This window comes from Nelumbo nucifera, chromosome 3 (assembly GCF_055504915.1).
Source record: "Nelumbo nucifera cultivar China Antique chromosome 3, China Antique-T2T, whole genome shotgun sequence".
NCBI lineage: Eukaryota > Viridiplantae > Streptophyta > Magnoliopsida > Proteales > Nelumbonaceae > Nelumbo > Nelumbo nucifera.
Genome location: NC_142651.1, coordinates 73,516,815 through 73,660,993, shown reverse-complemented (window position 1 = coordinate 73,660,993; position 144,179 = coordinate 73,516,815). Strand labels below are relative to the sequence as shown.

General features: G+C 40.0%; 2 protein-coding genes and 1 pseudogene across 2 annotated transcripts; 1 reads left to right on the top strand and 2 right to left on the bottom strand.

The window, feature by feature from the left end:
* Positions 1-31,088: 31,088 nt before the first annotated feature.
* On the top strand, positions 31,089-34,472 carry LOC104585865 (pentatricopeptide repeat-containing protein At1g08070, chloroplastic pseudogene; annotated as a pseudogene).
* Positions 34,473-38,471: 3,999 nt separating this feature from the next.
* On the bottom strand, positions 38,472-43,148 carry LOC148801349 (uncharacterized). Its single transcript, XM_088901685.1, has 2 exons — positions 42,325-43,148; positions 38,472-42,081 (listed from the first exon to the last, which is right to left on the bottom strand). The coding sequence occupies exons 1-2, from the start codon at positions 42,868-42,870 to the stop codon at positions 42,028-42,030; spliced, it is 600 nt and encodes a 199-aa protein (XP_088757811.1). The 5' UTR covers positions 42,871-43,148; the 3' UTR covers positions 38,472-42,027.
* A 12,367-nt stretch (positions 43,149-55,515) lies between these two features.
* CPSF30 (cleavage and polyadenylation specificity factor 30) lies at positions 55,516-124,554 on the bottom strand. Its single transcript, XM_010242883.3, has 7 exons — positions 123,991-124,554; positions 101,207-101,611; positions 82,098-82,260; positions 81,792-81,902; positions 74,313-74,381; positions 59,579-59,665; positions 55,516-56,765 (listed from the first exon to the last, which is right to left on the bottom strand). The coding sequence occupies exons 1-7, from the start codon at positions 124,356-124,358 to the stop codon at positions 55,821-55,823; spliced, it is 2,148 nt and encodes a 715-aa protein (XP_010241185.1). The 5' UTR covers positions 124,359-124,554; the 3' UTR covers positions 55,516-55,820.
* Between the last annotated feature and the right edge of the window lie 19,625 nt (positions 124,555-144,179).

Genomic DNA, 144,179 nt, shown 5'->3' with positions numbered 1-144,179 from the left:
CAAGTTCCTCATATTGGTTGTTGGTTCTGGTTGTCTCATTACTTGGTTGTTCTAATGCTTCCTGAGTTTCCTTGACCTCATCCTCTAGTCCTTGTTTATCCTGGATAACCTCTTTTATTATTGTGATAGTCTCATAACGATTTTCTTATGTTTCACATATCTCTTTTCGTTGACCCTCTATTTTCTCTGTCAACTTGGCTATCTCATCATTCAATTTCCCTTTCTCAAACTCCATTGCCAATTGTTGTTTAATTCTTTCCCTTAACTTTTTTTTTCATTGAGTCGTTCTGCCGCCCTATCCTCACCTCTCTCTTCATTTATCCTATTTTGAAGATATAGTTCAAGAGCGGCTTGTAGATATGGATCATCCAAGGAGAGCTAGAGAGATTTTCTTGATATAATACCTTGCGAGAGGGGTCTAACCGGCATAGAGATTTCTGAAGGTGTTGCTAAGGGTGAAGAAAAATCTTGGTTGCATGCCCATCCCCAGTAGATCATTGTTCCATAGCCCTAGCCCCACAATATTTTGTGAAATCAAACATGCCCCCTTTAATGTTATAAAGAGTGGGAATGAACTTCCAAAATTCTAATTATCTCAAAACTTTCATTGGGACATGTGGATAGGATCCGTAAAAGTCTTGTTAAAACCAAGCTCAGTTGGTGTCTTACACTCGATCTCAATTTCTTTTGTCCATTAAAACTTTGCATAATATTCTCTTTCTGTTAAATAAGTTGATTGAGGCTCTATATGTAAGATCTCATTTACTCGATATGAAGGTCGAGGGGCCATATTCTTCCTAGTCATAATTACCAAGGAAGGTAAGTGTTGAATCAACCATAGTTTCCAAACTTGTAAAAAACCTCCAAAATGGCCCTAACTAGTGGGTGTGTAGCATGGTCAATCCTCTCAAGATTTCTACCAAAATCATTGGACCAATGTCATTGATGAAGTTCCTTTGATTAGTTGAAGCATTGTCACCAACCGTGCATGGACCCTTTTATGATTTAATGGGAAGAGGTTGTCCCACAATTGCCATGAAGAGAGCTTCTTTTGTCCTTCCTTATCCTTGCCTAGGTTGTTAGGCCTAAGAGTCTGAATGCTATGCCTCAAGAACTCAACAAAAAGAGACTCCTCATCTATCATCACTAATTTAGGCATTTTGCATATGAGGAACTCACACAAGTGTTCCTTGTATCCTTGTTTAGCTATAGGAAATGTTATATCATCCTTAACGTACATGTGGAGTAGATAAGCCACCTATTCTATTGTAGGGCACATTTGGTTATCTCCAATATAGAAAACCATACACTTAGGGTCCCAACATCTAAAGGCTACCTTCAACAAAGGTCGATCTAAAGGTACCAAAGCCAAACCCATTACATTTCCCTAAGTTACAACTCTATGCAAAGCCTCTATATCACATCTTTGTAACAAATCCAATCATAGGGAATCCCACAACAACCTCGGTACTCGAACAATTCTTGATCCATCTGATATAACAAAGGAAGAGTTAAATGGTCATCATTGCAATAATTCCACTCCTTAGGTTGTTTTAACCCTCTTAGAACCCAAATTAGTAGAGATGCAATTAGAATGACTTGACGATAAAGGAGGAGGAGACGATGGAGGTGCCTTTTAATACTAGTTGAGAAAGGGTTATCCCTAAATTATACATGTATTTACTATCCACCTCGAAATGTTGAAAGGATGAAGCAACTTTTTGATGTTATCCCCTAAGAATTAATTTTTATAGTCATACATCTACTAAACCTAGATTGAGAGATGTCTGATTTCTTAAAACATTAACTAGAAGATGGGGGTGTCTTTTGACATTGGTGAAGGGAGGGTTAATCACTACACCATGTGTGTATCTACTAAATATCCAAATTTTGAAGGGATGAATAGGATCAAAGAGATTATAAATCTAATAGAGATGTCTTTTACTAGTTTAGGGAGAGCTAATCTGTGTACCATATGTATATTTACTAAACATTCCCAGATTCTAAAAGAATGAATAGGTCTAAAAAAAGTGACTTTTTTATGCCATTCCCTAGGAATTGATACTTAGGATCATGCATTTACTCAGCTTAGATAAGGGATGAACAAAGGCAGGTAATAGGAAGATGGGTTTTGTATTTTAAGAACTAGATACTACTTAGTTATGTTGAATTATGTAAGTTTGTATTTTATTCATTTGTCCTTAGGTGAATTGCAACACTCAAGATATTTTATGTAATTATGATCTTGGACATGTTTAATTGTGTTTTTGTATGTTTGAAATATAAAGTTTGATTAGGATTTTGAAAGTTTGAAATCAGGGGTTTAGATTAGATAGGTGTTAAGATTAATTAAGGCTAGTGATTTGATCATGCTTTGTCTTATGAATATTTAGCTTGAAATTGGAGGCTTTTGATTTGATGTCTTGGATTTGGAAGATGACCTTGTCTTGGGGTTGATCATTCTTATTATATTGAAAAGGTTTGGGTTTTACTTTTAAGGATAGCAATCACATAACACATTGGGTGTCATAATCCTAGATTCTAAGTTTCTTCTACCATAATCCCAACTAAGCTTGCTTTATATGGGTGTACTGTGTACAATGCATGAGGTTATGGATGAAAGAATGGTACGATCCATCTAATAGACACCATGAAGGTTGCGGAATGGGTGGGCAAATTTCAAAAATTTTCCTACCTTCTTCCTATTGGGAATCATATTCCCTAATTTAAGAATACAATATTCAATGATCCTACTTGAACCATAATCGAACCAGATCTAAACCAAAAGGGATGGGAGGAATTATACCTGATCCAGAGATGCAGTATCTCACAAAGTTGGTGTTCACGCCCAAAGAGGATACCAAGATCCACTCCTGCTGAAGATGACACAGTTGTATGTGGAACGGAACCAGCAGGGTGCATCCTACACAATGAATCTTTCGCAATAATCCACTGGATACTCTGAGCACCAAATCTTTTCAGTATTTTCTGCAAAACTGATGTCAAGAACCAATTTCTTGATTTCTTTCTTCTTCAAAGATCGAATCTTGTAAGAAAGAATGGCGGCGGCTAGAGAAGAACTCTTGGGACGAAGATGGCTGGATTGCTTCTCTTCTCTCTGGAATGTGTATGAGATCTAATCTCAATTTGCAGGATGATTTCTTGCACACAACCCTAGGTTCAAAATCTGATTGTTTTCTCTTAGGGTGTCTCCTCTTTTCTTCTTGATTAAGAAACCTCCTAATTAGGAGTTATCCCAAGGGCTTCGAGTTCGTTAATGTAGCCCATCATCCGAAGATAATGGTCATGAACTTTTTGCCCTTTGGACATCTGCACGGTCATGAACAGTTTCAAGACCTTCTGTTGAGTAGAACGGTTCTGCTCTTCATACATTGTCTTTAGACTGTCCAATATGTCCATGGCTAGTTCAATCTGATCAAACTGCCTCTGTATTGAGTTGTCTAGTGAGGCAATGACATAGTAGCGGGCTAGGGAGTTCTTATCCTCCCAATCATGGTAGTCCCTCCTACGAGCCTCAGAAGCCCTATCACCCGGACGCTCCAGGGCAGGATTTTTCACCACCTTATCTAACTTTTCAGAAGTTATGACCAGCATAAGATTTCACCACCTTAGTTTGATTCATGTTACCTACATAGATATGGTTTTTAATCTATGTTCCAATCCCATTTGTTCATCTCTGAGATTTCCCTCCTATCTCAGTGACGGAGACGACAAAATGTCTCTGGAAATGTGGGAAATCACATAGGGTGCGTGAGGCCAACTGTTTCAGTTGCATAACCCCACCACCTTTCTGTGACGGATCATATCCTCTCATCCTATGAGTTTCCCTTTGGCCTCTGTCAGACAAGGTTCAGAGTCATTTTCAGGTAAACCTTTCTGTCTAGTGAGTGCTCACCCATCATATTCAGGTTACGCCAAGGTACCGTGAGAGAGTTCCCATTTTCTGGTGAAGTCTCTCCCACATCGGTCTATGACGCCCCTATCATCTTATGAAACACTCTGACAGACCCAACAGCAAAAGGATAGCCCAATTTTATGGTGTGTTTCCTCATTACTGAAGGACCCATCATTGTGCTAATGACAGAAGGCCTTTAGAGAGTCCATCATATGGATCTCCCAATCACATGCACTCATATTTGTTGGAGGGAACAAAATTACGCCCTAGTTCTAATTTAGGTCAAACCAGAGTGGCTTCCACTGACTTTTTTAAAGTCAGATTTCTGGTGGGCCTTAAAAAAAATATTTACAGACTGAATTGAATAAAAAAAAGGAAAAAGGGTGCGCAGACCATCTGCGCCAAATCTACACTGCGATCTCCAGGTTCGAATAGTCCATTAAATCAAAATAAAAAAAAAAACAGTTCTAAATAAATTTTGGATTTAACAGAGATTAATTTCAGATCAATCGCCCTTAACAAGAAATAGTTTCTTGAAGTAAAGAAAACAATCTGCGCAAATCTTGGTAGAACAACTTATGTCCACTTGCGCAGGTTCAGATCTAATTTTCTTTTTGGTTCAAGATTCGAACCTGTGCCTCTGATACCACTAAAAGAATGGTAGGATCCATCTAATGGACGCCATGATGGTTGCGGAATGGGTGGGCGAATTTCAAAAATTTTCCTACCTTCTTCCAACTGGGAATCATATTCCCTAATTTAAGAATACAATATTCAAGGATCCTACTTGAATCATAATCGAACCAAATCTGAACCAAAAGGGATGGGAGGAATTATACCTGATCCAAAGATGCAGTATCTCCCAAAGTTGGTGTTCACGCCCAAAGAGGATACCAAGATCCGCTCCTGCTGAAGATAACACAGCTGTATGTGGAACGGAACCAGCAGGGTGCGTCCTACACATTGAATCCTTTGCAAGAATCCACTAGAAACTCTAAGCACCAAATCTTTTCAGTCTTTTCTGCAAAACTGATGTCAAGAACCAATTTCTTGATTTCTTTCTTCTTCAAAGATCGAATCTTGTAAGAAAGAATGGCGGCGGCTGGAGAAGAACTCTTGGGACGAAGATGGCTGGATTACTTCTCTTCTCTCTAGAATGTGTATGAGATCTAATCTCAATTTGCATGATGATTTCTTGCACACAACCCTAGGTTCGAAATCTGATTGTTTTCTCTTAGGGTTTCTCCTCTTTTCTTCTTGATTAAGAAACCTCCTAATTAGGAGTTATCCCAATCCAAATCAGTATTTGGATAGGGGATGATCTTAATCCTATCTGCAGATTAGGTTAGCTTACTCCTGATCTTGTCAGGAGGTTACCAGATTCAAATCTAATTTGAATTTGGTCTCCCAAAGTGGATAAGGTTAAAGGCCAAATCCTTTTGCTAACTTCAATCCCAGATTCACCCCATAAATGGGTGATCATATCAGCCCAGCTCGAAATGGGCTTTTGGCCCATTAAGTGTTTAGTGCTTAACTAGTTTCCAATCTGCTGCCTAGTTGGGCTTCTTTGTATGGCGTGGGACCCAAGCATTGATCTACACACCAGCCACATGGGTTCGGCCCAGCCTTTATTACAATGCCCAGCCGAATTCACTGAAAAGCTCAGTAAACCCCTGAGCCCATCACATGGATCCCGGGAATTAAAACCATTTGCAAACGTTTTGAAACTGTACAAATATATATATATATATATATATATATATATTTATATATATATTAATTTTGCAAAACAAAATTCTAACGACTGAAATCAACTGCTGGCAGTTTGGTTTCCATCAGAGAGAGTGCATTCTCGATCATTACCTTTATCTGACAAAGGGGCTGATCCTGTCACTATGATCATCCACTCAGATGAATTCTCATACTGTCCCAACATACCATGGTTTTGATCCCCGCTAAGGAACTCACTGATTGGCATATCAAAGACAGCCGGATCCGACACCTAGTGAAGTGTCATAATCGAGTCTAGGGGTCAGGTGTAACTTTCCAGTTTTGCCCATCTGTCTCCAAGGTCCAGGGCAATACTAGAAATCTGGTCCGGTTCAAGGATCCGAGTAATCCCATACTACATGTGCCTTGGGTCTTACCCTGGTGGCCAAGACAGACCATCCCAACACTTGGTGGCACACCAGTAATAGCCTTGGCAGGATAAATCTCCCTAGACTTATCCAATGGCCGTGAACATTTTAAACTAACTTGAGCCTCAATAAGTGTCCAGTTTTAGGGTCTTACATAGAATTATACCAAACAACATGAATCAAGCATGCACTTTATTTATTTACACTAAATGTCAAAAGTACATAAAATTGGATTGAAGCTAAGGGCATACAAAACTGTCTAACAATGGAGGGTATGGTTCTATACTCAAAAGTTTCAACAAGGCCACCTGCCTTCAAACCTCCACCCGCAAACAAAAAGACTTCTTTGGTTGGTGGTTGGTTTGAGGGTTTTGATGGAGTCCAAGAAGAACCAAAGTCTAGTAGAGCACACCTAATATCCCTCCTCTAATGGATAATCAGGGGTTCTAGAACTAGTTTTTATGAAAAAGTGTGTTATTGTGAGTGTCTCAAGCTTGCAAGATTAAATCAAAATATAGAAGCCAAAAGAAATAGGGGGAATGTAGTCACTTGTCCATTTTATAAACAACCCTACAAGTGTCTAGTTGACCACATTTAGAGATCTAAGAGAAGTTAAGTTTTACATGATTGTTGGGATAGAAAAAAAAATAGTTGGTAATTCTATGTGAAAAGAAGATTTATAAAGCAACAAGATAATAATACCAAGTGCATACATATTTTCAAACAATGTTAAACATTACCACCATTGTTAGCACCCAATTTTTGCTTAGTCCCCCCTCTTTGATCCACTTTTCACACTCCGAATACCCGATCAAACCCCACCATTCTCTCCAAAACATGTCATAACCCCAAAAACCAAACCTTAACTCAAATTCTCTTAAATCCATTGTTAAATCTACAAGATTCTCTTTCAACAACTATGATTATGCCACATCACCACACCTTTCACATGATCAGACTCCATACCATGAAACAAAACCTTTAAACAACCAATCACACCAAATTTTAGCCTTCCTGCAAATCCCTCCAAAAGAAGCAAGATTCCATTTTTATGCATTCCCAAAACCTTAATATGAACCAAATATTTCAATATACACCTTTGATCAATGATCCATCATTTCCATCTGATTTGGAATGTTTAAAAATGCCTACTCACCAAATTTCATTTGAAAATTCCCACGTTTGACCCTTCATTAAGCAAAGATTCTAATTCAACAAATTTCATTAATCAAAACTTGTTAGCCACAGATCAACATTATCCTGACCCCTATTTGACCAATCAAACCTTACCAGACCTAAAAACCCCAGTACTCCAATTTTCATGATCTAATTCACCTATTTGACTAGAAAGATTTTGTTTCAATGCAGCGGAATAGATCACACCTTTTATGTGTCCCGACCTAAGACCTCAAAAGAGTGAGGGCTAATGCTAGCCTTTCACTTAATCCCCCTTGGCACATTTTACCAATTAGACAAGCCAAGTAAACCAAATGAACCCAAAGTAACCCCTTTTGACCTTAGAAATTGACATAAGGGCCACTATATATAGTCATTTCAAATTTACATTTTCTGCTATTGGCAAGTCAGATTCGATCTTAACATGAACATGTTCGAAAATCATCCCACTAGGCATGAGAAACCCTAGGAAAATCATTGAAATCTTAAGTTGACTAATAAAACCCCTGAAGATCTTATGAAAAAGCAAGATAGATTGAGTTTTTTGGGTTTTCTTGCATGTTCAAGCATGTCTAAAATCTTGGACACGTGGTGGGTTTGTCTTAGACTTGCTCCAGCCTTCCCTCTCAATAAATAGGATGGGTTTAAAGCTCTGAGAGAATTTTTTTAGAGAAAAAAAAAATGAGAAAGAGAGAACCCCCACTCGAATCCCTAACCATTTAAAGCTAAAACTCACTAAAACTGTCCCATCCTTCTATGGATTCATGTTCTAGCCTTCAAGAAAAGAAAACTCCCTCTCAAACGTTCACTCTCTTGCATCAAGGAGCAATTTCAAGTCATCCTCTCGGCCCAAGTCCTCAAAAACATCATTGTTGGGTTCTAAAATTGCTACTGATAAACTCAAGTAAGGCTATACTCAAAGAGGTAAGTCTCTTAACCTCTCTTATAGTTCCTTTTATTTAGCTATTGGCTATTTAGTTGCTTTTTATTGTGTATTTTGGTGGTTCAAACTCTATTTTAATGGGATTGGAACTCTAAATCTATGAAAGATTTCCTACAAGCTTCTTGTAATTTTGGAATAAGAGGGAGAAAGGTAAGGGATTTAGGGAAAATTAGTACCTAATTCCTGATAACATCCCCTTAAACTAAAATTAAAAGAGGTTGGAAGGGATCCTGTTCAAAAATTTTAGGATTCCATTATTAATTCAATTTTTTTGCAAAGTTGAGAGCCTAAACAACTCTTATATCAAGCTGTCATTTACAACTTGGAGAGAGGGGTGCCCTTCCCTCTCCCAATCCTAGTGGATTTAGTGTCACTTGGTAAGTGCCTTTTAGGTGGAGGATGGAGTCACTATGTTAATTTTAAAACAAAAATCGATTTGTTTGAACTTACAAGGACCCATTTCTTATAAAAAAAATGGGTGGTGACTCCTTTGCTTGAACCGGCCATGAGCTTCTCAAAGCACACAATCATTGACTCCACTTCAAGAATTAAGATTGAAAGAAAACAAAAAACCCATTATTTACTTTAGACTTCAAGTTTGAAATCTAAGGTTGAGGTCCAAAAGCCAATTTTATATTCTCCCCTTGCATTCAATTTTCTTCTTCTTTTTTTTTTTTTTTTTTGTAGAACCTTGTATTCAAGTTATGAAACCAAAATCAAATGGAAAATAAACTGTGTATTATCTCTAGAGTTCAGATCTCAAAGATGGTATTTGAATTTAAACCAATTATGCAGTTCAAATCCTAAATTCTAAAAAGAAAAAAAGTTGTAGATCATGTATGCAATTCATGCTCCAAAAGAAATTCAGATCTGCGGACAAGTGACAATGTTAGAACCAATTTCGTCATCTTACTTAGAGTTGAAGCTATATGTACGGAACTAGGAGAATACCAAAACTCAAAACCAAAGGCAAACCAATTGTAAAATAATACTTGAATTTTCAACTTTAGAACTGGAATTACAGAAATAAAAAAAAATGCAATCATTCATATTTCCTTCCAAAGTTTAGATCTAAAATCCGAGACCATGATTGAAAACAAAAATATCTATTCACATTCTATAAAGATAAAAAAAAAAAACAACTTATTTTGAAAATTAAAATTCTAAGATCTTCGACCAAAGAGGTAAAGTAGTCAAGTTTAGATTTTTGTCACTTCAAGGCTCAAAACTGAAGACAAAGAATTCCAATGTCACTCACTTCCCATTCAGGTTATAGAACAAATGCAGAAAAGGGAAAAAACCATAGGCTAATTAACAATTTGACTCAAAGCCTTAGGTGTTTGATCTAAAACTGAAAGGAAATGCAATATATAAGCTATTTTCAAAAATCAGGGAATCCTTCTTACATTTGGACTTAGGTACGTAAAATATTCCTTGGAATTGCAAAAGGTATGAAATTTTCTTTGAAATCACAAAATACAGATCTGAATTATTATTATTTTTTAAATGTCAAAACAAATATTGGAATTTGGAAAAATTACTTAAAGTTCACAGTCATGAACTATAGTCATTATTCGATTAGGTGAACGAGAAGTGCATGAGACATATCCTTAAACATTGAGGTAAGGAGGCAAGAGTCGCAACTTGGAGTCATTGAAATTAGAAACAGGGATTTAAGATAGAAGCTAGAGAGGGAGAGAAAAGGAAAAAAACTGAACAAAAACATGAACTTACAACTAAAATTAGAGATAGATATGTTCTAAGCTCACAAACACTTGAGGTGAAATATATTTAGGAGTTGAAATTAAGGATACAAAAACACGAGTGATGAAACTTGACTTTTGAAGACTTAGATCAAAGATGGCTTAACATTGTGATTAGAATTACATGAGCCCAAAACATTGACTTTAAAAACTGAAATCAAAGCTAGTAGCACATGTATTACAAAAAGAATACGAAAAAAAGAAAATTCATGGTGGCTTGAAACATTAATTTTAAAAGTTGACATTATAGATGTTGGACAAACAATGACAAAACAAAAGCAAGAGCTTGAAATATGACATAAATAGAAGTTAGAGATGATCTGAAACACCAACTTAAAGTCTGAACTTAAAGTTGCAGACATAGGGAGGTAGAATGTGGACTAAAAAAGGATAAATTTGAAAAAAAAAAAAAGAAATTACAATAGGCACATGTATCCAAAATTAAAAAAAAAAAGGAAAATTTAAGATCCGAGGCTTAAGAATAGACACAAGGGTTGAAGCATAGCCTTACAAATTAAGATTAGAGAATAAATTTAAATTGAATCACATGGGCTGAAACCTAAAAGTTAGAAATGTGTCAAAACACAGATTGAAATGGGGTTGAACCTGGACTCAAATTAAAACCAATATCAATGGTTTCTAACACTAAGACTAGAAGCATAGGGACTGAAATTTTGTGAGAAAACATTCAAACATGCACACCATCTTTATCTATAGTCTATTTTCTTATCGAAGACCAAAACCCAAGTCTATCTATAACTTATGTTCTCGTTTGGAAGATAAAACATTGACTTGCAATTCACAACCTTATTTGAAAACCCAAAAAAAAAGATTTTTAAGTTGATGTGAGGTAGGAGTGCTGCTTCTGCTTGTCTCATGAAGTCCATTCCCAAGACAACTCGGAAGTCATCCAGGGGTACCACTGAAAGATTAATCTTGCTTGTCCACGGCCCAACTTGGAGGTCAACCCCACGAGCCATGCCTTCAATCGCCTTTGCCCCGGAGTTCATGGCCTTGATCCACCCTGTCTCTTTCACAGTGTTCAGCTTGAGTCGCTTGGCCTCGGCAACTGAGATGAAGTTGTGGGAGGCCCCTGTATCAACAAGGGCTTGAGTCTGCTTCCCGCCGAGGAGGATGTCTACATACTTCAGCCCCCTTTAGGCTTTCTTTGGCCTTTCATGATTGGCCTCTTTCTTCACCATGGCGTTGAAGAGTTGAAGGGCGCCCACTCTAGGCGTCCGTACAGACTTTTCCTCATCACTTTGCTCGTCATCACTGAGCTTGGCGACAAGGGCATTGATCTTCTTCTTGGTTGGGTAGTTGCGAACCAAGTGATTTCCCCCACAAAGGAAGCAAGAAATTGGGGACCCAGCGGTTCTGGGCTTGTAATGGTGCTGAGGGCCTTGCTCTCCTTGTGGCTTCTTCCCATAGTCTTGTCTTGCTGGCTTGTTGAAGCTGGAGTTGTCGTACGGAGGGCGTGAGAGACTTGCTCCCCCACTCGATTTAGGGGAACGCGGGTTTTCTGGCTTAGGGGTTTCTTCATCTGACAAGCTGGTCTCATTGAGTTGCTCCGCCACTGCCATTGCCGTTGCGAGGTCCTGTACGTTGCGGCGTTGGAGTTCTAGTTCGGCCCATGGCTTCAGTCCGTCCATGAAGTTGAACAGTAGATCATTGTTAGACATGTCCGTGATCTCCAAGGTAAGGGCTGAAAACTCTTTAACATAATCGTGGAGTGAGTCCTCATGCTTGAGTGATTTCAACTTCTTCCGTGCCAGGTACTCCACGTTCTCTGGGTAGAATTGCCGCTTTAGTTCTCGTTTGAAATCAGCCCATGTCTCGATGGTGCACGTACCCCGTTCAATGTCTTGGCATCGCCTGCACCACCATAGCATAGCAATGTCAGTCAAATACATAATCACTGTACGAATTTGCGTTAGGTCATCATCAATGCCAGCGGCATGGAAATATTGTTCCATTTTCCACAAGAAGTTGTCAAGTTCTCTAGCATCTCGGGAGCCGGCATAAGGTGTGGGCTCCCGAATCTTCACACGAGCAGGGGCCAGTGCTGTGGAGGGGCTTGGAGTGCTGGCCACTAGTCTCTTGAGGAGCGTCATGTCTCCTCTTAGATCATCCAATTGAGTCTGGAGGTCGGAGGGAGAGGCCATGGCCACTTTCATGGCCACCCATTCAGCTCTCATCTCATCCACCTGGTCTTGGATGTCGGATCGAGATGAGCTCCCTTCTTGTCGGGATTTTGTTCCAAGGACTTCCTTGAGGGTTCTATTCAGGACGTCTTGGACCTCGTTCATAATGCCATTTAAACGGGCTTCTAGCTCCACCACGGAGCTCTCAATTGTTTCCACATTCAAGTGGATTTCTTCTACTCGGTCACGCATCTCCCCAACAGTCACTTCACAGCGAAGGATGCGTGTGTCGAAGGCAGCAAGCATGTCAACTGACTTGTCAAGCTTGCTTGTCTTGGATGTGCGACCCCCTGGGGTCTTCTCTGTAGTGGCTTCAACGCCTAGAGACTCATCAGTCTCCCTCGCATGGGCAAGGCCATGCCTAATCTCGTCGGTGAGTTCCTTGTTGTGCTTCATTGCGCCACCACTAGTGTTGCTATGCAAGGGTCACGAGCGTTGAGGAGCAACCTGCTCTGATACCAACTGTCACGGGGGTAATCGTTGGGGCCCCGTGTGGCACTCGAAATGGGCGAGTAAGCCTACGAAACAAAGCAAACACACACACAAAGGCAACAAGAAGGCACACGAATTAGCAAAAGGCTACTTGTATTTCATAAATCAGTGGTAAGCACAAGCACACAGTACAGTGTCGAGGGGATCTCGTGCTTAACCTTTACACGCTTATGAGCTCACTCGACTACCTACCTCCCCTCAAAGAGTACATTAAGCTTTTGGGGGAGTGACAATAAGAAACGTCAAAAAGATGAAAAAGCATACTACAATATTACAATATTGCCATTGGCAGTCCCCCATACAAAAGTACATGTTTAGCCCACCCATGGCACATACTTGGACGTTGGAGTTGCGGCTGTAGGTACAGTGGATGGCACTTGATGGCGCGATGAAGAGAACCCTTGTTACAGTGCAAATATGATTGTAGAATATCAAAACTTAGATCTATCACACCCAAAACTCAAAACTTAAATTTGATCACAGGTTTTCACTTCCATTCATTAATTGGAACCCAAAAAAAAAAAAAAACAAAACTAATTGTAGGTCTACAACTTGTATCATATTCTTTTTGTAAATCAAAATATAGATTGGAAAAATTCGTCAAGAATTAAACCTGAGTATATGGATTTGTAATTTGAACTTATGGGAAAAAGTAGATCTAAAATAATCTCATACATGAACTTAGATCTATGAAACTTATAAACCAAATTCGAAGTTAGCTTTAAGGAATGAAAAACTAGATACGAATCTTCAGAAATCAAATTAGAAACCAACCTACCCCCCCCCAAAAAAAAAAATAAAATAAAGGCCGAATTCAAGTCTATAAACTATTTTTTTTTTTCTTTTGAAATTCAAATTCACACTGGAAATCATTTATGAGAAGAAAATCCAAATTTGGATTCAAGTCTAGAATTGCTCTAAGAAAAAAAAAGGCCTGAAATATGCATGCAACTTTTGGTTTTTGCTTTTTAAATTCAAACCATTACCTGGAATTATTTTAGAGGAGAATTTTCATGTCTAAACTTAGGAACAAATGGATTATTTCTCAAGAAAATAAAACATATGTCTATATAGGTCTTGAGTTCAAAAGTTCAACCATAGATTTTGCCCCTTCATCCTCAAAACTCTAATTTCAAACTTACCAAAATAGGCCTAAACTCAAGTCACAAAGAATGTACCAAATATAGAACTAACATTAGGTTTATAATTTGTTCTAAAATCCATCATCTAATTAAACTTTATTTAACCCATTTTGAAAACCCCAAATCAAAACTGAATTTTATATCTATAACTTGCTTTGCAAACCAACACATAGTCCTAATTTAATTACAAACATGATTTCTACCTACAAACTAGTTTTTTTTTTTTATTTAAGTATAAGATTGAAAAGATGACACATATTTTAACAAACAAAATAAATCCTGAATGCCTCTTTGTAAGTGGTTCTTTTTAATGTTCAAAATTCTAAATAACAACAGAGCTACAAATCTCAGACATAAAGGCAGACCTACAAATTAATCCGTTTTTCTTTTAATTATTTGAAGTTCAAGATATGAAACCATACTTAAACAAAGAAATCAGACTTGGACCTAGGTTTATTAGATGAACTAGATTAAACTCAGATTTGAAAACAGATTTATCCTTTTTAAAAATTAAAATACAGGTATGGAATCCTTCAAAGAAAAGAATTCAGACCTAAATCCTTAAGTGTATAACATCACTTTAAAACAAAGACAAAAGAAAGAATCCTGTAACAATCATAAGATGATCAATGCAATAGTTCATTTCATTCCATTTCCTTTTTGCAAATTGAAGCATGAACACCCACAAGCCATACCAAAGTCCAGAAGAGAAAAATAACAACAAACCCAATTGCATCTCTTTTTTTGTAAATATATAAGAACCAAGAACACAAACTAAACAGTTATAAAGAAAAAAAAGTATTACCTTAGCTTATTATATTTTTTTTCTTGAAAATTTAAGGGTCCTAAAAATGTCAAATGAAACAATCTCTACCCATGAAGCCTGCACACACTTCCTAATTGTTCCAAAGAACAATTCCCCAATGAAGTTACCAGCTGTGAGGAAAGGGGTCCTCTTTGCAAGTTAAACAATTCAAACTTTAAGGAAAGTACAAACTCCACTCTTTCATCGACCTACAAACAAAAATTCAAGGGTTCTTTCGATAAGGAGAGGGAAGGGGTTAGGCACCCTTCTCCTTAGTTGTAGGTGCAACCCTATTTGTGGTCTATCTAAGCTTCTAAAAGAACCAAATTTACTTAGCTTACAAATAAAATTAGAACACAAAAAGGGCTAAAGGACTGCAAGGTTCACAAAAATTGTTTCTTCAGAAATGTCAACTATGACTTAATGGGGATGTTTACAAGAAGTGGGTATTGAATTCCCTAAACCCCTCACCTCTCTCCCTTTAACACCATAGTTGACAAAGCTAAAAGAATCCTTCCATGAACCCTATATTCCTTCAATCTTAACACTATAGCAAGTAAGAAAATAACTTAGAAATCAAAGTAAATTGCTAAAAATCAAGCTAAACGTTGATAAGCTGAATTGAGAGGCCTACCTCTTGAGTATGACCTTGACAGACAACTCCCAACCGTTGAGATGGGCTCTGAAATAATGGAGGTTTTCATCCATCGATTTGATTCCAAACATTCTAGGATGTCAAGAAATGAATATTTTAGAGTATTTTAGACTTGGCTTTGTGTTAGGAACTGATGGAGGGTGATTTGGCCCGACCTCGTAGCACAGGGACACGTGTGCGTGACCTGGCTTGATGAACAGCTCAACCATAACTCGGCGGGGATGACCCGCCGAGTCCAACGTTGGCCACTCAGTGAGTTAAGCGACTCGTCAGGGACTAGCGCCCGGCCAACCTTGACTCCTGCCAAATATGGGAGATCCCGAACTCCTCTCAGGGCCCGAGCTCCTCTTGAGACCCAAGCTCCTCCTAAGGGGCCTCAAGCTCTCCCTTCCTAAGAAGGAGCACCCCGGTTTTTGGCTAAGTGTCCCGAGGAAGAAACACCTCAGGGCAGAACCATCGAGACTCCTGTTTGAAATTGCTTAAGGCACGCCTCCAACGCGGGCACCTCGGTGCAAGGTAAACCTGCCCCCGGTGGTTCGGCGTACAATAGCTCGGTAGGCTGCAGGAAGATATGCCTGACATCCGTGCCTGCCTGACCTCCGTACCTACCGAATCCGGTGGCAGGGCTCGGATCCCTTGCCAGGCGGTGTTCTGTTTGTCGTCTCTAAAAAGCTTGGCACGCTTGTCGGGTTCGTACCTTGCAATAGCAGTTTGTGGCAACGACCTGAACCTGCCACGCTTGCCCTGGCAGTAATGGCTAGGGCAATGGCGGTTATGCCAGATATGGCTGAGCTCCAATATAAAAGAACCCCAACCCTCACGAAGCAAAGGTATTGAAGCTAGCACTTTCAGCACTCTTAACTCTCTATATCTTCTTTGAGTTTTTCTCAGAGTTCTAACTTAGCCATCGGAGTGTTCCCTCCGGGAGAGCTTCCCGGGAACCCTTCACCTTCTCCTTCCTCTCAGGTGTCATCCATCATAGCTAGGAGTCAATTCTCAGCCAGCTAGGAGTGCCCAAATTGTGCAGCATCATTTGAAATCGTCTGTGAGAAACGCTTCAAAAGGCCTTCCTCTAACTTCTGTGAAACTTCCCTCAAAGAACTCATCATCACCATGGCTTCCTCCAGCAACCCCGGACGCCGGAACACCCCAGAGGAACAACTCCAGCTACCCACCATCTGCATCGGACAGTTCACCGTCCCCCTCTCCATGGACGAGGTACCTAGTCTGAATGTGCCCCTGACGGTGGCACCTGTGACCATTCCATTACCCTCTACCATTGGAACAACCTTCGCTGAACCCACCATCCTTCCTCCGGTGGCCAGCCAAGGTCAGTTCGAAGACCTGATGCAGTGAATGCGAGCCAAGCAGGCCCAAATGCAATAGTTCCAGCAACTTCAGTTCCACCAGCAACAAGTGCTGCACCAAGTGTCCCAGTATCAGTATTAGCAACAATTTCCTTCACTCCCTCCCCGACACCCGGCTTCGCAGCCAACTAAGCCTCACCGCCGTAGTAAACTCCCTTCCCGCCAAGGAGAGACCTCGGCATCATCTCATGGAACGAAGGAAAGACTCCCTACCCCTGCCTCGCGGCCTGCAGTCAGGTCGGGGGCCTCCCAGACGATTAGGCCGGCGTCACCTCAGCATTCGCAGTTTGAACCTCTGCTTGCGGAGAACCGATTCGAAGTGCTAGCCGACAACCTGGAACAAGGTCCCTCTGTTCGCAGCTACTGAAAGTCGTCCCTACCTCTCCTTGGGCCCATCGAGCTCAGAAACACCGAGGCCAGCAGCACCAACGCCAAGTCGGCCAAGAAGCAGCGGAGGCGCCGCTGAGCTCGCCGAACTGCCACCACCCATAGCCTGCCCGAAATCAGAGGCAAAGTATAAATAAGTTCGAAAGAGGTAAAAGCTACACCACTTCTTTCAGTCCCCTCCCGTCTGTCCCCAGAGCTCCTCGCTGTTCCCATGCCAAGGGACTTCAAGCTACCCCCGCTGGACAAGTACGATGGGTCCTTTGACCCCAATGACCACATCGACACCTTCCAGTCCCAGATGCATCTGGCCAGGGCGAGCGAGTCTTGCATGTGCGTGGCCTTCTCCACTACTTTCAAGGGAGTAGCCCGCACCTGGTACCGAAACCTCACGCTGGGCTCAGTAAGGAGCTGGGCACAGTTCGTGCAGGTCTTCACCTCCCACTTCGTCACTAGTAAGAGGTGCCCGAGGACCCAAGAAAGCCTCCTCATCATAGTCTAGAGGGAAGGAGAGTCCATTCGGAACTACATCAAGCGGTTTAATGATGCTTGCTTGTAGATACACGACCTAGACTCTGCAGTTTGGCTCACTGCGGCCAAGTGGGGCATTACCCACAAGGAGTTCAGATGGCACGTGATGGTCAACCAACCCAAGACCGTGACCAAGTTCTCGAACTGGCAGATCGGTTCATAGGGACAGAAGAGGAGATCAACCAAAAGGGCGAGCAGGCCCTTGAAAAAAGAAAAAGGGAACCAGAGCCCCCAGCTCCAAGTGACAGTAAGAAGAAGAAGGACTTAGCTCGAGGGGCAAAGCTAATCTAGCCTTTCCGAGCTCCGGCAGCAGAAAGGGATTATACGCCCCTCAACACTAAGCGGGCCGAGATCCTCATGGCAATCAAGGATGCCCCATATGTGAAGTGGCCACCTCGGCTTAAGGTCGATCCCAATGTTAGGAACAAAAACTTGCATTGTAGTTTCCATAGAGATCACGGTCATAGTACCGAAAACTATAAGAACCTTCGCGACGAGATAGAAGAACTTATCTGTTGCGGGTATCTAAGAAATTTTGTATAGCATAATAATAATAATAATAAAGTAGGTAGGCACGGGGAGCAGGGTAAAGAAGCCCCCGAGTCCAGCAAACAAGCAGAACAGCCGCAGAGAAAACCTCCTGACGAGAGACCAGTTCGGGGGACCATCCATGTCATTGTTGAGGGATCAATTGTCGTGGGCTTCACTTCGGCAGTAGCCTGGTCATTAGCCCGTGAGGCCACCAGGGAAGAGCTTAACCCCCCAAAGCGGCTAAGGACGGAGGAACCAATCTTCTTCACTGAGGACGATGCGCGAGGTGTCCATTATCCCCATGACGCGCTCGTCATAAAGATCAAGATCAACGACTTCGAGGTCAAGCGCGTCCTAGTCGACTCGAGTAGCTCGGCATATATCCTCTTCAAGGCAACCTTCGATCAGCTTTAGCTCCAAGAAAGTGACCTGAAGCCTATAAACACTCCACTCGTGGGATTCAGCGGTGAGGAGGTCAGGCCTTTAGGGAGAGTCACTATACCTATGGAGGTCGGCACCTGGCCCAGCAGGGTAAGGCTCAACCACGAGTTCCTAGTGGTTCCGACCCCCTCCCCATACAACGCAATAGTAGGTTGGCCCATCACCCATGCCCTACGAGCAGTAGTCTCCACCTACCATCTAGCGACGAAGTTCCCTACAGACTTCAGAGTCGGAGTGACGCGAGGTGATCAACTCGAGTCCCGCAAGTGCTACGTAGCTGCCCTCAAAGGAAAGGCCAAGGTAGCAGACGACCTCGAGCTAGAACGACCTGTGGAGCAGTTCGCGGAGTGAGCCACACCTACCGAAGAGACCATTACCGCCCCGGCTTCGGTAGAGGATCCAGCTCAGATACTTCAGATCGACGCTTCTATTGAGGGACCCCTGCAGTCTCAACTGGTAAGTTTCTTACTCGAAAATTTAGATGTTTTTGCATGGTCAGCGGCAGAAATGCCTGACATAGACCCCAGCATTATAACTCATAGGCTCAACACTGATCCTGTAGTTAGGCCCGTTAGACAAAAAAACACAACTTAGCCCCTGAGCAGTAGAGGGCAGTCGATGAGGAAGTCAGGAAACTCCTCGCAGCCGATTTTATCAGGGAGGTTCATTACCCGAGCTAGGTGGCCAACCCCATTCTGGTGAAAAAGGCCAACGGTAAATGGCGCATGTGCGTCGACTACACCGACCTGAACCGAGCTTGCCCAAAGGACTACTTCCCACTTCCCAGGATTGACCGTCTAGTGGACGCGACCTCGGGGTACGAGTTGCTGAGCTTCCTGGATGCCTATTCGGGCTACAATCAGATTAGGATGGACCCAGCTGATGAAGAGAAAACTGCCTTCATAACCGAGTTCGGCCTGTACTGTTACAAGGTCATGCCCTTCGGGTTGAAAAACGCTAGGGCCACTTTTCAAAGACTTGTAAATAAGTTGTTTGAGCCACTAGTTGGCAAAAAAGTAGAGTGTTATGTAGACGACATGGTCGTCAATACCCAATTCTCACATGAATTAGTACAAGATTTACATTCAGTTTTTGAAATTCTACGTAAATTCAATATGAAGTTAAATCCAAACAAGTGTGTCTTCGGTGTCACCTCAGGAAAATTCCTAGGATACATTGTTAACTGACGAGGCATTGAGGCTAACCCGGATAAAATCAAGGCCATCCTAGAAATGAGACGGCCCCGGAAGCTAAAGGAGGTTCAGAAGCTGAGCGGCCGGTTAGCCGCCATGAGTCGCTTTTTGTCCAAGTCATTGGATCATTGTCTGCCTTTCTTTAAGGCCATAAAAGGCAAAGGCTTTGAATGGACCAAAGAGTGCTAGCTCACATTCGACGAGCTCAAAAGACACCTCGCCAGCATTCCGGTCTTAACCCAACCCGAAGTGGGTGATGTTTTAGAGCTATACCTCTCGGCAAGTGACGAGGTGGTCAGCTCGGTACTAATAAGAAAAGTAGACCGGGTCCAACGACCCATCTATTATGTTAGTAAAGTGTTGCAGGGAGCAGAGACAAGGTACCCAGAGTTAGAAAAGTTAGCCTATGCACTAGTGATAGCAACCCGAAAGCTCCGCCCATACTTCCAAGCTCACACCATCATTGTCCTTACCAACAAACCTCTGAGGCAAGTTTTGCTCAAGCCCGAGGTCTCGGGAAGGTTGACAAAGTGGGCCATCAAGCTCAGCGAGTACGAACTCCAGTATAAACCACGAACATGAGGCCCCAGACCGGTGGGGCCATCGAACCAAGTTTTTCTCAAGCCTTGGCAGATTTCATTGCAGAATGCACCTTTAGCTCCGAAGTCCCCAGGCTGGTGGAACACGAGGCCCCCAGTACGGGAGAGCTCGGAGTTCCCAGGCTGGTTGAACTCGAGCGCCGTGAAGTACCAACCAGCACGGCATCTCTTCTAGTTAGGCCAAACCCGAACTGGGATGAAGAACCCTGGATCCTTCACGTAGATGGCTCATCAAATCGGTAGGGCAGCGAAGCTGGGATCATTCTGTATGGGCCAAGCAGTGTGAAACTGGAGTACGCACTACGCTTTGAGTTTGCGGCATCCAACAACGAAGCAGAGTACGAGGCGCTGGTAGCCAAGCTGGATCTGGCAAAGGAAGTGAAAGCCAAAAACATTGTCATCTGCAGTGACTCCCAGCTCGTGGTCAATCAGGTTCTGGGTGAGTATGAAGCTCGCGAGCCAACCATGGTAGCATACTTAGCCAAAGTCAGAGGGGCTCTGCTCAACTTCCGGTCATACTTCATCCAGCAAATCCCGAGATCAGAGAACACTGAGGCCGATGCCCTATCACGATTAGCCAGCACGGGAGATAACACCATGATGACGGTGTATATAGAAAACTTGCCTTGGCCTAGCATTCTCAGGGGGGCAGAGGAGGTCACACCCGTCGTTCAAGCAGAGCCAAGCTGGATTGATCCACTCACGTGCTTTCTACTACATAGAGCCCTCCCTGCAGATCGTAATGCCACTAGGAGGGTAGAGCGCCAGGCAGCCAAATACATCATGATAGACAGACGGTTGTACTGAAGATCCTACACGCTCCCCTACCTGCGCTGCCTGCGACCCTCTGAAGCCGAGCTCATCCTTCGCGATACTCATGAGGGCCTGTGCGGTGGACACCTGGGGGGTAGAGCCCTCACTCAGAAGACACTACGACAAGGGTATTACTGGCCAACGATGAAGGCAGATGTGACCAAGCTTGTTAAAAAATGCGACAAGTTTCAGAAGCACGCCAACATCCACCATTGACCTGTCGCCGACCTAAAGTACCTCACTAACCCGTGGCCATTTGCACAATGGGGGATTGACTTACTCGGACCATTCCCACCGGCTACAAGACAAAGGAGGTTCCTAGTGGTAGCAGATGACTACTTCACAAAGTGGGTCGAAGTTGAACCTCTTGCAACAATCACAGCTCGGAATGTGCAGAACTTCTTTTGGAAGAACATAGTGTGTCATTTCAGATTACCTCGGGTACTGATCTCAGACAATGGTAAGCAGTTCAAAGACATAAAATTCCAAAACTGGTGCCAAGACATGGGAATTCAGCAGAATTTCACCTTAGTGGTGCACCCTCAGGCAAATGGTCAGACAGAAGTCACGAACAGAGCTATTCTCCGCGGACTAAAAGTGCGACTAGACCGAGGTAAGGGGCTATGGGCAGATGAGCTACCCAGTGTATTAATTGCCTATCATACCATAGAAAAAACTGCCATAGGAGAAACCTCCTTCAACCTCACCTATGGCACCGAAGCAGTCATTCCAGCCAAGATCGAAGTTCCCTCGCTGAGAGTAGAAGCACATGATGACAGGGCGAATGAAGACGAGCTACGCACCAACCTCTTCTTGCTTGAAGAAGTACGGGACCTCGTGTACATCAGGACTACAGCCTACTAGCAAAGGGTAGCTCGGTACTATAACGCCAGGGTCAAAAAGTGAACTCTCCGCGTGGGCGACCTGGTTCTCCATAAGGTTATGGTGCCTGAGCCCGGTGTTGGCAAGCTCGGCCCAAACTAGGAAGGACCCTATCGAGTAAAGTGAGTACTCGAGGAAGGAACGTACGAGCTTGAAACCCTGGAAGGGGAACAAGTACCTCGGGCATGGAATATTGTCAACCTAAGGCAGTATTACCTATAAATAACTAAGTAGACCACGAGCCACTCTCAGGGCTTAAGGGCCAAAATACCGAGCTAACAAAAACCTTGGCACAATAAAACTCCGAGAGCAGACCACGAGTCTCTCAGGACTCAAGGGTCAAAATGTCGAACTAACAGACCCCGGCATAACAACCTAGCCACCTATATTACCCATAAATCATCGAACTGAGTAGACCACGAGTTGCTCTTAGAGCCTAAGGGCCAATGTGTCGAGCTAACTAAAGACCTCGGCGCTATGCATGACTTAACCATCTCGCCGGCATAGGCTTCGTATGCCAAGGAAAAAAGGCACCTCGGGTACGGACTCTCTAACGTGTAGTCTACCTCGGTATACGCTGCTAAGGGTAAACACCATCCCAAGTAGCCAAATAGACAGGTCGGGCACGCACCCTACTATGTCCACCTCGGCGTACATTGTAAAATCCTATGGTCACCACTACTAAGTACAGGGAAACAGTTCGGGGTGACAGCGGTAATGGGACGCCCACCTCAAGAACTAAAGTCGCTAGCTCGATATCTCAGGATAAGACAAACACTTTGGCATAAGAGAATTACACAAACACTTAACAAAATATGTACTTTCATTACATAATATGCACTTTCATTACACCTAACAAACACTTCACAGGACCAGAATACAAGGAGCACATAATTACTTTGGAGGCTTGTCAACTTCACCCAGAGCCTCTTCGGGGGTGTCATCTAGGTCGGTAGCACCTACCTCCTCATCGCCGCCCTCTCTTCAGAGTCTGGGTCATCCATGGCCTGGCGGGCCATGTCTTTTGTGATCCTCTAGGTGGTGATGGCGCTTGTGTCGAGATCAGGATATGCATGCCTTATCAACCACCTGCTGAGCTTAAACCCCCTACGATAGGCCTGCAACATCACATTGTCAAACCTATATGATTTGATGTAGTCAATGATAGCCTGGACCTTCGTCTCCTGGAGAGCTTGATTGAAGATCTCGGTCAGCAGGAGGTTGATAAGCTTTGAGGTACTCCCCCTCATGCTCCAGGGCCCCCTTGGCTTCCTTAAGTTCCCGCACCTCGAGCTGCGAAGCCTTCTGTCCCGCCTTGAGGCTCTCCACCTCGAGCTTTAAGGCCTTCTGGCCTACCCTGAGCCCGTTCACCTCAGCCTTCAACCTGTCCCTCTCATGGGCTAGCTCCTCCTTCTCTGACAGCAGGACTTCAATAAAGCTCTTCTGAGCTGCAGCGTCACCTTCCAACTAGTGGATCCTACACCGAGCTGCCCTCAAATCAGTATGAGTTGCGCGAGATGACTCCTCGGCAGCCAAAGCCCGCTTCAGATGTCTATCGGACTGAAGAGTCAGCGAGTGCACGGCGGTGTTCACTTGGCAAAAAGTGGTCGGTCAGTACCAAAGGGAAGAATGAAAGAATGGGAAAGTGATGATTCTTGGAGAGTGAACTCACCACCATAGCGTGGGTTGCGGCACGGGCCCCGAGCTGACCAGGGGTGAGGTTGGCCTAGTCTAAAACCTCTGCGGGGTAGACAACCCCTTTACTCTTTTTGAGGCTACACTGGGGGATCAGGATGCTCTCCTCATTCTCTTGGCTCCCCGAGCTGGACACCATCGTCTCAACAGCATGATGAGTCGATTCTTCGAAAGCCTCGGCAGTAGCCTCGACGGGGTTAGGCACTTCGGCAGCAGCCCCAGCTGGCTCAGTGGCCGGCTCTTGAGAAGGTAATTCCCCCTCCAAATCTATCACTGGAGGGGCATTAGGGAGCTCAGGCTCCGAGATGGGAGCCTATGGGAGCTCAGGCTCCGAGATGGGAGCCTATGGGAGCTCGGGCCCCGAAGAAGGAACCTGTGGCAGGTCGGGCTCAGGGGTGGGGGTACTTGGGGGCTCTACACGCGCCTTCTTGGCAGCTCGCTTCTTCCTCTTCTTCATTTGGCGAAGGAGCCTCTGACTGGTAATCCTCTCTTCCTCCAGGGAACCTGCGATGGAGCTCGGCGTCAGTAAGCTTGAAAACACAGCTGATTAAGCGAGACGCTAAGGTAAAAATAGACCTACCCGGGCTCAAACCGACCTGAATGAGCTTCTCTTCGGCAATATAATCTTTGTGATCGAGCCCGACTTGAGCCCATGAGTGGAATCTTTCCCTCGTCTTCCGGTCAAGAATGATGTCGGGGTCTTGAGTAGCCACCCTCCAGCTAGTAAGAAAGGGCCACCCCGTGCTACTCGGGACTACAAAGTAGTCCCGCTTCCAGGTCGGGACCTTGCTAGGGAATTTGTGCAACAGTTTGAAACCCAGGCGAGGGGACAGATAGTAGGTCCTTCTGTGCTCGGGGAGAACGCACGAGGCGCTCTTCTTTATTGACAAGAGAGAACAAAGGACGTCTATATCCAAGGGAAAGTTGTATTCGGAACAGAGGGAGATAGTCCCGACCAAGTTTCGAATAGAGTTTGGGTGGAGCTGATCCAGAGTGACGTTAAAGCATCTCAACACCTCGAGGATAAGGGGGTGGAGAGGGAGACGAAGCCCGCCGACGAGTTGCTCCCCAAAGATCACGATCTCATCTAGATCGTGTTCCCAAGGGAAGTTGTCGGTAGGGAGACTGTATGTGTATTCCTGAGGTAGGTTGAATTGTTGGACGAGGTTTTGAAGTCACTCCAACGTCATAGTGGATGGACCAAACTGATCTGGCACCCGACCTCGGCGGGAGGTGGATGCCAGTCTGCCCAAGGTCACCCGTGCCTCGTGGGAAGGCTGGGCAGCAGCAGGATCACCTTGAGCCGAGGTACCCACCTCGGGCTCGTCTAAGAGACTATTCTCGCTAGACATTGAATAAAACGAGTTGAAAAAAGGCAATGGGAGGCTCGCGGACTTACCAAGGAAAAATGCAACCGAGCTAGAATTGGACGAGTTAGAAGACCCGAGCTGAAGACCCCAGACGCGAGCTCAAGCCAGACGAAGGATACACAGTGACGGAAGAAAATAACCAGGGTCCCCCACTATTTATAGCCACTAGGCCCGGGCACCAATGGTCAAGATCGAAGTAATCTGACGGTTCTCAAGAAAACCGGCTGCGAGGCTCTCGAGGTGAAATCAGTTTAGCGCATTTTTTGGCGTCCGCGAAGTCTAGATCACGTGACGTCCACGCGTAAGTTGTACGCGGCCCGGGTTTTTCCTTCTGAGTGAACAGAGCGCCAAACCGGTCTGGCCAACGGGTTCACCCGACAAGGTGGAATAAGTGACGAGCCAAATACACCCGGTGCACCGTGAACTCCCCGCACTGGGTCAATACTCCCAGCACAGGAAGTGGGGGCAATTGATGGAGGGTGATTTGGCCCGACCTCGTAGCACAGAGACACGTGTGCATGACCTGGCTTGACGAACAGCTCAGCCAAACAGCTCAACCGTAACTCGATGGGGAGGACCTGTCGAGTCCAACGTTGGCCACTCGGCGAGTTAAGCGACTCGCTAGGGACTAGCACCCGACCAACCTTGACTCCCGCCAAGTATGGAAGATCCCGAACTTCTCTCAGGGCCTGAGCTCATCTTGAGACCTGAGCTCCTCCTAAGGGGCCCCGAGCTCTCCCTTCCTAAGAAGGAGCACCCCGGTTTTTGGCTAAGTGTCCCGAGGAAGAAACACCTTGGGGCAGAACCATCGAAACTCCTGTTTGAACTTGCTTAAGGCCCGCCTCCAGCGTGGGCACCTCAATGCAAGGTAAACCTGCCCCCGGTGGTTCGGTGTACAATAGCTCGACAGGCTGCAGGGAGATCTGCCTGACATCCGTGCCTACCTAACCTTCGTACCTACCAGATCCGGTGGCAGGGCTCGGATCCCTTGCCAGGCGACGTTCTGCTTGCCAGGCGGTGTTCTGTTTGTCGTCTCTGAAAAGTATGGCGTGCCTGTTCGGTCCGTACCTTGCAATAGTAGTCTGTGGCAGCGACCTGCACTTGCCACGCCTGCCCTGGTAGTAATGGCTAGGGTAGTGGCGATTATGCCAAATATGGCTGAGCTCCGATATAAAAGAACCTCAATCCTCACGAAGCAAAGGTATTGAAGGTAGCACTTTCAGCGCTCTTAACTCTCTATATCTTCTTTGAATTTTTCTCAAAGTTCTAGCTTAGCCATCGGAGTGTTCCCTCTGGGAGAGATTCCCGGGAACCCTTCACCTTCTCCTTCCTCTCAGGTGCCGTCCATCACAGCTAGGAGCCAACTCTCAGCTAGCTAGGAGTGCCCAGATTGTGCAGCATCAGGAACGAGATCAAGAGAGCTAGAATGATTTGGATTCCGTTCAAAACCCTAGGATTATCATTTACATGAGGTTTGGATGTATTTTCACTCGAGGCTATGTTTCTTTGATCAAGGGCGCTTTATTCCTCTTTTTTCACCTTTTTCCTCTTTAACAAGGTGTTATTTATAGAGGATAGAAGGCATACATGGTCTGCAACTTCTCCATGCATCCAAGGCTTCATAGGGCTCTCTCCATGCGTAAAATCTTGAAAATTTTGCTTGTAGAAGGCTTTTCATAATCATTTTTGTGGTTTTCCATAAAATACTAAAGAGACTTTGTGGTTTCTGGCCCCAATAAGGTGTTTTTCGTATTGGGCCTTGAAAAGCTTGAATTGGGCATACCAATGGAAAAAAACATAAATTAGAGATAGCCATTTATGTCACTTCCTAGGTCCAAGAAGGGTTATTTTGGGGTTTTAGGGTTTATTTAGCCTATTGAGAGAATCCTAATTGGTCTAAATGGTCAAAGGGGCTTAAGTGAAGGGCTGACATCAGCCATCACCTGCTTAAAACTCTACATCAAGGGCAATCAAGGATGATTAAATATGATATACTAAAACAAAATCTTGTCAACTTAATGTTGAATAGTTTTTGTATGCCCTTACCTTCAATCAGTTTTGATGTACTTTTGATATTTAATGTAAATAAATGAAGTACATGTTTGATTCATGTTGTGTGGTATACTTCTGTGTAAGACCCTAAAATTGGACACTTAATGAGACTTGTGTTGGTTTTAAATGTTCACAGCCGTTGGATAAGTCTGGTGAGATTTATCCTGCCAAGGCTGACACTGGTGTGCTGCCAACTGTTGGGGTGGCTTGTCTCAGCCGCCAGGGTGAGACCCAAGGCACATGCAGTGTAGGATTAATTGAACCCTTGAACCGAACCAGATTTCTAGTATTGCCCTGGACCTTGGAGATTGATGGGCAAAACTAGAAAGTTACACCTGACCCCTAGATCCGATTATGGTATTGCACTAGGTGTCGGATTGGGCTGTCTTTGATATGCTAATCAATGAGATCCTTAGCGGGGGTCAAAACCTGGGTATGTTGGGACAGTTTGAGAATTCATCTGAGTGGGTGATCATAGTGACGAGATCAGCCCCTTTGTTGGACAAAGGTAATGATCGGGGATGCACTCTCTCTGATGGAAACCAAACTACCGGCAGTTGATTTCAATCGTTGGAATTTTGTTTTGCAAAATTTATATATATGATATATATTTAAGCATGATTTCTAAATTGTTTGCAAATGGTTTTAATTCCTGGGATCCATGTAAGTAGAGAGTGCAGCACTGTTCCTTGCAGCCGAGGGAGAGGTCCTCTCTTGTCGGGCAGTGCTTGATCATTATGGACTGAGAGGTTACGTGTAAGGCCATTTAGGATAACACCTAATGGGCTAATCTTGAACCTGCCCACAGTCCCTGGGTTTTTATAAGATGGCTTGGCCCAGAGACCACTTAGTGTAAGTGTTGGGCCCATAGGGTCCATGTGATGGGCTCAGGGGGTTCACTGGGCTCTCCAGTGAATTCGGCCAGGCTTTGTAACAAAGGCTGGGCTGAACCCATGTGGCTGGTGTGTAGATCAATGCTTGGGTCCCATGCCATACAAAGAAGCCCAACTGGGCAGCAGTTTGGAAGACTTTTGAGCACATAACCTTATTGGGCCTAAAGCCCATTTTGAACTGGGCTGATTTGATCAGTCATTATTAAGGGGCGGATCTGAGATTAGGATGAGGCCAAAAGCTTATCTAATCTGTAGATAGGATTAAGAAGAGTACTAATCCAAATACGGATTTGAATAAGGGGCAACTCCTGATATGATCAGGAAATCCTTTCTTAATCATTAAGCAACTGGAAGAAACCCTAATCGAATTACATGAATTCGAACCCTAGGGAGACAGAACACACACTCTGCAGTTTTGTGAGATAGGATCTCAGAAACCCTAGAGAAAAGAAAAGCAATTCGCCATCTATTTCTCTAGTTCCCTCCAGTTGCAGCCACCATCCATCTGTCAGAGAAAGATCAAGAAAAGTTCTTGATATCAGTCTTTCTTGAAAGGCTGATTCGGTTTGGTGCTCATTGTCATCCAAAGGATTCTTGTGAAGGATTCAATGTGTGGGACGCACCCTGGTGGTTCTGTTCCACAGTTGTTGTGTCATTTTCTGCAAGAGCAGATCTTGGTTCCTTCTTTGGGCGTGAACACCAACTTTGGGAGAATTTTTTTTCTCTGGATCAGGTATAATTACTCCCTTCACTTTTGGTTTAGATCTGGTTCGGTTCTGGTTCAAGTAGGATCCTTGAATCTTGATTCTAAAATTAGGAAATGTGATTCCTAGTTGAAAGGCAGGTAGAAAATTTTAGAAATTCGCCCACCTATTCCGCAACTGTTTTGGCGTCCATACAATGGATTCTACCATCACTTTCACTTAACGGTCAAATGGAGGAGTTAGATAGTGAAACTTGACATATTGGGGTTTTTAAGTCTCTAAACATAGTTGTGAAAGTGCATTATTTGAAGTACTGGTACGCCCCTACCGATACATAGGGGCATATCAATATTTTGAACCTTGGGTCTGATTGATTAGATGAGGTTTGGACGATGAAGATCTATGGATGATAATCTCTAATCAATGAGATTTGTTGATATGGAATCTTTACTTGATAGTGGGTTAAATGAGGGAATCTTGGGGTGAAATTTGGTGGATATACATATTTGAATGTCCTATATCTATGGGAAAGATGGATTTTTTATCAGAGATCTGGATTGAAAGATTTAGTTCAGATTAATGTTTTAGCTTATGGCACATTAACCAATGAGAAAGATTAAAACAAGATCTAATGGGAAGGTTGAATATGATGGGAAAGGTAGATCTTTTATCAAAAATGTGGATTGAAAGATTTAGTTTAGTTTAAGGTTTTATCTTACATCTCATCAACCAATGACAAGGCTTAAAATAAAATCTCAGTAGTTTCAATAGGAAATGTGGGAATTTAAGACTAAAATTGGATAGGTAGGTTATTTTTAAGATTTTGGAATTTTTGAGAGGGGTTTAGTGATCTGGATTGTAACTCTTGGTACGAATAAATCGTAAATGTCTGATCAGAATATTTGTTAATGGGATGGTCAACTGAAGAAATTTTGAGTTGAAATTTGGTGTACAAGCATAAATTAAGGTGTTGAACCATGTGCAGAGATTAGATTTGATGTAGACACATAAATATTAGTTTTTTTTTTTCAATCTTGTCCAATTGGGGCCGTTGAAATGAGATCTTATTAGTGTCTATAGTTGATTATTGGGATTTTAGGATGGGATTTGGTGGTCAATGTTTTTGGGGTGTTGGAAGCAGGTACAAACGTAGGATGAAGGAGCCAAGAAAAAATTGGGTGCCAATATTAGTAATAAAATAACAATAATTAAGTTCAAGGCTCAACCCTTAGAATTAGGCTTAGGGACTGAGCCTAAGGTCAAGTCAGATTTGTCCAACATGAGCCTATTCTGCACTAAAATTTGATGCACTTTTTGAAAATTGGTTTATATATATTCAACTCGATACCAACCCAACCTGTTCTATAGGCTTTCAATTTTTTTTGATACTTTTTGAAAACTCAAGATGCATTAATTTAAGTTGAAAATTGGTTTATGGGTTCCAAGGTATTCAAGTTCAAGCTCGAGTTAGACTTGAACTATATTTTCTAGCTCAAGCTCGGTTCAATTAAATATTCAATGAGCTTGAGTTCGGCTCGAAAGCTTGAAAATAAATATATTTGTATATTATATCTATATGATATTTTTATAATATATAGTATATTATTATATTATATATATTATAAGAACATATTTTTATATTCTATAATATATATGTGTGTATGTATGTGTGTGTGCTAATCAAGCCAAACTTTCTATTGGTCGAGCTCGAGCTCGAATAACTAATCGAACTTACCCTAAGGTTCAAACTCGATTCAAGCTTGAGTAGAATTGAACTCAAATCGAGCCTAATCGAATTCGATCCCGAACTATTTGATTAGAGCTCGATTCAGTTGCAACCTTACTCCAAAGTGAAAGAAAAAAAAAACCAAAAAAAATAGTGAAATAAATAATATACTTTAAGGTTAGGGGTTAGAACTTAGAAGTCAGACCAAATGACAAGAATACCCTTTATATGCGTAGGGGTATTATGACCTGTTGGACGGGCTTACACAAACTTAAACCCGATTTGTGTTAAATAATCAAAACTCTATCCTAATTTTACACCCAATTTGGATTAAAATATTGAAAGAAATCATAAGCTTAAAATATTGAAAGAAAATCATAAGCTTTAGGATTAGGGGTTAGAAGTCACACCAAATCATAATAAAACCCTTTATAGCATATTTTCAATTTTATTGTAATTTTTTAATTTCATTTAATCATTTTATATTTTTTTGTATGAATTTCATTCAAATCATTGAATGTCATTTTTCACTATCTTTTAAATTTTTATTCTTTTATAATGAAAACAAAAAAAATAATAAAATAATATAGATTGGCACCACCCGATTTACCCCTTTAGTTAGCCCCACCCTCAACCTGCACGGCCATGCCAGCGCGGCCCACCCGTACGGTGCGAGCGGCGCCAAAATGCGATACGCCAGTAGCCGAATGGTGTTTTCTGTACCAGTCACCTTCTGATTCACACTCGCCACCTTACTATGCAACTCTCAACATCACCGTCGTGGAATTTGAATTCCACACAAGTAAGCCTTCGCATTCTTTTGGAACCCATCAAACAGAACCCACCTCAGATTGTATCCTATGCACCTATTTTCCAATTTTTAACCGGCACCCACTCTTTGAAACTAGGAAAGCAGGTCCATGCCCACATGACCCTCCGTGGACTCCAACCGAATGCATTCCTTGGTGCAAAAATGGTTGCAATGTATGCTAGCTCCGGCGATATAGACTCTGCTGAAACCGTCTTTGATCAAGTTTCTTTTCCTTCGTCGCTCCTCTATAATTCCATCATTCGCGGGTATACTCGATTTGGGTACTATGAAAGAACTCTCAAAACGTACTTTATTATGAACTCACAAGGACTTCGTCCCGATTACTTCACCTTCCCCTTTGTTCTCAAGTCCTCTGCGGAGCTATCGTGTCTTCGGACTGGGAAATGTGTTCATGGAAAGAGTTTAAGAATTGGGTTGGAATATGATTTGTATGTCGGGACTTCTTTGATAGATATGTATGTGAAATGTGGCGAGTTAAGTAATGCTCATAAACTGTTTGACAGGATGCATGTGAAAGATGTTTCATCATGGAATGCTTTGATTGCAGGTTACATGAGAAATGGAGTAATTCAAATTGCCGAGGCGTTGTTCCAAAGCATGCCGAAAAGAAATATTATTTCCTGGACTGCTATGATATCTGGGTACACTCAGAGTGGGCTTGCAGACCGAGCACTGAGTTTGTTTGGAGAGATGCTGAGGGTGGATTCAGAGGTAAAGCCCAACTGGGTAACTATCATGAGTGTCCTTCCAGCGTGTGCTCATTCAGCTGCTCTGGAGTATGGGAAGAAGATTCATAGTTATGCAAGTGAGATTGGTTTGGACAAAAGTTTTTCTGTACAAACTGCACTCATTGCAATGTACGCCAAGTGTGGGAGCCTTATCGATGCTTGTCACTGTTTTGAGAGGATACCTGAGAAGGAAAAGAGTTTGATTACTTGGAACACCATGATAGCCGCCTATGCATCTCATGGATGTGGGAAGGAAGCTGTATCCACATTTAGGAACATGATAAAATGTGGGGTTCAACCTGATGCTATTACATTTTTGGGTCTCTTGTCTTCATGCAGCCATTCAGGTCTTGTGGATGTAGGCTTAGAATACTTTAATTGTATGACTAGAATTTACTCTGTTGATCCAAGAGCAGAACATTATGCTTGTGTGGTAGATCTTTTAGCTCGAGCTGGACGTATAGTGGAGGCTAAGGAGCTCATTGATCGAATGCCAATGCAAGCCAGTCCTAGCATATGGGGTGCCTTGCTAGCTGCTTGCCGAAATCATGGTAATTTGGAAATTGGGGAGATTGCAGCAAAGCAGTTGTTCATATTGGAACCAGAGAATAGTGGAAATTATATTCTGCTTTCAAACATGTATGCTGAAGTTGGAAGGTGGGAAGAGGTGAACAATTTGAGAGCTCTCCTAAAGAACCAAGGTGTGAAGAAGAGCCCTGGATGTAGCTGGACTGAGATCAATGGAAAATGCCATTTGTTCCTTGGAGGGGATACTTCCCACCCACAAATGAAGGAAATTTACATGCTATTGGGAGACTTGCCTAAGAAAATTAAGGCAGCAGGTTACATACCAGATACTAGTTTTGTGTTGCATGATGTTAGTGAAGAGGAGAAGGAACATAACCTCACAATGCACAGTGAGAAATTGGCTATTGCTTTTGGGCTACTCAACACTAGCCCTGCAACAGTTATTCGAGTGACTAAGAATCTTAGAATCTGTGGTGACTGTCACACTGCCATTAAGTTCATATCAAGAATCTATGGTCGAGAGATTGTTGTGAGAGATGTGAATCGTTTCCATCATTTTAAAGATGGATCTTGTTCATGTGGAGATTATTGGTGATTATTATGATGAGAATCTCATTAGGGGATAAAGACTGGATCAAGTGTATAATTATTTTTTTGGATAAATTACATATGGGTACCTTGGAGGCATTCTTGGGAGTTTAAAACTTCTTGACAGATTTTCCATGGAGCCAGCAGCTTTGGGTTTGTGGCTTTCTTCTGGTTGTAGCCAAATAAGGGAGGGGAGAGGAGAGAAAAAGAAGATGAAAGGGGAGAGAGAGAAGGATGGATGACTAATTCGGTTCTCTTTATTGCCACTGGTTCTCAACTGGAGGAAGATGAACAATGACTTGGGGATTCAGTTGCAGATTGTGTTGCCGCAAATAAGGGAAGAAGAAGAAGGAGAAAAAGGAGAGAGAGGGAAAGGTAGATGGGGTAGAGCTACCACTGCTACTTTGGTTTGGTGGTGCTCTGTTTACCGCCACTAGAGAAAGAAGGTGAACAGTATTTTCAGTTATTGAGTATACAGTGGTCACCATATCGTCCGTTCCATCAGTCACCGGAATGCCTTTTCTGAGTAAATTAGTTTTAGCAGGGAAGGGGATAGCAAGAGGATGGATTTTCCTGAGTAAATTAACTATAACTTTTTTTAGAAGTCCTCCCATTATTTTGAATAACTTTTTCAAAGGGTAAATTGCTGAAACCTCCCCAAATCTGTTAGAATTTGCTAACAAGAGGCATGAAAATGTCCAAAATATACTATTAAGGTTGGTTTCTGCAAAAAACCAACAACAATAAAAAAGAAAAAGAGAATTTAAAGTTGTAGCTTTGTCTTTGAGCATTTGATATGAAGGATAAATTTGAAAAATAAATCAATTTCAGCAAAGAAAGTTGGAAGGGTTTGGACCAACAATTCATTTGAAGAGAAAATTTGAAAAATAAGCATTTTGGTGAAAAGTAACTACATGGGTCTTTTGGACATTTCCATACTTCTTTTTAGAAAATTTTAGCAAAATTAGTCTACTTGCAACTATGTCACAAAGTTTAGGGGAGGTAAAATGGTTAAAAAGTTTAGGGAAGGTTCCAGCAATTTACCCTTTTTTAAAGTGATGTATTTATTCCCTTCTCATTGGAGATCACTGGTTTATATAAGTTTAAATTGGGTTGTGCCGAGCTGACATGACATGACTTTGCGGGTGGCCCATGCTTTGGATGGTCGTATCGAGTCGTGCTTGCCTCCTTTGTGATACTTAAGAGGTCAGGCCCAAAACAAGCCATGCAAGCCGTAATCGTGTTGTGTCATGGCACATGCCTGGGTCGTGGGCCTGGGCCAAACCAAGACAATTTTTTTTGTTTTTTTTTTTACATTTCTAATATTTTTTTCATTTTTTGGCATTTTTTGCTAAGTGAGACAAACTTTGGGAAAATAAAAATTTAAGAAGAAATACTTAACAAAATAAAAAATAGAAGTTTTATTTCATTTGAATTTTAACAATACTAAATACAATGGAATATTGGAAATGGAATAAAATATATAAACAATATAATAAAATTTAAAATAAAGAATTACAATGGTATTAAAAAATAACAAATAACTTAAATAAAATTGAAGAATAAATTTCACAATAATTTTAAAAATGCTATACAATTATTTAGTATACAAAAAATTATTGACTTCTTCATTTTTCTTCAAGTTCTACCATCTCCTTGACCTTGGTCATCATCTACTTTTAGTAAAACATCAGTTAAAGTGTCATGCCCTCTTTTATCTTTTAGTCTATCTTCAACATCCAGCCAAACTTTCAAGCATATTCACATCTCCAAATTGTCATCATTCATGTAACTTCCCTTGTTGTTCAACACCCTGGTACATGAACTAAAGCAAGACTCCGATGGAAGTGTAAACATTGGAGGGGTTAGTAAATCACATGCCATAGCAACAAGAACTTGATAATTTTTTCCATGTTCACTCCAAGTTAAAATATCAAAATTATTTATTTCCTCCAAGTAAAAGGAATCATTTAAATTAGAAAAATTAGCTTGTAAATAAAAATTAAGTTCAGTAAATGAACTTGATGAAGAAGTAGCAACATATTTTTGCCTTTTATTTATTAGAGACCAAAATTTTTCTCTTTCATTATTAGAACTAAATGTTTTAGAAGTGGAAGTTGCAATTGTTGTACCTGTACAAGTTTTCCTATGCCTTAATAATTGAGATTCATATAAACTATATATTTTAAATAATAAATTAATTCTTTTTTAATTCCAATTTCAGTATTCATATTTTCACAATAAGATTCAATGCAAACATTTTAACTATCTTTCCTAATCCTATGATCTAATGTTGTAGCTAATAAATACAGTGGAGAAATGCTTTCCCAATATTTTTTAAATTTAACTTCCATTATTTTAATAGTACTCTTAAAATTGAATTATTTCTATATTTTTAAAAATATTCATTAATCATAAATAAATGATTAACTAAAATACAACTAGTTGGGTAATAAAACCCCCAAAAATTCATTAGTTGTATCATAAAAAAATTTATAAAAAAATTCTTTTATACGAACTACCATTTCCTATTATAAGATCATTTGGCATTTTTTCATTATAAAAATTAATAAGAATATCTTTATACGAAATACAACTTTCTAACAAGAATAGGTGGAATTCTACTTATGTTGAATATCTAATACAAATTTTTTATATTTTAAACCATATTATTATATAGATATTTAAATTCTTGTTTTTTTTGTTCTATAATTACTAACATATATAATACAATTTCTAATTTTAGAAATATGATGAGAAATCATATTTAAAATAAGATCCTTCCATTTCCTAATTTCATGGAAGAAAGGATTCACTCTTTTATTTTGTCGATAGAGGGTTCATGATTAGTAATCATGAAAATAGGTAAAATAAATGGATCAGGAAGAAAAAAGTAATTCTTCGAAACTTTTGATTCTTCCTACAATTGGATCTTATGTCACCAAATGCATATCTAAAATGAAATAACTTACCTTTTAAACATGATTTTAATTGAGATTTTGAAATATTTATTACTAAATCATTATTACCAGCATTATCAAAATTAATAGAAAAAAAGTTTATTTTCAATTCTATAATTATGCAAAGTATTTAAAATACTTGCAGTAATTGTTAGGCTAGTATGTGGCCATTCAAGCTTAGTAAAACATAAAATTCTTTTTGTAAAAGTCAAATGTCATCAATAAAATGTCCAATAACATAAATATAACTTATATTATATTTAGAAGTCCAAATATCAAAAGTAATTGCAATTTTAGATTTAAGTGTTGATAAAGTAAAAATTAAGTTTTGTTTATATGAATAAAAAATTTTTAAAGCATCTACTCTAATAGTATTTCTAGAAACTTTTTTAAAATGAGGATTTATAGATTGTTATAAATTTTTTTTGTAACTTAGTGTATTCAACTAATAAAAATGGTTGTTTTGCATGTATATATATTTTTCTAATTCTTGTCTCCTTTTTTTCTTGAGAATAATGAAAATTACCAAAAAAAACCATGCCCAATTTGTGCTTGTAATGATTAGGGGTGAGCATTCAGTTTATTCGGTTAAAAACCGAACCAAATAAACTAAAATCTTAAAAACCAAAATAAAAATATGAAAACCGAATTGAAATCGAATTACAAGAAAACCGAAATAACTGAAACCAAAAGTTTTGGTTTGATCTTTGGTTATTCCGGTTAAAAATTGAATTTAATTAATATTATATATTATATATTATAACCTATAATATATATTATGAAATTGAGTTTCATTATAATACATTATATAATATATTAATATATAAATATATAGCATATTATATATTATATGTTATATATTGTACATTATATATTACATATATATATTATAATATATATAATATATATTATATATATTATATATATTATATTATATATTACATATTATATAATGAATTTTGGTTAATTCGGTTTTTTGGTTAACCAAATTTCTAACTTTGAAAACCGAAACCAAAAACCAAAATTCCTAAAAATCAAACTAATCGAACCAAACTACCCAAAAACTGAAATCGAAACTTTCGATTCGATATTTCAGTTTTAACCAAATTACCTAAAAATCAAACTGAAATCGAACCAAATTACCCAAAAACCAAAATTCCTAAATGGCCAGTACTACCCTTGCTACTATAACTAAAAAACACTCATACATTTAAGACAAATAGCTCCTTTCCCTTCCCCTCAACCTCTTGTTTGTTAAATATTTTCCAGACTGGGCTAGTCAGCTTAGTGCCTTTTTTTCCCTAGTAGCAATACTAGGGCTTACAACTCCAACGACATCAACCTTAACCATAGAACCACTAACATGCATATCGGTGTCGTTATACTATGACTAAATATCATCAATGTTGAGCATGTTGGAAAATCAATATCAGAATGAGTCGTCCATTTTTAAAAAATTATAGTATTAAAACTTCGAAAAAATAAAAATTTATTTAATTGCAATGTACCTAGTCTCCTAGTTTGGAATATCAACTTGATTTCAATTGCTGAATCCCCCAAGCCTCCCGAATTACTAACTTGAAATACTTGATCAAGTCATCTCCTTGTTGAAACTTAAATAAAGTTGAGAATTAGAGAGCATGAAAGTGTGTATAAGAGAGTATATGAGAATATGAGAAAGTATGGGAGAGATGAGAATTGGTGTGATGAGAATGATGGAAGGTAAAGGTATTTATAGGAGCTGGAATTAATTCAATTAACTAAAACATCCTAAAAAATTAGCCATTTTTTAGTTGTTTGGATATTTTGGTCATTATAAAGCTAATTATCAGTTTTCCCAAATACCTCTCAAACTAGCTGATATTTAACTATTGGGGAGCACTATTGTTAGTCATTGGGGGAGGGGGTCCCCAATGGCTATACTATGTATTGACTATGGGTCGGGCCGTGTTGGATCTTATTGTGGACTGTGCCAGGTTGTAGGCCCATTCCAACACAGCCCGCTTTGTCGTGTTATGTTGTACCGGTTCGTGGGCCCAAAAACCCAAGCTCGACACAGCCCATACCCCCATATCGTGCCACAGCACAACCTACATGCTATAATGGCGGGCCAGGACCGTGGGCGCAACGGCCTAATTTATAGCTGTACTAGTTTATAGGGCGACCACAGTCGCGGCATTTGCACTCCCTTATATCAATATGTTCATCTTCTTCACTGCTGGCTTCACACCCACTATTCCTCTCCTCTCTCGCCCTCTTCCTATTGATATATTCTTTTTTCTTCTTCTGCCCTCTCCTTTGTTCCTCCCACATCTCCCCCGTTGATAATAGTCAATCTCTTTGATGATATCCCTGTTGAAACTGAAGCAAAATAAAACAAAGAATACAATCCAAATCAATAAATGAAATATGCGCAGAGTCGTTGAGACAAAGGTTCTTAAAATGCGTTACTTGAAACAAGCTTAGTAAGAATAACATGATACAAGAAAAAACACAAAGAACGTTGAGCCATCCAAACTATGAAATAGCTTCAGATTGGCTGTTTTAAATTGTCAACAACCATAGAAGATTTTGAATCTTAAATGAAGATTCAATCTACCCAAGTGGTAACTTCCCCCTTAGGCGCTAGCTCTGTTTCTTTTTCAAAGAGTTAGTTTGATGCCATAAAGGTTGACAGATGAATGATCATATGATAGGTCCATCCATGTGGTGGGATGGTGTTTAAATACAAAAAGTTCTAACTTCCTACCACTGAGATAGCCTCAAAATAAAGGATTAGCCCTCTAACTACATGGCCGATCCCTATGCCATCTCATACTAACAACTTAACAAAAATAACAAACTAACTTATTTGGCCGATTCTCATGCTAAGACCAACTAACAATTAACAACTTAAGAACCTAACTTCTTGATCGATTCTTGTGGCTAGCAACCTGACTTCCTTGATCGATTCTTGCTCTACTGGGGCGTTGCATGGGCCATGCATGATGGGCTGGTTTGCATGGGCCATGCATGAAGGTTTTTAGTCCACGTACTTTGGGTTGCGCGTAGGCACCCTGTTCAACCTTCACGGCCCATCATTGCCCCCATCTTGCAGATGGACCTTGTCTTCAAGGTCCAGATTTATGTACTTCTCACGCAACTCTTGAGAATTCTCCCATGTGGCATCTTCGTTGGGAAGGTTCTTCCATTGAACAAGGCTTTCTTCCACGAAGGTGGACCCTTTCTTCACCTAGCGGGTATCCAGAATGGCTGCCGGTTCTGTGACAAGTTCTCCCTCATTTATGGGCGGTAATTCAGTGCCAGTGGCAGTGGTTTCTCCCACCTGTCTTTTGAGTAGGGAAATGTGAAAAACTAGGTGGATGCACGAGCCCTCGGGAAGTCAAAGTTTATAGGCCACCTTGCCAATTCGTTCTTCAATTTGGTATGGCCCATAATAGCGACTGGCCAGCTTGTGATAGGCTCGCCTATGAACAGTCTGTTGTCGGTACGGGTGGAGTTTGAGAAAGACTAGATCGCCCACCTGGAATTCCACGTCTCTTCTTTTAGAGTTAGCCATTTGGGTCATGCGATTAATTGCTGCATGTAGGTTGATTTTGAGTTGCTGCAAAATGGCATCTTGAGAGAGCATGGCTTGATCTACCTCTTCTACCGAGGATGTTCCCCCTTGGTAATTTGGAATACAAGGTGGTGGTCTTCCATAAAGAGCTTGAAAGGGCGTCATTCCGATAAAGGAATGGTAGGTGGTGTTATACCAAAATGATTGACCACTTTGGACTGCCCATCAGTCTGGGGATGATAGGCGGAGCTCATCTGCAATTTGGTACCGGACATCTTGAAGAATTCCCGCCAAAAGTGGCTAACAAAAATAGGATCTCTATCACTAACGATCATCTTTAGCATACCGTGGAGCTTCACAATTCCTTCTACAAACCTTTCGGCTACTAATTTCGCCATATAGGGGTGTGGTAAGGTCAAGAAATGAGCTGATTTAGTGAGACGGTCTACTACCACAAAAATAGTGACCTTCTATAAAGTCCATGGTGATGTCGTCCCATACTTGGCAGGGAACGGGTAATGGCTGTAGCAGTCCTACCAGGGATAGAGTGTCCGCCTTATTTTTTTGACAAATGACGCAAGAGGCTACATATTGTTGAATATCTTTATACATGGAGGGCCAATAGAACTGTTGTGCCATACGCTTGTATGTTCTGAGTACCCCTGAGTGTCCACCATATGGGGAGTCATGAAATTCTTGTAAGATGGTAGGGACAAGGTTGGACCAAGGGGGAATCACGACCCGGTTTTTGTAACATACCAGTCCATTCTTCCAAGTGTAGGGAACTCCAGGATTCTCCATTGCAAGCTTGCCAATGCGGATCATGTAGGGGTGGGTGCTGGCTTCTTTCTTGATGGTGTCCCACAGAGATGTTTGAGGCATATAGAGAGTATTAAGGCTAGGACTGCCTAGTACTCTAGATAGAGCATCTGCAGCAGAGTTTTCTTGTCCAGGCTTGTAAATGATCTCATAGTCGTACCCGAGCAATTTGGACACCCATTTCTGTTGTTCCGGTGTCCCAATGCGTTGCTCCAAGAGATACTTGAGGCTGCGCTGATCGGTCTGGACGTAAAATTTTCGGCCCAACAAGTAAGGTCGCCATGTCCGTATTGCCTGAACAATGGCGAGCATCTCTTTGGCATAAGTGGACCAAGTTTGTTTGTTGACGCCTAGAGCTCGGCTCATGAATGCTATGGGTCATCTCTGTTGCGTCAATACTGCTCCAATACCTGCCCCGGAAGCATCTGACTCAATGATAAAAGGCTCCTCAAAATTAGGCATTGCCAGTGTGGGGGTCGTGGTCATTGCTTTCTTTAAGGCTGCAAATGCCTCTTGGGCTTCGGTGGTCCAACGGAATTCACCACTTTTGAGAAGATTAGTGAGGGGTCAAGCTATGATCCCATAGTTGCGGACGAACTTCCTGTAATATCCTGTAAGGCCTAAGAAGCCGCGCAAGTTAGTAATATGAGTGGGTTGAGGCCATTTAAGCATTGCCTCAATTTTCCCTTGGTCTACCTTGACCCCTTGGGAAGTGACAATGTGACCTAGATACTCCACCTCTGGCTGGCCGAATATGCATTTACTAAACTTGATAAAAAATTGGTGATGCCTTAAAACCTCAAAAGTTGTTCTAACATGTTCAAGATGCATGCTCCAGTTGGGACTATAAATAAGAATATCATCAAAGAAAACTAGCACAAACTTTCGGAGATATGGGCGGAAGACAGAATTCAAAATAGCTTGAAAGGTGGAAGGTGCATTACACAGGCCAAAGGGCATAACCAAGTACTCATAGTGACCATTGTGTGTAAGAAATGTCGTTTTATGAATGTCCCGTGGGTGGATCCGTACCTGATGGTATCCGGATTGTAAATCAAGTTTAGTAAAGAATGAGACTCTCTGTAGTTCATCTAGAATATCGTCAACCGTTGGAATCAGAAATCGATCCTTAACGGTCACGGCATTGAGTGCCCGGTAATCAGTACAGAAATGCCAAGTCCCATCCTTCTTTTTAACTAGCAAGACAGGGGAAGAAAACGGACTTGTTCTAGATCGTATTAGCCCCAACCGTAACATGTCTTGTATTTGTTTTTCTATTTCAGCTTTTTGGAAATAGGCATACCTGTACGGGCGGACATTGACGGATTCCATTCCTTCTTTGAGATTGATGCGGTGGTCGATATCTCTCCGCGGTGGCAGCTATGTGGGCTCTTGGTAGAGATCTTTGAATTCGGCCAGTAATTGCTACATATCGGGGTGTGGTGGTACTTCTTCCGTGACTGCTTGGAGACAGACGGTAAATAGTGAATGTCCCTGCTTAATCCCCTTTGAGAATGCTTTGAAGGATGCAGGCTGAATCGGCTGGTTGTCGATCCCCTTCAACAGTCGGTGTTGGTTGGCCCAAGAAAACTCCATCGTCATTTTCTTCCAATCACATGCCACTGTGCCCAACTGCTCAAGCCAATGGATTCCTAGTACCATGTCCAACCCAATCAGTGGTAAAGAATAAAGTGTTAAAGTGAACGGGATACCTTGTAGTAAGACTTGCACATTGTCAAATCTTCCTCAACACTTAAGGGGTTCGCCTTTGGCTACTTTGACATTGAAGGGCTCGGTAGGCACGACCGGTAAGTGCAACAATTCGGCTATTCGGTCGTTGATGAAGTTATGGGTGGATCCACTATCAATAAGAACAATCAATTCGTGTGACCTACCTTGGCCGTGACACGCATGGTTCTAGCCGTCGACCATCCCGTAAGAGCATGGAGTGATATTTCAGGCTCCTTGCGCGGGTCGGTGAAGCTTTGTTCATCATCCTCTGGTTCATCGTCGGTACAGTCTCTGACGAGTAGTAGCAGCTGCGGCCTCTTGCATTTGTGTCCGGGCCCAAATTTCTCGTCGCAGTTGAAACATAGGCCTTGAATGCGCCTCCTCTGCATTTCTGTCCAAGAAAGACGTTTCAATGGTGGAGTCATCTTCGTCTTTGTCGGGAAGGAGTCACCGGCGGTTTTGGTGGCTAAACGCAGAGTCTTCTCATGACGACGCAGTTGTTCATCCTTCATTCGCGCCAGGCTGATGGCTTCCTTCAAAGATTTCGGTTTGAACATCCGAATTCCATCGGCTATGTCTGTTTTGAGACCTCCCATGAATGTGCCCACCAACACCTTTTGGGTCCATCCGTGCACCCTATTGCCCAATCTTTCGAACTCCTTCTGTGCTGTCACGAGAAGGTCCAGAGGAGGACTGTCCGCTGCGACCATTGGTGTGGCTCAGAGAAGGTTCCTGCCGAGTCAACAAGGCTCTAGACATCCTACTAATAGTTGCCTCGAGCTGGTGTAACTTATCATTAACCCCTAACTCGAGCCTGCTCAAATTTGCTTGGAGTCCCCCGAGTCCAGCTTCCAAACTCTCAATTCTTTCTTTGTTAGTGGCCATGGTGCCTAGCTCTGATACCAATAATAGGTCCCAGTCAAAGCTAGAGAGAAATAGAGTATTCTGCTTAGGGTGAGAATAAGACCACAAGAGTTTATTAACTTTCCACTGCCCCCATCCATGTGGGATGGTGTTTAAATACAAAAAGTTCTAACTTCCTACCACTGAGATAGCCTCAAAATAAGAGATTAGACCTCTAACTACATGGCCGATCCCTATGCCATTTCATACTAACAACTTAACAAAAATAACAAACTAACTTATTTGGCCGATTCTCATGCTAAGACCAACTAACAATTAACAACTTAACAACCTAACTTCTTGACCGATTCTTGTGGCTAGCACCTTGACTTCCTTGACCGATTCCTGTTCTACTGGGCCATTGCATGGGCCATGCATGATGGGCTGGTTTGCATGGGCCATGCATGAAGGTTTTTAGTCCACGTACTTTGGGTTGCGCGTAGGCACCCTGTTCGACCTTCACGGCCCATCATCATATAAGAAAAAGTGATCTTCTCAGTACCAATTCTTCTGTTATTCTGAGAGAAGGAAAGGAATGTAGGGTGTATCCGTGTGAAGCAAGCCACCGCTCTGATCTTCTCTTTTTTCTTTCTTCTTTTTTTTTTAATTTCAAAAAATAAATGTTTTACAAAATTATTACAGGACAAAGTTCCTTTTAATTTTTTGGCACATGTGTGAAACGTGTGTGCATGTGAACCACTACGTGTTAAAATCTAGTTGGAAGTGCACCCCAGCATACACAAAACCAAGTACAGGAAATCCGGACTCCTTTGTAGAAGCAGGGACCCACAAAATGGTTGGTATTACAGTAGCATTAAGTCGCTGGGTCTTAGTTGGGCAACTTGGGCTTATGGGGTGGTTCTCTCGTTGCAAAGAGAAAGTTTCTTTGCAATAAATAAATCTCTGAGTCCCATGAGTAACTGAGATATGAGAAAGCTAATTGATGTTTTCCAAGCTAAAATGGATGAACAAGAGAAAGGTCCTAATCTGTATGAACTGAGTTGGATCCGATGATTTGCAAAAGCCAAATTCAAAGGTCCTGAGGTGGTTCTTTGGGGAGGAGCACTCCGACACCCAACTCAGTAAAGAGAAGAAGTCATTTAAGCCGAGCAATGCTGAAGAGATTAGGAGAGAAGAAGAACTAGAGAGTTAGAATGTTAAGAGTGAGAATAGAGAATCGAGAGAGAGAGACCCCGAGTAGTGTGGCCTTAAATACCTACAAAGGGGTGTCATTGCGCACCTCACTTCTAGGGCAGTTCCACGCCCATCATAGGAGTCTTAAGCCAAAACCCAGAATGCGCCATGTATCCCTCTACGTCTAAGGTTCTTTAATTTTCAACCACGTGGCGGTTCAATCAGAGCGAGGTATACCCTCATCTGGTTAAAAACCTAAAGGAATTAGTCACATTGTGCCACCTCAACACAGAAACTAACCCTGGGTCCGAGGGGAATCTAAAGCTTGCAATCAGACTCTCCTCATACACAGAGAGCTTGCTTGGTCGAGGTGATTCAGCCCTCTCTCCTCTCCTCAAGAACCTAAGCTCATTGTCTGGGGGGACGGGATCGATATGTCTCTTCGATTCTCCACATGTCTATCTCCTGCAAAGTACAAGGAACACTACCGAAGTACTCCAGGCTCTATCTAGGACCTCAACCCCCTCCGTCTTCCCGTCAACATCGATGGGAAAAATTCTTCATCCAACTCCTATCAAACCTCCTCAAACTTTAATTACATTGAGAGTCCACCTTGAGCTTGGCCTCGTTGGCATCAGTCTTAGGGACAACTACCTCATTCGTCTCTTAGTGTGACAATTTCAAACTTCGCTCATTGCCTAAGGGTGGCCACCAGCCAAGTTTTTTATGAGTTATTCGAGTTCAGCTCAGTTCTGTTTGGATCAAGCTTTGAGTCAAGTTCGAATAGTTTCATATATATAAAATTATAAAAAATAATATATAATAAAAAATATTATATATAATATTTTATTTTTATATATAATAATAACTAATTATTATAATTTTTAATTTTTAAATTATCAAATATATATATAATGTTTTTTATTTTTATGAAACATTTTTTTCTCAAGTTGAACTCGAACTTACGAGTTTTTGATTCGAGCCAAGTTCAAACTCAAACTTCTAGTTCGAACTGAGCCCAAGCTTGAATTTGAGCATTATACTACCTTGACGAACCGAGCTCGAGTCTCATACTATTTGACTCGGCTTGGCTCAATTCCACCCCTACCGCTGCCTGAGCCTAAGCCACTAGACATTAAGAAAGAAGAAAAAGACGAAGACATGAGCTCTTACCGAAGACGAGCTCTACAATAGAATTAGAAAGCACCATATTACGACGAGAACTAGTTGAACTCTGTCTGTGATAGGCACTTTTGTTTGAATGAGAAAGGAAAATGGCTCTCAATGCCCCCTTTATTTGAAATTTACCATTCAGTCTGCCATCGTTAGCTTGAGCTGGACCAAACTGTGGGTCAAACGATTCAAGCAGAAGTGACGTGGAGCGCCACCATTCGTTGGAGTTGTAAATTGACATTATAGGAGGGGATAAAATTACGAAATTGCCTATTTTCAGTATCTCTTTTTTTTCTCCTATCTTTGTTTTTCTTCCTCATAAATCATTTTAGAAATTCTTAATCTGTATGATAAAAAGAAAATATAGTCTGGATTAACATTGATATTCCTTCATTTACGTTAGTTTTTCTGGTTAGAGTGGTGGGTATGGGAGAAGGGAGAAATAATTTTCAGTGTGCTGCATAAAAATAGTGATGCTGTCTGAGTTGAGTGGAGGAGAGCATATAAAGGTCATACTAAGTTGTACGAGTTGAGTTGGACGAGTTAGATCCGATGACCCACAAAAGCCAAACTCAGAGGCCCCAATAAGGTGGTTTCATGGGGAGAAGCACTCTAAAGCTCTAAGTTAGTAAAGAGAAGAAGAGGTTGGCTAGGCTGAACTGGACGTAGCTGAGTTGTGTTAAAGAGCTGGGGAGAGTAGATGAGCTAGAGAGATAGAATGATGAAAGTGAGAATAGAGATTTGAGAGAGAGAGAAATACATCGAACGGTGTGCCCTTAAAATACCTACTGAGGGGTGTAATTGCAATCCTCATTTTTCGGGACATGATGGTAGGGGTGTCCATGAAAAATCGAAAAACCGAACCGGAAAATGTAGTTAATTGAACCGATCGGTATATATATTTATATGTATATTTTATATATTTTTAATATATGTCGCATATTTTTTATATATTATATATAAATATATACATATATTATATTTATAAATATATAATATATAATATATTTTTATATAATATTTATAATATACTATATATCATTTATTATTTATAATATAATATTATACATATATTTATATAATATATATTATAAATATAAAAAAATGAAAAACCAAAGAATCGAACTGGTCAAAAACCAAAACCAACAGACTGGTTAACTAGTAGTACCGGTTCGAATTCAATTTGGAGAAATGGAAAAACCAACAGTATCAATTTGATTTACAAAAATTGCCCATGATTCGGTTAATCAAACCGTGGGCACCCCTACACAATGGTATTCACTAGGGTGCTTTCTGTCCAAGGTTCTAGGGTGATTATGCTCCTTGTCATGGGAGGCTTAAGCCAAGCTAAGAGTGTGCCTCATATATCCTTTTGTGTCTGAGGTTTGTGATGTATACAATAGTCATTGCCTCCAAGTATTTACTCGAATGTATATTTTCCAAAGTTTAAGTATTAAAATGTCACAATTCAAAGTTTAGGCCCTTAAATATCACTACCCCTAAATTATGGGGCACCTATCAATAATTTTTTCTTTTTCATATGAAACAAATATCACATCATACTTTTCAAAGCACCAAGGCAAAACTAGCCTCCTTGGCATTGATTTCTTAATTTTCATATAACCAATAATTAGTCATAAATGTTCATCAAATAACTATAAATTTTATATCAAAGAATAGAAAATCATCAAATTGATGATAAGATAGACATTTAAATATATCAATTTTAATATTTCAAGTACATTAAAAAATAATTCAGTAAAATAGCTACATTAAGAAATAAGTTAATGAATATTTATAAGTATTTCCATACTAAATAGAGCCTGAGTTTTTACATAAAATTTCTTCAATCATTCCCAATGACATAGTATTCACTAAAAGACAAGTCAAGAGCCATAAGCGAATAAAGCATTGGATTCAGCCATTTCATTAGCCTTTATCTAACAACACTTGAGATAACTTTGAACCTAAATTTTCATCAATTAGAACATTCACATAGTCTGTTTGTATGATCTTGATTAATTAGAGTATAAAGTTGCAAAAAAAAAAAAGAAAAAGTATTCAAGTACAAAACAAAAGTATATGAAAAAAATATATGATAATCCAAACTTATGAGTGATTATTTAGGGTTTATTTGTTTGCATTGAAGACTCTAAATGTCTATGAAACTATAATAATTGCTTCTAGAGGTATATTGGAGTTGGGGAATTTTTCTTGGTGTTGATATCTAAATGTAGAGAATGTTGTTCTGAAATTTGAATGTCAAGTTTTAAAAAAATGACAAATAACCATTTTAGATATGAAAAATTTTGTTCAATTATTTTGTTTTTCTCCAAGTTTAGTGGAACCTCTTTGCTCAGACTTATTCAATTTAATTAATTAATAAATTAGTGGAGGAGCCCTACTTCGTAAGGGCTGGAATGGAACTGTCGACTCGTTGACCCATTGATCCAGTCCCTGGCAAAAAACTGTTGAATCGATCAATGACCCATTGACTTGAGTAGTCGAACCATTGACCCGTTCGATGGTTTTTGGCTTTTTTTTATTTTTTTAATCATGAACCATCCAGGCAACTGGTTCCGTTTTATCCTAATCTCGGTCCCTAGCCAAAAATCATTGAATCAATCAACGACCCAGTGACTCGGGCAGTTGAACCGTTGACCCGTTCAATGGTTTTTGGTCATTCTTTTATTTTTTTTTTAATTTTTATTGTCAGAACGGGCCATCCGTTCAAATTGAGCAGTCGAACCATTGACCCAAAAACCGGTGGCCAGAACGGTTCCATTTTCAAGTTGTATGAGTCACACACTCGAATGACATCACATGTATGGTACTGCTTAATGGACCTCACACACTCAATTTTTTGCCTATAATTTTTGTTGTCAGAATGGGTCGTCCGTTTTTTTATTTATTTTTAATTGGGAATCGTCCAGGCAACAAGTTCAATTTTACCCCAATCCTGGTCCTTGACCAAAAACCGTTGAATCGGTCAACAACATATTGACTTGAGTAATCGAACCGTCAACCTGTTGACCCATTCAATGGTTTTTGGCTATTTTTTTATTTTTTTTTTAATTTTTGTTGTCAGAACGGGTCATCCATTCGAACCGGATGATTGAATCGTTGACCCAAAAACTGGTGGCCAGAATGATTCCATTTTCGAGTCGTATGAGTCACATGCTCGAATGACATAACATGTAAGATACTGCTCAATGGACCTCACACACTCAATTTTTTGCTTGTAATTTTTGTTGTCAGAATGGGTCATCTGTTCGAACCGTTGACCTAAAAACCAGTGGCCAGAACGATTCCGTAATTTTTTGCTTATAATTTTTTGTTGTCAAAATGGGTCATCCGTTCGAGCCGAACGGTGGAACCATCTATCCAAAAACTAGTGGCCAGAACGGTTCCATTTTCGGGTTGTATGAGTCACACGCTTGAATGACATAACACGTATGATACTACTTAATGAACCTCACAAACTCGATTTTTTGCCTATAATTTTTGTTGCCAGAATGGACTGTCCATTCGAACTAGATGATCGAACCGTCGACCCAAAAACCAGTGGCCAGAATGGTTCCTTAATTTTTTGCTTGTAATTTTTGTTGTTAGAGCGGGCCATCTGTTCGAATCGGACGGTCTAACCATCAATTGTCAGAACGTTACTAACAACATTTATCAATAATAGTAAGTAATTATACTATTTAATTAAATAATCATTAATGATATTTTTAATAATATCATTTAGTTATTTTTAATATAACAGTAATTATTAAATTTATGAATAGGATTTATTAACAATATCCATGAAATTAATAATTACCAAAATTAAATTAAATTAACAGTATTTATTAGTAATAGTCAATAATTATAATATTTTATTAAATAATCAATAACAATACTTTTAATAACATTTTTAATTATTTTTAGTATAAAAATAATTACTAAATTTATTAAAAATATTTATAATTTTAATTTAAAGTAAAATTAAAGTAAATATCTATTTATTAACAATATTTATAATAACAGTAATTATTAATTATAATCACTAATTATATATTTATTAAATTATTGTAATAATCAGTAATTATTAAAACCGGGTTACTAAATTTATTAACAGTATTTTTTAATAACAATATTTATAATTTTAATTTAAAGTAAAATTAAAGTAAATATCTAGTTATTAACAACATTTATAAGAACAGTAATTATTAATTATAATCACTAATTATATATTTATTAAATTACTATAATAATCAGTAATTATTAAATTACAGTAATTAATTACGGTAATAATCAGTAACTATTGTTATCTTATATATATATCTATTAATAGGAAATGGGTGCTCGCACGTGGGATCTATTCGCATGAGTAGATTCCATTTCCTGAATGCAAAGAGCACTCATTTCCTATTAATAGATATATATAAAAAAAGTTAAAATTTTTAATTACAATTAAGCAGCAGTGAGTCATGTTATAAAATAAATAAATAGGGTCATGTTATAAAATTTAGTTTTTTTTCAATGAGCTTATCATATAGTTAGGACCAACATTAGGTATATATAACTCTAAGACCAGATTCCTCAAGTGATAAGCCAAATGACCAATGCCAATATTGTAAAAATAAAAATCATGAAAGTTTAGGAAATGCCGATTTTGAGCCTTTGGCTTCTGTATCATTCTCCCCAGTTCATAATCTTGATCACCACTTGGAAAGATGCATGCTAAATCAGCTTAAGCCCTTCCATCCTTACACTATACCTCTAAGACCAGATTCTTAAAGTGGCACTTTTTTTTTGGTACAAGGAAATCGAGGGTGGGACGAAGGTTCAAAAAATTGATATAATACGCTCATATCGGATGTATCGTATCATATCTTTTGGGTTCTTTTTTGGATCCTACTCTTTTTTAACTCTTCAAAAATCAAATTTTAAAAAAAATCCTAAAAAAAAAAAGATTTTCGTGTGTATTTAAATACCGATGTGCCTCTGTATATCGATACTTTGAATCATGGGTGGGACCGATCAAGGTGCACACAAGGCCCATTGGCCATAGGAGAGCCTGCATGCCGACAGGTTCGATCTTGTACCTCCTAAATGGAGTGGGTGCCATGCAGCCTTCTTGATTACAACATCATTGCCTCCTAAAGTAGCATTAATGTTTGATGCATGGCAATCGGCTTTTTAGTCCAAAAGTTAAATAGCAATGTTTTTGAACGTTGACCTGGACGGTCGGATTGTTCAGCCTGAGAATCATTTAGGCAACTGGTTCAGTTTCACCCTCAACCCAGTCCTTGGCCAAAAACTATTGATTTGGTCAGTGACCCACTGATTCAGGCAGTCGAACCGTATCAACCTGTTTAATCCATTCAATGGTTTTTGGCTCTTTTATTTTAATTATTTTTAATTTTTCAGTTGGAACTCAACAATCAAACTGTCAACCCGGAAACCGGTGGCCGCCAGAACAGTTCTAGTTCCAGGTTAGTTTTTAAAATCTTGTTAAAAGCCAAATATCTGACTGAATCTTTACTCTTGGAAACTCACTACAATTCTAAGATTCTTGGGATTCTATACCATGGGCTAAGATCTACTGAAGTATCAGTTTTTTTTTTTTTAATACCAGCTTAGATGCACACCCTTTATTAATTGGTCATCTCACCAAGGGTTAAAAGTATTGCAATGTATCGGTGCATATCATACAATATGTATTTGTTTGGACACCAGTCCATTGAATACTTAATTAGACCCATTTAATATATTCAAATGTTAATATTCATCTTAACAAATATACCTACTAAATAAAAAAATAAAGTATCAAAGCGATCAAATGCTCGAGCATTTAAATACTTTGAACCATGCATCTTACTAGTATATATGTTTTTTAATAAGATCCTTCAATTCTATCCCAACCATTCTAGATGAATGATTCTATTCCAACCATTAGCCTTTTTCTTTCTTGGTTAGCTGGCTTGGAGTTCACATTAAATCTAAGCAAATTCTTGGTTTACTCTGATTGCCAATTTTCCCTTTTGCTCCAAGATCATGCTCCTTCTACCTTATCAGTTCTTCATCACACCTATTTATCCAACCCAGACTGCAAGTTTCCATTAATTTGGTTCTGTAGCTGTCAAAGAATTTGCTCCCGCACATCAATTTATCCATTTTGTCTTCCTTGCTCTCTCAATTAATAAGAAACAAATCTTAAGGCTCAATTTAGAAAGAGTACAAATATAAGGTTTTGCACCTTATATGTTTGTATATATACTCCTTCCAAACTGAGCCTAAGGGATCTTTTTATGGAATGCGAGGAAGATAAAAGAAAATCCTTCACGATGTTTTGAAAAAAAAAAATGATTAAGAAACATAATTGCCTTTTCCTATAAGTGGAAGGTCGGTAATTCAACCGTTCGGATCACATGGATCTAACCTTTGGCATCATTAATTAAATAATAAAAATATAAAAACAGGTCAAACACGAAATTAATGAGAATCATTGTTATTTAGGATGGAAATGACTAAAAATACAAAAAGGAAGAGAAAAAGAGCTTGTTTGATCCATGACCAAGTCAACGTTTTTTTTAAGTAAACCGTTTCAATGACAAGTTGACTGGTCCAATTAACCATAGGCTGAAAACATCGGTCCTACCTACCTACCTTGCTACATTGTCTCATTGTCTTTGATTTATCATCCTAAAAATAGTTTTTTTTAATGAATCTCATATAAAAGCTCTTTTGTGGAAAAGTAGTTATGGCATTTCCAAATGAAAGAATCAGGATTGTGGAAGAGAAACTGTAATTATATTTTCTCAGTTTTTATGGGATTATCAAAGGTATAGCCTTGTTTCTGAGACAGCAAAACCCAAAAGCAAATTCACGGAAGGGAGAACAGTACATGGGAAGAAGAAAAGAAAAAAAAAAAATGAGACTGACAAGGAAAGAGGAAATAATGCAGAGAAAATACTTTGCTACAAAGCAAGTCACATGGAAGAGGTTCCTAGGTCCGGTTCAGGGTTTTTAAGATCGAACCGGACAACAAACCGTTCAGGGTCCGGTTCCTAGGTCGAACAGTCTGACCGTTCGAATTGAACGGACAGTCCGTTCTGACAAAAAATTAAAAAATAAAAATGACCAAAACCTTTGGATGATTCGGACAGTTCAAATGGTTCAAACGGTCTGAACGCCCGGGTCAGCGGTTTGCTGACCAAATCAACAGTTTTTTGCCAAAAGATGGTTCTGGGGTAAAACAGAACCAGTGACCGATTCCCGGTTTTTCTGGTCTGGTTTTGAAAACCATGGGTTTAAGCATTGTCAAAGTGAAGATTGGCCCTAAACTAAGCTTTACTCTCTACTCTCTAGACTTTAGAACAACTATTAGGCGCATGGTTTTCAAAACTGCCATTGATCCAGATGGTCAGACCATTCGGCCCAGGCACCATCCAAGCAACCAGTTCCGTTTTACCCCAAACCCGATCCCTAGCCAAAACCGTTGAATCGATCAACGATCCATTGACCCGGCCAGTTGAATCATTAACCCGCTTGACACATTCAACAGCTTTTGCCATTTTTTATATTTTAATTATTTTTTAATTTTTTAAATTTTTTTTGTCAAAACGGGCTGCCAATTCAAACGGAACAATTGAACCATCAACCCAAAAATCAGTGGCCAGAATAATTCCGATTCCCAATAGTTTTCTAAAACATTGATTAGCCGGGGTCCTTCAAGTAAATAATAACTACATTTTCAATTGCCCACACGGCCACACTCGTTCTTTGTACAATTTGTAAGTGGACTTCCAGAACTGACAAAATGTTTCAGATGTGGCCACTCTGCCAATGCAACTCTACAATATGATCCTTCTGACAATGCTATATCTGTGATGCCCCGGAAAAAAGCAGAATCAACTCGCGTCACCCAGCGCACTAATAAGACTAATTAACCTACGGGTGCAATTTGGGCAGGTCCAACCCGAGCCCGGACCGGCCCAGCCCGCAATTTTATTTATGTTGGTTTCCAAATTTTTTGGATTGGGTTCAAGTTTATTCCTTAGGCTGTGTTTGGTTGCAGTGCAATTTTATTTATATTAACACAAATGTATGGGAGCGTAAATGAAAAATATGCAAAGTTTGATTTAATTTGTTTTGGCTTTTTCTTTATTCTGCTTTGGGTCTTGTTTTACTTCATTTATACTGTAACCAAACAAAGTAAGGTAAAACTTGAAACAAAAGTAAATCAAAATTTGCACCCAAATCATTTGCACTATCATATTTTTGCATCAATGCAAATAAATTTGCACTGTAACCAAACACAACTTAGAAAGTCCGAATCTAATCTAAGCCCGGCTCAATTATATACATATTTGCATGCATATATTCATATTTTTAATAAATTATATATACATACACATGTATATCAATTTTTAGTGTTGGCTAATTGATCAATCAAGACCGGCCCAGGCCCAAGCCCAAGCCCAACCCGAATATATTAAATTTTAGTGCAGACTGAGCTCAGGCTAAATAGTTCGGACTTAACCTTGGGCTGGAGCTTTAGGCCCAATTCTTAGTGTTGGATATGGATTGAACTAAAACCCAGCCCAGCCCACCCGACTTGCACCCCTAGCCTAGCCTCCCTCATGAGAGGGTAATTCCGCAACAACAGAATGTTGAAGTAATTAATCAACCTTGCATCGTCCCTGTTTGTTCATTTCTCCTCTTTAATGCGTTTTTAGCTACAAAGCTAATTTATGGGCCTCAAAGGTGGCCCACATTTCTGCTACCGCAATTGATGTGATACCAATTTTCTCGGATTTGGTAGCAAGAAGATGTTCCAAATTCACGACGTGGGCAGGAGATCCGGAGTCAGAATTTTATCCTCAGTAGTCCCTCATTGCACATTCTGACATTCATACCAACTTATTTAACACCATTTATACCACTAATTATCTCTACTTCATAATTAACTCAATTAATTTCAAAACGGTCCTAAATAAAACTAATATGTTTTTAGAGGGATTTAAACCCGGGTTCATTAATTGAAACATAAATATTCTAACCACTAAACCATCCATAATGTCTTGCTAAATTAGAATTGATAAGACATACATATTTTAGGTACAGAAAATTCATTTGAAAATACCAACGTCTCAAGCCATATAATCAAACCAGCTCCCAATTGGCCAATTCTTTTGCCTTTATAATATCAATTATCCATTTAAGGGATAACTAATTTCATAAGAAAATGTAATTTTTCTACTATGATATATTATCATTATTTATTAAAGTTTGTCTATTTTAAATGTTGTAACTTTTTAAATGGTCATTAATGAAATTTATAGTATTAATCTGTAACTTTGTTTATTTTAAATTTTGTAACCTTTACATAGCCGATGTTCTTGATATGTGATTGGGTGAACGTGGCCAGCAATGTGTTGTGCTGTGGTTAACAGATTCAGACTCTTCTAAGTGTACCCAAAATTTAAATACATTCTTTAAATCCCCTCGTTAATATTCTTTACATTTTTCAATACTTTGAATCTTGCATCCGATTTTAAATTATACAAGTAAAATATTATTTTACATTATCAAAATCTTAAGGTTTTGATAAGGATAGGATACCCTTAAATTCCTATTAATTGCCATCCAGGATGATACATTTTGGTGATATATTATTTGTATTATATGATTTACTTATATCAAGGTTTAAAGTATCGACATGTATTGATACATATCGTTTCAAGAGCTCTACAAAGGGTGCATCGGAGTTCTGACTGGTTCAAGGGGTAGAAAAACCTTAAACCGCCCCCCTCCCCCGAACCAATTTTAAAAAAAAAAATAAAAACAAAATTAAAAAAAAGTACCGATAGCCCGATACACCCCTACCACCATATCAGGCGTATCAATATTTTGAACCTTGCCTTATATATATCCTTGTATGTTAATACGTTATGCATACTATCCCCAACCTTAAACTCAGTATTTTTAATGTATTTGTGGGACCAGTGTGAGTTTGCTAAATGCATCATTTTTTTGGTAAGCTTTCCATTAATCCATCTACCATATCCATACATATCGAAAGTGTATCGTGATATTGCCTCTGCAATATAACACATGATACCAACATTTTGAACCTTGAACTGAATGCACATTAGTGGGACTGCTAAATCATTTTCATCAATCCATTTCTCCTTTCCTGATTTAGTCAAATATTATATACACATCTGGTACAACATTTGCAACGAGCCCTACATTACCAAAACAAAAACATGATTCACCAGTCACCACCCCCAGTTTTCTTTATCCCCAAGGGTGTAAAGTGTAAACTACATAAGAATACATTTAAGAAAAGGACAATTAAAAAATCAACGCACAAACTGCAGAAGAAAAGAGGAAAAATTCATAAAAGGCATAACTTCTTTTTTGGAGGGTGGAGGTGGGTTAGTATGGGTTTTGCTTCTCAGTGATCAGAAACCAAAGAAGCATCTCCCTCCAAGGCTCGCCTCCTCTTCTTCCCTTCCCCATGCCTCGATCTCCTGGGTGCTTCATCCTCACTCTCACTCTCATCATTTCTAAAGCTGTTTCCGACGGCAAAAGAATCATCATGTTGGGTTCTCATGCCTGGTTGATACTTCATCTCATCCTCTGGTCCACCCCCAGACATAGCCATCTCCTGACCCTTACCTTGGTCAGAACCTGCACTATATCTGTCATTCCTATCAGTTGGTCTCCTTTGATCTTTGTTCACCACCCTGCTGCTGCTCTGTGGCAGTGGAGGTGCTGGTGGACGGAATGGAGGCATACCAATTGGCCGACTGGCTCGAGGTGGCGCTGCTCCTATTCCCATTCCACCCATGAATGGGGCCCTCCCTGGTCCCATCATCATCCCAAGCCCACTAGGAGGAAAGACAGCTCCAGGTTGGGAAGGCCGACCATGAAAAACCATGCCTGGCGTAGGGCCTGTTCCATCTATAGGATTGAAGCCCATTGCTGCACTCTGACCCAAACCAGTGAAATCTCCAGAAAATCGTGGACCATAAGGTGCAAATGCACGGGGAGCAATGCCAAAAAGATCTGGCATGGAGAATCCATCAGGTGTAACAGCACCATAAGAAAAACCATCAGCACCCATCATGACAGGAGGGAAGCCCCGGATCCCAGGAATTGGCCGCCCTCCACGAGCAAGTGGCATATGTGGAGGCCACATCACTCCTCTACCTCTTCCTCTCCCTTGGGCAGCATTTATAGCCTGGCCAAAGCTTTCATCCTCTTCCTCACTTTCTTCCTCTTCCTCGTCTTCATTGTCTTCAAATGGGACAATGTCATGGTTATCAGCCCCTTCATCTGGATTAACTCCCTTAGCCTTTTCTTCCTCCCGCTTTGATTCAGCAGCAACTGAAATTGCCTGGATAAAGTATCAAGTAAAATGAAACCAAAATTAGAAAAAGGAATAGAAAAAGAAAGAAGAATCAAGAAAGCTGGCATCTTCTAATCACATGTTGGCAATTTATTGCACCACAGATCTCACAGATAGAAAGGGGAGGTAACAAACACCCAAGGGCCTTTCCAATTACCAGCTGAGGTGCCACATGTAAGACCCCAGCTGCATAAACCCTTCAGTACATGAGGGACGTGCAAAACATTTAGTCAAAATGAGTGATTATTTGACTCAATTCAAGAAGTTGCTTTATTGGGTAGTAAAGCTAGGATTTTATTTTGTGAAGGCCAAGGTTGTAAATGAAAGGATTGGATAACCAATATCATCCATAGATTCAGTCATGTTTATAGAAACTGGTTGCAATGATGTTGAAGAGACTCAGACACTTTTTTTAGACAGGTGAAACTGCATTGCATTTCTATTGTAAAGATTAAATATTCTCAAAAGTAAAGAATACACTGTCTATGAAACTTCCACTCATTATTAGGACCCATTTTTTCTCGTTGTCATCTCATCTTAGTTCTAGATCTCTTCCCACAAGTTACGTCAAAGGGTCAATGAGAGAAAAGGGAAAAAAAAAGAGTTAAAATTTGACAACAAATAAATACTACCCAGAGAAAAAGCTCACTACAAAAAATTCCATCTCTCGACTCTAGCTAAAAACAGAAGTTTGACACTCACAGAAGATAGAACAGGATGTACCTATGAATTGTTGACCTGAAGAATGTTCAAACATTGGACTTATCTATCATATTCACATTCTCATTAATAGATAATAACCAGTAGTTACAAGTTATAACTCTTTACAAGGCTGGCATGAGTGTGCATGCCTACATGGTTATGGCTAAGGCACTAGTTGAAGGTAATAGATAATGCAAATCAACTATGCTTGAGACCCCTACATTGGAAGTAACTTCCTGATGTTTGATATGGCTTAGAGAACTGAACCTCCATAGTAACTTGTTAGGGACCCAGAAAGCAGGCTGAAGGTATATTCTAGAAAGAAGAGGAAGAAGCCAGCTCAGGTAATGAGACAGATGAGCACAACTAATCAAGAAACAGTTGGCAACCAATCAAGATTCAGTCACATGTAACCAATCAAGAAGCAAGTGGCTAGTTAGTCGTAATAAGGCCACATTACTATTACAACGAGCAATATAAAAGGAGATGGCTGTACACTGAAAAGGAGAAGATAAAAATTTCCTCAACCATTTAGAAGATTTCCAACCGCTTCTTGGCTTGATTTTGACATGCACATTTATCAAGAGAATTCGGATTAGCTGAACACTTTCGCTGTTCAGCAGGCTGTAGAACCAATGATGAGGTTCCACACCAGTATAAAATTCATGGGACCCACTGTAAAAGATGCGGGCCCCATGTTTTAAATACTGGCATGGAACCTTATCATTGGTTACACAGCCCGCTGAACAGCTAAAGCATTCAGCTAAACCTTGCTCTTATCAAGAGATCAACAAACTTTCTGGTGGTCTAGAAAAAGATGGATATAGATTCTCAATGATCCAAAGTCAATGGATTTCCAAGAACTCTAAAAGATACTTATATTAGGCCATGTTTGGCAGTGCTTATTTGGGTCGGGACCACACCATTAAGCACTTATTGGTGTTTGGGAAATAAGCCCGAAATAAGTGCTTATCTTAAAAATAAGGGTTTATTTTTTAGCCCAAATTTTCAGCTTTTTTTCAAGTGCTTATATAATAAGCCCTTATTCAATTTTTTTTTCTTCCAAAATTATCCCTAGTTGAATTTTAAAATACCACTAATTGAATTTCATAAAAGTGCTTTCGTAAAAGTACTTTTGTAATTTATAAAAGTGCTTCCGTAAGCACTTTTATAAAAGCACTTCTATGAAAGTACTTTTATGAAAGCACTTTTATAAAAGTACTTTTATGAAAGCTATGAAAGTACTTTTATAAAAGTGCTTTCATAAAGGTACCTTTATTAAAGTGCTTTCATAAAAGTACTTTTATAAAAATACTTTCGCAAAAGTGCTTTTATTAAAGTGCTTTTGTAAAAGTGCTTTTATAAAAGTGCTTTCATAAAAGTGCTTTTATAGAAGTGTTTTCGTAAAATACTTTCATAAAAGTGCTTTTGTAAAAGTACCTTCATAAAAGTGCTTTCGTAATACTTTCGTAAAAGTGCTTTCGTAAAATTTGAAAGAAAATGAAAGGACAAAATAGTCACAAATGCTTATTTAAGTGGTGAAAAAGTTGGCCTTAGTGGTGAAAAAGTTGGGTGCCAAATACAAATAAGTACTTATTCAAATAAGCACTTGTTTTGAAGCACTTATTTTTAACATAAGCACTCCCAAGCATGGCCTTAGTGGTAACCCAGAATCCCAAGCAGCAGTGGGCTGATTGCGATTTCACAGTTAGTGGGAATGTGATCTGTAAGATATTTTCTTTACATATGAAGGGCATCTTTTCTATTCAGCTCATCACCACTCCAAGTATTTTGTATTTTCTTGGTCTCATGTTGCTTGGGAAAAATTCAAGCTTCCCACTAATTATTATACTATATAGTTTCAGGTACTGGATATGTACATGCTTTTATTTTATGATTCTACAGAATTATTATATAACATAATTTCAGGTGATGTCAAAGATCTAAGAAGCTCATGTAATTTTTGCACTTTTAAGTACCAACAAAGAATTTATCATAAATCAATGTGGTGCCCTTGGTTCTAAATCCCAAAAGATTGAACCTGTAAGTAGCTAGGTTTAGGAGCAAATAATCATTGACAAACCATATGAGAAACATACCATAAGTTCGCTATCTGGCTCAAGATAAAGCAAGGAAGCCAACTGTTCTCCAATGGAGGGTTCTAGCTCCTGGCAATCTCGACTTATCTGCAATTATGAAGGACAACAATAGCACAAATTTAGGTTATCATAACTTCTGCCTCTTAAAAGTGAAATGGCAACATAATAAAAGTAAAAATAGGCTTAAAAATGGTTGACATTTCATGCAGTATCGTGTAAACAATGGGAAGTTATGATCCCAAGTTAAGTACATTATTCCAAGTGTGGAGAAATCTAGGTTTCTTTTACATCAAAGTCAACAAAACGTTTCTGCTGCTGACAAAAAAAGTTAACAATCGCTTTCAGTTTAGATCCAATCTCACTTGGACTTTTTCTTTTTGCACATTCTATGTAATACAAAATTTTATATATTAATTTATTTAGTAATGCTATCAAAGGGAGAAAAAAGAAGATGAAGAAGAACAAGAGAAAGATGAGAAAAAGAGAAAGGAATATGCAATTGGAGAGAAAAAAATCTTTCCTATCTCCTTAATTGATTTGCTTTAAAGAATGAATAATAGAGGCACAAAAGGACAGAACTGCCCAACTATGCAAGTTGACTCATTTACTTAATATAAATGGACAGACAAACCCTTTACACCTCACAATACACAACATGAACCAACTCAAGTTGGAGTGTGTGTGTGTGTGTGTGTGTGTGTGCGCGTGCGTATGTGTGTGTCCACCTTGTTACAAATAACCCTGATCCCACTCAAATTTTTATTAAACAAGTTAGATAATTCATCTCCAGATTTCAAAAAAAGGAGTACATACATCTATGATAAGAACTTTTTCACTCAAAAAGTAATAACCACAATGTAGATGTTCAAGACTGCTATCAGTCTTGAGCACTAATAAATTTCAGGTTCGAAAAGGAGAGAAAGTATAGAGGAAAGAGGAGAAAGAGTAGTGAGAAAGCAGTAGAACACAAACTTTGAAAGGAATAACAGAATCTCAATATTCTGCCGCCGCCACTTCTATTTAATATTTATAGGTTATGCTAGTTACATGAAAGGACACATCTGCCCTTGGTATTTACATAACACATAACAATATAAACTGAAAAATAAATAACAACTAGAATAACAGATTGACCATCAACTAACCCTAGGATGACTAGGTACATTCTACCCTACGGACAGAGTGGGACCACAGCTGTGGGGCCCACTTCAGTGTTCTCTACACTCCCCCCTCAAGTTGGGAGTAAATGTTTATCATTCCCAACTTGGATAGATCTGCTTCTAGCTTCTTTCTTGATACGGCTTTAGTGAGGATATCTGCTAGTTGCATACTGGATGTGATGTAAGGGAGGCATACTTCTTGAGATGAGACCTCTCGTACAAAATGTCGGTCAACTTCAATGTGTTTGGTTCTGTCATGCTACACTGGATTATGTGCTATATTAATAGCTGCTTGATTATCACAATACAGCATCAGGGGCTTCTCATACTCAATACCCAACTCCTCAAGTAGAGATCTTAGCCATAGGATTTCAGCCACTCTGTTAGCCATGGACCTGTATTTTGCTTCAGCACTAGACTGGGAGACAACACTTTGTTTCTTACTTCTCCAGGAGACAAGGTTACCTCCCACAAGGGCACAATATCCTGAGGTAGACCTTTTGTCATCAACACTCCCAGCCCAATTGGCATCCGTATAGACCTTTACCTTCATGTGGTTATTGTTCTTGAACAATATACCCCTACCCGGGCATCTCTTCAAGTAGGCTAAAATTCTTTGTGCCGCAAGAAAATGTGTGGTTCTAGGATAATGCATGTACTGGCTGACAACACTAACAGCATAAGTAATATCTGGCCGAGTGAGGCAGAGATATAGGAGCTTTCCTACCAATCGCTGGAACATAACCTTGTCTTCAAGAAGCTCCCCACTCTCTGCACTAATCCTGTGGTTCTGTTCAATGGGTGTATCTGCAGGCTTGACACCTAACTTTCCAGTTTCTGCCAACAGGTCTAGGACATATTTCCTCTAAGAGATAAAGATCCCCTGTTTGGATCTAGCAACCTCAATACCCAAAAAATACCGGAGTACACCAAAGTCTTTCACCTCAAATTCTTGATGGAGCTGTTTAAGGGATTCAATTTCATGGCTATCATTCCCTGTCACCACAATATCATCAACATATACTGCCAGTAGTGTCAAGGAGGACTCTACCCTCTTGATGAATAGAGTATGATCTGACTGGGCCTGTACGTAACCAAACTTCACAAGGGCTAGTCTGAATCTATCGAACCAAGCCCTAGGTGACTGCTTCAAACCATACAAAGCCTTGTTGAGCCAGCAGACCTTCTTACCTGTTTCTGCATCATAGAATCTAGGAGGCAAACGCATGTAAACCTCTTCCTGCAGGTCTCCATTCAGAAAAGCATTTTTCACGTCCATTTGGTATAAATGCCAAGTGTGACTTGCTGCAAGGGATAATAGGACTCGAATGGTGGTCATCTTGGCTACTGGGGCAAAGGTCTCCAAGTAATCTATGCCATAAGTCTGTGTGAACCCTTTTTCAACTAACCGAGCTTTATACCTCTCAATGGATCCATCTGCATTATGCTTCACAGTAAACACCCATCCGCATCCAACTGGTTTATTTCCTTTGGGCAGATCAACTACCTCCCAGGTGTTATTTTTCAACAGGGCATCCATCTCAACCTGCATTGCATCTTTCCATTCCAAGATGGATAGGGCTTCTTGCACTGTTCTTGGAATAGGGACATTGGAAATGGAACTAAGGTAGGACCTGTAGGTAGGAGATAGGCGATCATAGGATAAAAACTGGGAAATACAGTGGGTTGTAGATGTGGTACAATGTTGTTTCCCTTTACGGACGGCAATCGAAAGGTCAAGGTCATCTGTAGGAGGTGAAATGGCAACAATAGAGGAAGTCTCTGTGGGCCCTGGGACTGTAATACCTGGACTTGGAGCTGCAGATGAGATTGGAGTTGGCCTGGACTGCTGATGATCAGGATCAACCTGCCTGCACCGCCTGTGATAGACCCTCAACTCCTGATCCCTCTGACCACCCTCACCATTGCAGCTCTCCCTCAACTCCTGATCCCTCTGACCGCCCTCCACCATTGCAACTCTCATCACCCAATGGAATAGGTAAAGGAACTGCCCCACTCTCACTACTCTCCCCCTGAAGACAAGGACTCAAACCCCCACTCTCACTGCTCTCCCCCTGAGGAGAAACCCGAGGATAATAGGGTGTCTCCTCAAAGAAAGTGACATCCATGGAGACAAACATCCTCCCTGAGACAGGATCATAGTAGCAATAACCCTTTTGAGTTTGTGCATAACCAAGGAAGATGCATTTGGAGGCCTTGGGTTCGAACTTGGAGTGATGGGGTCCGAGAAGCTGAACCAAGCAGGTACAACCGAATGTTTTAAGGGGAATAGAAAACAACTCCTCACTTGGGTATAGAAGAGAAAAAGGAGATCTCATATCAAGGACCCGGGAAGGAACCTGATTAATAAGATATACCGCCGTGAGGATAGCATCACCCCAAAAGCGAATAGGAACATTGGAAGTAAACATGAGACTTCTAGCCACTTCCAAGATGTGCCTATTCTTCCTTTCTGCAACTCCATTTTGCTGAGGTGTATGAGGGCAAGAGCTCTAGTGGATAACCCCATGATTAAGAAGGTAAGATGTCAATGGTTTAGCAAAGTATTCCTTTGTGTTATCAGATCTGAGAACTTTGATCTTGGCATCAAATTGGGTTAGGATCATTTGGTAAAAGTTTTGGGTCAGGGCAAGTACCTCATCTCGTGAACGCATGAGATAAACCCAAGAAAAACGGGTATGGTCATCAACAAATAACAAGAAATATCTGTACCCACCCATGGAAGGGATGTGATAAGGCCCCCAAACATCAATATGCACAATATCAAAAAAATTATTACTCCTTTTATTGCTCAATAAATAAGGCTTTCTACAATGCTTAGCAAACTCACAACTTTCACACTACAACTGAGACAACTCAATAGACTCAAATAAAGCTGGAAACAGACTCTTTAGAGACCGAAAGGACAAATGACCTAATCGGTTATGCTAAAGCATAACCAAACTCACACTCTGAGAAACAAAAGATGTCTTCTCTACTGACTCTTCCTGACGGAACCTCTCCCCGAGCAGATAGATCCCATTCGTCTCACGGCCAATCCCAATCACCTTCTTCGTCTCCAAGTCCTAAAAAACACATCGGTCAGGGAAGAAGGTTACTGAGCAGTTCATATGCTTGGTAATACTACTGACTGAAAGAAGGTTAGTATCAAGCTTAGGAACATGCAAAACAGATGACAGGGAGATAGTATCTGATAACTTCATGTCACCCTTCCCAGAAATAGGAACCAAAGAGCCATCAACAATAGATACTTTATCCCTACCAGAAGACAAATGGTAAGTGGTAATCAGTGAAGGCAAGCTAGTCATGTGGTCGGATGCACCTGAATCTATTACCCAACAAGATTCAATAGTACCTGGAGCTGAGGCATGGTAGGCTGAAGCTCGAGTACCTAAATGTGCGAAGGCAGATGTGGTAGGAGCTGATGATGACTACGGTGGCTGAGCTGAATTTCCAACTTCCTTTTCTAACTGTATTAGGGCAGCCCGAACTGTAGCTAAGGTCTCTAAAGGTGTTCCTCTTGTGCCAGATGAGGATGCTGAATCAGTGTTCACGGCCACATGAGCAGTGCCCTTCTTGCTTCTCAACTTCGCAGGAACCAAGTGAGGATGCAGTTTCCAACATGTTTCTTTTGTATGTTTGGGTTTCTCACAATGTTCACATACCACATCCTTCTTGTCTTCCTTCCTCCTGTCCTTCTCTGAATCACCCCCTGATTTGGGTGTGACCGCTACAAAGGCTGGTGTGAGGGGCTGAGGTTGCATCATAACTTTCCTTCTAGTCTCTTCACTGTGTATGAATGAATATGCCTGAGAGAGAGTCACACTGTCTCTAGTCAAAATCTGTTGCCGCACAATATCATACTCTGAATTTAGGCCGACCAGAAACTTAAACACCCGGTTTGTCTCGACCTGCTTTCTATATATTTGTGCATCTTTGGGACTCTCCCACTCAAGAGTCTCTAAGTGATCAATCTCACTCCACAGGGACTGCAAGGTAGAGAAATATACTGAAACCAATTTCTCTCCTTGTTTAAGATTTTTCACTTCACATTTCAATTCATATGCTCTGGCAACATTAAGGGGTTGGGAATAAGTTTCTTTCGTAACATCCCATATCTCCTTAGCTATCTTTGCCCACAAGTAATTTCGGCTAATATGAGGCTGCATAGAATTACACAGCCATGTCATAACCAAGTAGTTTTCTTGGATCCACTTGGTATACGTAGGGTCTCCCTTGGGGGGTTCTTTCACATCTCCCAAGAGGTACCCTAATTTACCTCTTCCCCCAATAGCCATCATGGCTGATTGGGCCCATTCCAAATAGTTTGATCCATCAAACTTTACAGTTGTAACCTGACCACCCGTCTCAGAAACACTACCATAACTGATGTTCCCAAAGCTGCCATCTGCCTGATTTTTAAACTCCATCTCAGTCAAGTCTCAAAAACAGCATTTGGACTACCAATCACAATCAAAACAGTGTAGGACCGATCTGTATTGACAGTGTATGTGCACAAAACTGGGATAACTCTGATCTAAAACCAACCAGCAAACACAACAGCAGTTGTCCGTAGAGTTCTCACCCCTTAAGAGAGTTCGAAAACCCCAAAAGACTCTGAAAAAACAGCTTAGAAGTAGGTCTGATATGCTTGGCAGAATTAGGGTTTTAATCAGTCCTTAAAGTGAACAGTTCAGTTGCACAATCCAATCAGTACCGTATGGATAGACTTGCAATAGGGTTAATATGAAACCCTAGAATCTGATCAATGCTAACAACAAACTTGAGGACAGCTCCAGGTAGATCGCAAGGTTCAGTCTAACACTAGGGCTTGCCGCAAGATCACTTTCGAACCCTAGAGCAGAGAGAAACAAAGCTAAGGCAGTTCGGTCCAACAGTAGGCTTTGTTGTAAAACCCTAGAGAATCGAAGGGAGAAAACCCTAGAATGGTTCGGCCGCCCTCTCCAGATAGGTCCAACCTATCTTCTCTAATAGAACTTCTCTTAGAAAATAAATAACTTACAAGGAAAAAATGTTCGCTGCCTTCCAAGGTTACCCGAACCCTAGTCTTCTCTGATCCTTCCTGACCACCAACACTCTGCAACCGTGACAAGCCTTCAACAGCTGCTAGCCCTTCTGGCGATCTCCAAGAATCAGTCTGCGAACTCCACCTTTTCAGCTTCCAGTCCTAGGAGATTCTCATGTGGTCGGCTGGTACTAGACTCACATGAGAAACCCTAACTTGCCTCTGATACCATGTAGATGTTCAAGATTGCTATCAGTCTTCAGCACTAATAAATTTCAGGTACGAAAAGGAGAGAAAGTATAGAGGGAAGAGGAGAAAGAGTTGAGAGAGCAGTAGAACACAAACTTTGAAAGGAAGGACAGAATCTCAATATTCTACCGCCGCCACTTCTATTTAATATTTATAGGTTATGCTAGTTACATGAAAGGACACATCTGCCCTTGGTATTTACATAACACATAACAATATAAAACTGAAAAATAAATAACAACTAGAATAACAGATTGACCATCAGCTAACCCTAGGATGGCTAGGTACATTCTACCCTACGAACAGAGTGGGACCACAGCTGTGGGGCCCACATCAGTGTTCTCTACACACAAGTTCTGTTCTTCCATGGAACATTGGACAAGACAATGTGGACAATTTGGTTATTACATAACAACTTCATGGGAATTGGTACCGCATACCCAACCTCTTGAAGTAAATATTTTAATCATATCAATCCACATAAAGTATGACCCATGGCTCTATACTCCACTTCTGCACTACTTCAAACAACCACATCCTTCCAATTAACAAGATTGCCTCCCAAAAATGTATAATACTTTCTACTAGATCTTCTGTCAAAAGATCCTGACCTTTAGCAAGATCCTGACAACTGCACCCCAATGGGTACTCTAAGAGTTTGCATAAACTAAATCAACACACTTTAATGCAAGAGCCAGTAAAAATTAAGATTTTCTAAAATTTTTATTCAATATTATATTTTTAGACAGTACTGTTGCTCATTTTGCATATTTTTGGATCCAGCCTTGTTTGGTTATACATGTGTGTGTGTGTGTGTTGAGACAAAAATATGGAGACTGATTTTGGAATGAGTTTTCTGTGTTATGCTTGTGGTGAGTCATTCCAACACCCTAGAGTGATTCTAGGCACCTATTAAGTAATTCCAAATTTCTATCTCTTTTTTCTCTATTTTCTCTTTAATATTTCAAAAGGCCTTTACAGCCATCAAAAGATTAAATATTATTCATTGAAAAAGTTCGCTTAAGGCCTTTCAAGTTTATGTTGAAATCCAAAAATTTCCAATTTTGGCAGCTTTTACTAGTGGAGGGATTAACAACTCTAACAATACTAAAAACAACATATACCTTCGTAAAATTATAAATTTATAAATACCGAAGTGAAAGAGGCACTAAACAAGATCAAGGGAAAAGGCATTAGGACATGGTGATATCCCAACATTAGTGTGGAAAGGAATGGAAGAGGTAGGCATATTATGGCTAACTAAACTATTTAAAAAGATAACAAAACCAAAGAAAATGCCATATGAATGGAGAAAGAGCACCTATAACAAGAGCGATTAGGGGTGCAAGTTGGGCTGGGCTAGGTTGATTGAGGACCCTAACCCAACCCGAGCTATTGAACCCCCCAACCCTAACCTAAACCAACCCAAAGATTTTGGGTAGGGTTTGGATTGGGCTCAGGTTGGGCTGACTTCTCTACCTCCTTTTGCTACATCTCATTTAACATTATTATATATAAAGTACATAGTTATTGTGGTTTAACAAAATTTCATCTTAAAGATTTTATTTGGGTAATCCCTTTAAACTTACATATATAGATACATGTAGATAGATAGATAGATATACACATATGCATAGATAGATACACGCATACACATACATGGTTGCATGGTTGCATAGACACATACATGCATAAATACATGATTATATAACATCCATACATACAAACATTAAGTCATTAAGTTGGGATCAGGTTGGGTCAGGTTTATCAAGGCTTCAACCCTAAGCCAACCCGAAGTTACATAAAGTTCATACTTTTCAACCCTAACCATAACCTTAACCCGAACTTCAACCCGACCCTACCCAATCCGACTTTTTTCATGTCGGATCCGGGCTAACCGGGCCCAAGTTCCAGCCCTAAGGATGATATAAAAAGTTGTAATAATTATTGTGGAATTAAACTCACAAGCCACTTTATGACATGAAACAAATATTTCAAAAAATTGTTTCCAAATTTTTCTCCTTCGAAACTCAAGCACCTAACTGGGACTTTGGGTTCCATAGAGGTTTACGGGAGGAGAACATTGGGTGCTTATCAAATTTGTTGAGCCTCCATGAGAAAGTTTGTTTGGATCCCTCAGAACAAGATAAAAGAATTTGGACCCCTAGGTCAAAAGGGTCTATCTCTTGTGCATCTTTCTTCAAGGTCCTTTGCCAGTCTCACTATCAGTAGGAACAGGTTTTCCCTGTTAAGGAAGTTTGGTGTAGCCCATTCCCCTAAAGGTTTCAGCTTTCAATTGAATGTATTATTTTATATTTAATTTATGTTTTAAATTCAGTTTTTAATTTTTTTTATTAAAAAAAATTAAAAATTGCAATTTTAGGCCAAAAAAGGGTTTTTTTTCGTGAAAATAGCTGGCCAAGGCGTCGATGGCGCCTTGGGACGCATAGATCTCGAAAAGTTACCCAAAATAAAAAAGAAAAAAAGAAAATCACCCTAATCAAACATCGGAGTGCAAAGTTATGGCCTCCGAAAGTTTGCATGTATTGAGTGTGCAACCGGCGACCCGGTCACCAGGTCGAACAGGTCAATGGTTGAACTAGCCGGGTCGAATGGTTCTTGACCAAGTCAATGGTTTTTTACCGTCTGACGGGTCTTAACTGAACCGGACCCAAAATCCTGGTCAGGTGACAGTTCGAGTGGTTCGACAGGCTAGGTCAACGACGGGTTGAAAGCATTGTTTAAAATATCGTGTAAAAATTAAAAAAATTATTAAAATTTATAATAAATCACAAAATTATTATAAATTTAATATTAAAAAATCAGAATAAACTTATCAAATTTTATAAGAAATAAGAATTTATTATAATCTTAACATTAAAAAATGAGAATAAATTTACTAAAATTTATAATAAAACAGAATTTATGATACATTTAATATTAGAAAAATCAGAATACATGTATTACTATTTTACTAGTGTGAAATAAATATATTAAAATTTATAATAAATCAGAATTTAAATAAGGAAAAATCAGATAGCCTTGTAAAAATGTCAAATTAAACAATAAATCAATATATTAGTTAAAATTGATTAGAATGAATTAGAATATTATTTAAAAAAATAAACAAATAATATACTACAAATATACATATATTTATATAATATATATTAAAAATATTAATACCCATTAATATTAACATAAATTAGTCATATAGACACTAATATTTAAACTTAACATTTCAAATAAAATATTCATAAAAAATAAACAAAAAATAATAACAAAAGAATAAATTAGTTACTTATTAGAACATAAAATATGCATACATATAGAAAAATAATAAAAAAAGAATAAATCATAGATTAACCATTTAATAATAAAAATATTAAATGGTTAATCTATGATTTAATTCCTATTATTGATTAAAATTTATAATAAGTCAGAATTTAAAAAAACAAAAATATTAATTGGTTAATAATGATAAATTACTTACATAGCCACAAAGAAAAGTAGAAATATTAAATGGTTAATAATGATTTAATTCTTATTATTGATTAAAATTTATAATAAATCAGAATTAAACATAAACAAAAATAGGATAACTTTGTAACATGTCAAAATTCATAATAAATCAGTATATAGTTTAAAATTTAGTAAAATGAATCGGTATATTATTTAAACAAATAAACAGTTAAAATTTATAATAAACTTATTAAAACTCATAATAAGCATATAAAATCCTTAGTGTAACCTTATAGATATGTCAAAATTCATAATAAAATGGTAATGCTTATCAAAAAAATAATGATATTTTAATGAAAAAGTGTATAAACATAATAAATTTACAAAAAAATATTTAAATAGTAAAATTAATACACTGTTTGTTTTCTGTAATAACTAATAATAAAGCTTGTATTATAACATTTTATTTTCTTTATGCAGACTCAAACATTTAAAATGCCAAGACGAGATGATATTGGGTGGGAACATGGAAAATATGAAGGTGACACGAATAAATTGATTAGTAAAATAAATGGAATTGATGGTGTTTGTAGACTGAAACATCATTTGGCAAGTGGTTTTAAAAACGTAGCCCAATGTCAAAAATGCCTAAGAAATGTGAGTTTGACTATGCATAAAGCACTACAAGAACAAAAAGCATATAAGCAAGACAAAGCAAAACGTGTAGAAGAGTTTCAAGATGCACTTTCCCAACCATCATATAAATATAAGCAATATGATAGGATTGACAACGAAGATGACAAAACATACCAAAATGATTGTGACAGAAAGAGATAGAATAGTAATACGATAGAGTCTCTCAAATAGATGGAATAGTGATCAATTCTGAAGAATTAATTCAAGTAGACCAAGTAGTAGAAATCAAGGAACTGGTGCTAGCTAGTGGTAGTAGTAAACAAGGCAAAGTAGTATGCATTGTTCATATAATGTACAAGATCCAGAGGTGCCTATAGACCCACACCTATATCAATGCAAGGGTGTAGGTCAAAAAGAACTAGAAATCAATATTTAGTGGTAAAGATTTGAGAAAAAAGGTAGGGAAAGCAATGGCAAGGTTCTTTTATTTCAATCCTTTTCTTGGAATGAAATGAATTGAAGCGAGTGTATCTTAACAAGGGCAATTCACTGGTTGAAAACTTTGAATTCTTTCCAATTGTTCTCCTTTGCCGACCTTTTGAAGAATTGGTTATTTGCGGCAAATAGTTCCTCTACGAAGGAAAAAGGTCAATGTGTTTTGGACCCCACTACCTGATGGTTGGGTAAAATTGAATTTTGATGGAAGCAGTGAAGGAAACCCTAGACCCTCAGGCATAGGAGTAGGGGTGGCCACGAGCTGAGCTTCTCACGAACTATTCGAGCTTGGCTCAGTTTAAATGAGCTTTGAGCCTGATATATAGGCTCATTTACTAATCGAGCCAAGCTCGAACCCAATGAAGCTGACTCGTATACATATACATGTACATATATATAAATATATGTATATATAATAAATAATTTTTTATATATATAATAATCTTTTTTTATGTATAATAGTAAATAATTTTTATAATTCTTTGTTTTTTGTATGTAAAATAAAAACATTTTTATATGTTTTTTATTTTTTATATGTATAATAATAAATCATTTTTATAATTCTTAATTTTTGTATGTAAAATAAAAAATATATTTTTATATGTATAATTTTTAGTTTTTAGAAAAGAACTTGGCTTGCAATTGAGCTCGAGCCAAGCTGAGCTCGAACTTGCAATCTTTGAACCGAAACAAGCTCGAGCACGAGCCTAACACATTTTCAGCAAGCCGAGCTCGAATAGCCAAGTATTCGGCTCGACTCAGCTCGAATCCACCCTAAGGAGGAGTCTTGAGAGATAAGGACAAAAACATCTTAACCTTATACTCTAGTTCGATGGGAGTAAGAGACTCACTCTAGACTGAACTATTGGCAGCTCTACAAGGTATTCAAATAGCAAATCAAATAGGAGTTGAGCATCTTCTAGTCGAAGGAGATTCTAAGATTGTCATGGGCTAGTTATCAAACCCAGGGTCAATCACATGGTGCTACAACAGTTTCCTAAAGAAGGCAAGTTGTTTAACAAATAACATGTCTATTAGCTCACATTGGATGAGCAGATCAACAAATGCTTTGGCTGATTATCTTGCTAAACAATGGTATTAAGGGAACATTTGTATTGGGCAATATTGTAATGTATTGTTTCTAGTGTGTTGTTTGACTTTTTACACTTTACTCTCAAGGGAGGTTGGAACCTCGTGCTCTTCCTTGGGGTATTTGTAACTTTTATGATATATCATTAATAAATCATTTCTCAATTATAAAAAAAAAGGTTCTTTCATTTCAATTATATTCATGTATAGGACAATGTGTGATGAATTGATAAGATGTGGCCCATTTGTAAAGCCACCTACCCCTTGTGAGATAATGGGCCCTTATTTGAATGAAGATGAGAATTAAATAAAAGTGTATATAAAATCTCTTAAGCTACATTGGCCCAAATATGGGGTAACAATTGTATAATAGTAGGACAAGTCCTACAAGGCTATCTATCATCGATTTTATAGTGTATTGCAATGGGAAGATGATGTTTACACATCCATTGATGCATCGTAATATAAAAAAGATGCACCATATATTTACAAGTTAATGGTACGTATAGTTAAAGAGGTAGGACCTGAAAATGTGGTGTAGATTATGACAGGCAATGGAAGCAATTATTTGAAAACAGAAAAAAAAAATGATGGATAAACATAACATATTTTGGACTCCATTTATTACACATTGCATTGACTTAATGCTAGAATGTATTGGAAAGAGAAAAATAATGAAGACCATAATTGATAGTGCAAGAAAAATATCAAATTGTATCTACAACCATGGTGTGCTTCTTACTATGATGAGAGAATAGTATAGAGGGGACATTCTTCGACCAGTGTGGCATGATCATTTTGAGATTTGATGCATACTATGATTAATATCTTGGAGTTTATGCATAGGTTTTCAAAATAGTTGATGGTGATACATGGCCAACCATATGGTCAATGTATGAGGCCATAAGGCTTATGAAGGAGTCCATTAGATATGAGTGAATGGTGGATAATGTATGGACTTGATACCCTACTTTGAGACATATAGTTACATGTGTGTTGTCTCAAACAGCTACATCATCAAGATATGAGTGAAATTAGAGCATGTTCTCCCTTATCCACACAAAGCATCGAAACCACTTGGATCATGAGAAGCTCAAAAAATTGGTTTTTGTCTACTACAACATGAGTCTCAAGACAAAACATCTTAAATGTAATGAAGAAAAAAAGAACTATGTTAATGCTGGACCTTTTAGATGTATATGCTGAAGAGGATGAAGAGAACCCACTTTATGAACAAATAAAATCTCCCGAGCCTTTGTTAGATGGACCAAGGGAAGAGTTAAATGCCCGGATAGCCAATGAGATGGACATTAATGTAAATGATTTTATGGCTTCTCAAAATCAAAGTCAACAACAAATTAGAAATATAAAGATGAATATGAAGATGAAGATTGGTCTGATGACTCTGATCTTATCAAAAAAAAAAAAGATGAAGATTGGTCTGATGAATTTGTAACTCCAAGCAACACAAGTAAAAAGTGATGGGGAGTGGTGGTGGTGGTGGTGATGATAGAGGTAATGGGGGTGATGGGGGTAATATCCAAGAACGTGATAAGAGTCAAAGTCAAAGGCATTTGATCCCAAACATTAGAGGATCAAAGTTAGATCATGGTCAGGCTTCTCGTGTTACCACTTCTACAAATGAACTAAAAGGCAATCTCAACAACAATGAAAGATAATGGAAGCCAATTATGAGCAAACATTGTCAGAAAACTTCACGCTCAATGGAAATAGGCAATTCTTCTAAATCTTATGAGTAGGGCAATGCTGGTTCTACATCATTGTATAGCTATGAGTATCTCGCTTCAAGCCAAGATGGCCAATGTCAATCAAAGGCATTTGGGATTGGAACCCAAAATTAAGATTATTGGCTCTATGGACATGCTCCTAACATGACCTCTTATGGTTATGGATATGGATATGGAAAATACCTCAAATAAGAGTTCCTCAAAGAATTAACCATGAAAACAACCATCGCTTTGTAGAGTACAGGAGGTGGCATCATAGTGTGATGAGTTGGCAACAATATTGCAAACAAGCATAACAACAATATAATTGCCCGCCTAATGGAGATGATGACCACCTTGAGCTACCTACAAGTTCTTTTTGGATGTGATGTTAAACCTTAGTTTTTATTTATATAATAAATTAAGCAGTTTAAGTGTTAATTGTTTACTTTTGAAATCTGTAGGAAAACTTCATTTTTACTAATTTGTTATTGATCTTCTTTATGTGATGGTTGTGAATAAGATAATAGTCTAGTAATTTGTATGAATGCTTCTTTATCATTTTACATAACATCATTGCATATTTCCACATATTTCATAATTTTTACAATATTTCCCCTAAACATTTCCAACATTTCCGACATATGTCCTATGTTTTGGTAAATGATGTTTCCATCAACATTGACATTTAAAACCTTGATCCAAGTAACAATTTAAAGATTTAAGGATGATGAAAACAATATTTAAGATGATGAGTTGAGTTGACATCAACAAGTTAACAAATGATATATTGCAATAGAAAAGAAAATGACACCACTTTGGGTTATCATGTAAGTCAAACTTCTTTAACTCCAGGTCTAGTTACATACCTTTACTGGTAGGTTCTCATTGTATGGGTTCCTCAAATGACGAGTTTTGTGGAAGGACAACTCACATAGCTACAAGGCAAAACATAAACATTTACAAAAAAAAAAAATAAAAAAACAAATATCTTCAATACATGTATATCTTGGAACCATCCAAGAGCAATTTTTACTTGGAGAAAACTACAGACTACAAAATAAGAAGGGAGGGATAAAAGATAATTAACAAAGAAAATTCACTATGGTGGAGAGCATCACTGCACATGCAAATTACAAATTATATGTTCACAACTCCACATGTAAATTCAACAAAGCCTCACCCCAATGATAGCAGATCTGCTCCATAAATCCTGTTTTGTCATTCCACTCAATCAGAGGCCATGTCTCCATCAGATTCTAGATTTGAGCTAGGACATCTCTTCCTCAACCAAGGTTCAAAGTATCAAATATGAGTGATATCATACAATTCAAACGAGTGATACACTTAGATTAAAAAACTTTTAATGTTTCAAGAATCAATCCAAGAGACATCTCTACTAAGGGTATTAACCTTCAAAAGTGGTCATATATCCTAACTCCTAGTATTTCATGTATTGGTGGGTTCACAAACCAAGGCATGTCATACAATATGCACCAATACATTGTGATATTTTGAACCTGGACCTCAACCTAAATCCCTTTTGGCCTTCTCGTAGTCCTTTTAGAACCATCAATATGCAAGTTGCATAATATCATATTTAGTGATGCAATGCAACAGGTGCTATATATGCAGTCATGCACGTGACCTAGGGTGGAACTGAGGCAAGGTTGGTGTATTCCTCCCAATTGGTGTATCCTCTGTAGAGCTCACGATGAGGATTGCTACCACCTATTATCTTGTCCCTTTTCTGCAGACCTTTGGGCTTGGCTACTTTCATTGTTTGGGAGTAATTGGAGTTTATCAACAGAAGTTCCCATGCTCTTCAACCATTCTACTTTCTTTTGGCCTAAAAAAAGAGGGAGACTTATGTGGAGATGTGCTTGCACTGCCCTGATTTGGACTCTTTGGGAAGAAAGGAACGCTAGAATTTTTCAAGAAAAGGAAAGGAGCAGTCAGGAATTGAAAGACTGTGCTGAATAGGGCAATACCTTGGCTGAAGACTTTGGAAATCTTTCATCAATTCTCTTTTAATGACCTTTGGAGAAATTGGTCAGCAGTAGCGAGGTGTCCACCCCTAAAGGACAAATCAATTACAAGCGGGTCTCCTCCATCTGAAGGCTCACCGAAGTTGAACTTTGATGGAAGTAGCATGGGTAATCCAGGATTATCTGGAATGGGGGGTGTTTTGGGAAATGAGAAGGGAGAGATTTTGTTGCTCTACTAAGGTCCCTTAGGAGTTGGGAACTCTATCAAGGCAGAGATATTAGCTTCTGTACAAGGGTGCAATTTGCAAACCAACTGGGGGTACAGCACCTAATAATCGAAGGGGATTCCAAAGTGGTGGTGGGTTGGTTGAAAAATCCTGAAGATGCCTATATGGCACTACAAGAAAAAAATGAAGAAATTCAGTTGGTTGACAAGGAATATGTTGGTCACTGTACAGTGGGTGGGGAGATCAGCAAATACTTTGTCAGATGTGTTAGCCAAGCAAGGGGTAAATAGGGAGGAATTGTTTTGGGCTCAGCTGTGATTCCTGTATTTCTTTCCTAGTTTACTTGTAAGATTCAAGGAGGGGCTACAGCTCACGCCTCTCCCTGGCATGTTGTATGAATTCACAACTCTAAATCAGCTTCTGAATTAATAAATTTATTATTATTCATCAAAAAAAATGAGGCAAGGTTGGCTAAGGTTGAGGTCAACACTAGTCCAACCCAATTTGTCAAAACCTCAAACCAAACCCTAATCCAACCTAATCTCAACCCAAGATTCTCAACCAAAACCCAACCAATTACAAAATCGGGTTGGTTGGGTTGGGTTTGGAACCTCACCCACCAAATTTACAAAAACATGCATAAATTACACTTATCATATTCATACAGGCAAACATATTACATATGGCAATGATACAGACATCATATTATGGTAATATTTTATAGTAAACCATCCTTTGTGATCATACTCTCTCCTCCCCCCACTCATATAAACAATACTTGTATACATAAATCCAAGGTTCAAAATATATACATATCGAGCCGTATCGGCCCATACATATCATACTCGGGGGCTTCCCGATATGCCCCTACAGGGGGTGTTTCGGGGTCTCAACCGGTTCAAGGGGTGGACAGACCTTAAACTGACCCCTCTGAACCAGATTCGGAAAAAAAAAAAAAAAAAAAAAAAAAAAAAAAAAAAAAAACTAAAAGAAAATAAAGAAACAGCTACCGATACACTCCGGCGTATCGGGTGTACCAGTACATCATTCATAATTTAAAAGATAAGCATAATACATTGAGTTTGAGTTGGGTCAGGTTGCCCAAGGCATCAACTCTAACCAAACACAACTTTATATTGGGTTGGCATTTGCCAACCTAACTGGACCCAATTTTTTCAGGTTGAGTTGGGTTGCATTAAAGTTGGCCCAACCCCCATTGCACCCCTAATGTGACCATCACCAATTTAGATGTGTTTGATAATGACTGAAGTTGCTAAACTGAACAAATTATTGCTTTGCCTTTTAGGACCAATTTAGTGAGTAAGGAGGATCACACAACCTCCTTACTCACTAGAAGACTAAGCAATAAGCACAGCCACTTCAGAAATTAACTTTCCCTTAATTATCACTTATCAACACTGCTAGATTCCCATGAATGTACTCATTTCTAACCGTATTATTCTGTTCCTTCCATTCATCCACCTCAACATGCATGTGTACATAGACTCCAAATAGAATATAGATGTCAACAACAGACTTAAAAGTTTATCCACAAATTCTTATTACCATTTTTCTACATCAATTAGAAAAATGAACTGCACATGAATTCTAAATTCTTTTGCAACTATTATTTACCACCTATATAAGAAAAGAAATGCATAAAAGGAATACGAGACTCACATAAGTAGAGAGTATATGGATTCAGTAAAAACCACTATGCACATCAATGTAATATTAATTTCCAATGTTGTCAGAATTGGATTAGACATAAAACTCTTTTGATGACTGGATAACAGGTCAACTGGTTCAATCATTTACTCGTACAAATAAAAATGTGAGAAAAAAAAAGTTGAAATTGAAAACAGATCTAGATTATCTTTAAAAGTTCTTAGAGAGTAATTTCACACCAGTAAGCTTAAAACAATAAACATTAGAGGGTTTAATACCTATTAACAAATTTAAATGGGGCAAGTTTGGCTGTCACATTTCTAATAAAGAGGTAACCAAAAGCCCATTTTGGTTGAATGGTCCAGTCTAGGTCTAAAAGTATTGCTAATTTCTCAGTCCATGCACATTGATCCCACAAATGCACTTACTTATAATCCTATTGTTTCTGTTCTTGCTACTCATCCACCCCAACATGTGTCTTTGTACGCACACTCCCCAAGAAGCCAACTACTTTTTATAGTAAAGAAAAACTTTTATAAAAAAATGAAGATTTCTATTTAACGAGTAACCGACAGAATTTTATTAAAAGATTTTAAATAAGTAATGAGTTAAGATACACTTAGTGGGATTTTTAGCCTCCGCCAACATCATAAGCGTATAAAATCAGAAACAGCAAAACAATAGTACAATTACATCACTTGACTTCCCCTTATTCATCCAACTACCACTTTGGAATCCCCTTCAACAGACAAGTTTCTGGGGTTCATGGCAATGGCCTACCTTACCCCATGAAGAATTGACCACATTTCTGCAATACAAAAGATGGAAGGAGTTGTGTGACCAAAAAGGACTTGGGTGGAAGCACTAAGAAATGATTCAAGCACCCATACTTTAATGATGGATATGGCACGGAACAGAATGAAATGGTGAAACAGGATTCATGCACCCGACCCTATATAGTTGAGACAAAGCTTAGATAGAAGGAGTGACGAGGTATATGGAAGGAAGCAACCCTGCATCCCATCCCAATGTTTATCAAAACAAACCAAAAAATCAACAGCCACTATAAATGACAAATGAGATGATCACTGTATCTCCAATAGTCCAATGTAGACCAGAAAGCAGATCTAAAGTCAACATATTGACATTTACAAACTCGGGATGAAGTAAAATTCAATCTAATAATCACCTTTCCTATTTCCAACCACAATTTCTCCTTTCTCTTTTGTATTTCTTCAAATATTTTTCTATTTCTATCCTTCCAAATAGCAAAAATAGCCCAAAAGATCACAAACAGCAGACAGCTCCAGATTTTTTTAGCCTTTGACATGCAAAATCCCAAAATAAATTTTGAAAATCTACATTTTATAAATACATGCTCCACAAAACTCCACAAATGTGAGCTTGTCTTACATTGCTGGCCCAAGCCCGGACAGAGGAGGATGTATCGAGTTTCAGTCAACACTAAAAATTTTGGCAAACTCTCATGATATAATGGATCCTGATTTTTCTTTCCATGGTCATACTAGGGTGTTCTCCAGAAACAACACGCTTTACACTAACCTGAGCATTGTGTTAAGTGGGCAAGGGTTTGCTTGGATGGTCCCCATAAGTGCTAGGTTGTGGTGTCAAATGGGCAAGGGCTCCCACATCCTTTTAGATGGGAGTGGATAGAGAAAATAGTTCAATAAACACGACTTCGTTTAGCCACTTGGAATGTAGGAACATTAACAAGAAAAACTATGGAATTAGTAGGATACTATGAAGAGGAGAAGGGTTAATATTGCATGCCTACAAGAAACTAAATGCAAGGATAAAAAGGCTAAGGAAATTGATAGCTACAAATTATTGTATACAGGAGATGTAAATAATAGAAATGGTGTAGCAATAATTGTAGATAAGGATTTTTAAAAAATGAAATTTTAAATGTTAAAAGATTTGGGGCTAGAATAATTTTAATTAGAATTGTTTCAGGTGAGGAAATCTTTTTTTATCAGCAACACAGAAAAGATTTCATTAGATTTAAATAAAAGTAGTACAACAAGTTGTGAAGAGATACAACAAACCAAAGGGACAATTTATCCAGGAATATTACAAATGAACCCAATACATAGACTGTCTCTAAACCCCTTGCTTAGCTAGACCATCTGCCAAGTTATTTGCAGATCTCCTAACCCAATTGACTTGAACTATCATTTCTTTTGAAAGCCATTTGAACCGTCTGAAGTCATTCCTTAATTTCCAAGTTATTCCTTCTCCCTTTTTTCAACCAGCTTGCAACTGTTTTCAAGTCACCTTCAATAATCAATCTTTCAATACCCAATTCTTTTGCCTTCTCCACCCCAAAAACTTACTACCAAGAATTCTGAGTTGAGTATATCGCCTTGCCCAATTCAACCTGAATACAATGAGTATGCTTCCTTTCTCATCCCTTACTACTCCAATAGATGCTTTTTGTCTTCTAGAGGAAGAATCAGAAATTGCACCCCAAGACCTGAAAAAAAATCATCAACCTTGAATCCAGAGAAGAGATTCAAGGTTCTAGCCCTATATGCTTTTACCTCTATCAGAGCTTCCTTGCTTCTTTCTTTGCCTTCAGAGCTTCCTTGTTTCAGGTGAGGAAATCATTAACATAATTAGAGTGCTTATGCACATCAAGTGGGAAAAGAAGAAAACTTCAAAACATAATTTTGGGAAGACTTAGAAGGAATAATCCAAGAAATACCAAATGAAGAGAAGATTTTTATAGGAGGCATAATTGGCATGTAGGGAAACGAAGTGTAGGATATTATATGGTGCATGAAGGATTTGGGTTTGGGAGAGAAATGAATCAAGAGCTACAATATTAGATTTTACAATAGCTTATAATATGGCAATTTTAAACACCTTTCTCCAAAAGAATGATGAAACTTAATAACATTTAAAAGTGGGTCAAACATAAGTCAAAAAGTTATTTTTTTTTCCTTATGAGGAGAATAAAATGAATGATGTGTAAAGATTGCAAAGTTATACTGGGAGAAAACTTAACAAGACAACATAGACTAGTGGTGGTAGATGTGTGCATTAGGAAATGGAAGAGAAATAAGGAAGAAAATAGGTGTCCAAGAATTAGATGGGAAACCTAAAAGGAGAAAAGCAAGCTCAACTTAGAAATAGATTGATAATAGAAGGGAATTGAAATTTAGATGAAACAATTATAATTTTTAGAAAACCGGTTCCTAATCTTTCAATTACTTGTTTTTTATTGTTATTAATCTCTTGGCTTCAAATAGAAGCAGCAATTTTTCCCGAACAAAGGTGATGCCTAACCCCTTCCACCTCTATACCCTGATCAGGGCCTACTATGATTAGGCCTAGTGTTTTGGAGTCACCAAAATTGACCTTTCTCAGTAAAATGAACTTACTTTTAAAGCTTTCCAAATTTCTCTCTAACTTAGGTGCGACTCTTTTCTCTTAATTTTCCACAAACCTAGAACTTTCTTTTGGGAATTCTAATCCCACATATCCACAAGTAGAGCCATTAATTCTCACTATGCAGAATCGTTGGCTTTCTCTTCAAATGCTTACTCAACTCCCCAAGATCTGAACTGTCATAATGGGAAATCTCACCATTGTAGCTTATTATCAGATAAAGCATTTTTTATAGAAAATAACCTATAACCCCACAGCTTATGTATTACCCTGTTGAAACCTCTAATATTCCATTGTACAGTTTGGTGTGCGTGTATGCATTCTGTAAAGCAGCATGTAGGAAGATTAACAATTAAAATGTCAGGTGGAGGAAAAGAATTTCCCAATGCTCTTGGAAGCTTGTTTACTACCCTAGGAAATAAGGAAAACAAGAACATCCTAGTCCAAATTAAGTGGATCACAAGAGACATGGCTTCAATAACAAATGTCTTGGGCCTTGTTGTATTAGCATGAACATATCCCAACTTAGGTTTTTTTCTGATCGTGAATTGGACCATTTTTTGGGTGTCACCATGGATCCTCCCATGTACACCACTCTTTATACATCTTTTGGAAAGCTATAAAAATTCTAAGTATAGCAACCCACTTATCTATATTATATAAAATTAAGTTACTTCTTTCTTATTGGTAACAGATCCAAGCACTTCAATTAAAATACATTTTCCATAAGGTACCACAGTGTACTCTCCAACAAAGAACGAAATCTGAGCGAAAATGCCAAACACCAATTAGTCTACCCTGGGAGGCTAAGCCTCCAAGGAAAAGAAGCCTGATTTACCTCTTCACTTGTCAGATAATTTTTGTTAGTACATTGGCTGATATCCTACCCCATTTGAATGAGGTGTTCATTTTATGGGCTAAGGAGCTAGCCTCTCTGTCTTATGAGCCAATTATCTCACCTCCAATTGAATAACAATTAAATTACCTTTTATTAAAAAAAAAAAGAAAAGATACATAGAAAGTACATTTGACAAAACCTTTAAATATGATATACCTTCAACCATTTGACAGAGAAATTGCGTCCATAGTGTGCAGTTCCATGTGCATATTTCCAGTTTCCTCCTCCAACAGATCCACCAATTTTTGATGTCATCTTTGCACAACCCTAAAAGACAACAATATAGAATTTTACAACTCTTTCCACCTCAAACAGAATTTAGGGGTTGTCATATTAGAGAACTCATAAGTAAACCATACAAACTTCAGCCAATGTCAATATCTGTTAACAGAAAATCATGTTAAATTTTGAAAACATTTTCTACAACATATACAGATATGGGATCTTAAATTCAATAGGTACCTGGAAATGACGAGTTCGGTTGACTGAAAAGATCAAAATCACATTCTCCACAGAATCAAAGGCTTCATTTAGTTTAGCCTCATTGCTCCTTTGAGTTGCCCATACTCCTTGCTGTACAGATAGTTCCAAATTTTCGCGATTGCAACTTTTAACAATGAAATACCTAGGTTTCATATACCAAATCAAAGTAATCAGATGCACAGTCTTGAAGAAATTCACACAAGCCCAAAAGGATATCATAAAAGGAAGCAGCATAGAACAATGTTAGATTGGAGGCTCACTATGTGGTTAATGCTTCTACTATGTACCTCAAATAAGTTTTCTTTTTTATCAGCAACCACAAAAGATCAATTTATTGAAAGTAGAAAGAAATAAAAGATATGTTACAATGTACACAGGATATATGTATGTCCTGAGACACCCCACTTATCACTTATATAGACTAGGACCCATCCTACCTACCCTTTACAAGTTTCTTCCCTCCTTGAAAACCAATCCCCTATACATTTTTCTTTTATCGATAATCCCCTAAACATTTGATCTATGGTTACCCTACCTAGCTAGTTCATCTGCTAGGCCATTTGCAAACCTGTCAACCCATTGTATAGTTGTTGTCAATCCTTCAAGCATTTTCAGCACCTTCCTGATGTTGTCTCTATGCTTCCAATGCGCATTGCTACCAGGTGTATCTCAAATAAGTTATTAGTTGTGTATTACTCATCAAAAAAAAGTTATTAGTTACATATTTCAACAAACATACAAACTCATAATGCAGGGTTCAAATCTGACAGTAGCCACATTGTGTAAAAGAAAATGCAAAAGTTTAGGTCTATATCCAGTGACCTCAGATAGCTAGGAGCATTAATGAGTAAAATCCCCTTTTCAAAATAGACCACTTATTAACCAATTCTATAAAATAGACCCAGAACTGAACCAATTATTAATCAGGATAATTGGGTCTGACCCAATTATAAATCTATAATTACCTAAGTTAATAACAACTTGGAACTTCATTTTTTATAATATAACCTCAATAAAAATGGCAATAAATAGTTAACTGTTTATATGTTGACAAAACAAGTGTTTTTTACCAAAGAGGAGAAGAGATTAAAAATAAAATAAAGGGGAGTAAAAGGGGAGGGCCAAGTTTTCTTAGTGATGGTGTTGAAAATTAATTAGTTTTATGATGTTTTTCTGAGTAGATGTTTTATGTTATTTGTTAGATAGGAGGTTGGGACCACAGTAGTTATGTGAGTCCAAATTTTATTATGTTTTTTGAGTGTTATATATGCTGTTTTATGTTTTGCCGCCCTATAAGGGCATAGTTGTCTTTGTACTGTTCTATTATTTTAGTATAAATAATAAGTGAAGGGGGCCGGCCAGATTATTGCTCTCTTTTCTTTCAACTTCTCTTCTTCTCCTTCTCCCTTCCTTCTCTCTTCAAGAAACTACTTTCTTTCATATTTTTTTAATTCAGCATTCTACTTGGTATCAGAGCACCGGCTAGGGTTTCTTGAAGCATTCTCATGCAGCCCTAAATCAGCCGACTACATGAAATAGTAAAGGGCTGATCGATCTGCTATAGATTGCCCAGTTCTTGGAGTTTTTGGTGGGATCTAGACATCAGAAAGGTGATCTACTGTTCGGCATCAAAATCAGGAAGAACTGGAGTACGGGGAAGAGTCCCAGAAAAGTTGGACTCTTTGTTTTTTATCTGATCTTGGGCATTCAGGTATTGTTAGTTTTCTTTTGATTTACAGAAGAGGGCGGTTTCATTTCTGAAATTTTCTAGGCCTCCCGGAGTGATTGATTCACTTTTCTCTCTGTTGGGAGGCATGGGGAGGAGAGAGATTTCCCTCTAACTAGGGTTTTCTTCTTCCAGGAGGGTTGATTTCTGTGTGTGTTGGAGGTAGTAGTGATATTTTTTGGTCTGGGTGAAGGGATGAGAGATCCATCATATGAATAGCCGAACCCTACAGGTAGGTAGGGCGAAATTTCAAAAATTTCTCTCTCCCATATGGGAATCACATTCCCTGTTTTAGAAAACTGCATTTTCAATGATCAATCTTAAGCCCTAAACCAGACCAGATCTAAAACCAAAAGATAGGAGAGGGATATACCTGATATGGAGTAGTAGTAACTCCCAACGAAGGTGTTCACACCCAAGGACAACGCCAAAGACTACTCCTACTGAAGATGACACAGCGTAGGGTGGAGCAGAATCAGCAGGTGGTTCTTCAGCAAAAATTCGATGGAGGGAGAGTGAGCACGAATTCAGATCAGTTTTTCACCAAAAACTGATATCAAGAACCTTTCTTGATTGCTCCTATAGGTGGAGATCGAACTGGCAATGGCAACAGCAATAGAAGGAGGCAAGAGCAGAAGATGGCGTCAGTCCAACTACAGCTGTCTTCTCTCTTGTATCAGTAAGACTGAGGATGAACTGGGGTTTGCCCTCCTCCCCTATTTATAGCCTTAAAGAGAGGTTCTCCTAATCTCATTAGGAGTTTCCTAATCCAAATCTTGTATCTGGATCTAGACTCTCTTTAAGAGATAAGGATAATCCTTTATCTTATTTGCAGATAAAGATCACCCTCCTAATCTGATTAGGAGTTTCCTGATCCAAATCTCTATCTGGATCTGGACTCTCTGAGTGGATAGGGACAATCCCTTATCCTATCTGCTGGTCTAAATCCCAGAACCACCCCTCTTTAATTAATCTGATTAAACCAATTCAAATTGGGATTTAGGCCCATTAAGTCCATGTGCTCACTTATCCTCCAAACTGCTGCCCAGTTGGGTATCCTTGTATGGCGTGGGACCCAAACATTGATCTACACATCAGCCACATAGGTTCAGCCCAGCCTCTGTTACAAGGCCTGGCCGAATTCACTGTAGGTGACAGTGAACCCCTGATCCCATCACCATGGGCTCTTAATGAGCCCAACACTTACACTAAATGGTCTCTGGGTCAAGCCACCTTATAAAAACCCAAGGACTGTGGGCAGATGCAAGACTAGCCCATCAAGTATTACCCTCAATGATCTTACACTTAACCTCTCAGCCCATAATGATCAAACACTGCCCGACAAGAGAGGACCTCTGCCTCGGCTACAAGGAACAGTGTTGCACTCTCTACTCACATGGATCCCGGGAATTAAAACCTTTTGCAAACATTTTGAAACCGTAATATATATATGTATATCTCTATATAAATATATTTTGCAAAACAAATTTCAACGATTGAAATCAGTTGCCGACAGCTTTGGTTTCCATCAGAGAGAGAGCATCCCCGATCATTCACTTTGTCCGACAAAGGGGCTGATCCTGTCACTATGATCACCCACTCAGATGAATTCTCGAACTGTCCCAACATACCCAGGTTTTGACCCCCTCTAAGGATCTCACTGATTGGCATATCAAAGACAGCCCAATCCGACACCTAGTGCAATATCAAAATCGAGTCTAGGGGTCAGGTGTAACATTCCAGTTTTAACCATCTATCCCCAAAGTCCAGGGCAATACTGGAATTCTGGTCCAGTTCAGGGTTTCAAGAAAACCCACACTGCATGTACCTCAGGTCTCACCCTGGCAGCTGAGACAAGCCACCCCAACCAACTTGGCGGCACATCAGTGTCAGCCTTGGCAGGATAAATCTCCCCAGATCTATCCAACGACTGTGAAGATTCTAAACTAACACGAGTCTCATATGTGTCCAGTTTAAGGGTATTATACAGAAACACACCATAATAACATGAATCAAATATGTACTTTATTCATTTACATTAAATGTCATAAGATACATCATTACTACAATAAAACTTGATGGTACAAATTATTTGGAGTGGGCACAATCAGCTAAGATGGCTATTGGTGCCCGTGGAAAATTAGGGTATCTCACTAGGGGGGAGAAAAACCTGATACAGACTCTTCCCAATGGGTGCAAGAGAATTACATGGTAATGTCTTGGCTGTGTAATTCTATGTTACCTCATATTGCACAAAATTTCCTATGGGCTAATACTGCTAAAGAGATTTGGGATGGAGTGACTGAAACCTACTCTCAGAAACAAAATGAAGCCAGAGCCTATCAGTTAAAAATCAGGTGATAAGTATGAAACAGGGAGAAAAACCTCTTGTTGTGTATTTCTCCATGCTAAAAACCCTATGTCAGGAAATAGATCACTTAGAAACTATGGTATGGAAAAGTGTAAATGATGCAGCAACTTATCACAAACTGGTAGAGAGGAATAGGATTTTTGAGTTTTTGGCAGGGCTGAACCCTGAATTTGACATTGCTAGGCAGTAGATTCTTTCTAGGGAGGGTGTGACACTCTCTCAGGCCTATGCTTTTGTCTCTGGAGAGGAGAGTAGGGGGAATGTAAGGCTGAGATAGCCTGGGATTGACCAGTCGGCTATGGTTGGTACAACAAAACATAAGCCGAATGGAGACAGGGGGAGTAGTGAGACTAGAAGGGAAGATAAGGACTTGGTGTGTGATTATTGCAAGAAGCCTAAGCATACCAGGGACACTTGTTGGAAGCTTCATCCAAATCTCATGCCTGCTCGGATAAGAAACAAGAAGGGAAATGCAAATGTAGCCACTACAGGAGACTTTTCAGCCCCTCTCTCCCAAACCGATTGGGAATCCATTGCAGTAGCAGCAGTGAGAACAGAATTTGAGAGGTTTGGACAGCTTATGAGTCACTACAGGAGACTCTTCAGCCCCTCTCTCCCAAACCGATTGGGAATCCATTGCAGTAGCAGCAGTGAGAACAGAATTGGAGAGATTTGGACAGCTTATGAGTAAGAAAGGTTCACCCAGCTCTAGCCTTCCAGATGGACAGCAGAATGCAGGAGCCAACTACACCACTTCCTTTGCACATAAGGGTAGTTCATATGCAACTGCAAATCTTGCATCCACTTCAGGTAATGAGGGACCTCCCTGGATTATAGACTCAGGAGCATCTGAGCATGTGACTAATGCCCCTACCATTTTCAGTTCCTATCAGTTGTGCTTTGGTAGAGATAGAGTCTCTACAGCAGATGGTTCACATATGCCCATTGCTGGGAAGGGGGCAGTTAGAGTGACCAATGATATAACTTTGTCCTCTGTTTTACATGTCCCTAGACTTCATACCAACCTACTGTCTGTTAGTTCTTTGACAAAAAATTTGAATTGTTCTGTGACCTTTCTTCCTAGTAATTGTGTTTTGCAGGATCTGGAGTCAAAGAAGATGATTGGGAGTGGTCGTGAGGTGAATGGAGTCTACCTTTTGGATGAGATTCTGAGACACCAGGGCCATCATGTTAGCAACAGCAGTAGTAGTGGGTCAGAGTCAGTAAACCAGATTATGCTTTGGCACAATCGCTTGGGACATCATTTTTTTAGTTCTTTGAAATGTCTTTTCCCAAAATTGTTTGAGTCTGTTCAATTATCTACTTTGGAGTGTGAGAGTTGTCAATTAGGAAAGCACTGTAGACAGTCTTTTAAATCAAGTACTAAAAGAAGTACTGCTTTTAATATTGTTTACACTGATGTATGGGGGCCATATCAAATCACTTCCATGGGAGGATTTGGATGATTATACACGACAATTCCACCAGATGATTCTCACACAATTTGGAGTGAGAACTAAGGTTTTTAGATCAGATAATGCCAGAGAGTACTTTGAGAAAGACCTAACCACGTATCTCTTAGAACAAGGTGTAGTTCATCAGAGCAGTTGTGCATATACACCGCAACAGAATGGAGTTGCTGAGAGGAAAAATAGACACATTGTGGAGGTGGCAAGGAGTCTTATGGTGTGTGCTTCAGTTCCTATGCAGTTCTGGGGAGATGCAGTTCTTACAACCGTACATGTGATTAATCGTGTTCCTTCACGGACTTTGGGGTTTAAGGTGCCATTTAGCCTCATTTTTCTAGATGAAGAGATATTTCATATACCTTTGAGGGTTTTTGGTTGTGTTTCTTTAGTTCACATTCTTGGCCCTCATCGCAAGAAATTGGATCCTAAGGCCAAGAAATGTGTTTTTCTTGAGTATGCTCAGAACCAAAAGGGGTATTGTTGTTATGACCCAGTGTCGAGGAGCAGATTTGTCACTATGGATGTTACCTTTTTTTGAATCCACATTCTTCTTCTCGAGTAGTTCTCCTCAGGGGAAGAGTTTTGGGGAGGAGAACTTATGTTCTTCTTCCTGTTTCTGTGGTACCTCCATCAGTTCAGCCAGCATCGATTCAGCCAGCACCTGCACCCACAGTTTCATTACCTGAGCCTCTACGGGCAGCCTCACAGCAATATCAGCGCTGGCAGATGATGGTTGACTCCACACATCCTCGACCCACACCACTCTCTGTCAGTCCTTTTGAAACTCCAAATTCGGCAGATACAGTTCCAAGTATTCCTCTTGAACCTGTTATGTTTTCTTATGATAATGTTTCTGTCCCTAACGCCATTGTTGCAACTAGACCTGTTCATGGGTCGGGTGGCCCGACGGGCCGGCCCGACCCCCAGACGGGCTTGAACAGGTATATAGGCCCGCAGGCTTAAGCTCGGGCCAAAAATCCCAGCCCGCAATAAATTTGAGCTGGGCTCGGGATTTGCCAAAACAGCCCGGCTCGACCTATAACTAAACCTAAAAACCCTAGTTGAATACCCCTCTTTTTTTCACCTCCTTCCCTTCTTTTTCCAACCAAATTCTTCTTCTCCACATCCTCTTTCCCTTCTTTATATTCTTCTTTTAATATAAATAAATTTTGAATTTATATATTTTTTAATGTAAATAAATTCTGATTTATATTGATTATTGAATAGGGAAAATTTCTAATTTTTTTTATTAGGTTGGGCTTCGGGCTTTTTATTAGGGCCGGGCTCGGGACCAAGTTGTAGGCCCGTTGGTCGGGCCGGGCTCGGGCTCGGGCCTAACATATTTCTGTTAATGGAAGGTAAAAGCCCGGCCCAAGCCCGGCCCAAGCCCGGCCCGGCCCGGTCCATGAACAGGTCTAGTTGCAACTGATCCCACTAACCTTGATCCTCCCACTGCATCTCGTAAGGGGAAGAGAAAGTGTACAATCCACTGCATTTCACACCATCTTTCCTACAATGCCTTGTCACCCTCGTACCGTGCTTTTCTTTCTTCCCTGGATTCTATGTCTATACCCAGGAATGTTACTAAGGCTCTCTCCAAACCTGAGTGGAAAACAGCCATGCAAGATGAGATGGATGCTTTGGTCAAAAACCAAACTTGGGAAATAGTTGATCTCCCCCCAGACAGGGAGACAGTCAGATGTCGATGGGTATTCATAGTGAAGTATAAGGCCAATGGCAAGATAGAGAGGTACAAGGCAAGGTTGGTAGCAAAAGGGTATACTCAGACCTATGGTGTTGATTATCTGGAAACCTTTGTGCCAGTAGCTAAGAAGAGTTCAGTTTGTATTCTTTTCTCTCCAGTAGCCACCTATTCATGGCCCTTGTTCCAACTTGATGTCAAAAATGCTTTCCTCAATGGTGACTTACAAAAGGAGGTATATATGGACATTCCAGCAGGCTTTTATGAAAATGTTGGTAAAGGAAAGGTGTGCAGACTCAAAAAATCTTTGTATGGACTGAAACAGTCACCTAGGGCTTGGTTTGACAGGTTCAGAGGGGCACTCATCCGTTTTGGATACACACAGACACAGTCTAATCACACCCTCTTTGTGAAGAGAGATGCTTTGGTGTCAATTCTGATTGTGTATGTGGATGATATAGTGGTGACAGGAAATGATCTAGAGGAGATTGATGATCTCAAAAAATCATTGCAGAAAGAATTTGAGATCAAAGATCATGGTGAGCTCAAATACTTCTTAGGGATCGAAGTTGCAAGATCCAAGCATGGGATCTTCATTTTACGGAGAAAGTATGTACTTGACCTACTGCGAGAGACTGGGAAGTTGGGAACCAAACTAGCAGATACTCTTATTGATCCAAATCACAGAATTAATGGTGTGGATGGTGAATTAGTAAAGGATGTGGGGAGATATCAAAGAATGGTGGGCTGACTACTATATTTGTGTATGACACGACCAGATATTTCTTATGTTGTCAGTGTTGTGAGTTAGTACATGCATGCACCACGAGTTCAGCACTGGGAAGCTATTGAGAGAATACTTGCATATCTGAAAAAGCACCCTGGCAGAGGCATTCTTTCCTCAAATCATGAGAATCTGAAGCTAGAATCCTATACGGATGCAGACTAGGCAGGATGCTTAGATGACAGGAGGTTTACATCAAGAGTGTATACCTTAGTAGGTGGAAACTTGATCTCCTGGAAGAGTAAGAAGCAAGTGGTTGTGGCAAGGTCAAGTGCAGAGGCTGAGTATAGATCCATGGCTCATTGTATCTCAGAACTTCTTTGAGTTAGATCTCTTTTGAGTGAGATCGGGGTGAAAGCAGAGGAACCTATGATGTTATACTGTGACAATCAAGCTGCAATCAATATTGCCCACAATCCAATTCAGCATGATAGGACAAAACACATTGAAGGTGATAGACACCTTATAAGAGAAAGGGTAACAACCAGAGAAGTGTGTTTGCCTTATGTCTCTTCAAAGTTGCAGCTGACTGATGTTCTCACTAAAGGGGTGGCAAGGAACAAGCTTGAACATGATCTACACAAGTTGGGAATGTGTGACATTTACTCCCAACTTGAGGGGGAGTGTTGAAAATTAATTAGTTTTATGATGTTTTTCTGAGTAGATGTTTTATGTTAGTTGTTAGATAGGAGGTGGGGACCACAGTAGTTATGTGAGTCCAAATTTTATTATGTTTTTTGAGTTTTATATATGATGTTTTATGTTTGGACACCCTATAAGGGCATAGTTGTCTTTGTACTGTTCTATTATTTTAGTATAAATAATAAGTGAAGGGGGGCGGCCAGATTATTGCTCTCTTTTCTTTCAACTTCTCTTCTTCTCCTTCTCCCTTCCTTCTCTCTTCAAGAAACTACTTTCTTTCATATTTTTTTTAATTCAGCAGATTTCTACTAATGGCATTGGGCCAAGCAGTTCATGGGTTCTTTTGAGTAACCAGTCAGATCCATATAATAGCCTGGGAGTTTGTCATCGTATCCAAGTCGATGCTCTATGTAAAAAAGAAGGGCTCTAGGCTTTCAAGAGAAAACATTGAAAAACATCAAAAAGAAGATTGTTTTGAAGATAAATTAAAAAAATGATTAAAATAGGAAAAAACGGGATACAAGGAAAGGTGATTAGCGATCACCCGAATGAAATGAAAACACCCAAAGGACAACCGACTAAAGCTTAACACCTTTGTATGCCAAACCACCAAAAATCCAATAACCTCGTCAACCAAGCCCCAAAACAAGCAAAAAGCACCAACATGAAACAGCAAAAGAAACCTGAAAACAGAAAAAATAAATAAAAAATAAAAAAATCCAACAGAACCCCCACTCGAGGCCCATAGCTACAAATCAGACCCACAATGGGTGATAATGGTATAAAGTGTTTGGGATGTCTGGTCTGTCACAAGGTATGTGTATAAAGTATAATGATGGTTCTCAAAAAGAGAAGAATCTTGGGATGGTTGAGAGAATATACAAGGAAGCTGAAGGGAACTGGAAAATGTTAGGAAAAACAAGGAAGATTTCCATGATAAGAGATACGGTGGGTAAAGTGGCTTAAGGCCCCAGGCACGGCATTTTCAGAAGGCACATACCTAGTGCACTTTGCACTTCATCCCAGGCATGTGTCTTTTCAAAATAAGCACATTTTTCTTTTTCTTAACCCTAGTGGCTGGGTCAGGGGCTCCACCCACCAAAGAACCTCGTATTTACTAATGTTGTTCTCTAAGTAATTGCAATAGATAAATAAAACTAGCAAGAATCTTGATTCAACCAAGATCACGCCCATGGTGGTGCACAAAACCCTAATTTAAAACAATTAATTGCACACCTTTTATGCAAATTCAAATTCTTTGAAGCAAATCCAAAGCAACTTTAATTCTAATTGCAGCCTCGCAAGTGTTTGGATTCCAAGATTGATCCACATGAAGCAGCAGCAAACAAAGTCCCCAAATCTCACAAGTAGATCACGATCTAGGGGAGAAAGAAGAGAGGGTTGGGCGGCTCCAAGAATGTGCTAACAGTCCATTTAGGGTTAGGGTTTAGCAAATAGAAGTGTTCTCTAACCCTAGGGCCACCCCTTGCTTATCTTATATAGCTTATGCTCCTTCTCTAATTGGGAGAGGATTTATCAAATAAATTTTCCATAAGTATAATTAAGTCCCTAATAATTGCATCCCTCCATTAAGACTCCTCTAAATGAACACACTATGTCGTGGCTACCCTAATAGCTTGAATTTGGTAGTCTGAACCTTCCATCTTCAGTTTTCATACAATCAAAAATCCTCCTAGCAATATGTCGTGGCCACCCCTTGCTTATCTTATATAGCTTATGCTCCTTCTCTAATTGGGAGAGGATTTATCAAATAAATTTTCCATAAGTATAATTAAGTCCCTAATAATTGCATCCCTCCATTAAGACTCCTCTAAATGAACACACCCTCCTCCATGTTTGTGCTTTGCCCTTTAATTTGTGTGATCTCTTAGGTTTAATGCTATTAGCCAATGGCAAATGATGTTGAACTCCTTCAACATCCAAATGGAACTCCTTCCAGCTGAATTGAATTAAAACTCTTTTAATTCTCCCTTGAATGTTAACAAACAATCATTATTCGCAAGGGTTCCACAAACCATGAGTGACACCTAGCAATATGTCGTGGCTACCCTAATAGCTTGAATTTGGTAGTCTGAACCTTCCATCTTCAGTTTTCATACAATCAAAAATCCTTCTATCATACATGTCCTGAGAGAATAAAGGGTCATGGAGAATAAATCAAACCCTAATGGCCCAGTCATATGTCTCACTAAACTGACGACACTTAGAACTCTTTTCATATATTATATTGCCTTGGCCAAGGACTTCCTGAGTCTCAGCAATTTCAGCCACATGGGACATTCTCTCTCCTCATGGAGACTCAGAGATTACTTGCTGTGCATCCACATACCTCAATGCATAAAACACTATTAAGTAAATAACAAGAATTTTATTAACAGAAAAGAAACTACAAAAACGGGGTGATAAGACAGCACCCGAGAACAAATAAAACAAAACAGGAGCCATCTATCAAACTAGATAACAGGCTCTGCATTACATATTTAAGTCCCTTGGTTGGGGCATAAGTATTTACACCATCAAACTGCAATGCCTCATAAACAAGATATCCATGATGCCTCAAGTCTAAAGATTATCTATATGACTAGGAAGACAGAAACAGTTATTGACTAATGATTCCATGTAGTTGTTCCATTATCGGTCATACTCATACTTAGTGAACTTGTTCTCTAACAAGCACCCACATATTTGCTTTAGTGTCTCCACATCATCACCCCATAAGGCAAGCAAAATATGTGCCAGTCTATCCAGACTATCAAAGCCATCTTGATAGTCATATTAGGAACCATTTTAGGATCTTTGTACCAAGAGAAAACATATCTCAAATTCATAACATAATACATTTGCTTGACAAAGAAACTATGGACTATTCATGTAAACATAAGGGCTATCAAAATGGATGGAAAAAATGCCCAAGGATATTATTAAATGTAAATATGAATAGTACAATATCACCCTTTACAGTGTGACATGATTGGTTTTAGGGCATACAACTAACAATCTCCCACTTGCACTAAAGCCAATCTGCCATGTATCTCATACACGCCTTCTCAAGATGACGCTCCAACTGTTGTTGCATTAAAGCTTTAGTTAGTGGATCTGCAATGTTTGCAGATGCTACTTTCTGCACAACCACATCTCTGCCAATGATCTCTCTGATGGCGTGGTAACACCTCTCTGTGTTTGGACTTCTGATGAGACCTTGGCCCCTTTGCTTAGGCCATTGCCCCATTGTTATCGCAATACAGCAACAAGGCTGAATCTATGGCAGGGACCACTCCAAGCTCTGCAACAAACTTCTTGATCCAAACACCTTCCTTCGTCAGATCTAATGCAGCTATGTACTCATCTTTAGTGGACAAATCAACTATAGTACTCTGCTTGGAACTCTTCCAACTGACGACACCACCATTGCAAGTGAATATGAACCTTGATGTAGACTTTCTATCGTCAACATCTGATTGGAGGTCAGAATCAATGAAGCCTTCAAGCTTTAGCTCCTCTCCTCCATAAACCAAGAATAAATCCTTAGTCCTCAACTTAAGAATGTTCTTAATTGTGATCCAGTGTTCTAAACCTTGATTCGATTGATATATGCTAGTAACACTTATAGCATGTGCAGTATTGGGTCTCAGACATAGCATAGCATATATGAGACTTCCCATGGCAGATGCATATGGGATTCTGCTCATCTGTTCTCTCTCTTCATGAGTCTTAGGTCTCATCTCCTTGGAGAGGTGAATTCCATGCCTAAAGAGTATAACCCCCTCTTGGAATTCTCCATGTTGAGCCTCTTCAACACTTTCTCTATGTACATTGATTAAGATAGGCCAAGCAACCTCCTGGATCCATCTGTATAGACTTTAATTCCTAAGATGTAGGATGCTTCACCTAAATCCTTCATGTAGAAGTCCTGTGACAACCAAACCTCAACTAATGTCATTAGACTAGTATACAAGGAAGACAATCATGCATGGACTTGTTTAGGCTTGCCTGAAGAGCCTTAGTACAAATACAACTCATAGAATCAGGAGTGTAGAATGCTTGACATCACATGAGTCATAATGCAATTAGGAAAAGAATAAAATGATTGAATATTTTAACATACTTGAATGTGTTTTATGTATTATGTTTGATTTTATTTTTACATTTTCATTTGAATATGTTTTACATATTACGTTTATGTATTTTAATCTAAGGCTACAATACCTAGTGTTTTAAAAGCATAAAGCGCAAAAAAGGCACAAGGGTCAATTTGCGCCTGAGGCGCAAGGCGCAAGGTGAGGCATGCGCCTTTTTAAGCAAGGTGCATAAATTTAAAAAAAAAAACTAAAAAATCAAAAAAAAAGGCAAAAAAATATTAAACATAATATTAATAAAAATATAAACTTAAATTTTAAAATAAATGTTTTAAAAAACCTATTATCTAAAAATAAAATACATAAATATAACATGTAAAGCATATTTAAATGAGAACTTAAAAATAAAATCAAATATATAAAACACTTTCAAGCATATAAAACCCATAATCTCTTTTTTTTCTCAATTGCATTACTTCAAGTAGCTAATGTGATGAAAAACATATTACATTCTTGATTCTACAAGCCACCTCTATGCCACGCCCCTCGAGGCAAACCCAAACAAGTCCACGTTAGGTCCTAAATTCTTGGTTCACACACAAAAAATAATGATTTATAGTTTTAATTACTTTTCAAGAAGATATTTTATTAGGATGAATGAAAGAACAACATTACCAAATAAGGCTGAAGCACAAGGCACACCAGGCGTGCACCTTTTGAAAGGGCTGGCACCTAGGACCTGGGCAAGGCGCCTACACTAAAATGTGCCTTGCCTATGCACCTAGGCGTGCCTTTTAAATCACTAACAAGACCTAATGATTTTACGATGACATTTTATCAACACTGTTGGGATATCATAAGGGTAGACCTGATTAAAGTGTATAAGGAATTTCATAGGAGGGAAATAAAAAATCCAAGAATGAAAATCTACATTTTATCAAACCAATTAATTTGGTTACTAACATTTATAAATAAATTGCAAAGGTGTTGTCCTTGATCATCAAAAAAAGTGCTCCCTCAATTATCACCCAATATTAGGGGACCTTCACTCAAGAATCAAGATAGACAAATTGTGGATAAGATTCTTATAGCGAATGAATGTGTAGGGGCCCAAAAAAGATCAAGGAAAAAGATAGTGGTAATTATGTTAGATTTGGAGAAAGCTTATGGTCTTTTTTTGATAATTGATGTGTTAATTGATTAATCGAAAGATAGGTCATTTCAAGTATCCAAGAGAGAAGCGCAAGGTGCAGACTCACTCTTAAAAGAAAGTTGTGTCCAACAAAAAAGAAGGAAAAGAAAGGTTATGATCTTGTGGATTGGGAGTTTCTAATTAACATTTTGAGAAGTTGTGAGTTTGGAAAATTATGGTGTAAATGGAACAAGGGGTGTTTACAAACATGCCACTTTTCAATCATTGTTGATGAATTGGTGAAAGATTTTTTGCGGGCTATTAGAGGCCTTAGGCAAAGAGATCCGCTCCCCCCCTTTCTTTTTACTCTGGTGGCTGATGTTCTTAGTAGATTGATCTCTAAAGCTAATCGATTGCAATTGTTGGTTGGACTGTAGTAACAATAACTCATCTTTAGTTTGCAGATGATATTTTGATCTTTTGTGATAAGGGAGCACTTGGGTTTGAAAATCTAAAATTGGTGGTGAACCTATTTCAAAAAGAATGTCCAACTTAAAGGTCAATTGGAAAAAGAGTGAGTTGGCAGGAGTCAATCTAGAACAAGAGTTAAGATCAATGGCAAAGGCTTTCTAGTGTAAACGTGGGGAGTGTCCTATAAGATACTTAGGGTTACCTCTAGGTGACAACCCTAGATCTATTAGCTTTTGGACTTCAGTGGTGGAAAGAATAGAGAGGAGACTAGATGGTTGGAAAAGGCACTATATCTCCCTTGGAGGAAGGTTAACTCTGATTAAATCCACTTTAGGTAAACTCCCTGTCTATCACATGTTTGTGTTCAGGATGCCTTAGGTAATTGTGAAAAGAATTGAGAAGCTAATGAAGGATTTCCTATGAGATCTGGGGGAAGGGAAAAAATATCATTTGGTGAGATGGAATAAAGTGACTAAAAGGAAGAGGAGAGTGAGTTGGGAATTGGCAATCTCAACAAAAAGAACATATCTCTCTTGGGTAAGTGGCTTTGGTGTTTCCCATTGGAAAATGAGAAGCGTTGGCATAAACTGGTGACTAGTAATCATGGGCTATCAAAGAATGGTTGGATACTAGTGTTCTGCATAAAGCTAACCTTGTTGCACCATGGAAAGACATACATGGTATATTTCCTTTGTTTCTTAATCATATCAGGTATGACTTGGCCTCTAGTAATTGGAGTGGAGTTTGGGAAGATGTTTGGATTGGGGAGTCTCCTTTGAAAGATGTGTTCCATTCTTTGTTTGTTCTCTCCAACCTTAAAGAAAAGCCTACGTTTGAGTTCATCTAGTTTCATCTTTCCTCTCTTGGGCCCAATTGGAATTTGGGTTCAATAAGGAACTTTAGAGAGTCGAAAATCTCCTTTATGTCTAACTTGTTGAGCCTTTTGGGTAGTTTACCTTTTGATGACTCCATAAGGGATGATCACGCGTGGTCCCTTGATCCTACTGATTTTTCCTTACAAATCTTTTTTCACTTTTTTTGTAGCAACTACTTCTACTTCCTTTCCTATGAAAGGAATGTGGTGTTTCCTTATCCCCATAAAATTAAGTGTTTTTGCTACGAAGTTTTTCATGGATGCATTAATACTTGTGATTTGTTGTAGAGCATAGTGGAAGAGGAGACAAGAAGAAATTTCTAGGTAAGAAGAGGAGACGGGTGAGAGAAGGATCTTGACAAGTAATGATAAAATTTTTAAGCCAGAATGTATGAGGTTTGGGGAGTGCATGGAAGAGAAGGGTAATAAAGGACCTACTTAGGAGGAAAAACCTAACATTGTGATGCTACAAGAAACAAAATTGTCTTAGCAATGCAAGGACGATCAGAAGCTTTTGGAGATCCAAGGGCGTAAGTTAGTCATCAGCTCCGTCCTGGGGAGCTTCAGTGGGAATTGTGTGGGTTTGAAAGGATGAGGTAGTGGAACCTGTGGATGAACTAACGAGAGATTCTTTGCATCTATCAAATTCAAGAATGTGAAGGATGGCTTTATTTGGGTATTAACTAATTTTTATGGCCCTAATTCCTACAGAGAGAGAGAGAGAGAGAGAAATGAAACGTGGGAGGAGTTCTTTGCAATTAAAGGTGTATGGGATGGTTCGTGGTGTGTGGGAGGGGAATTTAATGTAATAAGGTTTTCAGACGAAACTAGTAACTCCCAAAAGTCAATTATAACAAGCATGAGAAAATTTAATGACTCCATAGTTAAATCAGCCTAAATGTGAATTAAAAGGAAATCCCACTATTGCATAATAGGTTCACTTGGTCAAACCCCTAGAAATTTCCTTTATGCTCAAAGTTGGATAGGTTCCTCTTCAACTTAGCTTGAAAAAATCATTAGGGCAAACTAGTTTCTAGAGCTTTGCCTAGGGTCACATCTGATCATTGTCCAATTAAGATAGGTGTAGAATCCTTTGCCAATGGTCCTAGACCCTTTAGATTTCAAAACATGTAGTTAAAGTGAAGGAGTGGTGCATTGAAGAGTTAAGGGGGTCAAATGTAAGGGAGTGAGATTCCAAAAGAAGTTGCAGAGGCTAACATTCAAATTGAAGGAGTGGAATAGATATCATTTCAGAAGATTGGAGGAACAAAAGTTGAACCTTATCACTCAAATTAAAGAACCAGGCAAGAAGGAATCCTAAGGGTTGTTGGATGAACAAGATAGAGAGCAAAGGAGGCGATTGAAAAAAGACCTGGAAGATGTGTTGCTAAGGGAGGAGATTTTTTGGAGGCAGAAATCAAGGCATCAGTGGATTAAGGAAGGTGATGGGAACACCAAATTTTTCCATGACTTGGCAAATGGACAACGAAAGAACTTTGTAGACAAATTAAAATTGGAAAGGGAGATATTTTCATACCAAGAGGAAATAGCTAAAACCTTTGCTAATCATTTCAATTTTTTTTATGGAAGACCTTTGAATGAGAGGTTACCTTTGGAAGGGTTGGAGTGGTCAAGTTTGGGAGATGAAAAGGCATGCTGGTTCAAACGAAGTTTTGAAGAGGAGGAGATTAAAAAGGTAGTGTTTTTTATGGATAGGTCTAAGGCGACGGGCCCAAATGGTTTTACAATGGCCTTCTATCAAGATTATTGGGAGATTCTGAAAGATGGCCTTTGTGAGGTGTTTAGAGAGTTTGTAGATAATCACATAGTAAGCCTAGGAGTCAATGCTACCATTCTAGCTTTAATCCCTAAGAAGATTGATGCTTTTCACCCTAAGGACTTTAGACCAATTAGCTTGGATATACAAAATTTTAGCTGAGGTACTGCCCTTAAGGATTATAAAAGCTCTTCCTCCTTAATAAGCAAATCCCAAGGGGCCTTGCTAATGGTTAGGAGAAGGTGTTTGAAGGGGAAGATTAGGGTCCTATTTCCACTAGGTTAGGCTCGTTTTGTTCGCGTCACAGGTGATTAATTGTGAAGTTGTCTGAGTTTTCTGATTTAGTTGTGAAAGTTGAACTTCAATTAGTCTTCTCTTCTCTCGAGTGATATCTTATCACCTTCCTTTTGCATTCTCTTATTACTTTTAATGGAATTTTTAATTTTACTCTTCGAATAAAATCCCAAGGGGCCTTCATATATGGGAGACAAATTACAGACCAAATCCTAATAGATAATGAGTGCCTGGAGGAAATGACAAAATCTAAGAAATATTTTGTTTGTAAGTTGGATCTAGAAAAGGCCTATGATTTGGTGGTTTGGCAATTCCTTTTACAAGTTTTGAGAAACTATGGGTTTGGAGAAAAGTAGTGTAAATGGATCCATGGCTATGTCAACTCTAGTTACTTCTCTATTTTGGTTAATGGAGTGAAAAAGGATTTCTTCACAAGCTTGTAGGGGTGTAAGCCTGTAAGGCCAAGGGATCCTCTTTCACCCTTCCTTTTCGCCTTATTACTCAAAGAAATTCTAGGTCATTCTTTAATCCTGCTTCATTGCTTAAGGCTTCAACAAAATGTTAAAGGTCACTACTACACAAGATCCCCACGGTGCTTTGAAAGCAGGAAGTGCAATTCAAGCAAAGGGGTTTCTAGAGACTAAGGTGCAAGGTAAGTACATGCTTAAACAAAGTTAGCACCAATTTTGAAAAAAGAAGTTAAGGAAACATTTAGTATTCAAGGTTTTTTTATCAGTTTTAATATTCAAGACTATGCAAAACTAAATTCTGAAAGAAATAAAATATTTAAAAATGCTCATCAGAACATTTGGTTAGAGCACTATTTAATTATCAAAAATAGTTATAGCTTTGTATGTTCAAGTCCTACATGAATTAAACTATTTAAACTCTAAGAGTCTAAGTATCATAGATATTACCTATGTAATATAGTAAATTATCAACTCAGCAGAAGAGTCAAGGTTAATTCATCAAAACAAAGCAACAAGACAGGTGAGGCACACCCTACAAAATGCCTGTGAGGCTGTGAGCCTTGATGTGTCTGAGGCATGCCTTAACAGTGAGGATCGATAAGAGTAAGGGCATGTTGCCCTGTCATCCCTTAACAAGCATAATCATACTGATCAATTCCTTTGCAAGCAGTTACACATAGAAATTCTACAATAGCCAAACCCTCATCCTAATCCAGACATTCATTCATATTTAGTTTATATTCAGTTTTGTTATTTATCTGGAGAAAAGGATCTCAATAGCTATCCAACATTTATTACTTGAGAGCATTGATCAGGTTAAAGTCTATACTGCTAAAATAAACATCACAAAAATGTTTGGCTTTTCGTGGTGAATTATTACATTATAAAGTATGAGGGCATAGTAATCAACAGAACTTCAGATTCAGTCATTAAGGAGCTCACAACCTCCTGAACAACTTACATTCACTAAAAAGAAAGGTAATAAGCCATTCAGATCAGCCACTCCAAGCCGTTATCAAAAGCTACAATAATGCTCTATAAAATTGGGAACAGAAAGGAAGGAAAATAATATCCAGACATATTAAATATGCAAGTACAAGTGTACAATATTATAAATGGAAATGACCATAATGACTTAATACAGCTTACACAAAACTAATTGAAGACAAATATATCAGCAAAGACTTCTTTGAACCATGTCATAGAAAATAGTACAAGAATTGTTTTGGCAGATAGTACAAGAATTGGCCCATGTATAATCTAGGAACCATGAACACACCTAGATGATCCTTGAGGAAGTGGTGTAGCAGTTCTGCTGGCTTGATTGGGCAAACCATTCTGAGGATTTTGCATCTGAGTCTGGTTGACCTGCTGTTGTTGCTGAGGTTGCTGAATCTGTGATTGCTGCTGCTGTTGCTGTACATTGGGAGATTCTGCAGCTGTAGATGGCTTTGATGCTATGCCTTGATTAACATTACTAGAACCTTGTGGAAACTGAGACCTTTCTGATTGTGGGACATAACTGCCAATCCTTTGTTGGAAAAACCTATTAGAGGAACCATAATTGAATGAACCTAGATGCTGAATTTTCTGAAATACTTCTTCCACAGGAGGTGGTGGTCCAGGCTGCTTTGCATGCCTATACCGGCAGTCAGGGCCATTTGGACAAAAACCAAACTTGTACCTGCAATTCCAGAACATCAGAAGATACACCAACGCCCTTAAATATGTTGGATCCTAACTATCATACCAACAGCTTCAGTAATTTCTTTCTATGAAGTTCTGATTGACATCATCTTTTTTAAAGATGAAGGAACACGGAATTTTGATGTAGGAAATTATCTTGCTAATGTTGTTCATTCATTCATCCTAGTAAAAGATCTTCTTAAAAGACATTCAACATTATAAAATCATTTAATTTTGTATAAGGATTAAAAATTTAAAACCCTAACATGGATTTGTTTGGGCTTGCCTCGAGGGGCTTGGTACAAAGGTGGCTCATAGAATCAAGAATGCAAGATGTTTTACATCACATTAGCTATTTGAAGTAATGCAATTGAGGAAAAAAAAAGAGATTGTGGATTTTACATGCTTGAAAATGTTTTATATGTTTGAATGTGCTTTACATGTATGTTTATGTATTTTAATTTTAGATAATAGGGTCTTTAAAACATTTATTTTAAAATTTAAGTATATTTTTTTAATAATATTATGCTTAATATTTTTTGACTTCTTTGCATTTTTTGGCATATTCTGTTTTTTTATTTTTTTGGCATTTTTTAATTTTCTTACATTTTTTTGTTGTTTTGGCATTTTTTGTATTTTTGCACCTTGCTTCAAAAAGGCACGCACCTCGGGCACAAATTGCCCCTTTCACGTTCAAAACACTGCTCTGGGCCTATTTTTCCTAGGAGGAAAAGGGGCAGTGAGGAAGGCAATAGAACATTTTGAGAGAAGCAAAAGGGAAGAACATAATAAAAAGAAAAATATTGGAGAAGGGGGAGAAGCATGGGAGGAAGGAGAAGGAAGAAGGAATAGTTGATGAAGAGTAAAAGGAGATTGCAACATGAAATGTAGAGGGGGGGATTGGGGTCTGACTTTGAAGTTGAGGTTGTTATCTTGGAATGTTAGGGGCTTGAGAGAGGAAAGAAGACGTACAGTAGAAGCAAGAAAGCAGGGCTGATTTGGAGTTGCATTCCGTTTGCAAGATGTTTTTTTATCAGTAAACATGTATTTTATTAAATTTCAGATTGTAAACAGTTTACACAACTTGGTGATGGGACAGTTAATCACTCTATTTTATCCCTCATTACAGTGCAGCCGAAAATAGTTGTTGTCTCAATGCCCCTTGTTTTTCTAAAGCATCATCTAGCCCATTTAAACTTCTACGGACCCATTTAAATTCAGCCTCAACCTCCTTTGCAATCTTTTCCACTTCCCTAATCACTTGTTCAAACGTCCACGGGGTATGGCTACTGTTTTCTGCCCAGGAAATTACTACTTTTGAGTCCCCTTCCACCTCAATATGTCTGTATCCTAACTGTTTGGCTAACTTTTAACCCTTGTAGTAATGCCAAAAGTTCAGCCTTTAGTGAATGCTCTCAATCACTTTGTGCCATAGTCTGTCGCTCTCAAAGGGATACCTCCAAAGCCATTTACCTAGTAGAGCTGTGTTCTTTAATAGGATGTTCCCAATTCCTAAACCCCCTTGTTCCTTGGGTTTGCTAACCTGCTCCCACTTGATCAAATGGTCTTTCCTTTCCTCTCCAGGATCCCAAAGGAAATCTCTCATATACTTCTCTAAGCACCTTGCTACCCAAGAAGGGATTCTAAAGGTTAAAAGGAAATAGGTGGGGAGGTTTACCAGTGTGTCTCTAATCAAGGTTATTCTTCCACCCAAAGAAATATAATTCCTCTTCCGCAGGGCTAACTTCCTATAAAACATTTCTAAAACTGGTTTCCAAAACCCAACTGACCTAGGGTTTCCTCCTAAAGGTAGATCTAGGTAACTGATAGGCCAACTTCTGATCTCACACCCCAAGATCTCAGCAAATCTTATTAGATCTCCTTCCTCCAAGTTGACCCCTACAATTCCACTTTTGGTCCAATTTATCCTCAACCCTGTCACTCCCACATAATTATTCAGCAGCACCCTCAAATTTTCCACCACTTCCTCATTGTTACCTTCATAGGAAAAGATGGTATTGTCTGCAAATTGGAGATGGGTAACAATCACCTGATTTCTACCTACCCTCCAACCTCTAAAAAAGCCTTGATCATCAGCTTTTACCACCATCCTACTTAACACTTCTGCCACTAGGGTAAACAAGAAAGGGGATAGGGGGTCACCTTGCCTAATTCCTCTCCTAGTCAGAAAGAAGTCCTTTGTTGAACCATTGATTAGGATTGAGCAATGAGCTGAACTTAAGCATCCTTTAATCCACGACCTCCATCTAACTCCAAATCCCAGTCTTTCTAGTATTTTTAGGAGAACTTCCCAGCAGGTCATGGGCTTTTTCTAAATCTACTTTACAAACCATCCCCTTTTCTCTTCCCTTTCTTCTTTCCACGACACATTCATTGGCCACCAAGATTTGATCCATAACTGCCTTCCTTCTACAAAAGCGCCTTGGAACGGAGAGATGATCAAGGGTAACACCTTTTTTAGTCTTTCTGATAAGATCTTTGAAAGAATTTTGTGAACACTCCCGATGAGGCTTAATGGTCTAAAGTCTTTAGGAGTTCTGGCCTCCCTCTTCTTTGGAATCAAAGTGATAAAAGTGGCATTTACTCCTGGTGAAACCTCCCCTTTGGAGAAGAATTTGTTAAAGACTTCCAAGATGTCTGATTTCACCATATCCCAACACTCTTGATAGAATGCCATGGAGAAACCATCTGGCCTAGGGGCTTTCGACTTGTCCATTGAAAAAATTGCTTCCTTGATTTCTTGCAAAGAAAATCTCCTTTCTAGATCGAGAGATTGCTCTTCTGAGTTCTGACAGAACATCTCCTTCCAACTCTAGCAAGTCTAGCATCACTCCAAGTGGGCTTGAGAAAATTTCCTTAAAATGATTTATAAAAATCCTTGTAATCTCCTAACTTTCTCTTACCACCTATCCCTCCTCCTCCACACTGAGAATTAAGTTCTTCTTTCTCCTTCCATTTGCCAAAGAGTGAAAAAACTTAGTGTTTCCATCCCCTTCTATGAGCCACTGACACCTTGATTTCTGTTTCCAACAAATTTCCTCCTTTCGTAAGATCTCTTCCAGTTTTTGCTTTCGATCCATCTTTACCCTCTTTCTTCTTCTAAAATAATTCTGAGAGCCTCTTTCCTATCTAGCTCCTCAATCCTCCTTACCAAGTTATCTTTTATTTCTTCTAACTTCCAAAATGGGCTTTATTCCAAACTTTTATTTTTTTTTTCTTTTAGCCTCTTTAGTTTCCTAGCAAAACCTACCATTTTCAATCTCCCTAGAGATCTAAATTCCTCCCACTACTCCTTTAGCCTGGTCTTAAATGTAGGGTCTTCAAACCACATATTCTCAAATCTGAAAGGAGAAAGGCCTCCCCCTGGGATTTCTTTCTCAATACAAATAGGGCAGTGGTCTGAAGTAACTCTAGGTAACCCTCTTTCCATTAAAGACCCCCCACATTATTTCCCAAACAAGAGATATGAGGAACCTGTCCAATTTGGAGCAGGTTGATGGGAATTGAAAATTTGACCAAGTATAGTCCACCTGAAGCAAGGGGGGATCTCTCAATTCTAGGATTAGACTATTGAACTTCTTCATGCTAGTAGTGAACCCCTGGTTTGGGTTTTTTGACTCCCCAGAGTATCTGATGACATTAAAATCACCCCCCACACACCACAGACCCTCCCACAAACCCCTGATGGCACATAATTCCTCCCAAAAAGCTTCTCTGTCTCTTTAAGAGCTAGGACCATACACATTTGTTAAGGCCCATACTCTTCCATCCGACTTTCTTTTAATTTTTAGGGAGACTGAATACTGACCTATCAATTCTTCCAAACATTCCATTCCCTCATTCCTCCATATAGTCGGAAATCCCCCTGAAGCTCCCCATGAGGGTGCATATGACCAGCTCAGACCCCTGGCTCCCCAAATGCTCCTTATCCACCTTCTATTCAGCTCTGATAATTTGGTTTCTTGAATCATGATCAAATCTGGTTTTTCTTTCCTGAACACATTTCTGATTAGCCTTCTCTTCTTGGAACTTCCTAGTCCTCTTACATTCCAACTTATTATTATCTTCATAGCAAAGACTTGTGACACCCCTAGGCTGGTATTCCTCCTCACTCCCCTCTTCTTTTCTTCATACTCTTGTTCTCCTCCTCATAATTTATTCCACTCTTAAGCTTCTCGATCTCACTCATATTCTTTTTCCTTTGTTTCCTTCTACCTTTTTACCTGCTATCTTGGCTCCTTCTAGCCCATCCTTCCCTCCTGACTTCCTTCCTTTGCTCCCTCCAGGGTCTCATTCTAGGATGGCTTTGTCTGGGTAAAGGGCTGGTTTAAGCTAACATCAACACATTCCAAACCCAAGGTTGGGTCAGCTAGAACTTCTAGGATTAAAGATACAACTCTAGTCCTCTCTTCCTCTACCCTATCAACCTTTAGGTTCTCAGGCTCCAAGACTGTGGCACTTTGGATTGAGAGTTCCATAACAGGTGGGGTTCTGGCAGGACCTGCACAGGTAGCCAAACACAAATTAGATACCTCCTTAGAAGGAAATAAAGGAGTAAAAGACGGAATAGGAGACAAGAGTGTAGGGATTCCTTGATTTGACAAGTCCAAAACCTTGCTTCAATCAGAACCCACTGAGTGAGAGTCCTTGACAGGTAAAACTGGGATAGCATCTGAATTCTGTTCCTCTTCTGTACCTTTGCTTCGATTAGTGCTGATATCTGGGTCCCTGTCCTGAATATCCTGAGCTTGTATCTCCCTTGGTACTTCTCCTGGATCACTGTCGGCTACACCTAGGTCCACCTTAGAGAATGAGGCAAGTCTTGCCACTGTTTCTTCTTCTGGGGCCGACAAGGAAACGCTAGAGGGATATTCAAACAAGATCTGTGTTCCTATTAGCTCGTCATTCCACGGATTGCAAGCTCTAGTGATATTGGAATTTATGGAAGGAAAGACAAACAGTTTCAAGGTGTGTGGAGATTCCAAGGCTAATGTGTAATTTTATAATCTTCCATTTTGTACACTATATTAGAATGGTGTAGGCTAGCAGAATGCAAAAATGGCCATGTCCTTACTATTGTAAGGACACGTCCTTGCTATTGTAAGAACACTTCTATAAGAATCCCATGCTCCACCTTCCTTTTGGACAGAGACAGCCAAGACAAACTGTGTATTTAATCAACCATCTTCCTTCCTCTATCCTTGCTAATGCATCTCCGCTTCAAAAGCTCTCTGGTTGTCCCCCTAACTTGTCTAATCTACATGTCTTTCACCATGTGCTTCGTACATCTTCCTTCTCGTAAATGTACTAAACTAATCACTCGGTCTATTATGTGTGCTTTTGTTGGGTACAGTCCCGACTACAAAGGCTTCTTATGTTATGCTCCTATTGTTCGGCGTATTCCGATTTCACAAAATGTTATGTTTCTTGAGCATATTTCTTTCTTTATTGGAATTTGCTCAATTGTTTTCTCCTATCTCTATTTTGTGAATTTTGATTCAGAGGATGTTCCTCCCTCATCTGTTGGGAAAGATCTTCTTGTCTTAACTCAAAAACAGTTACATGTTTCAGACCCAACACTTGTTCCCCCTTCCTACCGGTCTAGCACATCTACCCCATGATCTCCCTATAAGTGATATACCTTCCTCAGATACCTCTTCGTCGGTCTACTTGTATTTCTCAATCTCCTAACCGCTATTGTTTCTTTTCAAGCCATAATTCCTTTTCTGATGTTTTATCCTCCACAAATATCCCTCGATCTTACCAGCAAGCTATTAGAAGTCCTCATTAGAGAGAAGCCATGGGTGTCGAGATTAAGGCTCTTAATGAGAATGACACTTGGGATATTGTATCTGCTCCAAATGCTTCCATCGTTGGGAATTGTTGGGTTCACACCGTCAAGCTAAAATCTAATGGATCCCTTGATTGATATAAAGCTTGCTTAGTTGCCCAAGGTTATAATCAAGAATATGGCATTTATTATAAAGAAACTTTAGCTCCAAACGCTAAGATAACCACAATTCGTGTTCTCTTAACATTATCCGCTATCCAATCTTGGACCATTTACCAGCTAGATGTTAAGAATGCCTTCCTTCCCGGTCAGCTAAAGGAGATCATTTATATTAAACCTACTCTTGGTTACTACAGTGATCCTTGGTGTGTCACCTGAAGAAACCTCTATGAGGTTTGAAACAAGCTCCCTAGGCTTGGTTTGAGCGCTTCTGGGATGTTGTAGTCACGATAGGATATAGCCCAAGCTTTTCTAATCACTCCTTGTTTGTTAGACAACAGCCTCAGGGTATTACCATCCTACTATTGTATATTGATGATATGTTGCTAATTGGAAATGATGATGAAGGCATTCAATAGTTGAAGTCCTTACTTCATTATTCCTTCCACACGAAGGATCTTGGACCTCTCAAGTCTCACCTATTTCTAGGAGTTAGAAGTTCATTATATTGCTCGAGGATATTTTGTTTGTCAACAGAAATATGCTTCTTTCTCTTACTAGCATCACTGATGAGAAATAAGTCAATACTCCCTTGGAGCTGAATGTTAAGCTATCAAAATCTGATGGTTCATTATGTTCAAATGCTACCTTGTATCACCAGCTTGTGGGATCCCTCATCTTTGTCACTATGACTCGGCCTGATATCTTATATGTCGTTCAAGTTGTCAATCAGTTTGTTTCTGCTCCTCGCCAGCCTCATATGATTATTGTCCATTGCATTATTCTTTATGTCAAAGGCACAATTTCTCAGGAACTATTTTTCTCCCATTCAGTTAAGAGCATATATTGGCGCTGATTGGGCTGGCTGCCCTGACACCCGCAGATCCATTTCTGGATGGTGTACTTTTCTAGGTGATTCTCTTATCTCTTGGAAGTGCAAGAAACAACTGACAGTATCCAAATCTTCCACTTAAGCTGAGTATAGGGCAATGTATTTTGTTTGCAGTGAGATTGTTTGGTTACAATCTCTCTTTATGGACCTTGCTACTCAGCTTCCCACTCCTATTCCTCTTTATGCCAACAATACAAGTGTCATAAAGATTGCATCAAATCATGTCTTCCATGAAAGGACTAGACATATCAAGGTGGACTGCCATTTCATCCGAGATCTTTCATTGATGACTCCATTTCTCTTCCTCATGTTGCCTCGGACATGCAAATTGCTGATATCTTCACCAAGGCCATGACTAGGGATCAACGTCTCTATCTTGAGGACAAACTGATGCTTATGTATGTCTATGTATCAATTTCAGGGGGAGTGTGGAGATTCTAAGACTGATGTATAATTTTATCATAGTCCCTTTTGTGCACTATTATGGTAATCTATAGCCTTTGTATTTGTTCTTTTTCTCTTTTAACCCTTTATGGGCATTTTGTAATTGTACATATCATTTTAATCTAATAGAGACTCTTTAGGTGGGGATCGATCATTCTATCAACAACCAGAAACTCTTTGTCTTTCTTGTTTGAACCCTCTTTGTTGTCAGATTTGGAGTTACATTCCATTTGCAAGATGTTAGAATTTATGGATGGAAAGAATTAGAAGAATCTTCGGAGCCAAATCTTAGAATTTGGAGAGGATAGTGGTGGCTGTAAGCAAATCTATTGTTGGTTGGGCTCTAGTACCAGAATTTTGCCAAGTATCCAAAGAAGACATTGGGATAATCTTGGGCAAGTGTTGGGGATTCAAATGTGTAACCTGTTTTGTTTTGTTTGATTTGTAATTGAGTTAGTTAGCCAAAATTCCTAGCACTTGGGTGCTGCCTTAACACCTGGATAGGTAGTAGCTTTTTTTTCTTTTCTAATGAAATTTTATTTTTACTATCAAAAATAAAAATAATCACAAGTTCAATAAAGAAGTCAAGTTTCAAACATTCATAAAAAAAAATGAAAGTCAAGTTTCAAACATATAAGATGTTAATGCAATGGAAAGAGTACAATAACAAAAAAATTATATAAGAAAACTAGAACAGTAAAAGAGTAGTGCCCCAAGTCATGATCCAACATTTTAACCATGGAATAGTAACAAGAAGACGCAGGTCTCCCTTGTCAATCAAGTTTAAAAACAAACAATGTTGTTATAACTCACCATAAAATAAAAGGAAATATGAAACATGCACAAATCTAACAAATAAATTAGAATAACAGCGAATGCTTTAAAGAAATAACTGACTAAAAGTATACACTTGGATCATCCTTCATCTTGATCTTTATTGTCTGATGGAATCAATACTTTAAAATATGGAGGTGTGGTGTGAGGCATTCTACCATCCTAAGGCAAGAAGTGCAAGCCAACAAAAGAGGTGTAAGCCTCATTTGTACCCTTTTTCCTTTTTTTTTTCTTTCTTAATGCATTTATACCTTACCTTTATAAAAAAAAAAAAAAAAAAAAAGTGTAAACAATTTCTAATGATAAAACAACCACATTTAAATAATAGAATTAAAGCATCATCACAATAAGTATCATCAGCCATCAATATATAAACAATTGTGCCATCTCATTAATGAAATCAAAGTTATGACACCCTTAACAGGTATTTATAAGAAGTGATTTTCTGGAGATTTCTTGTTAATGGAAGTGAGTGATAGGTGTGAGAACACTGCTGAAACCTGTTACAGCACATGTTTCAGAGCCTATGTCTGTGTTTCTTGTTGATAGAAGTGGGTGATGTGTGAAAATAGTGCTGAAAATTAGTTACCCATGTGGTATAGTGTGGTGTTGTGAAGTGAAGTTTTTTTACCCATGGCAGCCCTAGGAGAGAACAGTGATCAAAAATCCAGTGTTATGATTCCCCCTAATTTTTTGAATGTACAAATGACTTCCATCAAGCTGAATGGTGAAAATTGTATGCCATGGAACAAGTCAGTGGAGGTCTTTCTTAGAGCCAAGAAGAAAATGAAACATGTGAAGGAGGAAAAACCCTCAGCTGATTCCTAAGGGTATAGTGATTAGGAACAAGAAGATGCACAAATTATAAAATTATGACGTGGTTGTGGAATAATATGGAACCCAAAATCAGCGTGAATTTTATGTTTCTTGATACTGCTAAAGAGATATGAGATCATGCCAGGAAGTTCTATTCTGGACAAGATAAATACTACAAGTATATCAGCTCTATCAAGAAAAGGAAATCAGACACTTGAGGAGTACCATGCTAGTATGAAGAACCTTCGAAATGAGCTGAATATCTATCATCCCTTGACTTGAGATGTTAAAATTCAGTAGCAACAAAGGGATAACCTAGATGCGACCAGATTTTTAGTAGGTTTGAAGGCTGAGCATGAACCAGTTAGAGCTCAGATTCTTGAAGGCTCTACTCTTCCCTCTCTTGAGGAGGTGTTTGCACGACTTCTTAGGATTAATATTGGGTCGTCCGAGAGTCCCACAGTCTCAGATAGATCAACCTCTGCAGTGATGAGAGGGGGAGGCCATGGAAATAAAGGAGGAGGTCATGGAGTTCAAGCAGGTCGTAGTGGGCCTATGTTGCATCGTGATGGTGGACGTATTGGAGGTCAAGACTCAGGGGAAGGTCATCACAGTTATGGGCCTAAGAAGTATACACATTGTGGGATAGAAGGACACACTGTTAATTTTTTTGTGATTTACATGGACACCCTTCTACATGGACCAATAATGCAGCAACAAGTGGTGGTGAAGTAGTTGATACCCAGCAGACTGATCAAGCACCTTCTACATCTACTAGTGCCTCTAGGAAGGAGATGATGAGTATTTCACGTGATGAGTATGAAAGGTTCCTTCAGGCTACTTCCCAACAGAATACAGCTATTCTTGGTCACTCAAATATGGCTTGTCTGGCTTCCAAACCTTCACCTTGGATTATCGATTCTAGAGCTTCTGATCATATGACTGGGGGACTCCAGGTTTGTTTTCCTCCCTTTCTCCATACAATCACTTTAGCTAATGGTTCTACCTCACCCATTTGTGGTGTTGGCAATGTAGACATTGCATCGTTATGTTTATCTTCAGTTCTGTATGTACCCAAATTCCCTTCCAGCCTTATGTTTGTTAGCAAATTGACCAAATTTCTAAATTGTTATGTAACCTTCTTTCCTGACTTGTGTTTTTTAGGATCTCAAGGGTGGAGGGCATGAAGATAGTGGGTTGTATTATCTTGATGGTGGTAGTTCGACAGTAGCTATCCAGTCTTCTCTTACACCTCTTCAATGGCACTGCAAACTTGGTCATCCTCCTCTCAAGACACTTCAGTTACTTGTTTCGTCATTGTGTCGTCTTTCTTCATTAGAATGTGAGTCATGCCAGTACGAGAAACACCTTTGGGTTTCCTTTAGTCCGAGAGTTGATAGTTATAGTTCGAATCCTTTTTCTTTAGTCCATTCTGATATTTGGGGTCCAAACAAAGTTGTGCCGTACAATGGTTATAAATAATTTGTAATTTTTGTTGACGATTATTTAAGGATGACATGGCTTTATCTTATGAAAGAAAATAGTGAATTATTCTCCATTTTTCAAAAATTTTATGCTAAAATCCGTACTCAGTTTGGTGTTCACATTAAAATTCCTCGTTCTAACAATGGGAAAGAATACTTCTATACCCTGTTTCAAGAATACTTAGAACAACACGGGATCATCCATCAAACCTCTTGCACCTATACACCTCAACAAAATGGAGTAGTTACACAAGAACCGTCATCTACTTGAGACTACTCGGTCTCTTTTGCATCATATGAGTATTCCTAAATATTTTTGTAGTGATGTTGATCTTACAACTTGTTTTCTCATTAACCGAATGCCATTGTTTATCCTTGGAGGTCAATCTCCCTTCTCCATCTTGTATCCTACAGTGTCACCTTTTCCTCTTATTCTCCCAAGGTTTTCGAGTGTGTATACTTTGCTCATAATTTGTGCCCGGGGATTGACAAGTTAGATGCACGCTCTACCAAGTGTATCTCTCTGGGCTACTCTTGGACACAGAAGAGCTATAAGTGTTATAATCTATCTTCTTCTCAACGTTCCTTTGTGTGCCCTGATGTCACCTTCTTCGAGTTTGTTCCATTCTTTACTAGTGGTGAAGTTCCTTCTTTATCTCACGTACTTCCATTTCCAGTTACTGTTGTCAACCCCATTCCTCTTATTCCCATTGCTCCCAAGTCTCTGTCTCCTCCACTATAGGTTCCTATTGAAAGACCACCTATCAAGCACATGTATACACATCAACAGATACCGGCTCCTTCTCCAGTTTCTTCTCCACTGACAGATCTAACAGTTGTTCCTATCTTCCCATTGCCTTGTGTAAAGGTAAACGTAGTTGTACTTTGCATATTATTTCTAACTATGTTTCTGTCTCTCATCTTTCTGCTTCCCATCGTTAGTCTGCTTCCCTTTTGTCTATTGTTTCTATTCCTAATAATGTCCAAGAAGCTATTACCTCCTCGGAGTGGCGCAAAGCAATGGAAGAGGAACTCATAGCCTTTGACCATAATCACACGTGGGAGCTTACCACTCTTCCACATGGTAAGCATGTTGTAGGTTTTTTTATAAATGGATGATAATTTATTCATGATAATCAGAATGAAATTACAATACAGCCTGCCCAAAGGAGAGGCACAAGCTGGTACCTCTCCACAACAACAACAACAAAGTACTACACCAGGCTAGGAAATGAAAGTTTACAGAGCTGCCCAGAATAAATGTTCCCTTGATACCCCTTGCGTAGCTAACCCATCCGCTATGGTATTAGTTGTTCTACCTACCCACTGATAATTAACAGTCATGTTCCTTGAAAACCAATTACCTTTCTTCATAACATCCATGTAGCACCAAATAACTGAAGTTGGATTTTTTAACCAACCCACAACGACTTTGGAGTCTCCTTCAATAAGCAAATTCTGAACTCCTAATTGCTATGCAATCTGAATACCTTGTATTGCCGCTAGAAGCTCAGCTTTAATAGAGTCTCCTATACCCACGAAGCTTGAGAATAAAGCTAATATATTACTATATTTATCTCTCAGCACCCCACCTATCCCTGATGGACCCGAATTTCCTTGGCTGCTACCATCAAAATCCAGCTTTGTCCAGCCTTCTGAAGGAGGCACCCACACATCTGGTACCCTGTTCTTCCTGTTACTGCTACTAGCCACAGCAATCCAGTTCCTCCAAATGCCATCAAAGGAATATATTTTAAAGGAATCCAATGATCTCAGCCAATGTACTGCCCTGGTCAAAATGCAATCCTTTACATTCTGAATACTTCTCTCCTTCTCTTGGAAAATCCTCGCATTTCTTTCTTCCCAAATTGTCCACAAAGCAGCAGCTCTAATGCACCTCCACATTGTTTTACCAATTTTTGTGGGCCACACAAAGGGTCAAAGATCTGATCTACGGCTGTGGTCAAATTCCATCTACAACCAAACAAAGCAAAGATCCAACCCCAAATAGCATCAGAAAAGGAACAGGTTAAAAGTAAGTGAGAGCAATCCTCACCATTAGCCCTGCAAAGTACACACCAATTAGGAGACAGACACATAGAAGGCCTTCTCTTCTGCAATAAGTCTGAAGTGTTGATTTTCCTATAGAACACCTCCCAGCAGAAAATAATAATTTTAGGAGGTATAGGTTTAGACCAAACCCCCTTAGCTGGGAAACCCACTTGTCCCGAGGGATAGCAAAGGGACTTAAAGAAGGAGGCACACGTGAAGTAACCTTTTGGATTAGGGGACCAAAGTCTCACATCAGATCTTAAAGGGTCCAGAAAAACACTTTCAAGTAGTAACAAAAGGTCGGAAACACAAGAGAGTTCATGATCTCTCAAGCCCCTACGAAACCCAAAGTCCCGATTCGGAGAGGATGGAGAAACAGATGTTGGAAAAAAGTAAGAGATTGCTTTACCCTTGTAGCGAGAAAGGGAACAGAGAAAAGGGAAACTGCCCTTAAGGGCAGAATTGCCCACCCAGATGTCTTCCCAGAACAAAACAGAAGTACCAGAATTGACATCATACCTGATATAGTTGAGGAAAAAAGGGAGAATACTTTGAATTGCTTCCCAAGGAGTTGCCAACATGGCTCGACGCGATACACCAGCCTCCCATCCATTTCCCGAACTGCCATGTATACTATCTATTACCTCATGCCATAGTCTCTCCTGTTCTAAGGGCCATCTCCACAACCATTTTCCTAGGAGTGCTTTATTCTTCAAAACTAAGTTCCCCAGTCCCAACCCACCCTTGTCTTTCCTCTTACACACTATTCCCCAATTTATTAAGTGATCCTTTTTTTCCTCTATTTTTCCTCCCCTGGCTCCCAAAGAAAATTTCTCATTAATTTCTCCAACTTCTTGGCCACTCTAACAGGAATCCTAAACATAGAGAAGTAATAAATCGGCAGATTTGCTAAGGAAGCTTTTAGTAATGTTACTCTACCCCCTAAAGAAATATAGTTCCTTTTCCACGAGGCTAACATTTTCTCAAACTTTTCTAGAACCGGGGCCCAAAAGGTGCTCTCCTTAGGGTTGGCTCCTAGAAGTAGACCTAAATACTATAAGGGCCAAGAGGAAATGGGACAACCTAAATACTTAGCCACAGACTCAATAGTCCTCTCATCCAGATTCACACCCACCACACAGCTCTTTTCCATGTTTATTTTGAGATTTGATACTCTCTCAAAGCGCTTTATCAAATATTTGAGATTACTTATTGTTCTCCTATTACCCCCTTCACAAAAGATTATTAGGTCATCAGCAAACTGTAAGTGGGTCACCCTAATCCCGCTCCTTCCTATCCTCCAACCTCTCACTACTCCTTCCATCTCTGCCTTAGAGATCAAACTACTAAAAACATCTGCAACTCAGGTAAAGAAGAAAGGGGAAAGGGGGTCAACTTGCCTTAACCCTCTAAAAGTTGGGAAGAAATCCTTGACTACCCCATTAACCAAGACCGAAAAAAGGCAAGAACTTATGCAGCCCTTTATCCAATTACACCATCTAACTCCAAACCCACAACACCCTAGGACCTCTAATAAGAAACTCCAATCCACAAGATCATAGGCCTTTTTTACATCCAGCTTACAAACAAAACCTTGCTTTCCGGACTTTCTCATGTCCTCCACACATTCATTAGCTATTAGAATCTGATCTGTTATTTGTCTCCCTTGCACAAATGCTCCCTGGGCTAGACTAATGATGGAGGGCAGCACTACTTTAATCCTCAAAGATGACACTTTAGCCAGGATCTTGTAAATGCTAGTCACCAAACTGATCGGCCTAAAATCTTTAGGATTTTTTGCTTCTTTCTTCTTAGAGCTATGAAAGTAGCATTAACTCTAGGGCTTACTTTGTAATTATCCTCAAATTCCTTAAACACAGCACAAAGGTCTTCTCTTACCACATTCTAGCAGTCTTAATAAAAAGCCATGGTGAAGCCATCTGGCCCAGGGGCTTTGGATCTATCCATTGAAAATACTGCATGCCTAATTTCCTCTTCTTCAAAACTTCTCTCTAACCAGATTGCTTGCTCTTCAGACAGCCTGGGCCAATCTAGACCTTTCAGCCTTAGTCTATTATTCAATGGCTTCCCTGCAATTGATTTAAAGTGATCCACCAACACTTTGGCTATCTCATCTTTGATTTGTGACTTCCTCCCCATCCACTTCTAATTTGGCCATATAGTTTTTTCTTCTCCTCCCATTAGCCAACGCATGGAAAAATTTTGTATTGTCGTCCCCTTCTTTGATCCATTTGTGTCTTGACTTTTGCCTCCAAGAAATCTCCTCTCTAAGAACTTCTTCCAATTCCTTTTTTAAACTACTTCTCAAATTCCTTTCTTGCTCATTCATAACTCTTTGGGATTCTTTGGAGTCTAGCTCATCAATCCTGGACACCAAAATATTCTTTTGATCCTCTACCCTTCCAAAATGCTCCATATTCCACTCTTTGATCCTAGCTCTCAATCTCTTCAACTTTTTGTGGAACCTTACACCTTTCCGCTTTACCCCTCTCAAGTCTTCATTCCACCACTCACCAACTTTTCGTTCAAAGTACAGATGAGTCAGCAACATGTTCTCAAATCTAAATGGTTGTGGTCCAAAGCCTAGAGTTTCTTGACCTAATAAGATAGGGTAGTGATCAGATGTAATCTAGAAAGGGTTCAAGCCACCAAATTCCTCCAATGGTCCTCCCACTCTACATTAAAAAGGAATCTATCGAGTTTGGAGCAAAGGGGGTTTTCTTGGAAATTGGACCATGTAATATTAGCTTGTAGAAGGGGTAATTCCTTTAGACCACAGGTGTTAATTAATTCATTGAAATTTCTCATGCTTGTAGTGATCGATCTTTGGGGATTATTTGATTCGTTACAAAACATGAGTACGTTGAAATCCCACCAGGCACCACGGGCCATCCCACAAGCCTTGAATTCGATACAACTCCTCCCACATTTCCTTCCTTTCTCTATAACCATTTGGCCCGTAGACATTAGATAACACCCAAATGAATCCATCTTCCACATTTCTGAATTTTAAACACAGAGAATCTCCCTATAAGTTCTTCCACGGATTCTACAACATCTTCCCTCCACAAGGTCACTATCCCTCCCAAGGCTCCCTATGAGGGAGATAAAGTCCAGCACACTCCTCTTGATTTCCACACACACTTCTGACCCATCTTCTATCCAAATTTGCCAACTTGGTTTCCTGTAACATGACTATATCAGGCTTCTATCTTCTCTACAGGTCTTTAATTGCCCTTCTCTTTCTTGCACTCCCTAACCCTCTAACATTCCAACTAATGATTTTCATAGTAAGACTCCTTTCAAACGCCCCTTACTAACCCTGTTCCATCTCACAAAGAACCCTTCCTTCTCTCTCCCTTTCCACTAAACTCGATATCACCCTCTATATCTGATATTAGTCTCTCCACTTCTGATCTCTTTTTCTTTTTCCTTCTCACATTCCCCTCTATCATTTTAGCCGACCCACTGACTTCACCCACCTCCCCCCCAACCTAGAACTTCTGTAACTCTCCTTGTTCTGAGGATTTGCTTCAAGTTCCCTACCATCTAACCCCTCCTTTGCTTTATACTCCTCCAATAATGCACAAATTTGCTCCCATATTCTGTCTAACTCTTCCTCCCGCTTTTTCTTAACCTCCAACTCTCCCTCACTCCTCTCACCTTTACCAGTGCTAAGCTCTCTATTTTCCTCCTCGCCTAAAGATTCCTCTCGGGATGTTGGAGTATCTGTTTCAACCACAGGAAAAGCATCAATAACTAAAACCGAATGGACAAAAGTACCTTCATTGTTGGGAACCAAATGAGCTTCTTCCAAGGGAACAGGACCGGACCGGCATAGGGAGGCAAGTCTAATCTTGTCTCTTGTGGTCTGATCTGCTTAGGAGATTTTTCATAGGAGACCAACAACTTGTCAACTTCCGCAACTAAGTTAGTCTTCCACTGTTGTCTAGCTTTTGGCGATACATTACAGACCAATCCGGTAGAGTCTTTTCTTTCCAAACCCATAACCTGTTCTTCCTGGGCTAAGGAGTACATCTCCCTTGCAAGTATAGACAGAACCTGAGTCCCAGCCGTAGTTGTCTTTTGCTGTTCCATCGTACTCTTCGAGCCTCCCTCAAAACTTTGAGAATCAGCTCCCTCCTCCTCCTGAAATAATACTTCCGTACCAAAGTTATCTTGTTCATAAATGTCCTTTGATCTGTTGAGATCAATGCTACCCAGACTCTTAGAATCGCTAAAGTCTTCATTCTCAAAGAGCTCCCTCCTTTCCTCTAAATCACTTCGTCTAACACACCTTGGATTACGCTTTTTTGGCGACGGTTTCTCTAATCTTACCATCGGAATCCACTGTTCCAAAACTCCAGTATACACAGAGTTCAGTCTTCCCGCTACTCGATCTGTTGCACTCGAAGAGGAAGAAGATAGATGGTAATAACCATCTATCGAAGGCACATGCTTAGTCACATGCCTTTTTAAGTATTTTCTTTGGGGTTGGGCCCCTGAAATGGGCTCCCTGTATCCACCTGACCCGCCTTAAGTGGGCTTAATTTTTGCGACCCATTTAAAGCTTCCGCCCCTGATCTTTTATACGGGCCTTCTTTAGAACGCCCAATACCCACTGCTTCCAATTTAGCCGGCCCAACTTTTAGAGTTCTGGGCCCACCAAACCTAATTTTATCTTTTTCCCCTTGGCCCAACTATATAATCTCCCCATTTTCAGCATATTCTCCTAATTCTTGCTGGTCTTTTCACAAAATAGCAGGTGTAATAGCGGGTTTGGGATAGGCGCCACTTGTAACTGCATGGGCATAAGATTTGTCAGAGGCCCAGCAATTATCTTGTTGTGCACGTTTCAAACTTTCCATCTTCTACAAGTCTTTTGAACTTCCCAAGTTTTGTTCGCCCTTTTTTGTATAACTTTCCTTTCCTTGCAGGTCCTCCAATCCTTTGCTGCCATGCAAGACTTCATCTTCAACCTTTGCATCTTCCTCCTTCCTAGCTTCCCTCCACAGTTCAGCTTCCATGGAGGAAGCCAACCACACCTCCATGAAAGCACCTTCCACCTTCAACAATATAGCTACAGACCTGAGATCTCCCCATTTGAAATTGAGGATACCTTTGAGTTGGAAGAAGGGGACCACCTGAAGATATTAATCGAGCCAAAATCATCCTGTAGACATACAGCCTCAACTCCTACTCTGTTTTCAAGTGGATATATTCTGTTTGCATGTATCAAAGGGTGTAAGGATATATTTTGTTCTCAACTTCAAATGTTTTGTCAAAGAACCAACAATTTCCTTCCACCCTCTAGATGGTTTGTCAATTTCGACAATCAGCTTCCTTGTCCAATCTCCTCTTTCAGTTGTTACTAACAGAGCTGCGTTAGTTCTAGTTTGCACCAAGGTAGAGGCACATTGCCTAGAAGATTCAAGATTGACTACTGTTCTTGAAATCTCCTCTTCTTCCTTCTTTTCTAAGCCTCTTTTCTTTTCTGCTTTCACTCTTGATGAAAATTCCTTCAGAGCTTTTACTATCTCCATCCACCCCTGCCTCCTTCCTTCAGGAAAACAGACCAGTTGTTTCCTATTCTTGTCAAAAAACTCTAAGAGAGCTATGAATGACCCCTTATGATTTCTTCTGCATTCCACCAGATATCTTCTTCCCACCTTCATGGTGAGCTCTTTCCAGCTTCTCTCCTTCCCTCTTGCACTTGCTTTTGCTACAAAATTTGTGAACCATTCTACCACGTCCAACCCAACCAGCAGTACTAAAGCCTTCTTAGCTTCCCTGATTTTCAAACTAGTCTGTCCTCTGATTTTTAGTTCCTCCATCAGAAAGCTTTTCGCCTCCACCTTTAGAAATCTTCTCCACCGATTGGCCTCCACAAAGTTCTCCATCGTCTCTCCTCTTAAGTTCCTTTATCTCCTTTTCAAGGACATTTTCCATAACATAATGCATGTATTTTACTTTTCAAGGACATCTCAAGAGTTTTCCAAACTAGAAAGGAAATAAAGAGTTTACCCCTCCAAGTACAATAGATAACTGGCCATTTCCAAATCATTCCTATAAAATACGCAGTCCATTTTTCTGTGATCAAATTGAAAATTTTCTATGATCTATTTTTACTAATGCACTCGCTGCTTCCATCTGAGTGTTGAGATCCTCATTCGCTGATGCATGCACCGAGACTACCACCGGAGTTAGGAGAATATCGCCAGAGTAAAACGGACTACCGCCGGAGTTCATTCAATCTTTAGACTCTAAGGGTGGAGTGATGGCGGTGCCAAGCCCTAGCCTTCGAATGTTTCCAAGCTTCAAACGAAATGAACACACAAGCATGTTGTAGGTTGTAAGTGGGTGTATACTATCAAATACTTACCAGATTAAAGCATAGAGCGCATGAAGGCTAGGTTGGTGGCCAAAGGGTACTCTTAGTTGTATGGTGTGGATTATACAGAGACATTCTCTCCAGTTGCCAAGATTAGCTCAGTCTGTGTGTTGATATATCTTTAACAGGCTAGCAGCTATTATGATTGGACCCTGTTGACATTAAAAATGCCTTTCTGCATGGTGATCTTAGTGAAGGGTTGTATATGGAGCAGCTACCAAGGTTTGTTGCACAAGGGGAGGATGGTAAAGTGCGTAGACTTAAGAAGGCAATTTACGGATTGAAACAATCTGTGTGTGCCTGATTTGGTAGATTCAGTGAGATAGTTAAAGACTTCAATATGAAGCAATGTCAAGTTGATCATTCGGTGTTCAGCTATGATTCTAAAGCTGGAAAGGTTTTGTTGTTGGATTATGTAGATGACATTGTCATTACAAGTAGTGATAAGTTGGGCATTGATAAATTAAAAGCTTTTTTGCATGATCACTTTTAAACAAAAGATCTTGGCAAACTGAAATACTTCCTAGGCATAGAAGTTGCAAGGTCGAAGCATGGCATAAATTTGTGACAGAGGAAATATGTGCTTGACTTGTTAGAAGAGACAGAATTGTTAGGGACTAAACTAGTCGAAACACCTATGGAACCCAACACCAAATTAAGCATTGATGTGGGTGAAGAATTTGATGATCCTGAAAAGCACAAGAGGTTAGTGGGTAAGCTGAACTATTTGACTATTACCCAGACAAACATTTCCTTTGCAGTGAGTGTAGTCAACCAGTTTATGTAGAAGCCCTGGGTTCCCCATTGGAATGCAGCTCTGAGGATTGTATGGTATTTGAAAGGGGCTCCAGGTCAAGGGTTATTATACAAATCAGGAGGAAGTCTTGAAATAAAGGGTTATACAGATGCAGATTGGGTCGGCTCATTGTCTGATAGATGGTCTACTACAGAGTACTGTACTTTTCTTGGAGGAAATCTAATAACGTGGAAGAGCAAGAAACAAACAACTGTAGCAAGAAGCGGTGTTGAAGCTAATTATAGAGCCATGGCACACACAACTTGTGAGTTAGTGTGGTTAAAGAACCTACTCCTTGAGATTGGGTATACACTCAACAATCCTATGAAGTTGTACTGTGACAATCAAGTTGCAGTTCACATTGCATCTAATCCAATCTTCCACGAGAGAACAAAACACATAGAAATCAAAACTGTCATTTTGTGAGAGAAAAAGTGCTCAGTGAAGTGATAAATGCAGTACATGTGAACACAGGGAGTCAGTGAGCTAATTTGTTTACAAAAGGGTTGAGTCGGGGAAAGGTGGATCATATATGTAACATGCTGGGATTGTATGATATATACTCTTTAGCTTGAGGAGAGGTGTTAAAGCCGACAGTCCAGGGGTTTTTGAGTCATTTCATAATATTTTACTTTAGGTTGTTTTGTCTATTTTGCCTAAGATTGAATAAAGTGTACCATACATAAAAAGGGGCACAAAGGTCATTGTACTTTAAATTAGAAATCTATATATATTGTTCTGGCTGGCTGGGGAGACAGATTTTTTTCCTCTGAGAACAGTCGAACCATCTCTTCATCTTCTCCTCTCTTTCTCTCCTTCTCTCTTCTCCTTTATTCTCCCTTCTTCCTCTCTATTTTCCTTTTTATTTCATGAAGCAAATCAGGTCTGATGGAATAACTAATGGCCTCTATATTGGAGGTATACACCTCATGCATCTATGCCTCCACTACATGCCTCCAGGTATTTTCTTAGTGCCTCACTTTCAGGCATATGCCTCCAATGCCTTTTAAAACACTAGATGAAATTGGTGACTCCAACAAGGCCCTCCTTAATCCCCTAACATTCATTAATCGTGCAGCTCCCCTAACTACTGAATTATATAAATAAGAAGGTACTGAAAAGCTTCCTAATACCTATAGCAATTATAATGCCAAATTTTAACCCAACCCCCCCTTCAGGTGTCATAAACAACTAAACTAAGAATAAGTCATAGGAGAAGGATTGATAAACCATTGCTTTAAAAAGGACTTGGATAAAAAATACAAAAAAAAAATTCAAAAATACTCTTAATTCAGTTTCTAACTAGGAAAGTGAATATAATTTTTAGCATTCCGAGGAAAATTAAGTCTTCAATTTCATGTTCTTTCTTATTCCTATAGAAAGTGAAACTCCATAAGAGTTCAAAGCAGGAGGAAAAGGTGATCAAACAAAATACAGAGACATCAACTTTTATTTCTTTATTCATTTATTCTTTTTCATATTAATCAAAGTCCAGAAATGAGACTTCCCATTGAGTAACCAAGTATAAATAAAGAAAAGGAAAATGATGCAAAAAAAGTCAACTCGCAACCAAAAGAATTGACGGAATTTAATATAAGATTGATTAGCCATATTAACCAAACAAAAGTATATCGCAAACAGATTGAGAAGGCACTCCAGATGTAACATCAGAAGTTTACCCGTATGAAAGCCACCAAGTTTTCTGAAAAATAACAAATCTCTTAACATTAATTATAGATGATTTGACTCATCAAGGACCTACCAAATCTAGTTGCTTTAGAGAGACTTGCTTTTATTCTTTATGTTGCCAAGACTGAAGCCCTCTCCTACTACTTTTAATGTATAAAATGATCATTTACATTACCTACACCTCCCAACTGAAAATTTCTTTGCAGTTGCAATAACCTTTCTCTAATAACAAAAAAGAAAACTCAATCACCTTTTAGTACACTTTGTCAAGTAATTCCTGTTGGACTGAAGGAGGATGCATCTCTTGTATATTTAAGTATGATAAAATGGTAAGGGAAGGCTCTATTATGTGGACAGAATTACATAGTCGTAAGCAAATCATTGGATCCTATCACACCTACTAAACCTAGAGCCATATACTGTTGTGAACGAATCCCTTCTAACGTATCTGAGAGGACAAAAAAATCCGAGTGTTTATCCCCCTTTAAAAGGCCTATATGAAAGCAGTCTAGCCTTTTGCAAAAGTTACTTACGTTTTTTCTAGGACTTTAGTTAGAATTATAGTGAGAGACGCAAGACATATGAGTAACCTGCTACCAGGTTTAAGTCAACCGAACTAGGTAGAGAGGTAATAACAAGTACGCGCTATACAAGTTTCTTATCTGTGAAAAGTGTCATAGTAGGTAAAAAACGATTTGCTCGAACAGACTTTCCCACCATCTAGAACTTCCCAGATTTAATTGTCAAGTGTCAATTACAAGAGAAAGATATAAAGCGGCATCCCAATTCCGACAAACAGATTCTGCACACTTATTCATCTTCTCAAACTCAATAAATTACCAAATGGACAATACCCATATCAAAACCTACATTACATCCATACAACAATAACAACACATGAATGACCCAAATAACAAATCCATGCCAAAACTCAATAAAAATAACAAATGCAAAAAGATAACGAAGAGAATTTCGAGCCACCCATACATGTTACACTCCTTGATGTCCTCGTTCGTGTGCTTGTATACGCAGTCTTGCTCTCGACACTCTCCGTACATCCGGAAGAACCGACAAACGGGCATCCGCGACTTGTCGTACTGGTGGAGAAACCCACAGGCATCCCCCTTCATACAGAGGCTCCGAAGCCAGTGCCGACATACCGTCTGCCTGAAACTTCTCCGACCCGCATGACCACCCGCTACTGGCTCCACCACGGCAGGAGCAACCGCCGAATTAGCGGCGGCAGCGATAGAGGAGTCTGCCGGGATCAAGGGTGCAGAAGGAGTAGGATTGGTGGGACCGTTGTCGAGGCCCCCTTCGAAGTCGAAACTAAGAACTCCTTCGGGATCCTCCATTACTTCGTTCTGCTTTGGGGAAAAAAGAGAAAAAACTAATTAGGGTTTCTGATAACCCCCCTTAGATTAGTTGGAGCACAACCATGAGAGACGCCGAGACTCGGAGTTGTTTCTCCAATCAGGCGGAGGAGGCGGACGTAGAGGCCCGGTCTGGTCGCTGCTCAACCCTTCTGGCCATTTGCTGCCGGCTCTTTGCAAGAAATAACAGTTAAGTAGTGTGGGTATGAAATGAAGCAGGGTCGTGGACCTCGTGGTGGTGGGGTCCTCCCTATGTGGACAATGAAGACTCTCCGAAGGTCCGAAACCCGATCTAACTATTTTGGATACGGTTTGTGTCCGTCCAACAATCCGATGGGACGCGATTTTACCCACCCATCCAATCCAACAATATCCATGTCTACAAAGACCCCATGTAATATGGGGTCAATGACAATTACCCCCCAACAATATCCACCTCTAATCGAGGTCGGATACCAGATAAGTTTGGTCCTTCTACCATGACGGTAGACAAGCTTAGGAGTCTGATAGCCCGGTACAACCTTCCTAGGGAGTACACCTACTTTCTTCCTACGGGCGACTTTCCTTGGGAACACGGTCGTGATGAGGTCGTGATGAGATCGTGATTTTCGGGGAACAGCTCGCGGCCAGACTCCGCCTTCCACTACACCCCCTAATTGTTGAAGTGTTAAATCACTTCAATGTAACCATAGATCAATTCCACCCGAACTCTGTCCGGAATGTGGTCGGTACAATTTATCTCTGCTTCGACTACACCCTTCCTCTTGACTTTGACATTTTCTCTTCTATCTTGTCGATAAAGAAGAATGCATCTAGTGTTCTCCCTGAGCACAGGCGGACCTACTACCTGTCCCCCCGCCTAGGCTTCAAGTTATTACATAAGCTTCCCAGTAAAGTCCCAGCCTAGAAACGGGACTACTTTGTAGTTCATAACTCTGCGGAGTGGCCCTTCCCTACTCATTGGAGGGTGGCCATTCAAGACTCCGGCATTAGGCTGGACCGGGATACAAGCGAGATACTTCAGTCTTGGGCGGAGCTCGGCTTTGACTACAAGGACTACCTCGCCTAGAACAAGCTCATTGAGGTCGGTCTGAGTCCCGATAGGTCACCTTGTGTAGAGTTAGTATTTTTCTCATTAGCTAGTTTCTACTTCTCGGTAGCATTACTGACGTCGAACTCTGTTGCAGGTTCTATGGAGCGATTTAGTGCAAAAAAACTCTTTGGAAAGATGAAGGGGAGAAAGAAGCGAGCTGCGAAGAGAGCTCGCATTGAATCTCCACGGGCTCCTACTCCCGAGCCCGAGCTGCCTTCTGAGCAGCCTGCTGATGCTCCTCCAGTGATCAACTTGGAGGAGTCGGAGAACCCCTCACTTCGGGAGCCCGAGGCGATTGCGGAGCCTATTCCCGAGACAACTGCGGAGCCCACTCCTGAGACTACTGCTACTACTTTGGGAAGCGGAGAATCAGCCCGGAGTATTCTGAACCCACAGTACAGCCTCCGGAAGAGCAAAGGGCTGCGTGTGCCGAGGAGGTCTCCAGTTGGGCCGAGCTAACGCCTGCTCAACTCAAAGCTCGAGCAGCTACTCACTGCATGGTGGTAAGTCTCGTTGTATTTCAACTTCAATTTCTGTAATTGTTGCTTTTTCTAGTGCTAACTGGCACTCTTGGCAGGTGAATAATGTCGTGCACGCCCTGACCTACCAGTCCGAGCAGCACTTAAAGTGAGCTCTAGCTATAGAAGACTCAACCTGCGCAGCTCACATCGATATGAAGCTAGCTCGCGGCCAAATCCACCGGCTGGAGGGCGATGTGCTAGCTCAGAAAGAGCTAGTTACATCGTTGATGTCAGAGAAGGAGGAGTGGCAGCGCGAGAAGGAGGAGTTGCTGCGCGAGAAAGAGGAATTGTTGCGCGAGAAGGGAACTCTGAAGCGTCAGATCGAGAACCTTGAAGCTGATGTTAAGGAGCGAACTGAGATCCTCCTTAATGCCATGGAGGAGGCCAAAGTCAAGGCCGTCCAAGACTACGTCATGTCGGAGGAATTTGACGGGGTAATGGCGGATGCCTACCGCAAGGGCATCAAGCTCAATAGGTGGCTAATAAAGCGCGAGTTCCCACAGCTCGATGTAAGCGCTATCACTACCTCACGAATCACGGGAGATGTAGCCTGTCAGGCCACTGAAGACTCGGACTCCGAGGAGGAGGGGGACAAAGATACCGGGGAGGCTGACACTACCAACCAGGATGACACTTCTGCGGAGGCTCTGAGCAAGAGTGATGGGTCCCTTAAGTAGTTCGGACAGTCCTTGTACATTGAGCTTGCGAGCTCAGATTTTCTTTTTCTTCTCCTTTTGTACTGAGCTCATTGTAATGCAACTCTGGTAATGAAATATGTTTTTTTTCTTTTTGCTAAGTGTTGTGCAATTATCCTTTTTCCCAAACTGTCAAGCTACCGGGCTAGATAACAAGTAAGGGTAACCGAAGTGGATATTTTTAGGTCGTCGTCACCCCGAACTGTCAACCAATACTTCGTAGGGGCAACTTCGCATGATGTGCACCGATGTGAGCAACATTGTAGGGTATATACCTGACTTGTCTACACATGGGCCACTTAGATAAACGTCGGTTGTCCTTAACGGGTTCAATCCACTGTACGCCAGGGCGGGCTATGCATCGTAGGGTTCACACCCAAGCTGCCTGCGCTCTAGGCATCAAAAGTACTTAGCCTATGCCGACAAGGCGACTAGGTCCTATGTGGTGCCGAGGTCTTTTGTTAGATCGACGCTTTAGCCCTTAGGCTGGGGGAGTGAGTTATAGTCCACTCCCCTAGAGTTCGCCCATGCCGAAGAGGCGATTGGGCACCGAGGTCCTTAGCTCGACATTTTGGCCCTTAGGCTGAGGGAGCGACTTATAGTCCATTCTCCTAGAGTTCGCCCATGTCGAAGAGGCGACTGGGCACTGAGGTCCTTAGCTCGGCATTTTGGCCCTTAGGCTAGGGGAGCGACTTATAGTCCACTCCTAGAGTTCACCCATGCCGAAGAGGCGACTGGGCCCCGAGGTCCTTAGCTCGGCATTTTGGCCCTTAGGCTGGGGGAGCGACTTATTGTCCACTCCTTTGGAGTTTGGTAGTTATAGGTAATATTGCCTTAGGTTGACAATATTCCATGCTCGAGGTATCTGCTTCCCTTCTAGGGTTTCGAGCTCATACGTTCCTTCCCCGAGCACTTGCTTTACTCGGTAGGGACCTTCCCAATTTGGCCCAAGCTTACCAACACTGGGCTCATGTACCATGACTTTACGAAGAACCAGGTCTCCGACGTGGAGGCTCCGCTTCTTGACCCTGGCGTTATAGTATTGATCTACTCTTTGCTGGTAGGCCACGGTCCTAATGTATGCGAGGTCCCGTACTTCATCAAGTAGGTCGAGGTTGGTACGTAGCTCGTCCCCATTTGTCTCGTCATCGTACGCTTCCAGACGTAGCGTGGGGACCTCGATCTCGGCTGGGATGACTGCCTCGATGCCGTAAGTGAGGTTGAAGGGGGTCTCACCTGTTGTGGTCTTCACCGTGGTTCGGTAAGCCCATAATACACTAGGCAGCTCGTCTACCCACAGTCCCTTAGCTCGATCTAGGCACGCCTTCAGTCCGCGGAGAATGGCTCTGTTTGTGACATCCGCTTGACCATTCGCTTGAGGGTGTGCCACCGAGGTAAAATTTTGTTGTATTCCCATATCTTTGCACCAGTTCTGGAATTTAATGTCCTCGAACTGCTTGCCGTTGTCAGAGATAAGTACACGGGGTAGTCCAAAACAGCAAACTATATTCTTCCAGAAGAAGTTCTGCACATTTCGCACTGTGCTTGTTGTGAGAGGTTCGGCCTCCACCCACTTAGTGAAATAATCAACTGCTACCACTAAGAGCCTCCTCTGTCCTGTCACTGGTGGAAATGGTCCAAGTATATCAATCCCCCATTGTGCGAAGGGCCATGGGCTAGTGAGGTACTTTAGGTCGGCAGCGAGCTGGTCGTGGATATTGGCGTGCTTCTGACATTTGTCACACTTTCTGACGAACTCAATCGCATCTGCTTTCAATGTTGGCCAATAGTATCCCTGTCGTAGCGCTTTCTAGGCGAGGGCCCTGCCCCCCAAGTGTCCACCGCACAGGCCCTCATGAGTGTCGCGGAGCACGAGCTCAGCCTCAGAAGGTCGCAAGCAGCGTAGATAGAGGAGCGTGTAAGATCTTCGGTACAGCCGTTCGTCTATCATGACGTATTTGGTTGCCTAACGCTCTACCCTTCTGGCAGCATTATGATTTGCAGGGAGGGTCCCGTGCAGCAGGAAGCTCGCGAGCGGATCGATCCAGCTCGGCTCTGCTTGTACGACAGGACCGACCTCCTCTGCCCCCTCCTCGAGAATGCTACACTGAGGCAAGTTCTCTATGTACACGGTTCTCATGGTATTATCACTTGTGCTGGCAAACCGGGACAGGGCATCGGCCTCAACGTTCTCAAATCTCGGGATTTGCTTGATGAAGTGAGACTGGAAGTTGAGCAGAGCCTCTCTGACTTTGGCTAAGTAGGCGACCATGGTTGGCTTGCGAGCTTCATATTCACCTGTAACTTGGTTGACCACGAGCTGGGAGTCACTGCAGATGACGGTGTGCTTGGCTTTCACTTCATTTGTTAGAGCCAATCCGGCTATTAACGCCTCGTACTCCTCTGTTGGACGCAGCGAACTTGAAGCGTAGCGCATACTCCAGTTTCACACCGCTTGGCTTATACAGAACAATTCCAACTCCACTGCCCTACTGACTTGATGAGCCATCCACGTGAAGGATCCAGGGCTCCTCATCCCAATTCGGGTTTAATCTAACTAGGAGAGAAGCCGCGCTGGTTGTTCCCTCGCGGTGCTCGGGCTCGTCCGACCTGGGGACTTCGGTGCTGAAAGTGCATTCCATGACAAAATCGGCTAAGGATTGGGCCTTGATAGCAGTTTGCAGCTTGTACTGGATGTCGTACTCGCTGAGCTCGATGGCCAACTTCGTCAACCTACCAAAGACCTCGGGCTTGAGCAAGACTTGCCTCAGAGGCTTATTGGTAAGAACAACGATAGTATGAGCTTGGAAGTATGGATGAAGCTTCCGAGCTGTAACAACTAGAGAATACGCCAACTTTTTGATCTCTAGATACCTCGTCTCTGCCCCTGCAACACTTTGCTAATATAGTAGATAGGCCGCTGGACCCGATCTACTTCTTTTATTAGTACCGATCAACAGCTCAAACAATTTGTTTACAAGTCTTTGGAATGTAGCCCTGACATTTTTCAGCCCATATGGCATGACTTTGTAGCAGTATAGGCCTAGCTCGGTTATGAAGGCTGTTTTTTCTTCATCAATAGGGTCCATTCTGATCTAGTTGTAGCCTGAATAGGCGTCCAAGAAGGTCAGCAACTCATGCCCTGAGGTCGCGTCCACCAAACGGTCAATCCTAGGGAGTGGGAAACAGTCCTTCGGGCAGGCCCGGTTAAGGTCGATATAATCGATGCACATGCGCCATTTACTGTTAGCCTTTTTTACCAGAACAGGGTTGGCCACCCAGCTCAGGTAATGGACTTCCCTGATAAAATCGGCTGCGAGGAGCTTCCCGACCTCCTCATCAACTACTTTCCAACACTCCAGGGCTAGGTAGCATTTCTTCTGTCTAACGGGCCTAACTATAGGATTAGTGTTAAGTTTGTGAGTGATGATGTTGGGGTCTATGTCGGGCATCTCTGCCGCAGACCATGCAAAAACATCTCAATTTCTAAGTAAGAAACTTACTAGTTGAGATCGCAGAGGCTCCTCGACTGAAGCGCCGATCTGGAGTGTTCGAGCTGGGTCCTTTGTTGAAGTTGGCACGAAAATAGTCTCTTCCGTAGGTGCAGCTCGGTCTTCGCAATGCTCCGCAAGTCACTCCAGCTCAAGGTCATCTGCCACCTTGGCTTTTCCTTTGAGAGCGGCGACGTAGCACTTGTGACACTCGAGTTGATCACCTCGCGCTACCCCAACTCTGAAGTCTGTGGCAAGTTTATCGCCAAATAATAGGTGGAGATAATGAACATACAATTTATCTATAATTTATGAGGTCTTTGCATGGATTCTTATGCCGGTTTTATTCAATTTTGCCCTAATTTAGCTTAATGACAAGAAAGATTTCATGGGTAATCAATTCAAGAAAAAGAAGGCAAAAGGTAAGAAAAGAATACCAAAAATTACCAAATTCAGCTCAGCTCAGCCATGGAAGCAAGAGAGCATAATTTGTCCCAAGTAGTGCAAGTTAATTCCTTGGGAAAACCTAAAGAAAAGAAGCCTAGCAAGGAGAAAATTTCGGCCCAACAAGAGGAGGCCCATTCTCAGCCCAAAGAATAGCCTAGAGTATAGCTAACATGTGCTAAGAAGGAGCTTAATTGTAGCCCAAATAACAGCCCAAAAGAGGTAGGGGCGGCAACCCTTAGAAGGCTCTTAAGAGAGCACTCTAGAAAGTTCAAGAATGGGGAGAGGCTTCAAGAAGGGGCAAGAGCCCCTTGAAAATCTATATAGGGAGGCCTCTAGAGGGGGGAGAGGTGTTCAATTGCTTGAGATCAAGGCTCTCTCATCCCTTGGGGTTCGAACATCTTGAAGAGAAGAGGAGAAGGAGAAGGGGTAGGCGCAAGAAGGAGAAGGAGAAGGGCTGAAAGAGTTCAAGCTAGCAAGAAGAGAAGGTGAATTCAAATTTGGGGAATTTTGATTCAGAGATCTTATGTAATAATTTCTTTTATTATCATCTTTCTTTGGTTTGAATTCAACTTCTTTTGATGTAATTTTTTTTCTCTCTCTCTCTCTCTTCCATTATTTCTTGTTGAGTTTAAGGCTGTAAAATTTAAGGTTGGCCAATTTGATCTAATGCTTGGAATTCTAGAGTGCTTGAGAAAGACTCTAGGAATTGAGATCTACTATTCAAGAACTGAATTGCATGCAAAGTTAGAGATAACTTGCACAATTCAGTTGGTGATCAATTCATATTTGAATTGATGCCTTAGATGTGTTTGAAGAAATGCATGCATGAATGATTAGATTCTTACTAGAGATAGAAGAACCGTCACTCATGCATAGGATGAACATGCACTTGAAAGAGGCTGTTCATGACCTTGGGGTTATACCAAACCAAGGCTTAATCATGGCCTATTCGAATGACTCAAGTTGATTGATTGCTGAATCTTGAAATTGGGTTTCATTGCTTACTCTTCTAACTTGAATTGAAGGCAATTGGGCCGATGTTTTAGGTAGATTTTAGCTTAGGATTTTAGTTTTTGAATAAAGTTATACTGTGTTGTTAATTAGATAAGAATTGACCAATTTAGTATTGGTAGTTGTTTCCTAAATCCTCGTGGGAACGATACTCTATTCACTATTTTACTACATGAATGGCTAGTGCTCTTGCTAGTGTCACAATGAGCCACATCAGGAGACCACCGCACGTAGAGCATGGGTGATGGGCCGGCATATTATGGTGTTGTATAGGGAGGGAGTTGCGACCACCAAAAAGTTGTGGTTGAGCCTCACTATGCTAAGCCAGGTGCCGACCTCCACAGGTACAGTGATTCTCCCCAAGGGCCTGACTTCCTCTCCGCTGAAGCCCACCAGGGGAATACTTGTGGGCTCGAGGTCGCTTTCTTGGAGCTGAAGCTTGTCGAACACGGCTTTGAAGAGGATGTCTACTGAGCTGCTGGAGTCGACGAGGACACGCTTCTCCTCAAAATCATTGATCCTTATCTTCACGACGAGCGCGTCATCGTGGGGGTAGTGGACACCGCATGCGTCGTCCTCGGTGAAGAAGATCGGTTCCTCTGTCGTTGGCCGCTTTGGGGGGTTCCACTCTTCCCTCCTGATCTCACGAGCTGAGGACCGAGCTGCAGCCGAGGTGCAGCCCGCGATATCGATCCTCCGGTGATCATGTGTATGGTCCCCCGAACTGGCCTCTCTTTAGGGGGCTGCTTCTGCGGCTGCTCGCCTTGTCTGCTACTGGACTCGAGAGCATCTCTACCTTGCTGCCCTTGCCATCCTGTTTTATTATCATTTTGTACAAAATTTCTTAAGTATCCGCGATGGATGAGTTCTTCTATCTCATCGCGGAGCTTCTTACAACTTTCGGTACTATGACCGTGATCTTTATGAAAATTACAATACAAATTTTTATTTCTAACACTCGGGTCCCCTCTCAGCTGAGGTGGCCACTTTACGTACGGGGCGTCCTTGATCGCCAGGAGGATCTCGGCCCGCTTTGCATTCAGAGGTGTGTAGTCGGTCCTTTCTGCTGGAGGAGCTCGGAAAGGCTGACCTAGCCTTTCTCCCCGAGCTGGGTCTTTCTTCTTCTTGTTGTCCCCATGGGTCGAGGACTCAACTTCTCTATTCCTCTTTTCAGGCAAACTTTCATTCTTCTGGTTAATCTCCTCCTCCCTCCCTATGAACTGGTCCGCGAGCTTGAAGAACTCGGTTATAGTCTTAGGCCGGTTGACAACTACATGCCACTTGAACTCCTTGTGCGTTATGCCTCTCTTGGCTGCTGTGAGCCACACTGCGGGGTCCAGGTCGGGTATCTGTAGACAAACGTCATTAAACCGCTTGATGTAGCTACGGATAGACTCCCCTTCCCTCTGGACTATGCCGAGGAGACTTTCTTGGGTTCTCGGGCATCTTTTGCTGGTGATGAAGTGGGAGGTGAAAACCTGCACGAATTGTGCCCAACTTTTTATTGTCCTAGGTGTGAGGTTCCTGTACTACATGCGGGCTACTCCTTTGAAGGTGGTAGAGAAGGCTACGCACATGCAGGACTCGCTTGCCCTTGCCAAGTGCATTTGTGACTGAAAAGCATCCACGTGATCGATTGGGTCGAACGATCCGTCATACTTGTCCAGGGGAGGTACTTCGAAGTCCTTGGGCATTGGGACGACCAAGAGTTCAGGAGACAGAGGGGATGGTACAGAGAGGAGCATAGTGGTTTTCACTTCGCCCGAGCTTACCTCTTCTTTTCCTTTGAGTTCGGGCAGGTGGTGTGTCGCAGTTCGGTGAGCTTGGTGACGTCTCCGCTGCTTCTTTGCAGGCTCTGCATTGGTGCTGCTCACTTCTATATTGTCAGGAACGGTTTTTACAGGGAATGCCTCAGACTACTAACGATGACTGTGGATCGGTCCTTGTCTGGAGTCCGCGGCTAGGACCTTGAATCGGTTCTCAACAAGCGGTGCCACGAACTCGAAAAGCTGAGCTGATGCGGGTCTGGGAGGCTGAGAGTCCCCCGACCTGACCATGCGCGGAGAGCTGGGTGTGACTGGATTCTCCCTCCTGCCACAGGATGAGATCTAGCTCTTGGGAGGATTCTGGGCCTGGGAGGTTTCTCCCCGGCGAGAGGGGCATTCATTCTGGCGGCGAGGCTTAGTCTGCTGCGAGGCCGAATGTCGTGGTGGAATCGGCGGCTGGTTCAGAGGCAACAGGGGGAACTGCTGCTGGTAGACATGGTGTAGAGCTTGCTGCTGGTACAACTGAAGCTGTTAGACTTGCTGCACTTGAGCTTGTATGCCTCGCATGCAATGCATCAAATCTTCAAGCTGGTTTGGTCCAGTTACTAGGGGAAGAGAGGGCTTAGTGAAAGTGGTGCCTATCGCGAAGGGGAGCAAAGCGCTCACCGGTGCCACGATCTGAGGCATGTTCAGCATCGAGACCCCATCCACAGAGAGAGGAAGGGTGAACTGTCCGACGCACACTCTAGGGAGCTGAGGTTCAGGGGAAGTGTTCGCACCTGAGTTGCGCCTGGCATTGCTGGAGGAAGCAATGGATACTGAAGTTACATAGTTTGGTGGAAGAATGCTTTTTGAAGCGTTTCCCACAGACGACGCCAATTGATGATGCACGATCTGAGCACTCCTAGCTGGCAGAGGCTGTGCTCCTAGCTGGCGTTGGACAAGATACCTGCGGGGAAGAAGGTGAAGGATTCCCGGAGAGCTCTCCCGACGGGAACACTCCGATGCTTAAGTCAGAACTTGGAGAGCTGAGAAATGGAGTTGCAAGGAAGTAAGCTAAGAGTGGAGATGCGCAATTTGCAATTACCTTTGCTCTTTGGGGGTCGAAGCTCTTATATAGCGGTGACCTGTCAAATCAGTCATAACCGCCTCTGATTCTCTATCGCAACCGTTACTTGCCAGGGCTGCACAGGTAACTGTTGCAGAGTACGACCCTTCCAAGCGGGGGACACCTCTCAGGGTTGGCAGGCACGCCGCCGCCTGGCGAGAGACGTGGGTGCAGGGCTCTAGGTTTGGCAGGTACGGTTGTCAGACAAGAGATCTTCCTGTGATGCACCGAGTTGTTTTCCTTCGAGCTGCCTTGCACCGAGCTACCCTGTGCCGAGCTGCAGGTGCCATATCGAGGTGCTTCTACCCGAGGTGGTCTACTTAGGTTTGAGCAGGAATAAATTTATTCTAACTTAGGAGGCTCCCGAGCTCACCCCGAAGTGCCTTGAGCTCGGGAGATTCCTGTCTTGGAGAACCTTAGCTCGAGATGCTTCCTTGGAAGAATCTTTTCTCAGGGTGTTTTTCTTGAGGAGGAGCTCGAGGGCTCCTTTACTTGGGAGGAGCTTGGGATAATCTAAGTGTCATCTGGTACCGAGCTGCCACGCTAGATCTTGGCGGACTGCTCGCGCTGAGTTGTCACTTATGCTGAGTCATGTCCATGTGTCCTCTTATGATGAGGTCAGGTCAAACCACCCTCCATCAATTATTAATTATTGATTTTATTAATTTCTATTGATTATTTTAACTTTTATTAAATTTTTATCCTTTTAATATTTTTATTAATTTTTATTGTGTTATTTATATTTATTAAAATTTTTAGTAATTATTATTTTATTCACGTTATTTCAATATTATTAATAATTAAATAATTATTAATTATTATTTTTATTAACTATTTTAATTTTATTAAATTTTAACCATATTAATATTTTTTATTAGTGAGTAATTATTGTTATTAATTTTTATTGTGTTATTTATAATTATTAATTATTTTTAGTACTTATTATCAATTATTATTTATTTTGTTATTTTTATTCGTGTTATATCAATGTTATTAATAAATAAATAATTATTTATTAATTTTTTTAAATTTTATTGATTATTTTAATTTTTATTAAATTTTAATCATATTATTATTTTTTATTAGTGATTAATTAGTTTTATTGTGTTATTTATAATTATTAATTATTTTTAGTAATTATTACCAATTATTATTTATTTTAGTATTTTTATTCGTGTTTTATCAATATTATGTTTTGTATAATTTTGATATTATTCTGAAGTTGATAAGTTATTTTATATGAATTAGTGCTAACTGCCTTCAAAGTTACAAAATAGCCTATTCCAGGGGTAAAATAGTAAAACAAAGCAATTTCAGATGTTGCACAATTGATCCAACACAAACAACATTATCTATTCATATCCTCTAAAACGTAGAAAAGCATCTATGCCTCTTTTCAGATTTTAGACACTTTTAATATCTTTTTAACTTTTCGTATTTGAAATTTCAGATTTATCAAACACCACCTTAGTTTGTGTTATAATTGTGCATATATGTCTATTAAGAGGTTGCACTTACTATAAACCTGCTTTTATGCTTATTAGTGGAAGATCTCTAAGTAGGTTGGTGTTCAACTTGCTAGATGCCATTTAAGGTCTTGTTGGCACCTTTGTCAAACCCAACTACGAGGTTGTTGCTACCTTAAAAGGGCTTTGGGAGGAACTAGATCATTTAGTAATTGTTGATTGGATTTCCACTAGAGACAAAGAGTAACATGATAAACATATTAAAGAGGGATGAGTATTCATGTTTTTAGCTAGTCTTGAGTACTCATATGAAGGCATTTAATCCCAAATCTTGGGGAGGGATAAATTTCTTATGTTGCAACATGTGCTTTATTTGATTGGGAATGAAAAAATAAGGTGGAAGTGAATGAAAATTGATGTCCTTACTCAACCTATTGAACAATCCGCCTTGGTTTCCTCTACTCCTAAGTTGCCTATATTGCATATTTTACTATAATTTACTTTGCATTTCAAAAATTACTAAACCCTAGATTGTGTAATGAAATTGTTTCCTACTCATTGTGTGTTTTCTGGATCAACTGATGAGGCAAACAATTGGGAGTAGTCATGAAGCCGAAGACTTGTACTATCTTGATGAAGATTTCAACTTAACTTTAAAAGTTTCTAATAGGGTTGGCAGTGATAACAAAGAGTCCAACACAACTATTTATCTTTGACATGATGAATTAGGTCATTTGTCTCTTCCTTTGTTGAAAGCTTTGTTACATGAGTGTCTAGATGTGTTCTCTGAGAGTCTTTTTTTGGGATGTGTGCCTATTATCTAAACATTGTAAAGCAACTTGTCAAAGTTTAATTAGTAATGCCACTACTTCATGGATAATTATTACTATTTTATCAATTTCATCGATCATTTCTCCTGGTATACTTGGATCCATCTAATGAAAGTCCATAGTCAAGTTTTCATAATTTCTAAAGTTTTTGCAAGATGATAGAGACAAGTTTGGAAAGAAATTAAAACAATTTCAATCAGATAGTGTTGTTGAATACTTTAAGAGCACTATTAACATGTTTCTTGAGGACGAAGGAATACTACATCAATCTTAATGTGGATAGACTCCATAAGAAAACTAAGTTTTGAAGAGGAAGAATAGGCATGTACTAAAAACAACTTGTGCTTTCTTTCTTACTTCGACACAAGGTTCCTAAGAAGTACTGGTCACATGCAATGCTTATTAAATTGTACTTGATAAATAAGACTCCATCCAAGATGCTTGGGATGAAAACCCCTATTTCTATTCTTCATCAAAACGATCCTAAGTTTTCCTTAACACTAAAAGCTTTTTGTTGCATTTGTTTCATACACGTCAATGATCCTAAGAGGACAAAGTTGGATCTAAGTGCTCTGTGGGGAGTTTTTTAGGTTATTATCCTACATAAAGGGGTATAAATGCTTTTATCCAGAACTAAGAAGGAAGTTTGTTACCAAAGATGTCACCTTTTATGAGTCATAAACTTTCTTTAATCCTTCACAAAATTCTCTAAATGGGGAGACTAGTAGAAGAGAAAATAATTCCCTTAAGGTGAATCCTATTATTTGTTTCTCTTCTCCTTGTATTCAAATTATACTAATTCTACTCCTATTGCCAATGCTCCTACTCTACAAGATGACATGGCATAAGAAAGAGAGGTTAGTATTTAAAGAAGAGGAAAAGGAGCCCCTCAGCAAATGATTTTAACCAGTTAGATGTCTCTGAAGCCAACCAAGGTATTGATTTAGGTCTTCATATTATCTTATGGAAACCTATTTGTTCATGTACTATCTAATAGGGGTGTCAACGGTATTCAAAAATCTAATTTCGAATTCGATATTCGACATAATCGAATCGAATTTGGATATGACCTGATTCGATTTGATAAATATCCGAATTGAATCGATTATTTAATTCTTATACATAATATACAAAATATCTTATATAATTTATATATAATAATTAAACTATATAAATAATTTAAATATTTATATAAATAAAATATTTATTTATATATTTATTAATTATCTAAAATAATTAATTAATCGAATTCGAATCGAATATTCGAATATTCGAATATCGAATTTTCTAATCGAATTTGAATCGAATATTACCTTATCCAATTCAAATTCAATCCATTTACATCCCTTCTATCTATCCTATAAACAAGTTTCTTTTATGTTCTCATTTGTCTTGATCCTATTCCGCTTCAACTTGATCCTGAATAAAACCTACCACTTGTCAAACTTCTCATTGTGTCAAGTTCATGCAATAATTTCTTAATTTTAAGGTTAAATCGCTCGATTCAATAGAAAAAAAGAACATTGAGCTCATATTTTAATAATTAACTAAATAAATAGCCAATCTACATGATTGGTCCAACAAAAGGAAAAGAACAACAAAAACTCATATGATGTCTCAATACTTTGAACTCGCTATATCATTCTACAACAAAGCTTATAAAAGAGTGTATGTATATGATGGTCACCTAGACCATCAAAGCACAAAAGGTGCTAAACCAATAGAACATGAATGCATGTGATGAGTTCATAACTCGACACACAAATGCGATGAGTTTGGAACTCGGGTAAACATGCAACGAGCTCATGACCCGCGTAAACTTGCAATGAGTTTAAAGCCATCGCACAACAACGATGAGTGCAAGATTATGGCAGGTCAGAAACAAGTAAAAGAAACAACATGTGTGTCACTAATAACGTGTGTGACAGAATGCCTTGCAGGTTTAAAGAAGACACACAAGATAAGTATTGACGTCATCTGCGCCATGTCAGTTTAAAAGGGTCATGAAAGGAAGTAGCACACGCGTATTATGAGAATCCTCAGACGAAAGGAAAACTCGTCCTTGAGATATCTCATAAGACACGTGGGGAAACCCTAGCAGTGTTCTCTGACAATTGACACTGAATCCAAGATTCCCTTCCCTAATGGAAATCAAACACTTTTGGCTCATAATGAGGTCATCATTCTATTACTTCATTCACCATAGCCTTTAGCCTACCTCATACTCTTGGCTTTGCTTTGTCCTTTAAGGAGATCCCCACACGTAGCCTTACCTTCCTACTCATATTAGAATCTCTGGTTGTTCCTTGATCATAGAGGATGGCCACCCACAGGATTAACCTCTCCCCTATTCCCGACGAGCAGATCAATAAACAAGAAAACGTCAACCTGGAGACCCGAGATCAGGTTGGCCTGGAGTCAACTGAACAAGTCAACATTGAGATACTCTCCAACAAAGTATATGAGTTCGAGTCCCATTTTGACTGAATTGAAGAGATGCAAAATGAGATGAGGACCACCTACAACTCCTCCTCCAGCAGTCGTTTGGGACCGAACGATCCCCTTTCACTCCATCCGCCCCTCCGCATCTGTTCGTGCCAGTCACCAATCCGCTAACTAGAACCCTATCATCCCTGAGTAGCCTACCAGAGCCCACCCTATGCCCACATAGACTAACGTCCCTACTATCGAACAGCCCCAAGCCACTCCACAGACCAACTTGGTAATGGAAGCGCCACTCAACCGTGATGAACTGAAAGAGTATGTCCAGGGGCTGATGGTAGAGGACCAAAACAGAGCCCATGCTTCACTCATTCTCCAGAAACCTTACTTTGACCGAATCCTATACAAACCATACCCCACTAGCTACGTCCCTCGTCAGCAATGGCCACAGTATGATGGGAAGAAAGGAAGCCCGCAAGAACATGTGAACAAGTTCAAGGATGTCTTGGGATCATTTGCTTTAGATGGAGATCTAAAGGTCAGGGAGTTCTTAAAGTCACTGACTGGACCAGCCTCACCTGGTTCGTCAATATGACTGCGGGTATCATAGACTCATGGGTAGAGTTGGCAAAGATGTTCTTATCAAAATGGTTCACAATGGAGCGGAGGCTGATGATGGCAAATTTGTGCAACACAGAGCAGTGTGAAAGAAAGGACCTCTTAGCCTATGTGATGTGGTTCCAAAAGTTAACCCATTTAGTCTTTGATGAGCACGTCACTAAGAAAAGCTCAGTCAAATAGTGCATGTAAGGCATGCAACCTGCCTATAGGATAGGCATTGAAAACATAGAGGTTGAGACATTTAGTCAGCTATGGAATTGCATAGAGAGGACGGTGCACACTGTCAAGAGTACTACGCCCCAGTCTACTTCAGCTTCAACACAGTACGAGAAAAATGAGGCTTACGCCGTCGACAGAAAACCTCAAACACCAAAGGGCCTAGATAGGGGCCCTACTTCTGTGGTGGTAACCAGAACAAAAGGAATAGCACGTTGCCACCACCCCCCTCTTTTTGCTTGCACCAAAGAGGAGGTAATAATGATAATGAACAAATTGGTAGAAGACCGTGCCATCAACCTGCCGCCATCACCAGTAGGAGTTGACCCAAAGAAGGTGTGGCATGGACTGTTTCACACTTCGATGACTGTTCGTGCAAAAGGTAAAGCTTGATGACTTTGTTAAGAGGAAGCCAACCCAGGTAGAAATGAACCCCCTCTCCACACACACACCTAGGGGGAGTATCAATGTGGTTGGGGCATCGGGCCAGGATCACCCAAACATGCTAATTCAGAGGTTCGAGCAGAGTGTAGAGCTACAACAATTCTTCAGCAAGTAGGGGCCAGTCCCTCGACAAGGAGGCTTTCCATCAGGGCGCTAGAGGAAACGCTCAAAAGACCGTTGGATCCCCATCGGTTCGATAGGTTGCATGTGGAGTTCACTCCGGACAACATGCTAGTCATTGACCCCCACCATAACCAGCCCTTATACATCACAATGAAGATAGGGGGATATGAGATGAGGCAATCGATGATTAACTAAGGCAGTTTTGTAAATTTGATCGCTATCCACACCCTAAAGTTGATGAACATCAAGAAGGAAACTGTTAAAGGGCTGCCTATGGAGGTCATGGACTTTAACGGTAACGCGTCCATCACAAAGGGGTCCATCGAGTTGCCAGTTGCGATAGGGCCATTTACCATCACCCAGGAGTTCCAAGTGATCTTAGGGAGAACTGCATACCTCGCTCTGTTGGGGCGTTCATTGACACATCATTTGGCCCTAGTCCCATTAATGCATCAAGGCAAAACACTGAGGATGTTTAGTGAGGATCTCGGCGACTTGCGTCCCTTTTGACAAAACAGAGACCCATCTGTAGGGCACAGTCTACTATACTGAGTTGGCCGACGAAGGTGAGACAAGTGTGACCAAAGTGGCAGGTGTGCAACTACTAAATCCTACGAGCAAACCCCCTGCCGTACCGGAAAAGAAGAAGAGAACAAGGTGCATACAAGTTATCGGCGATGACGAAAAAAGTTAATTTACCATCGCAAAGGAGTACGAGGGTGATGGTGCACCAGCTGCCAAGAAAGCCATCCCCAAGGTATGATTTTAATTAACGTTTGCTATATGTATATCATCAAATACTTGCTATAGGCTATACTGCTAACACTAAACTCGAATCAACCATTATACATGCATCTTCTACTGAAACGAAATGATTGCTATACACTTATTGCTTGAACCAAATGATCCTTGTGCATATGACTAAATGATCTCTCCAAGATATATGCCTTCATAATTAAGGAAATGAATTCACACTTTCTAAACGTTGCCTCAACCAAAACCATTTTGCCATACCATCTGCACAAACGGGCATCGCGATGATCTCATCGCAAAAGGATTGTGAACAACCAAGATAGAGCCCACCAGAATCAAAGGTATGATGCGATGAACTAGTGTATGCAATTAAAAACATAAAAAGATACTAAAAATTACCCATAACAATAGGGGCAGGACACAAAAACCATAGAGTACTATGATTAGGTCCATGTACCTCCCAAGCACATGCGTGACTCTATTGACACTGTGGTAGAGCCATTAAAGGAAATAAACATGGCTGCAAACGGTGTAGAGAAAAAGGCCAATGTATATCTCGACCAAGCTTGGATCTAAGGAGAAACAAATTTTATTAGACCTTCCGAAAGAGTTCTAGGATGTCTTTGCTTGGTTGTACGACCAGATGCCAGGATTGGACTTGGCCCTTGTCAAACATTCACTATGCATAGGTCCCACATTCAAAGCTGTGAAACAACTGCAGAGGATCTTCAAACTAGAAATAGCTATGAAAATCAAAGAGGAGGTCAAACGACTCCTGAAAGTAGGATTCATCAATCCCATCGCACACCCACAGTGGCTAGCCAACGTGGTTCCAATCAAAGAGAAGAATGGACAACTAAGGTGTTGTGTCGACACTGGAGAATTGAACAGGGCCTGCCCCAAAGATGAGTTCCCTTTGCCGAATATGGATATCCTAATTGACTCAATGGTAGGAAACCAATTGTTCTCATTCTTAGACGCCTATAGAGGATACAACCAGATCTACATGGACCCTATAAATGCACCACACACAATGTTCAGAACATCGATTGGCAACTTCTATTGCAAAATGATGCCATTTGGCCTGAAGAAATGCCAGAGCCACATTCCAGAGGGCGTTGACGAGCGTGTTTCATGATATGATGCACAAAGAAATTGAATGTTATGTAGATAACATAGTGGTCAAGGCAAAGGAAAGAGAAGACCATTCTGAAGTACTTAGAAAGGTATTTGACAGATGTAGAACCTTCAATCTAAGACTCAACCCACTAAAGTGTGCATTTGGAGTACAATCCAAAAATTTTCTGGGCTATAGAGTAGATCAGATTGGGATCCACCTAGATGAGGTCAAGGTTAAAGTAGTTCTAGACTTACCCCCTCCAAACTGAGTCTCAACTGAAGACCTTCCTAGGAAAAGTCTCATACCTTAGAAGGTTTATTCCTGGCCTAGCACATGCAACGATGCTGCTGCTAAAATTGATCAAGAAGTCTATAGAGAACAAATTGTCAAGAGAACATTAGGATGCTTTCAACCAGTTGAAGCAGACTTTGGCCAAAGCCCCAACCATGTCACCACCTAAGAGTAGCCGAGAGTTCAAGGTGTACATCATATCAAACTCAGAGACCGTAGGATGCCTGTTAGCCCAGGACAATGATGAGGGCGTTAAGTGTTTGAATGCCTATTAGTGCTTGTAGAAAAGAATTACTCCCACATGGAGCAGCAGTGCTTGGTGTTAGTTTTCACAACACAAAAATTTAAACACTACATCCTAAGTCAGAAGGTGAAGTTGATTGCAAGGAGCGATCCCATCAAATACTTCATAAACAGACCTCCACTCTTAGGAAGACTGATTAGATGGATGATGCAGTTGAATGAATACAACATAATGTGCACCCAACGAAAGGCGATCAAGTGCCAAGCGGTTGCAAACCTCCTAACTGCCTTTCCTACCAATCATAGTTTCCCCTTCTTTGAAGAAGTACCCAGAGAGCTACCCATCATAACAATAGTAGAGGATGGAGAGTGAACCTTGACCTTTGACGGAAGCAATACAAAAACCTCCGCCAGAGGTGGAGTCACACTAACTTCGTCTGTCGGAGATACCTCAACCTATTCTTTCAAGTTGTAGTTCCCCTGTTTACACAACATAATTGAGTACAAGGCACTAGTATTGGGTCTGACAGTAGCTAGGGACTTTGGAGCAAAGAAAGTAAAAGTAATAAGAGACTCTAAATTGGTGATTGGGCAAATGGATGGCAGCACCATAGTAAAGGAATTGACAATCTTTCCATATAGGATACTGATCCAAAGGTTAACTAGGGACCTGGAAGTAACCTATGAACACCAGAACAAAGCCAAATATAGATATACTGATGCATTAGCCACACAGGGATCCAATATACAACCAAGTGAGAACCCAATCAACATTACAACTTAGATGCACTATGAACCATCGACAAAAAGATTGGGACACTAGGTAGAAACAAAAGATGACATAACAACAAAAGATTGGAGACACAACGTCATACAGAAGCTGAGTAACCCAACAGAGGCGATGCAAGGCGGTAAGATACTATTATGGTTCAAACTGGTGAATGGAGTGCTATACCACAGGTTGGCAAATGGAGTTAGGGAAAGATGCTTAGGGCCCAAAGAGGCAGAAGTAGTCTTGAACGAAACCCATAAAACTTACTATGGTGATATAACCACAACACTTTACAAAAGACTACAAAGGTTGGAGTACTTTTAGCTAGAGATGAAAATAGATGCGGCCAA

Bases quoted from the DNA above. Each gene is read 5' to 3' on its own strand.
- LOC148801349 (XM_088901685.1), bottom strand. From the start codon at position 42,870: ATGGTCGCAGCGGACAGTCCTCCTCTGGACCTTCTCGTGACAGCACAG. The intron at 42,082-42,324 runs GTAGGTCACACG...ACATGGTACTAG, and splicing joins CCATGCGTGTCACGGCCAAG to GAATCCATTGGCTTGAGCAG.
- CPSF30 (XM_010242883.3), bottom strand. From the start codon at position 124,358: ATGGAGGATCCCGAAGGAGTTCTTAGTTTCGACTTCGAAGGGGGCCTC. The intron at 101,612-123,990 runs GTATGGGTGGCT...CTGGAATTGCAG, and splicing joins GACATCAAGGAGTGTAACAT to GTACAAGTTTGGTTTTTGTC. The intron at 74,382-81,791 runs GTATATCATATT...TTTGCCTTGTAG, and splicing joins TCTCTGTCAAATGGTTGAAG to CTATGTGAGTTGTCCTTCCA.